At 48.5% G+C, this 138,597-nt stretch overlaps 37 protein-coding genes and 1 non-coding gene across 38 annotated transcripts in view; 17 read left to right on the forward strand and 21 right to left on the reverse strand.

Annotated features, from left to right (window-relative positions):
• Positions 1-167: 167 nt before the first annotated feature.
• SPBR_04049 (ATP-binding protein cassette transporter) lies at positions 168-4,001 on the reverse strand (the record flags this gene model as incomplete). Its single annotated transcript, XM_040762333.1, has 1 exon — positions 168-4,001. One exon carries the CDS (start codon positions 3,999-4,001, stop codon positions 168-170), a length of 3,834 nt encoding a protein of 1,277 aa, XP_040621285.1.
• A 2,175-nt stretch (positions 4,002-6,176) lies between these two features.
• SPBR_04253 (uncharacterized protein) lies at positions 6,177-7,569 on the forward strand (the record flags this gene model as incomplete). The annotated part of the gene is made up of 2 exons (XM_040762536.1): positions 6,177-6,401; positions 6,469-7,569. 2 exons carry the CDS (start codon positions 6,177-6,179, stop codon positions 7,567-7,569), a joined length of 1,326 nt encoding a protein of 441 aa, XP_040621286.1.
• Positions 7,570-8,854: 1,285 nt separating this feature from the next.
• SPBR_09160 (uncharacterized protein) lies at positions 8,855-10,754 on the reverse strand (the record flags this gene model as incomplete). The annotated part of the gene is made up of 6 exons (XM_040767286.1): positions 8,855-9,397; positions 9,473-9,756; positions 9,819-9,878; positions 10,010-10,028; positions 10,102-10,205; positions 10,283-10,754. The coding sequence occupies 6 exons, from the start codon at positions 10,752-10,754 to the stop codon at positions 8,855-8,857; spliced, it is 1,482 nt and encodes a 493-aa protein (XP_040621287.1).
• Positions 10,755-11,483: 729 nt separating this feature from the next.
• On the forward strand, positions 11,484-12,269 carry SPBR_04418 (glycerophosphoryl diester phosphodiesterase; the record flags this gene model as incomplete). Its single annotated transcript, XM_040762701.1, has 1 exon — positions 11,484-12,269. One exon carries the CDS (start codon positions 11,484-11,486, stop codon positions 12,267-12,269), a length of 786 nt encoding a protein of 261 aa, XP_040621288.1.
• A 2,636-nt stretch (positions 12,270-14,905) lies between these two features.
• SPBR_04331 (3'(2'), 5'-bisphosphate nucleotidase) lies at positions 14,906-15,967 on the reverse strand (the record flags this gene model as incomplete). The annotated part of the gene is made up of 1 exon (XM_040762614.1): positions 14,906-15,967. One exon carries the CDS (start codon positions 15,965-15,967, stop codon positions 14,906-14,908), a length of 1,062 nt encoding a protein of 353 aa, XP_040621289.1.
• A 2,413-nt stretch (positions 15,968-18,380) lies between these two features.
• On the reverse strand, positions 18,381-21,820 carry SPBR_04058 (uncharacterized protein; the record flags this gene model as incomplete). Its single annotated transcript, XM_040762342.1, has 6 exons — positions 18,381-19,970; positions 20,042-20,290; positions 20,356-20,463; positions 20,531-21,369; positions 21,428-21,752; positions 21,809-21,820. 6 exons carry the CDS (start codon positions 21,818-21,820, stop codon positions 18,381-18,383), a joined length of 3,123 nt encoding a protein of 1,040 aa, XP_040621290.1.
• Positions 21,821-22,126: 306 nt separating this feature from the next.
• On the reverse strand, positions 22,127-22,224 carry SPBR_09487. Its single transcript has one exon. It is a non-coding gene; the product is annotated as a tRNA-Gly (tRNA).
• An 808-nt stretch (positions 22,225-23,032) lies between these two features.
• Positions 23,033-24,399, forward strand: SPBR_09165 (uncharacterized protein; the record flags this gene model as incomplete). The annotated part of the gene is made up of 2 exons (XM_040767291.1): positions 23,033-23,863; positions 23,926-24,399. The coding sequence occupies 2 exons, from the start codon at positions 23,033-23,035 to the stop codon at positions 24,397-24,399; spliced, it is 1,305 nt and encodes a 434-aa protein (XP_040621291.1).
• Positions 24,400-28,077: 3,678 nt separating this feature from the next.
• On the reverse strand, positions 28,078-30,815 carry SPBR_04083 (alpha-L-rhamnosidase; the record flags this gene model as incomplete). Its single annotated transcript, XM_040762367.1, has 2 exons — positions 28,078-28,105; positions 28,144-30,815. 2 exons carry the CDS (start codon positions 30,813-30,815, stop codon positions 28,078-28,080), a joined length of 2,700 nt encoding a protein of 899 aa, XP_040621292.1.
• A 1,311-nt stretch (positions 30,816-32,126) lies between these two features.
• SPBR_04496 (uncharacterized protein) lies at positions 32,127-32,594 on the forward strand (the record flags this gene model as incomplete). Its single annotated transcript, XM_040762779.1, has 2 exons — positions 32,127-32,366; positions 32,445-32,594. 2 exons carry the CDS (start codon positions 32,127-32,129, stop codon positions 32,592-32,594), a joined length of 390 nt encoding a protein of 129 aa, XP_040621293.1.
• Positions 32,595-38,487: 5,893 nt separating this feature from the next.
• Positions 38,488-39,514, reverse strand: SPBR_04337 (feruloyl esterase B precursor; the record flags this gene model as incomplete). Its single annotated transcript, XM_040762620.1, has 2 exons — positions 38,488-39,096; positions 39,356-39,514. 2 exons carry the CDS (start codon positions 39,512-39,514, stop codon positions 38,488-38,490), a joined length of 768 nt encoding a protein of 255 aa, XP_040621294.1.
• Positions 39,515-43,298: 3,784 nt separating this feature from the next.
• Positions 43,299-44,209, forward strand: SPBR_09171 (uncharacterized protein; the record flags this gene model as incomplete). Its single annotated transcript, XM_040767297.1, has 2 exons — positions 43,299-43,482; positions 44,070-44,209. 2 exons carry the CDS (start codon positions 43,299-43,301, stop codon positions 44,207-44,209), a joined length of 324 nt encoding a protein of 107 aa, XP_040621295.1.
• A 435-nt stretch (positions 44,210-44,644) lies between these two features.
• SPBR_04248 (xylitol dehydrogenase) lies at positions 44,645-46,063 on the forward strand (the record flags this gene model as incomplete). The annotated part of the gene is made up of 2 exons (XM_040762531.1): positions 44,645-45,173; positions 45,381-46,063. 2 exons carry the CDS (start codon positions 44,645-44,647, stop codon positions 46,061-46,063), a joined length of 1,212 nt encoding a protein of 403 aa, XP_040621296.1.
• Positions 46,064-46,831: 768 nt separating this feature from the next.
• On the forward strand, positions 46,832-48,277 carry SPBR_04240 (uncharacterized protein; the record flags this gene model as incomplete). The annotated part of the gene is made up of 1 exon (XM_040762523.1): positions 46,832-48,277. One exon carries the CDS (start codon positions 46,832-46,834, stop codon positions 48,275-48,277), a length of 1,446 nt encoding a protein of 481 aa, XP_040621297.1.
• Positions 48,278-48,774: 497 nt separating this feature from the next.
• Positions 48,775-49,143, forward strand: SPBR_04514 (uncharacterized protein; the record flags this gene model as incomplete). The annotated part of the gene is made up of 1 exon (XM_040762797.1): positions 48,775-49,143. One exon carries the CDS (start codon positions 48,775-48,777, stop codon positions 49,141-49,143), a length of 369 nt encoding a protein of 122 aa, XP_040621298.1.
• A 337-nt stretch (positions 49,144-49,480) lies between these two features.
• SPBR_04352 (catechol 1,2-dioxygenase) lies at positions 49,481-50,461 on the reverse strand (the record flags this gene model as incomplete). Its single annotated transcript, XM_040762635.1, has 1 exon — positions 49,481-50,461. One exon carries the CDS (start codon positions 50,459-50,461, stop codon positions 49,481-49,483), a length of 981 nt encoding a protein of 326 aa, XP_040621299.1.
• A 5,970-nt stretch (positions 50,462-56,431) lies between these two features.
• SPBR_04333 (uncharacterized protein) lies at positions 56,432-57,479 on the forward strand (the record flags this gene model as incomplete). Its single annotated transcript, XM_040762616.1, has 2 exons — positions 56,432-56,522; positions 56,614-57,479. 2 exons carry the CDS (start codon positions 56,432-56,434, stop codon positions 57,477-57,479), a joined length of 957 nt encoding a protein of 318 aa, XP_040621300.1.
• A 211-nt stretch (positions 57,480-57,690) lies between these two features.
• Positions 57,691-58,275, forward strand: SPBR_04474 (uncharacterized protein; the record flags this gene model as incomplete). Its single annotated transcript, XM_040762757.1, has 1 exon — positions 57,691-58,275. One exon carries the CDS (start codon positions 57,691-57,693, stop codon positions 58,273-58,275), a length of 585 nt encoding a protein of 194 aa, XP_040621301.1.
• Positions 58,276-58,530: 255 nt separating this feature from the next.
• On the reverse strand, positions 58,531-61,905 carry SPBR_04063 (uncharacterized protein; the record flags this gene model as incomplete). Its single annotated transcript, XM_040762347.1, has 1 exon — positions 58,531-61,905. The coding sequence occupies one exon, from the start codon at positions 61,903-61,905 to the stop codon at positions 58,531-58,533; it is 3,375 nt and encodes a 1,124-aa protein (XP_040621302.1).
• A 459-nt stretch (positions 61,906-62,364) lies between these two features.
• Positions 62,365-64,140, reverse strand: SPBR_04168 (luciferin 4-monooxygenase; the record flags this gene model as incomplete). The annotated part of the gene is made up of 2 exons (XM_040762451.1): positions 62,365-63,769; positions 63,842-64,140. The coding sequence occupies 2 exons, from the start codon at positions 64,138-64,140 to the stop codon at positions 62,365-62,367; spliced, it is 1,704 nt and encodes a 567-aa protein (XP_040621303.1).
• Positions 64,141-64,872: 732 nt separating this feature from the next.
• SPBR_04274 (acyl-CoA dehydrogenase) lies at positions 64,873-66,153 on the forward strand (the record flags this gene model as incomplete). Its single annotated transcript, XM_040762557.1, has 1 exon — positions 64,873-66,153. One exon carries the CDS (start codon positions 64,873-64,875, stop codon positions 66,151-66,153), a length of 1,281 nt encoding a protein of 426 aa, XP_040621304.1.
• A 212-nt stretch (positions 66,154-66,365) lies between these two features.
• On the reverse strand, positions 66,366-67,202 carry SPBR_04404 (uncharacterized protein; the record flags this gene model as incomplete). Its single annotated transcript, XM_040762687.1, has 1 exon — positions 66,366-67,202. The coding sequence occupies one exon, from the start codon at positions 67,200-67,202 to the stop codon at positions 66,366-66,368; it is 837 nt and encodes a 278-aa protein (XP_040621305.1).
• A 788-nt stretch (positions 67,203-67,990) lies between these two features.
• Positions 67,991-69,544, reverse strand: SPBR_04218 (thiolase; the record flags this gene model as incomplete). The annotated part of the gene is made up of 1 exon (XM_040762501.1): positions 67,991-69,544. The coding sequence occupies one exon, from the start codon at positions 69,542-69,544 to the stop codon at positions 67,991-67,993; it is 1,554 nt and encodes a 517-aa protein (XP_040621306.1).
• A 1,780-nt stretch (positions 69,545-71,324) lies between these two features.
• On the reverse strand, positions 71,325-72,938 carry SPBR_04206 (polyamine oxidase (propane-1,3-diamine-forming); the record flags this gene model as incomplete). The annotated part of the gene is made up of 1 exon (XM_040762489.1): positions 71,325-72,938. The coding sequence occupies one exon, from the start codon at positions 72,936-72,938 to the stop codon at positions 71,325-71,327; it is 1,614 nt and encodes a 537-aa protein (XP_040621307.1).
• A 1,587-nt stretch (positions 72,939-74,525) lies between these two features.
• On the reverse strand, positions 74,526-75,155 carry SPBR_04458 (alkyl hydroperoxide reductase 1; the record flags this gene model as incomplete). The annotated part of the gene is made up of 3 exons (XM_040762741.1): positions 74,526-74,619; positions 74,693-74,775; positions 74,832-75,155. 3 exons carry the CDS (start codon positions 75,153-75,155, stop codon positions 74,526-74,528), a joined length of 501 nt encoding a protein of 166 aa, XP_040621308.1.
• Positions 75,156-76,480: 1,325 nt separating this feature from the next.
• Positions 76,481-77,139, reverse strand: SPBR_04451 (Rieske [2Fe-2S] domain protein; the record flags this gene model as incomplete). The annotated part of the gene is made up of 2 exons (XM_040762734.1): positions 76,481-76,750; positions 76,807-77,139. 2 exons carry the CDS (start codon positions 77,137-77,139, stop codon positions 76,481-76,483), a joined length of 603 nt encoding a protein of 200 aa, XP_040621309.1.
• A 333-nt stretch (positions 77,140-77,472) lies between these two features.
• Positions 77,473-79,830, reverse strand: SPBR_04118 (uncharacterized protein; the record flags this gene model as incomplete). The annotated part of the gene is made up of 1 exon (XM_040762401.1): positions 77,473-79,830. One exon carries the CDS (start codon positions 79,828-79,830, stop codon positions 77,473-77,475), a length of 2,358 nt encoding a protein of 785 aa, XP_040621310.1.
• A 2,584-nt stretch (positions 79,831-82,414) lies between these two features.
• On the reverse strand, positions 82,415-84,904 carry SPBR_09157 (c6 zinc finger domain containing protein; the record flags this gene model as incomplete). Its single annotated transcript, XM_040767283.1, has 2 exons — positions 82,415-84,159; positions 84,844-84,904. 2 exons carry the CDS (start codon positions 84,902-84,904, stop codon positions 82,415-82,417), a joined length of 1,806 nt encoding a protein of 601 aa, XP_040621311.1.
• A 1,339-nt stretch (positions 84,905-86,243) lies between these two features.
• SPBR_04389 (RTA1 domain protein) lies at positions 86,244-87,110 on the forward strand (the record flags this gene model as incomplete). Its single annotated transcript, XM_040762672.1, has 1 exon — positions 86,244-87,110. The coding sequence occupies one exon, from the start codon at positions 86,244-86,246 to the stop codon at positions 87,108-87,110; it is 867 nt and encodes a 288-aa protein (XP_040621312.1).
• Positions 87,111-87,499: 389 nt separating this feature from the next.
• SPBR_09164 (uncharacterized protein) lies at positions 87,500-88,963 on the reverse strand (the record flags this gene model as incomplete). The annotated part of the gene is made up of 4 exons (XM_040767290.1): positions 87,500-88,078; positions 88,132-88,290; positions 88,349-88,775; positions 88,827-88,963. The coding sequence occupies 4 exons, from the start codon at positions 88,961-88,963 to the stop codon at positions 87,500-87,502; spliced, it is 1,302 nt and encodes a 433-aa protein (XP_040621313.1).
• A 1,602-nt stretch (positions 88,964-90,565) lies between these two features.
• On the forward strand, positions 90,566-93,013 carry SPBR_04109 (metalloprotease m41; the record flags this gene model as incomplete). Its single annotated transcript, XM_040762392.1, has 1 exon — positions 90,566-93,013. One exon carries the CDS (start codon positions 90,566-90,568, stop codon positions 93,011-93,013), a length of 2,448 nt encoding a protein of 815 aa, XP_040621314.1.
• Positions 93,014-125,575: 32,562 nt separating this feature from the next.
• On the forward strand, positions 125,576-126,126 carry SPBR_04482 (uncharacterized protein; the record flags this gene model as incomplete). The annotated part of the gene is made up of 2 exons (XM_040762765.1): positions 125,576-125,787; positions 125,901-126,126. The coding sequence occupies 2 exons, from the start codon at positions 125,576-125,578 to the stop codon at positions 126,124-126,126; spliced, it is 438 nt and encodes a 145-aa protein (XP_040621315.1).
• A 543-nt stretch (positions 126,127-126,669) lies between these two features.
• Positions 126,670-127,803, forward strand: SPBR_04310 (alcohol dehydrogenase; the record flags this gene model as incomplete). The annotated part of the gene is made up of 1 exon (XM_040762593.1): positions 126,670-127,803. The coding sequence occupies one exon, from the start codon at positions 126,670-126,672 to the stop codon at positions 127,801-127,803; it is 1,134 nt and encodes a 377-aa protein (XP_040621316.1).
• Positions 127,804-128,575: 772 nt separating this feature from the next.
• SPBR_04090 (uncharacterized protein) lies at positions 128,576-131,263 on the forward strand (the record flags this gene model as incomplete). Its single annotated transcript, XM_040762374.1, has 1 exon — positions 128,576-131,263. The coding sequence occupies one exon, from the start codon at positions 128,576-128,578 to the stop codon at positions 131,261-131,263; it is 2,688 nt and encodes an 895-aa protein (XP_040621317.1).
• A 677-nt stretch (positions 131,264-131,940) lies between these two features.
• SPBR_04187 (cytochrome P450) lies at positions 131,941-133,640 on the forward strand (the record flags this gene model as incomplete). Its single annotated transcript, XM_040762470.1, has 2 exons — positions 131,941-132,075; positions 132,153-133,640. 2 exons carry the CDS (start codon positions 131,941-131,943, stop codon positions 133,638-133,640), a joined length of 1,623 nt encoding a protein of 540 aa, XP_040621318.1.
• Positions 133,641-133,756: 116 nt separating this feature from the next.
• SPBR_09177 (uncharacterized protein) lies at positions 133,757-134,557 on the reverse strand (the record flags this gene model as incomplete). Its single annotated transcript, XM_040767303.1, has 1 exon — positions 133,757-134,557. One exon carries the CDS (start codon positions 134,555-134,557, stop codon positions 133,757-133,759), a length of 801 nt encoding a protein of 266 aa, XP_040621319.1.
• A 471-nt stretch (positions 134,558-135,028) lies between these two features.
• On the reverse strand, positions 135,029-136,045 carry SPBR_04341 (uncharacterized protein; the record flags this gene model as incomplete). The annotated part of the gene is made up of 1 exon (XM_040762624.1): positions 135,029-136,045. One exon carries the CDS (start codon positions 136,043-136,045, stop codon positions 135,029-135,031), a length of 1,017 nt encoding a protein of 338 aa, XP_040621320.1.
• A 2,386-nt stretch (positions 136,046-138,431) lies between these two features.
• The window catches only part of SPBR_04143 (uncharacterized protein), a gene marked incomplete at both ends in the record, with an annotated part of 2,016 nt that continues 1,850 nt past the window's right edge, over positions 138,432-138,597 (reverse strand). The window contains 2 exons of the mRNA XM_040762426.1: positions 138,432-138,534; positions 138,573-138,597. The exon at positions 138,573-138,597 is cut by the window's right edge and continues 615 nt beyond it. Of these exons, the coding sequence (XP_040621321.1) occupies positions 138,432-138,534; positions 138,573-138,597 (128 nt within the window). The remainder of the gene's footprint in view (positions 138,535-138,572) is intronic.

Here is a 138,597-nt window from a genome sequence, read left to right on the forward strand (position 1 = left end):
ACTAACTAACCCTAACCCTAACTAACCCTAACTAACCCTAACTAACCCTAACCCTAACTAACCCTAACCCTAACTAACCCTAACTAACCCTAACTAACCCTAACTAACCCTAACTAAACCCCTAACCCTAACTAACCCTAACTAACCCTAACTAACCCTAACTAACCCTAACCGTATAGCAACACTAGGCCCTGGCTTTCAGACGGGGTGCTGACGCCGAAAACGGGATAGTAGAACGATGCATAGCAGCAAACACCAACCAGGATCTGCCACGGGATCTCAACGACGATGCGGGACAGCACAAACACTTGCCAAGAATAGACCCGGGACGGCTTCTCGCGGACCTCGTACAGAGACCGCTGCACGACGAATTTTGGCATTATCTGGTTGACGAGAGTCGAAAAGATTGTACAGAGCAAGAAGATGCTGAAGAGTGAGTTTTGAAAGCCCTGAATGGAGAAGTTCGTTTTCCAAAAGGAGAAACCGATGAAAAGACTCGTCACAACACCCAGCAGGAACTTGGAGTAAATATAGCCAGGCTGGCGGTAGTACTGCTGGAAGGCACGCACGATAACGTGCCGGAATTGAGCAAAGAACGGCTGCGCAAACTCGCCCTCCAAGTTCTTCTGCGCGGAATTATCACCGTCGTCGGGCCTGTCAGCGAGCCGGTGCAGACGGCCCAGCTCGGCCAGCACCTCTGTGTGCTCGAGGCTGTTGTTCCAGCACTGGACAAAGTCAATTCCCTCTGCACCGTCACCAGAGACCATGGATAGAATGTATTCAGCGGGGTTCTCGCCATCACCACACGGCCGGGCACCGCAGCGTACGAAGTATTCACGCAGAATCGTGGACTGTGGCCCAATATCGCCAAAGTAGACTGTGCGGCCGCCCTTGGCGAGAAAGAGAAGCCGATCAAAGGTCTGGAAGAGCAAGGCGCTGGGCTGGTGGATTGTTGCCAGAATGGCCTGTCCGTTGTCGACCAACTTTCGGAGAAAGGTGCAGATCGTCCAAGAACTTTGCGAGTCGAGACCGCTGGTGGGCTCATCCAGGAAGATCAAGAGGGTGGGCTTTGCTGCTAGCTCAACACCGATGCTGAGTAGTTTGCGCTGCTCGACGTTTAAGCCCTCGCCCAAGGAGCCCACAACCGCCTCGGCAAAGTCCTCCATGGCGAGCATTTGGATTACGTCTTCGACACATGCAAACTTCTCGGCCTCGGTAACGGAGCGTGGCTGGCGCAAGACAGCGCTGAAACGGAGTGCCTCGCGTACGGTCGTGGTCTCCAGATGAAGATCCTGTTGTTGAACATATCCCGTCCGACGAGGAAAGTTTGAAGTGGGGATCTTGCCGTTGATCAGAATGTCGCCTCGCACGACACCAATAGACACTCGCTGTGCCAACACATCCAAGAGGGTTGTCTTGCCTGCACCCGAGACACCCATCAACGCTGTTAGGGTTCCAGGCTTGACCCACCCGTTGACATCGTCCAATAGCCGTCGAGTGCCCTCCTTGACGGGAATGTCATACTGAAGGCCCTTCCACATAAGAATATCTTTTTGCACGGACAGATGGTCGCGGTTGACAGTTGGGGATTCGGTGCTCGCCGCCAGGACATTGGGCCGGTCCGGCGCGACGGACTCGGCATCATTGCCGGTGTGATGGCCACGGAGTGCTGCTGGAGCGTGGCCGGGACGGAAAACAAGCGCCTCCGCCTTTGATTCGTCACTCTTGTTTAGTTCTGTTGCAATCATAAAAAACACGTGGAAGGCGATCAGGAATCCGATCATAATACCAAGATTGCGCCAGACATGCGAGTATGTGTACCCGTAGTTGAGCTCCAGGAATCGATCGCCAGACACTTCTCTCTGGCCAGGCACGGCCCCCACAGCACCACAGATGAACGCGTCACCAGTGCCGTATACTGGGACAAGCGCCGTCTGGGTACAGGGGAATGACCGTCCGTGGAACTCGTTGCTCATGAGGGCCTCGAAGGCGTAGTAGATGGGGTTGAGCCAGCGCAGCCAGGAGAACCAGGGGTGCATGTACGTCTGTGGGAGCGTGAAACCAGTGTAGATCATGATGGTGATGACCACGATGCCTGCCAAACCCATGGCCTGGCCAACTGACTTTGTAGCCGCCGCTAGGCTGCGGAATATGCCGGACATGGTGAATATGGCAATGGTGAGAAACAGGTAGAATATGAAGAACGGACCGGGTTCCCGGCGAAGGTTGGCCATGAAGTAAAGGATGATGCTGAACATGGAGCAGCGAAACAGCTTGATGGGCGCGTCGCTAATTACACCTGCGATAGACTCTGTGTAAGGATGCACAAATGCGTACCGGAGCTGCTTTTGCACAATCGGTCGCTGGTCGTAGAGCTGCAGGATCTCGTTCACTGTGATGAGCGCGTTCATTAACACAGCAAAGAAGAGGACGGCGCCCTTCTGGAAGAAGGAGCTTGTGTCATTGGGCGAATTGTAAAAGACAGAGCCAATAATGAGTGCCAGGACAATCTGGATGACAACGGTGGTGAGCGTCGCCGGCAGATCGTTGCGCATGCGCTGGAAGGCACGTTTCACACACAGACGGATCTGCATCCACACAGACAACAGGTAGGGACTGGCAGGACGCGTGTGTCGGGCTTGCTGCTCCTTGTGGTTCTCGTGGAAGGCTTGTGAGCCCTCACCGTCTACGGGGTACTCTTGGTGATGTGCGGCGACCTCCTGAAGCACGGTCCGGCGCTCGGGGCTGCTCTTCCAAACCTCAGCAAACTCGGCGGCTGTGCGAGGCACTTTTGTCGCCATACCCCCACGCGGCTTGCGTTCGGCTGGGTTGGTGATGGCCGTGAGAAAATCGGGGGAGACCTGCTGCGGGTTGCGGTGCCAGCCCATGTCGACAAAATACTCGACCGCTCGGTCGCACGACCCGTAGTAGATCTCGTGGCCCTCATACAGCAGCACCACCTTGTCGAATTCGTCGTACATGGGCTGCGACGCCTGGTACGCTGCCACCGCGTGACAGGTGTTGCCGAGGTCTGCCGATAGCCGAAGCGACTTGACAAACTGCAGTGCCGACGCAGAGTCCAGACCGCGCGTGCTGTTATCCCAGGCGCCGATGCGAGTACGAGACAGGAACATCTCGGCGATACTGACGCGCTTGCGCTCGCCACCGCTGACACCGCGCACGAAATTGTTCCCCACTTTGGTGTTGATCGTGTGCGACAGGCCAAACACGGCCATGACCACCTTAACAATGGTCTCGACGTAATCTTCCCGCGTAACGCCAGACGGACGTTTTTGGGGAGCACGGGCCGAGGCTGCAAAGGACAGCGTCTCACCCACTGTCAGATGCGGGAAGTGCTCGTCAATCTCCTGGTTGTAGGCCACCTCTCCACGGTAGTGCTGGAACATGTGTTGGTAGCTGACACCACGGAACTGCACGTTGCTGCTGGGCTCCATGGTTAGCCCGCCCAAGTGACCACATATGGATTTGAGAAATGTCGAGCACCCACTTCCGGGGCGGCCAAGGACAAGGAGCAGCTCACCGCTCTCCAGTGTACCGTCGAAGTCGCGCAAGATACGCGTGCGGTGTATGGCACGGCGCCGGCCCGGAAGGACACTGGCCAGCATACGGAGCGGAGTAAGGAGCGTGGTGGCCACTGTCTGCTGGAACCGGAGTGAGGCGCCGGAGCCAGACACGCAGAGGTCCGAGAATGCCACGCCCTGCTCGGGAATCTGGATACCCTGGCGATTCAGAGTCTGCAGTACCGTCTGTGCCCAGCGATAGTGGTCGAAGTCGGGCTTCGAAGGGTCCAGCCGCGGGTCCGACTTCTGCAGTCCGTCACCTTCCAGCGTCCCATGCCGTGACTGGAGGTTTGTGGCGATGTGGGAGATGGTGCCGAGCTCGAGTGTGTTATCATATTCGTATTCCGGCTCGTCAATTTCCCTTGTCGGGCTGCGTGGCCCGTCCACGGCCGTGTAGGGAAGATACAGTGGGGCGGCCATGGTGGTCGTTTTTGTTGCGATGGTAGTCAGCGGTAGACGTCAATGTGGCGTGTTGTATATTGGCTATGACGGCAGGCGAGGGGGGATGGAAGACGAGGAGATGGATAAGGCTCATGCGTTTACGCAGATACTCAGTTGATATGAAAAAGAATAGCGCAGGCCGAATTCCTTTACGAATAGTGAAGTACAAATACACTCCACTCTTCTTTGTTTTTGAGTTGTCGGCCATGGAATGTCCGCCGGGCTCGTAGAATGTGGTGAGCCAGCAGAACCCCGTGTTGGTTATGAGTGTCTTTGCTGGATATATGGTCGGCCTTGTGTAGTGTTTGTCTTCCGAGAAAATGTGCCTGCTCTCAAGCTATCCATTGTTCGCATTGTCCTTGTGTGTCCTTGTACTTTGAAATCACCTAGCTCTACATTTTGCTTTGGGGTTTTTGTCTCTGTGAACGATTCGGGTTGACGGGTACGTGTCTCAGCCCGATATCGTCATGATTTTGTGTTAACTCGCCCTTTTAGCGTGGCGTCGCTGAGTGATCGTCTTGGAGGTCGAAAGGGCCACTTGCCTGGGCCCAACGTCGCTCACTGTTATCCCCTGTCACCCCGCTAACCATCGCGGCGTGACGTAAACTAAGAAATCGCCGTCATATGAAAGCAGCTCTAGTGATTGTCAAGACCTGGGGAACTTGTCTTCATGGGGAGAAGGAGATTTCCCATGCTCTTTTTGTCATTGTCCCTCTTTTTATCTCGTTTTTATTTCTCCCTCCACCCCTTGTAAGAAGAACGGGTGGACAATTACGGATATGGCACAAAATTATGGCGGATTTCATTCTTTATCGCCCGTAAAAGCGGTCGCCCGCGGAGAATTCCAGGGAAAGGGGCGTATACTCTGAAAGAATGTATGACAGTGGCGCCCTCGGCGCCTACGTAAAGGCATTCGGCATGCAATGGCACTTCCCATCGCTTTTTAAGGCGCAAGCAGCAGTCACACAAGGGGCAACGACATTCTCACAGACACGGTATGAGATTACAAAAACAGCAGCGTCCCGACGTATCTCTCATACAAATTCGAAAACAGGTGTTTGTTGATACGAAACTCTAGCGAATACAGAAGGGGAATTGCGCATAAATAGCGGGTGGACAGGGAGGTGAGGAAATGTACTTGCCTCCTTTCAAGAGAATGCCACTGCTCAGAACGGAGTACGACTACTCACTGCGTAATTACACTCGCGGTTCTGCAGCTAGCTAGCTGTGGACTGGAGAAAACCACCGGAGTCTAGCGTCCGTTCAGCTGACGTGAATAGCTGGATTCGTATTGGCAACAAATAGCAAAACTCAAATCTGGAGAAATAGAAGCATTGAGAGCATCTACTATAAAAAAATAAAATAAAATATAAAACTAAATTAATATAGTATATTAACATAAAAAAGAAAGAAAAGGAACGAACGCGTTAAAAACGTACTACGTAAAATGTGTCTGAGCGAAGGTTGTTGTATTTGATTTGTATTATGCCCTGCGACTACTTTAGTTGGGAAACATATCTACCTGCAACCGGGCTGCACAAGTTTAGCCAGTAGACCCTGTAATTCACTGCAAAAATCAAGCACCGGCTTCCTGGCTCCTGACTATGTGAGTTGCATTTCACCGAACACCCAAGGCCTCGTGCCGCTACCATTGGCCTTGGAACACCACAGGCCAGGCCACCATATATTGGATGCAGGATGCCAAGCCGGGACCTTCCCCGAGCTAGCTAAAAAGCCGCGCCGCGTTGCACCGGAATTGAAGAAATTCTGCCTTGTAAGATGATATGCACAAGATCACTACAACGCACGCCAGACCCATGTAATGTCGACCCTTTTTACACGTGCAGTGTCAAGATTCACAGTTCAATGCATGAAATGCCTCCACAACACCCGAGAACAATGCCGGTCACCGGGACGTGGGCGTCCTTATTTTCGCTTTCCTTTCTTATTTCGACTACCGACTTGGCAAATGATATCTTAGCCAGGAAATTCAACCCGCCGGGATGACGACGACGCACGTGCATCGTGAGCTTCGATGTATATAATAGAAGCCCTTTATCCGCGTATCATAGTTAGTCGATGCCGTGAACGATATAGGGCAGACATTGCACGCCCTCGATCTGCCATACACTGCCCTGCGGCACTGCATCAATCATGTTTTCACTTTCTGTTTCCTCAACTGTGCCACTCGTCATTTTTGGCGGCGTCAAGCTTGCAGCCGCGGCCACTAGTGGATCCTTCAGCATCCTGTCGATGAATGTTGCCGGCCTGCCTGCGATTCTCCAAAGCAACGATGTCCCCGGCGATAAGGCGACCAATGCCGGCACCATTGGTTCGGATTTTGCCAAGTACGGTTATGATGTCATCAACGTCCAGGAGGTGCGTACTTGCTTGCTGACCCAGCTATGTTTCATACTCCCATTCTCCTGTTAACGCGGCCGGTCAGGACTTCAACTACCATGCGTATATCTATGCCACAGACAACCACACGTACCGCACTGCCACGTCCGGTGGTGCAGGCATTGGATCCGGGCTGAACACGCTGGGAAATTTCAACTGGATTGACTTCAATCGTATCGGATGGAACGACTGTTCGGATGCGTCTGGCTCCGACTGTCTCACTCCGAAGGGCTTCACATTCATGCGCACCGTTGTCGACAGTGGTGTGTACATTGACATGTACAACGTCCACACCGACGCAGGTACTGAGATGGCCGACGAGGCCGCGCGAAACTCCAACTTGGCTCAGGTGGCCTTGTACATCGACACATGGAGTGCTGGCAATGCGGTAATTGTATTTGGCGACACCAACAGCCGCTACACTCGCACTGCTGACAACATTGGTATTTTTATCAGCCAAAATGGCCTCAACGATGCATGGTTGCAGCTGGAGCGCGGCGGTGTCGTGCCCACGGTGGAGAGCCTGTGCGACAATCCCAGTACCACCAACAACTGCGAGACCGTGGACAAGGTCTTTTACCGGGGCAGCGCCGTTGTGCAGCTGTCAGCTTCATACTTTAACTACGAAAGCACCAAATTTGTGCAGTCAAACGGCGACATTCTCTCTGACCACAACCCCATCACGGTGGACTTCAACTGGAAGCTCTCCAGCACGCTTCGCCAGTCTGACTTCTGGGGCGGGCCGCACGGCAACTGGTTCTCTGACTTGGCCACGCTCAGCAGCAAATCGTCGCCAAAAGTGTCGCTTCTCACGTTCCGTGGCGCGTCCCGTCTCGACTCGGTTGGGCTGACACTCACGGACGGAACCTCGTTTGTGCATGGCGGGACCGGCGGCACGCAGGTGCAGCTGTCCCTCGGTGTCTCTGAATTCTGGACAAGCGCCGAACTGTGTCAAGGCCAAAAGGACAACCACACGCGCAATTTTTACATCAAGGCGACCACGAGTGCTGGGAGGACTCTCACTGCGGGCACTTCGACCAGTGACTGTACTACTTTCACGGTACCTTCCGGATGGCAAATTGTAGGCTATCTAGGACAGAGCGACGACGAGATGGACCAGCTGGGGTTTATTTTTGCTCCGCAGTAGTAAAGTGAGAAGAAAGTGTGAGCACATTATGTGCAGAATGCGGGGCATTTATTTTTTGTTGTTCGATGCGTCGTCCTGGGAGGGAACCAGTAGTCTCGGAGCGTGACGTCTCCCTTCTGTTATCCGATATTACAGCTTAAAGCGAGAGAGCGCTGTTGTTGCCGTCACTTTTGCCTGGCGCGGGCCACCGCTTTCTGGCGATCGTTGCAGCGAGGGGTTTGTCCATTCGAAGTACTTTGTACCTGCAGTTGTAATTCTCTCCCGTCTCTTTGGCGGAGCAGCACATCAATGCTCAACAGTCTCCGAACGATTAGCGTCTTTTATTTTACTGAATGGGCCTGATTTTGGTACGCTGCTCCAGCAGCCGGCTTGGACAGCGTATGTAGAATAAAAAACAGAGGTTCCCATTTCTCGTCTCCGTAAGAATTGTCCTGCGGTTGAACAGTTCTTCTTGCCGGAGTGTTTCTTTTGCTAGAGCTGGGTACCTCCTGGAGTATTAAGTTAGGGCGGCAGAGAGTGCGTGGTTCTGTTCTGTTTTCCTGTGTTTTCCTTTTCCTTTTCTTTTCGTAGGGTACACTGGGCAATTAGCCAGTGTCCGATCGGCCGCGACCACCAGACCTACGGCCAATTTACCCCTTTTTCAAATATAGCTTAAGTTTTTCTTCCTTTTTTTCTTAAGCATCATCGATAGCAACAAGACCAGATTGATCAATTGACATTCATTATCCTACCTTTCGAGAAACAAAATTCCGAGGAGCGCTTCGGTCCCTGCCCGAAATGCCCGCCCGGCCACGACCACACGACATCCCGTTCCTTATTCGACACATCTTACTGTTTCTTTCTATCCCGATCAGACCACCTCCATCACCGAATCTTCGATACTCCTCCTTCCGGTTGTGAAATACACTTCTAGTGGATGTTTTCTGACCATTGGCGTGAGCCCATGGTCACGTGAGGATGCAACCGACTTGAGATGTGTTGTTGTTTGGTTGTTGTTGTTGTTGTTGTTGTGTGAGCCGTCGGCTAGGCGAGAGCCACGAATTTGTTCCTTTAAGTACATTTTACTTGCAAAGTTACTCTTATTAGCTTGTATCTGTATTTGTATATATACACATATATATATGTGTCTGCGGAACTATGGAGGAGACAAGTATGAGAAGACGAACACAGGACCGCGTACAACGAGGAAAAGAAATTTTCTGGAAAAGGAGGCGTGACTAGATTCACTGGAAATCCCAAGTTTCATAATTAAGGCTGCCACTGGCAATTTCCACCATAGGCCCCATTAGACAATTGAATTGCCAGTGCCTTTCTCAGATTCCAAAGTAACTCCCACCGCCTCGAACTTGGTTTCTTGGAATCTTCTAGCTGGAACCCTTTTCTCGAAGAGCTGGTCGATCTCCGTAAAAGTTCTGTCTTTGGTCTCGGGGATAGACCAGTAAGAGCACACCAAGCCCAGGAAACAGAGTCCGCCCCAGAAGAAGGATGATTTTGCCCCCCAGTTCCAGGCTGTCGAGCTAACCTGGTATGTGCCCAGAATGCTCAAAGGAGTGTTGATGATTGAATAGACGATGCGACCAACGGCGAGCGTCTTGCTTCTCAGTAGAGCTGAGGGGATTTCTGTGCCAAGGATGAAGACGATCGGGATGACACCGACATAACATATAAAGCCGTTGACGACGAGAAGAGCTGCGACTCCCCATGACAAGGAGCTCTTACTTGCGCCTTGCGGAATCCCAAGTCCACCCATGACAATATAAATAACGGTGAGCACAGCCAGACTCCAGATATAGAGTGTTCGCCGACCAACGTAAGGCAATACAAACCACTGTATCATGATGAGCTTACGTTAGTAAAAAATCTTTCCAGCGTCTATTGGTGATGGCTTATAAAGAAAACCTACCAACACTATAGTTCCCGCCAGACTGAGCATGTAGACGATGATAGACATGTTGTAGGACCAGTCGTCGGCCAAGCCAGCTTGTTCAAAAAAGTAGGTTGCATAGGAGCGCAGCGTCGAACCACCAATGATTTGCGAACAATACAAGGCGACGACAAGGATTGTTCGACGAAGATCAGGCCCTTTGAAACAGGCCATCCACGTAGTACTAGAGTTGACTATGCGTTCATGTTCCGTTGTTAGAACCATCAGAGCCACAGTCTTGTCGATGTTGAAGTTGGCGGCTTCTGCCGATGAGAGTCGCCCCAGAGATTTCTTTGCTTCGTCGAGTCGATGGTGGCGTACATACCACCAAGGCGATTCTGGCGCAAAGAGCAACGCGACAACTGCAGGGATAGGCCAAAGCCATCTGTTCAATGCCAGTCAGTGTTTCTGCGTCTGTGTTATAATGGTGAAGTATTGAAACCTACTGGATAGCGTAGGGAATGCGATATGCCCAGGGAGCCTCCGCATCTAGACAAGCGCGATACACGACGGTACATAAGGTTTGTCCGACAACCTGCCAGTTTGTCAGATTAGTCATTCAAAACTAAAAACGGAGAGGAAGTAGAGCAAGTGTTGGCATGACTTACCCACATCTGGCTCACAAAGCTCGTCAAGAATGGCCTCAGACACATTGGTGCAACCTCGGCAGCATATGCGAGTGTGGTGGTCTCCAATATACCGAGCGGGATGGCTATATTTTCAATGCGAGACGCAAGACGTCAACAAATAGTCGAATCGGCCGCCAAGTTTCAGTCGAAGGAAACTTACACATTAACAGTTGCGCAATTATAAGTACTTCAAGATTTGGCGCGAAGAACTGCATAAAAACGAGTGGGGGGATGGAAACCATGGCGATCATTAGAGTCTTGCGGAAGCCATAGCGATCGGAAAGGAAGCCAGCGAAATATAGGCCGACCAGCACTCCTACGGTTGAGATATTGTTGAGTCCGGATTGCCACGCGGCAGAAATTGCGTACTTGCCGTTCGCCTGAAGCGTACCGTATGCCTTTTGGAATGCTGGCTGAGAATAAGCGTTTGACGTGGTGTGGAAGTTATAGCCGTCCATAACACAAGTGGCAGACAGTGCTAGACTCCAGGCGACAGCCTTTGGGAAGAGTTTGGCAGCTTGCCTAATGGTCATTTCATGCTCCCACACATTGGCCTCAGCAGCGTCGGTCAGAAACTCTGTTTGGGAGATCTGGACTTCCGCCGCTTGCTTTGACTCCTTGGACGAATCCATATTCGATGCCACGAGTCAGAAATGATGAAGATATGTAAAATGGTAACCTTGAGAGAAATTGCTTGTCATCGCAAGTTGGTCTTTCGTAAATATCCTGGGAGGAATATAAATATATAATTCCCTGATCACATCCAAATCCCTGTTCAGAACAGATTTTATGTCAACCTTTACTCGTGCCACAATCCACGTGTTTAGATTTCGCCTTGCAGCACCAGCTACGCGTATTCATTGTTCTATAAAATAAAAACACTAAAGTTTTGTTCAAAATACCGCATATAATTAACAAGTTGTACCATTTGAACGTGGGCTGTCAGCACTAACTGACAAGCCAATGACGGGGATCGTTGCTTCCGATGAGTCTCCACTTGTGCCGACTCACCGTGATTCAAGACGAAAGATGTGTGGGCGTGCCAAACCAAAGCGTGCCAGGGTTTGCCGACAAGACCCACTACAAGCGAGAAGCAAGCACACAAGGTTTAAGGCACAAGTGCCTCAAGTTTGATTAAACTGAGCTGAGCAAGCAGCCACAAAGTCTGCAGTCATTGTTTACGACTTCACACAAATCTACTGATATATCGATACTTTGGCCATACGGTGTAGACCTGTTCTGCTCACAGTAATCATTGTTATTGCATCCCCGTGAAAGCTTCCACTCTTTCCCTACAATTCAACCCGTTCCACCTTTACACCAATTGCAGACCGGAAACAGAAAAGATGAATCGGCTTAGAATGACGCCGCAGACGGCTCGGATCGCTGGGCATCGTGGCTACAGCGCCGCCGCCCCAGAGAACACTCTGGCGGCTTTCCGCATGGCACGCGACGTAGGCGGTAAGGGTGTCACTTGTGAGACCGATCTCGCACTGACCAAAGACGGGGAGATGGTCCTGATCCACGACAAGACGGTAGACCGAACAACCAACGGTCGCGGCCTGGTCAGGAACATGACCTATTCAGAAATCGCTCAGCTTGACGCCGGTAGCTGGTTTGACGAGGCATTTGCGGGCGAGCGAATTCCTCGGTTAAGGGAAGCGTTAGATCTTGCGGAAGAACTTGATATCATCTACCAACTCGAGCTCAAGATTTACGATCAGGACAACATCATCTTCTCGAAGCTGAGGGAAATGATTGACGAATTGAACTGTTCACATCGATTGCAGTTCTCCTCCTTCGACTTCGTTCAGCTCAAAGCTGTAAAGGAGGCCATTCCCGAAGTTCCTACAGTCGGCCTGTCACATTCCCGACTAATTGAACCAGGTGCCGTTGCACTGGAAGCCAACATGGATGCAATGAATCTGGAGATCCAGCATTTCGCAAGTGGCGAAGCCCACCAGCTCCATAGGGATGGCATTGCGGTATTCTTACATGTTCCACGCCCTGAGCTCCTTCAAAGCCTCAAGACGTACGGCGTGGATGTGGAGGCCCAGGTCGTCAGTTGGGTTCGTGAAGGATGGTTAGATCATATAATTAGTGATGATGTCGCACAGATGGCGAGGATTATGGATCAGATTCGTTAATAAAAGACATAAGTAGAGGGCACAGATGAGAGAGATTTGCCTGGAGGCTGCAAGAGAATTCGATTTTAAACGTCAATACACCTTCATTCCGTTTTAAGAAGGGAAGTTGTCAAAAACAGCGGATTCATTGTTGTATGATGTAAAAGAAAGCGTAGTATTCGAGAGACAATGGAAGAGGGAGACAGACAGAGGCGCCAGCGTTGGCTGGCGGGCTACATAGCCCCCTAAGGGAAGGCCCATAGACCCCCAAAACACTGCTAATCTGTTGTAAAAAGGAGACCCATTCCTTTACCTAGGGCCCAATAAAATGTCGAGCCATGGGTCCAAATTCCCCTCCTCAACAGGCCTCTTCTTCGGCAATAAGCCTAGTTTATATACTACACTACGCCCTATTCGTTTTAACGCTGGTTTTTAAGCCCCGGATGTCGCTAAAGGGGCCCGTGAGTGTCTATTTCGGCCGGCATCTTTACCTGTCAATGCCCACCTCTACCCCCAAATACAAAATGCGTACTGATGTCACGATAACTGCAGCTAAATCCAAAACCTCCATCGATTCGAATACCGCCATCATTACCCCCTGGGCACTGCACCGCTGATGAGCTCCTCAACGGCTATGGATGAAACAACGCCAACACATTCTTCGGCGCCTGCGGATTCTTCGTCACATGCGAAGTCCATGGTGGCTTTGGGTCCGACTATCCTTCCCGGCGAAATTGAAAGAACCTCAGACCTACGGCACGAAAACGACGTATCTGGACCAAATAAAAGGTATTATCGCGTTCGTACTGGTTGCCTCGTTTGCAGAACCAGAAAAGTGAAATGCGGCGAGCAACGGCCAAGCTGCGACAACTGTATCAAGTCGAAAAGGACTTGCATCTACAAACCGCCAGCTGCGCGAAGATGGTTTTCACGCTCAACTACGATGAACAACCAAAGAGACACGACCCACCCACAAGACCTCAACGGCACACTTCTTCTTCCTGCCCCAGACACGGAGCAGGAAGAAGAATCACCTGCCCACGGGCAGCATTCTTTGATCCGAAGCCCATTTGACTTTCTCCCACCTTCGGAAACTATCATCCCTGGCGAGGCCATGCAGTCCCATGATCTACAACATCCGGGAGAACTACAGTCAGACGTTCAACCTGCCGCCGTCCCGTCCCCTGTGCAGCAGCCGGATATCTGGACTAGCATTCAACCACATATGCAGCAAAACGACAGTGTTTCAGGTTCTGTTCAGACCTGCGCTACCTTTGATTGCCAAGGGGTTTACGATTCCTGCCTAGGAAGTAGCGATTTGGCAGATTCACCCACAGATTCTCTCTCTTCTCGTCACGGAAAGACTTCACACCTGATCTGCTTGACTGTGGGTGTGGACAAGGCTGCAGTTACCGCAAGACCCACGGAATCTTCATTTTCCTACTTCACTGAAGAAGTGGACTGCCCTTTTGTTTCACCTTTTGACACAATGAACTGGGCAACCATCAAAACTCATATTGCCGAACTGGGTAAAAGAGAGGTTCTGGTGGCTATGTCCATCGATGCCGTCGAGTCTTTGTACAGGGCCTTGACGCATCGGTTACCTATCACATACGCAATGTCTACCTACAATACCGTTCTTGTCATTTTTCCGTCTTCATGCGGCAACAACCAGGTTGATTTTGATGTCATCCTAATTATTGCTTTCCTACTTTGCTTGTTTAAGCTCACCCTTCCGAATGAGGACGGTCCTACCGTCTCTATATTACGCGGTGTTTTCACGACAAGACTAGAGGCTTGGCTGCTAGAAGACCACCAATCGTCGATATCCTTGCGAATTGGTACCTGGTTACAGTTCCTAGATACGGTTTCCAAGCGTGGAGGCTGTAAACAACTGTTACCCGAGCCGATTTTCGATCTTTTATCTGACAATGTCATTGTGCCTAATATTCCAGCGCTGGACAAGATGTCTCCTGAAGACGCTTTATACGTCAGCGTCAGTGCACCTGTTTTCGAATTTTACTCGAAACTCCAGAGAATCTCCAACCGGGTTGCGGACGTAACTCACTACCATAGATCGCGATTCACTCCCACAGACCAGGCAGAAGCAGCAGAAATACTGTCCGGTTTGACAGCAGATCTGCATTCCCTGTGGGATGTGCGACCGGGCTTGTTGCGACTACAATCAGCCGATATATGTCGAAACTTCTCGTCCAGGATTGCACAACCTCTTGTTGCGTGCATTGGAGTTTGCCTAGCGAGCTACTTTGTCGAGTTTGTCGTCATCGGGCGAATACTTGGGGATCCCCTGTTTGCATCACCCAAAGCCAAACAAGCCATGAACGATATACGGGATATTGTTGATGGTGGTTGGAATGTCTTGAACAAGAAGGAGGGGCTCAACCCGGGATACCTTCGGCCGCTGTTTTACTATGGCGTCGAGAGCTTCGATGAAGAGAAGACGACGTGGGCGGCGGACCGACTCCGACAGATCAACAACCCCATCAGCAGAGGGGCTTTTTTTGCGTCATTTGTTAAGCTGCATGGAGAAGCACAAAGGAGTCAAAAACGAAGAGTGACGTTGAAATACTTTTGCTATCAGAATTATCACATTCCTCCCCCTTTTATGTAACAAGTAATAAAGACGGGAACTATTCTCACCCTTGTGCCTCCTCTAAAATTCGCGTCATCTCCGCAAGCATGGTTTGGTGGATGTCCCTCTTGGCAGCAATGAGACCTCTATTCTTGCTGAGATCCCTCCCTGCCCCGAAATCCATCTCCTTCCCGTCCAGGTCCGTTACTTTGCCGCCAAGCTCCGTGAAAATCAGCTGCGCACCCGCGTGGTCCCAAATGTACATCTTGGTTGCGGGACTGGTGGGCACGAGAAATTGCACGTCGCCACCGCCAACGATGAGAGCTGCATACCGAATATGCGAAGACCAGACTTCCGTGCAGGGAAACTCCACCTGGAAAATGTCGGCAAGTTGAGCAATTACATCATGACGATGGGTCGTGGCTGCGGCGCAGTCCACAATATGTAGCCTATGTAAGCTGGAAGCAGTCAAAATGTCTAGAGGAATGGCGTCCCTCAGTCCGCTGGGCGTCATTGTCCGAATGGTCGCGCCAGAGCTTCGTACAGCGGTGAGCATAATGCCTAAACCACCCGTGTCAACATTTGCCTCGGAAATTTGGCTCATGTCAGCACTGATGTTCGGACAACCCAGCACGCCAACGACCTCCTTTCCGTTTTCGATCAGAGCCAAAGAAACAGCGTATTGTTGGCCCTTCAGGAAGGCTGCCGTCCCATCAACAGGGTCCATGACCCAAAATCGCTCAGACTTGCTTCCAACTCCGCATCCGCCGAGGTCGATCAAATCCCACATCTCTTCGACCGATTGTGGCTTTGGTAGTGTCACTGCTTCTCCGGTGGATAGATCTGCAATGTCCGCTGCCGACAGCACCAAGTCGTAGATCTCCCTGCTAAGAGCTTCATCGCTTCGTAAAACAGCTGCGTTTTCCTCTCCCAAAAACTTATCGTCCGGGAAGCTGTCGTGGAGCGCTTTGATCAGAAGTGCTTGCGCTGCGAAGTCGGCAATGGTGACAGGCGAATTGTCATATTTTGAGATTTCGTTCACGGTAGATTGCATACGTTTTGTCACCAACGCTGCTCTCAAGACAGCTAATTCCGCAACATGCCGCTCTTGTGCGTAGGGTGCCATCTTTCGGGCGGTGAGTTTTACGAATTGCATTGTCGAGAAGATGGTTGTTGTATTTTTTTTTGGCAGAACGCAACATCGGCGCTTTAAATCAATAGCAAGTATGTGTGGCTAACATACTCTGAGATTCGTGTGCGTATTAATAAGCTAGAGACAAAGGCGACTGTGCTGCTTACTCTCGGTTAACTAAGGAGTCATTTCGCGTAAAGCAGGATGGTTGATAGCTTATACATTATTAGGAGAAGGAATCGCATTTTTCCAGCACTCGGCAAATGAACAGATCCAAAAGCAGCTATTCGCTTGGCTGTCGCACAAATATGTCGTATATCATGTTGATCTATTGTCATTCCTCAGCCGGTGTCCACTTCAATCCGGGGCCCCACTTGAAGCGAGAGACAGTTGTTGTTGCGACCTCGGGAGCTCGGCGATTATGGGCCTGGAAGTAGGACCCAGTGCGGTCAGAAACGGCAGAATACGTGACCAGCACCGCAGGATGGCTAGCACGTCAGGATGGCCAGTATACGAGAGTGTACTTCGTACCAGTAAATGGGATAGAGAGGCGCCGGGGTGCACTGAATCCAAAGGGCTCGTCTGTGCGCTGCTTACTCATTATCTGCCTACATAATCCATTTACGTCGCTCCGCCTTCATCTTTGTCCTCCTATGCATATGTTACGATTATATCCCCCACGAGGCCCGAAAGAAGGACCCAAGACGGTCAGGAATGGCAGAATACGTGGCCAGCACGCCAGCATGGCTCCTCAACCCGTTTCACCACCAGCAACAAACCCACTAACACGCGACAGAGCCTACGAAAAGAATCAAAGCACTGCTACAAAATGCCGGCGAGAAGAAGAAAGTGAAGAGAGGGAAAGAAGTCAGGAGTACAAGAGAGAGACATCGAAAAAGAAGGGCTGTATTTATATGTGGCCGTCAAAAGTTGCGAGGACCGATCCAATTAAGTAACCAGGTACGTTCGTACAGCCCCATATTTCCCGATTAGGAAGGCCACCAACTACGGCGGCTACAACAGTGTGTTCTCCTTTACATACACAACTACTCACAAACGTACAATCATCTACTTCCTATTCCCACTCGTAAACGTGGTTTTCGGTGGCTGATATAATTTTCTGATATATTTCATATCAATTTTGCCAACTACATATATCAAAAAGCGTTCATTGAGACACTCCGAGCTGGTCAATGGTGTTGTGATTTTACATTTTTGTGGCGAATCATGTTACCCGGCGTTTATTTTTTTATTTTTTTATTTTTTAAGAAAAAGAATACATTTCACATATGCGCTTCTCTTTTTATGTCATATTTGTGTTTCTTTTAATCCGAATTAAAAGTTGAAATCTCAAAATTACGCAATCAAATCGAAATTTTATGTACATTCCCGTTTAAGAATTATAAACTATTTGAATGATTGTGTCTACGGACAATCAGGACTCCATTCCATTCTATGACATAATATCACTTTTGGACCCACAGCGGTCAGACGGCGTCTGGCGCTCATGTGGCCATGGTGCGAAATCGGTACTTGTTTGGGATCGGCCCGAGCACTCACGCAATGCATATCTTCTGGGATCCGGTGATGCTGAATATGATACCGCTGGCAATCATCCAATTAATATTTTTAGCCGTGGCTCGAACACTAGAGCCGACGGACGGCACCGGCGCCAAAAACGAAAAACAAGCGACGCCCTGAGATATCTGAGAGAAGACCGCCGACCGAAATATGACAGCTGCACCAAAATTCCATCTAATCGTGTATATTGGGTATTTTCCCGTTCTTTATCGACATGGGGCTACGTACAAGATTGCATTACAGGAGTGGTTGGAATTGGGTCTTAATTCGGTGTTAATGTAGGTATTCGCGTTACTTCTTGTTGACATAGCTCGTTGCACAGATGCAAAACAGGGCTTGATAGAAGAAATACGTCGTCCGCGCAGCGACGATTCGGGACATCTACGACCTTGATAGTGTCTTCTGTTATTCGAGTGGTTTTAAGGTACTCTATTTAGTACAATGAGTTTACTGGCCTGATCATTAGTGGGCCAGGCTAATCTCGTTATACTAAGTCGGGAGTACGAGATTCTACCCCGTTTTTATAGATATGTTACCCTTCTGATAAAAAAACGTGCAGGGGAAAAAGTCAATACATTAAATGAGCTTGGTACATGGTCATCATTGAAGGTAAGCTGTCGTTATCGAGCGCACACATTTTTGGCTACTGTGTCCGGTGGAAGCTGTCACCGGAACCAAGAGAGCATATCTCATAAACGAATCTGACTCCCCAAAGACGGTCTTGAAATGATACTACTCCAGACGAGCAGACCTTCACCACACACCTGTCACAGAGCCAGTAACATTATACATTGTATGAAAATGCTGTTATAACTGAGCTTGCCTTTCACGCACTCGGTTGCTTGGCCACATCATCCTCTGCCAGGTCGACCTTCCGGTACGTAATCACAGTGACCGGACCCACAAGACCGTACTCAGCGTTCCCTGGGGGCTTCGTGTCTGAGCCAAATAGGCCTGTGGGCGGGGCTCCGCTGGTGCGCAGCGAGTCCCAGATGAGAGACAGACGGTTGGCTAATGTGGTTGATACAACCACGCGAACCGTGTTGCGTTCACCGGCCACCAGGTAAGAAGTAATGTCTAATCGCGCGTGTGTCAGTATGTCGAATGGTGCAAGGGCATGACCGTTGACGGATACCGTCATAGTATGAATCACTATGCCCAGTGACAGAATAGCACCGTTTGAATACCGCTCTGTACTATTGGCGGGAGGCCACTGAAACGTGGTCTCGTAGTATCCTCGTCCTGAGACGCGCTCCAGGCCGGGGATATGCTGCCAAGACACGAGGCTGTCGAGATGGTGTGTTGAGTTCCAGCGCGACGCATCAGCAGAAATATTGGCCAGCGGTGTCGGAGGGTCCCAATGTTCTACGACAAGCGTCCAGTTGTCGAGGGAAAATGGCGCGACCGACACAGCGGGCACGTTGTGGATGACACCATCCGACGTGCGTATCCACTCAGAATGCGTAGACGTAGACGAGCCTACGATCGCACACAGCCCGCCTGCCGCCTGCCGCACGTCTAAGACCCCGGCTGATGTGGCCGTTGCGTGGAATGCGTGCCTTTCGTCGCTGTGAAATCCGAAAATGACTGCTTGATGTGGCCCAAGTGTAAGAGGAACGGTGATGGTGGTTCCCTGTCGGCTGTAGATACCTATGGGCGTGATGGTACCACTCCAGGCATCATAGCGATACGGCCGGCCGGTCGATTGGAACTCGATTGTGCCGGCGCTATTCTCTTCGCCATCGTGGTAGATGAATGCGTACTGTGCATGCCCATCGGCCGTCTCTCGCCATACAGGCCACCACTTTGTTGTGGATGTCGACGCACGAATCCGGGTGCGCGGCTTAATGCCGACCGATGCCATCACTTCGCTCAAGCCATCCTCATGTGGCACATGGTGCACATTGTCGAGGTGCTGCAGTGCCCTCAACGTGTGATTGACATAAGCGTGGCCGGCTGGGTCATGATGTCCGCCGAGATATGACGGGATTTCACCGGCGAAGATGACGGGTAGACCCGAGCGGGCGTGCTTGGCGAGCATGTCGGCGCCTTGTACAGTTAATACGTCACTCCCGCGGACGATCAATGCCTTATATGCCTGCTTCATGGGAGCCAGAACACCTTTTTGCACCACAGCATCTCGACCCTGCAGTATCTCCGGATCCAGGTAACCATATGTGTATCCCGCCTTGAGGAGATCTTCAGGCTCATAGCCAGTTAAAGGCCGCGCGTAGGTTGTGCGCTTCTGGTAAAAGGCCACGTCCATCTTGCTGGCACCCTGCTGCAATATGTACATGGCGCGCGACAAGTAGTCAAAGTGATCACGGATGAAGTCCCAAGCTGGTTGATGGCGGCCGAGCATGTCAGACCAAGCGTACGTAAAGGCGGCATAACCGGGCCACGTGGTGTTTGGATACTGAAAAATCATTAGCTACTGCCTCTCAACCGAATATTTCTTGATGCGGGGGTGTTGGGACCGTAACATACCTCTCCTGAGTACGGATAGCCGTGTAGCACCACAGCATTGACGCCACCTGCAAGCAACCGATGGATAAGTTGCAGCAACTGCGGCATAGTCATCTGGTATGCCTGTCCCAGCACAGCTCCGACTTCGGCTGATATGATCTTCTTTCCCGACATGTAGGCAGGGGAAGAAAACTGGCGGTAGGCGTCAATGTTGCTTCCAAATGCGAGATCCTCGCACTCGGGTATGTCTGCTTTTCCGATCAATGATTGCTGGGAGAGTTAGTCTCCTCTTGTTACCAAGCCAGGTAGCGGATGTTGCGATGAGCGTATCGTACCATGTCGACGGCCATGTTATAGCCAATTTGAGAAGACCAGTCGACGTTCAAGTACGTCCTGGACCACGTGCGGAGCGCGTCGAGGTACTCTCCGTACCCTTCGGTGAGCTACTTCCGTCAGAACAAACAAGATCTTTCGGCAAGGAACACACACGAGGGATAGTAAGACACTAACTATTGTCCGGTAATCAGCGACATGGCTGTGCCCAGCATCTGGCTCGTCGGTGACAAACCAAACGTTAAAGTGGTCGAGGAGGCTGTTTTCGTGAAAGAGCAGGGGATAGTACTTGTTTATTGTGTATCCCCAACGCCGCGCAAACGCCGTCGGCAACTCCGGCGTCCAATAGACATTCGGATTGATCTCGATGCTGTCCTCCCATGCACACCGGGTCACCTGCCGCAACCGTTCGCGTGTACCGTTGATCAGCAGGTGCTTCTCCCAAAAGTCGGTCATGACGCGGGCACCGCGCGCAGAGAAGTGGTCCACTGTCCACGACCCGTTATGGACATAGTCAGTTGGTGTTGTCTGCGGCCCAGCCACGACGGACGGTGGGTGTTGGGCGCGTGCGCCAGAACGGATCAGATATACTGCATATACGAGGTGTTGCTGCTGACTCATGTCGGCCGGGCCGGAGGGTGTAAAGTCGACATCAAGCCATCCATTTGTGCCGACCTGCGGCGTCAAATCTTCGAGACTGCGCTCCGCCAGCGTGTGCTGCGTCATAACTGGCTGAGTATGCCCATCCGCGGAGAAAGACGCACTACCCAGAACAGTCGTCGTGTTGGTGATCAGCCCCGTGACGACTGCCTGCAGCACGCCTGCCCCCCAGCCGGGCACAGTGCCGTGGAATGAGCCGCCGGCGGCCACGATGACATGGTGTGGCGCTAGATCCCACATGAGACCGGTATCGTTCTCGTGTGCCGGTACGCCTTGGCCTTGGTTCGGACCCATGGCAAAATCCAGTAAGAGTCCATGGTCGTCGTGTGCTCGAATGGCTGTGTCGAGGACATTTTCTATCAGGAGTCAGCAGCTGGCACGCCGATAGGCATGGGAAGTCTCTTAAATATATACTCCAGGCAGGTGTCCCCCAGCCGTATTTGTTCCAGTCAGTGGGGACATAGGTATCCCGCGACGCGCCGTAGAGGTAGAAACCAAGCACTTCAACGCCGGCCGCACCGCGCGAGCCGGCCTGCGAAATGTCGTCGTAAACCTGGTCGAGGTCAACGCAGGCATCAGGGATCCAGTAGCGCAGACGGGGACGGTATGAAACAGCGGGCCTCAAAAAGTCGTGGCGCACAGAGTCGTCCCGTGTGATGCCGGAGAGCGCGTCCTCGGGATGTTGTTGGTTGGGCGCACCCCATTGGTCGAAAAACAACAACCCAGCAAAGGACGGTATCTGTTTGTCAATAACACATTGGACACTGCGTTCCATACCTGATAGTAACGACTTACTCGGATTTTCATGACGGCGTATAAATGAAGGTTTTCCTTCAGCTGCCAATCCGCAAGCACTTTTCTATGTTCATGTTTCTGGGTAAAGCAGCGCACAGACTGGATGACTAAATCCCCGCTTCCCCCGCACGTGAACTTGATCCCGCGCGTCCCGCGCTTTACTGTTTGAGAACATCCGACACAACTTCCACCATTGAAGTGGTCGGCACCTCGAAGAGATAGAGTGGTAATTAAAGTACTTAATGTAGAGTGGCTCAAATTAACAACACTAGAAAAAGAAGAAAAAAGCCCCGAAAGGAACAAAAAGAAAATCAACTCTGCGTCGGCCGGGAATCGAACCCGGGGCCTGTCGAGCTTGCGTCGGATCATGTCACCTGACTTGGCAACGACAGATTTTACCACTAAACCACCGACGCTTGGACTTGTTGTTATGTGGGAAACAGCGTCTCGGCTAAGCTTGTGTAGTGCAGTTCAAACCCCGGAAATGGGAAGCGTCCCCAGGCCAAGCCTAGTACCTAAGACAGGACAACTCCACCAGCGTAGTTGTCTCGTGCGTTCAATTATGAAGAGTACCTGAAAACACATTTATAAGCTCGGCGGTAAACAGCACCCAAAACATCCTAGTTGCCTATTATGTCCCGCAACTCCCGCAGCTCCCGTAACTCCCGCAGCTCCCGCAACTCCCGCAACTCCCGCAACTCCCACATCTTCCGCAGCCGCCACAAATTGCGCTTGCAACAACATTAAAATTTGCGAGCGTCGTACCTACCTATTCGAGGAGCTGTCGAACCGTAGCCTTCGAGCAACATTACCATGTCGGCGAGGAAACGTGCCAGACTGGCCTGCAATCCTTGCCGGGAGCGCAAAAGAAAATGCGATAGCAATACGCCATGCACCTCATGCACAGAATATGGCTACGAGTGTTATTACACAGCTACGGCAACCGTTCCTACCCGGCAGAGAAGGACACGAGCCCCGCATCCTGCGTCACCAAAGCACCTCCAACAACATGTACCCTCACCCGACGGACCAAATCTTGCAGCCGACAGCACGACCGGTGCTGTAAACACAGACCGTTCTGGTCTGGTCCAGCGGTTAGAGGGGAACTCGGGAGCAGCATTCGTCAGAAGACTCGGGTTGAAAATTGATCCAGCCCGCGCGCCAAAACTCAATCTCTTTGGCTGGAATTTGGGAGCTCGGCTGCTATCCACATCGTTTGATGCAATGCAGCCGGCAGTCGTGCTTCCCGTCGTCGAAATTACGTCACTGGAGCATTTCGAAACCCTAGCCCGAGTCTACTTCGAAAAAGTACACATATGCTACGGGTTCTTCGATAAGAGGGCATTCCTTGAGCGGCTTCACCAGCGCTTTCAGCGACAGGCACTCTTGGCGTCTCAACAGCCCAAAGTGTTTGACGGCGTTCTGGCGGGCGTAGCCGCCCTCGGGTGCTTGTTTTCACAGCAAATGGCCACCATGACGGAACTACAGCTTCTCCACACAGCATTTCACGCTTTGAACATGCACAAGCTTGTAGGGCCTCCTTCAATTGACCTCATCAATGGCTGGATATTGCGGACCATTTACTTGCGGTTAACGGACTCGCCCTACACAGTCTGGATATCTAGCTGCACAATGATGCACCTGATCGAGGCGTCGGGATTGCTCGCAGATATCCCTGCTGTTCTACCGCCGAGAGAGCAATGCGATCCAGAACTGGAACAGCGGATGGTAGGTGTAGCACATCACCTAAACGTGTGGACGTCGTTCGATTTGGGTTTATCGCGAGTGGCATATCTGAAGACTGAGCTTTCGCTTCCCCCGTCCCCCATGGGGGATGACGTCACGACAGAGCTTCTGGGACTTCTACCCATGTCAGTCAGCTTAGACCCGGTGCTGCCGACGAATGAGACCGACCTAACTTCGACCTTGTCTAAACTCCTCAACCGGCAACACACGCTGGGGCCTTCCCTGATGGCGCAGTGCAATCTAGTCCTCTGCATTCTCCGGCGGATACATACACAGAATTTGGACATTCCAACAGAGCTCGCCGAGCAGGTTTTGATACTGCTCAAAAAGGGCTTGACATGTGCCCGAACCCTGGTAACGAATGGCACCAGGTGTCGAACGTTCCCTTCCAGACAGTCTGCGTGATTCTAGTCATGGATACGCGCTCTGCCCTCACTATGCTACCAGAGGCTATGCAGACGCTGTATCTCATCGCATCTATCTACGACACGGAACGTATGCGCGAGGCGTGCAGTACAGCCCATCTATTGGTGCGGCTCCATCAGCAGCGGCGGAAAGATGACCTTGCTGTACTTGGCGAGGCCCTCAAAGCACAAAACCAGCACATATGGGCAGAATCATCATCTGCTAGGGTGCCAGTGCAGGCACCGCTACAACTATCGTCGTCGGAACAGGCGCGGCCTGACCCCAGCGCTGATGAGTTTTCCTGGCTGGGGGCGTTGGTCGCAGATCTTCCCGGTCTTCAGAGAGTCGACTTTGAAGAGTTCTTGAATACGGACATGATCGAAAGCATGTCCCTAATAAATGAATCATGGTCGACCCCAGGCCCAACTCGTAGTCATTAAGAAGTACGTATGACCGCAGTAATAAAAGATTAGTTCATTTCTTGTTTCCTATTTTGATGCCGTAGTCTGCAAATTACACGAATTGGCAACGGCTCCACTGATTGATTGACAGGCCCATGCTAGTGCCGGGAAAGTGTGCGGATATTGCGGCATCACGCTCGTAGCCCGAAGCCCTTATTAGACCTCTGCCATCGAAAATTGTGCAAAGACCTGTGACGTCGCAAATGTACATATATTCCTTCTCTTCGCTCAGCCACCGCCTGCAAGAGTTAGAAGACTCACTATAAACCATTTTCAATTCCAACTTTCTGACACAGCCGACTTCCCAGACCCCATACACTAGCCCACGCATATTGCAAAGTATACCTCGTTTCCAACCCAGAGAATGGACACCGGCTCACTGGCCCCCGGGCTGAGCGACAGCAGCCAAATCACCTTCGACCTTCAAAATCTGTCAATGGGTCGTGGCCGGCCCTTTCCACCACCAGTTTCTGACCCTCAGCACTATCTTGTCGATTTTGACCTTCCAGACGACCAGTATCACCCCTATAACTGGAAACGTTCTAAAAGGTACCCAAGGTCGCTCTTTACCTGCTCGTGGCTCAAGGAGCAGAGAGAGAAGAGGAAAGAGAACTACACACGACAGCTAATCGATTACATTTCTACAGAGTCTTTATATCAATTTTAGTATGCTCCGGAACATTCGTTGCCTCTTTCAACAGTGCCGCGTTCGCACCAGCTATCGAAGCAGCAGGGGTGACTTTCGGGGCCAGTACCGAGGTAGCAACTCTGGGTACAACTTTATTTGTATTAGGTTTTGTGGCCGGACCAATACTTTGGGCACCGTTTAGTGAACTTCAAGGAAGAAAGTGGCCACTGACCATTGCATTGGTCGGTGGCGGCATATTCTCCATCGGTGCAGCAGCCTCGAAGGATATTCAGACCCTACTTATCTGCCGCTTTTTTGCTGGCGTGTGTGGCTCAAGTCCCTTTTCTGTTGTGCCCGGCGTCCTCTCAGACCTCTTCGATAACAGTTACCGCGGCGTGGCTATTGCAATTTATGCGCTGACAGTGTTTGAAGGGCCTTTTATGGCACCAATCATTGGTGCATTCATCGTTGCCTCTCCAGAAGTCCTCAGCTGGCGATGGACTCTGTACATTCCAGCCATTCTCAGCCTAATCGTTGGTGGTATTTCAACTGTTTTCTTGCAGGAGACGTATGCCCCATGCCTCCTGGTGAAAAAGGCTGTTCGTCTGCGGAAACTGACGAACAACTGGGGAATTCATGCCCGTCACGAGCGGACTGAGGCAGGGGCACAGGAATTAATCGACAAATACTTTATGCTGCCCCTGAAACTGCTTTTCACGGAGCCTATCGTTTTTCTCGTTTCACTCTACATGTCGATTATTTATGGGATTGTCTATGCCCTTCTCGAAGCTTACCCATATGTCTTCCAGCACGTCTACGGCATGGGAACCGTGGCCAGTTGCCTGCCCTTTCTCGGGCTTTTTTTGGGCGTACTTTTTGCGTGTGCTTTCATCGTCGTACAGCAAACAGAGTATGTCCAACTACTGGCAAAACACGACAATGTACTGCGGCCTGAATGGCCATTGCGGTCCACAATTTTCGGAGCTCCAGTTCTGTCTGTCGGTATCTTCTGGTAAGAAGCTAGAAATATGCCCCGCGAGAGCTGTGCACTGCATCATTACTGATGCCACTATCAACGCTAACGAATTCTTGTCTCTATGTCTTCCGTTTCAGGTTTGGCTGGACTGCCTTCACGTCTTCAATCCACTGGGCTGTCCCCACGGTGGCGGGGGCTTTCATTGGCTTCGGCACACTCTGCGTCTTCCTTCCATGCTTCAATTACCTCATTAATGCATACCTCCCTTTGTATGTCAACGTTTCCACCCAGTGTTTTCATTCCATTCTTTTAGGAATCCAAATCTGCACACAGTGGTTTGTTCGCGTGTGAACAGAAGCGGTAAGATGCTAACGAGTCTTTGTACGCTCCGAAAAGAGCTGCTTCAACAGTTGCTGCAAACGTGATCCTGCGTTCCTTGGTTGCGGCGAGTTTCCCACTCTTTTCCAAACAAATGTTCCAGGCCTTAGGCACGCAATGGGCATGTACACTACTAGGAGGCTTGTCCGTGGTCATGATCCCCATTCCTCTTATATTCCAAGCGTGGGGGCCATGGCTGAGGCAAAAGAGTAAACACTCGAGCCATATTTAAGATATAATGGTATTCGACGATAGCACTTACTAGGTGTATCTCCAATTCGTTTAGTTAGAGTATGTTGTCGCTTTCATCAGAAAATTAATTGAGAAAAGTTTTTGAATAATAAATAAATATTAAATTAGTAGATTGTTTGAACACTTATAACTCGCTTATTCTTGTTACGTTCTACGTTATTTAATAGCCGACCTCGATTAAATTTTTTTTTTGAAACAAATACAGACCTCGATTTATAGTAATTAGACGAATGAAAAAAAAAAAAATTACCAAATCCAATGGAACTTGAAATATCGGAGGTCGTATGTGAGAACCACGGAGCACTATGGCGCTGGCTACGACTGGTATTCAGGTGCCTGCCAATTGCATGGGTATTGTAACAGGCATAGAGTACGGAGTACGTCTGCGGCCAGTTTATTAGGAGGTATCGCGATGTAGGAAAAGACAAGAGTAGAACAAACGATACTATTCGTACGACGCGCCGAACTTAAACAAAGTATCCATGCAGCCACAGCTGGAAATATTGGTCAACATGAGTAGTATACCATCCAACAATGATAGTGAAATAGTGGCTAGACCGTTTGGTAGTAGTTTACTCGAATATGTTACAGAATACATTCGTACCGTTTCCAAGCACCACAGTTGGTTTCAACGGGGTGTAATCCCCCTACCAGTCCCGACTAACCTGGCAGCTAGCGTAGGGACTTTGATTAGCAGGTCGTGAGAAAACGAACCACATTTGCTAGTAATATACAAACCTTCTAGACAGAACGGCGTCGAGCACAAAAATATTTGTAGGAATGGCAATAATTTCTGACAGTTAAGGGGCGTCATCCCCATGGCAAAACATGTGCTTCTGGGATGGTAGTGACAACCCTTTATCACATACAAGATATCAGGCATGAAATAATAGAGGTGAATATCTATGACGGGCACTTATGCCTTTGCTCTGTGAACGCTATGGTGTCGTATGGATGGCTATTGTCGTCGCGTCACGGGCGTTAGCATGATTATTGTAAATATCTACACCGCTGCCCCGGCTTTAAATAACGTCGGATGTCAACGAAGAAGTGTGTAGTTACTAGTTTACGCACGAGATATGACGTTCTCAGGCTTCTCAGGAGAACTGGTTATCAGTGGCAACTGTTACAGCCGATGGTGACAGCCAATGGAGTTTCACATTGAGATAAAAAATGGGCTTTGCGGTTTAGTCTCTTTCACGGAACGTAACCAAATCTACCAGGGGAGTGCGGGTCACGCAGCACATCGTATCACTAGCACTTGACGCACGATTCAGCGGCTCCTGACATAAACTCCAGGGATATGAGACTTTCTAGATTTAAAGATAATTCTATATACGCACCGCCCTTTGCACCTACTGGGAGCCAGTCCCTGCCACGGAATCCACCACTCGCCTAGGCAGGGGTTCTCAACGTTGACCTTTTAAATGTTGGCGGTGGAGGCCAAGCGCCTGCCTTGTAAGGGCAAGAAAATTCATGTTTCCCTGACCCAACCGCGATGCCTTTCTCGTCCCCTGGCTCCTGACTCGCCGCTTGCCATTCGGATGGTAAAACGACAAGTGCCCTGGCGTTGGGAGGAACAACGAGGGTCATATTGAACGTGTCCTTGGCCTCGTTGACATTCCAAGAGCATGCAATTCGCCCGTACGGGCTCTCATACGCCACGTCTGCATTTGTGATTGTGCCGCCTGGAAGCGGCTTGACCTTGATGGACCGCCACCCAGGCGTGCGAGAGGCAATACCACCAACACACTCGTGTAACCAATTGGCAACAGAGCCCAGGGCATAATGGTTGAAGCTAGTCATTTCGCCCGGGTTGATCGTGCCGTCGGGAAGCATACTGTCCCACCTCTCCCAGATGGTTGTTGCGCCCATGGTGACTGGATAGAGCCACGACGGACAGCTCTGCTCGAGGAGCATACGATAGGCCATCTGATGGTTGCCAGTGCCTGAGAGAGCATGTGTGATAACGGGGGTGCCTGCAAATCCCGTCGCGATGCGGTACTTGGCGGCCTGAATGAGATGGCAAAGGCGTTCCGCCGCCCTCTCAACTTTTTCGGTGCTGTCAAAGAGCCCGAACCTGAGCGCAAGCGCATATGCCGTCTGAGTGTCTCCCACAAGGAGACCGGAAGAAGCAATATACTCCCGTCCGAAAGCTGCCTTGGTCCTGGCAGCATCCTCACTGTACCGATGTGCATCCTCTGTTTCGCCAAGGAGAGAACTGATTTTGCTAATGGCCTCGAGAACCCGAACCAAGTAGCAGTCCGCGACAATAATGACATCGGTCCTTCCCGCGGCTGCGTCATCCGGAGGAGCTGCAGGGTCGAGCCAATCACCAAACTGCCAGGCATTCTGGTCCCACAGACCGTTGTCGCCTCTGGGTATTCCCTTGTCTACCCATATCTTCATGCTCGGATACTGCTTGCGCAAAATCTCCACATCACCCGAGCTGTTATAGAGGTCCCACGGTGTCAGCACAGTGACATCGTGCCAGACACTTTGCGCCCCCAAGTCGTCTCCAAGAACATCAGGGACCACAAGCCCTGGATAGCCCGGATTGTTGTCTCGTAGCTGCTCGGCCAGAACATCTTCGAGCCAACTCCCGAGAAACCCTCGCGTGTCGTAGATGAAATTGGCCGAGGGAGAGAAGACTTGAATGTCGCCCGTCCAGCCAAGTCGTTCATCGCGCTGAGGGCAGTCTGTTGGTATCGAGAAAAAGTTGCCTTTCATACTCCACACCACATTTTCGTGAAGCTTGTTGATGAGTGGTTCAGAGCAGGAGAACCATCCGGTTCGCTTCATGTCACTGTGCAAGACAAGGCCTGCAAGGTCCCCAACAGCGGGCATGCCATCAGGGGTCGGCCACCCGTCGACCTGCACATAGCGAAAGCCGTGGAAGGTGAATTTGGGCGACCAAGTGGACGGCTGAGTGTGCGTCTGCTGAGACAAAAAGACACGGTCGAGTGCCTTGGCGGTCCGGAGAGGGCGGGTGCCCAGCTCGTCGTGCTCAAGGACCTCGGCATGCGTGAACTTGATGATGTGCCCGTCTTTGTCTGCCGCTGGGAGACGCACTTGAAGCTTTCCCACCAGGTTCTGGCCGAAGTCAACAAGAGTCTTGCCAGACGGCGACTTGAAAATCTTGAGCGGCGAAATAGTCTCTGTGGCGCGTACAGGCGGCGTGTCCGAGGAGACGAGCTGAGCAGAGGGGAACGCCAGCTCCTCCGTTTCCATCCAAGCCCCGCCCTCGTCGAAGCTGGGATCGCTGTCCCACCCCGTTATTTTTTCGTCCTCGCGAGCGTCATAGTCTTCTCCGTCGTAAATTTCGGAGCGCACAGTCGCACTGTGACGGCATGTCCACGTGTTGTCGGAGGTAAGAGTGTACAATTGACTGCCGTCGTCGAAGCGAACCTCGAGCTGTGCTAGGAATGCAATGCGGTTTCCGTATACCCAGCGCTGATCGGCCCAGGCTAAGCGACCAGCGAACCAGCCCTCGGCAACTTCGACACCGAGTACATTGGATCCGTTCTTTGCCATTCGGAGCTGCTGGGTCACGTCGAACGTCGAGAAGAGAAGCCGACTCTTGTAGTTCGTCCATCCAGGTGCCATTTCCTCGTTGCCAATCTGCTGGCCGTTGAGATACGCTTTGTACACCCCATGCGCCGTGATGTAGAGGCGGGCTTGCGATATGGGCCCCGCGTCGCCGGGCAGCGAGAAGGATTTTCGGAACAACATGGGTCGCAGCGTCTCTCTTTCCGGAGGCTGGAACGAAGATGCCGTCAATTTTGCTTTCCAGTCTGCGTTGTCGAGCAACGCTGTCTCGATGGTGACCGGACTTGACCACTCGGTGCTAACAGTCGTGCTGTTGCCGGAGTCGTCTGTGGACACGCCGTGAGTCCGGACCTGAACTTGAACAGATTCTCGTGACGCCAGAGCTCGCCATGGCCAAGGAACCAGAACTGAGTCGGCGCTTCTGATGGTAAGCGTGTCTGGCCTCTGCGTTGGATCCTGCCCAGTGAGTTGAATCTCGTACGACTCTTGCACCCAATTCTTCACGTCCCCGTCATTGTCGAAGCGCCACGAAATCCGAGGTTTGGCATGGCCAATACCAAATCCAGTCGCATGGTGCTCGAATGTGAGCGATGAGATTCGAATTGAAGGCATTTTGAGCTAAAAGCAAAAGGAATCAGAAGAGTGTCGATGGGTGTAGAGATCGAAGACTAACATAGAACGCACGGCTCGAGGTGTTTTAATGCCAGTCGTAATTTGTTTTGTCGCTGCAGAAAGCCGCTTGCTCCGCCGTTGTTCTTTGCGTAAACTCTCAGGTGACAAAGGTCGTGTATTCGTTATGTACGACGTATTCGGGTAAGACGTGTCCGAATGGCTTACCTTCCCCTCCCCTTGAACAGGAAAAAACCCCACTTTGGCAAGTCTCACTGTCGGTTGTAATTACATTTGCCGGGTTCACATTCGCCACGAAGAATACGGCGGATAGAACACTTGCGGTTGCAATTGTTGCTGACTAGCAAAATACTAGACATCGTTTTCGGCTCATGTTGAGCCCGCCGAATGGCCATTTTTTAACACAGCTAGGCCCCATGCGCTTTTGCTGTCTCCATCCTCGCCAGTCGATACGGCGCGGACTGTGAATACGAGAGTCTTGTGAAAGCTCTTTCGTCTCACAATGCACCGACTCTTGTCCACTCTCGTGATAACTGCTCGCGTGCTAATGCGGGGATGAAACAAACCTGGCCGTCCAGTTTGTGCGGAAGTCATGCTACGTCTTTGTTTATGACGCATAGAAACGAAATAACAAAATCCACCCCAGGTGAGCAAGGCAACTCCAAACAGAAGGGAAACAAAAGTAGCGTGGGCCCACCCAATGCATTCCAAGTTTCCTTCCTCATCTGGGTGATCCTCTCTGACACGGGGGGGGCGTCTTTCCCGGCCACCTGAACAAGGACCTAGGCAACGCACTGACCAAAGATGGTCTTTGTCGATCTTGCGGAGAGATTGCGGGGAAGCGTCATAGTGGCATGGGGCTCCGCACCGGCGGGACAATGTTAACCGAATGACCGGGATCTGTATCGTATTTTGACATGCAATTCGTCTCTAAGATTTTTTGAAGCAAGCTTCGTTCCATCTCACTGCCCCCTGTATGTTCTAACCTCCTTTTTCGTCGCGTTCGGTGCATACTTGGCCGAAACTTGCGCCTACGAAACAAGGACCACCTATGTGCCTTGGTCTTCACGGACGTCGTGGCTTGTGAGGGACAAGGCGACGCATGGGTATGTTAAAAGTAGGATATCTGCAGGTAGTTGGTATAAAATGGGTCGCAAAGCAGCCCGCTTTTCACTTATGGATCATTTGCTCACCGCGCTTCCATTTGTTACAAGAAATACTTTCCTTCTCAATTGCCTGTGTACTACACTTCCTCATTCTTTTTTTTTTTGCTCGTCCTAAGAAACGCTCATTATGGGAAACGACGAAACGTCTCCGGACACAGTGACGAGTGCGGAGAAACCGGCCATTGGTCACGTGGAACAGTCCTTCCTGGAGGAAATCGGGCATGCCAAAGTCGACGGCTACGTCAGCTATGGCTTGGCCAAGTCGCGGTTCGACAATCTGACAATCCCTCAGACAATCTGGACGTTCAAGCGTGTTGTCCTCATCATTATTTCGGTTTACACCGGTTACATTTGTGAAGGATTTGAAGTACGACCGCACCTCCTTGTCTCTCGTCCAGTAAAGATAGCAGCTTTCACCATACCGCGTTGGCTAACATGACAACAGCTAAATTCTTCAGGCAGTGTGATTGCAAATGCTGGCTTCCTGAAGCAGTTTGGCTCGGGTGATGCGTCCGGCGTGAGGTCACTGAGCGCGACTTGGGGTATGCCGTACACCTGTCTCTTATACCTGGATCGTGACTCTCTCCCCAGTTAAACTAAGCATAAACTGACGGTCATGAATAGTGTCAACTTGGTCAGCTCTTCTCGTACGTTTTCGCCTATACTTTATATTCCGTACCTTGACTTGGCCTCTTATTAATCAGGCTAGAACGTCGGCCAAATCGTTACATTTACGCATATCTCCTGGTACGTACTAAAGCGTCCCTGGAATGACACACTATCCTTTCTGTCGATTGAGGTGATGATGTTAAAATTCAGATTCTGACTTGGGCGTATAGGTTCGCCGACAAGTTTGGTCGCAAAGCGTCATTCTATCTTGCCTGGATCTGGCTTGTTATTGTACGTGGCATGCCCTTTTCGTTCTGGGGATAGGCGGGGGGCTCGAGGATGGTGTTGTAGACTCGGTGCTAATATTTTAACAGGGATGCATGTTCCTCAACGTCGCCAAGTCCCCATCAGTTTGGGTCAGTCGAACAAGAGTTATCGTCACCGGCGGCATGGACCTGACACTAACATCAAATAGGCGCTAGGAAAGCTGTGCAACGGTGCAGGCATTGGTGTTCTCCAGTAAGCGCTCTTTGGTTGCTTGCTTTATCCATCTCGGGTCCGACGGAATGTCACTCTAACAGTATACAAGGGTAACATGCCAAATCTATGCCATGGAGGTCAGCCCCAATAAAATTCGTGGTGGATTGGTCACCTTTCAGGCAGTGTGGTATGTATCAAGTCTCCAGTTTCTTTCGTAAAGCCTAATTATATTGTGAATATTGACAACATCTCTTAGGAGTGACATTGGTGGCATTATCATCGCCGTGATGATGCAGCAACTCAACTCCAAATACCCCGACAATTATCTGCTCGCTATGCGGATACTCTGGGCCCCAGTTGGATTGATGCTTATTTGTTGGATTCTTGCCCCCGAGTCGCCATGGTTCCATGCCCGTCACGGAAACAAAGACAAAGCTTTGAAATGTATGAAGCAGCTCTACGGCGGCGTCAAAGGCTATGACTTCGAGGAGGAATATTCGATTATCGAAAAGACAATCGAGCACGAGAAGGATCTTCTCACGAGCAAAATAAATACTCTTGAGATTTTCAAGGGCATTAATCTAGTAAGTGGCGTCACCCATCGAACTGAATTCAAAAAATAAGATTGAAATCCAACTTGGCTAATATGATTTTACATTTCTTAGAAACGCACTCTCACGGTCATGATCCTTTCCGCTGCCCAGCAGCTCGCCGGTCTTGTTATTATCAGCACTTATTCCACCTGTACGTTTGGAATCCCAATACTTCGTTTATATGTTGACTGTGCAACATTAACCATTATTAAAAATCGCAGACTTTTTCTCTCTGGCTGGCCTGACTGACCCGTTCCTCGCCACCGTCATCCTCGCGTAAGTTTTGATTTCTAGTTTAGCACAATTTATTGCAAAACTTGTGTCTGACGCTCTGTGTACTTTGTTTCTAGTTGCGTCAACCTCTTATCCATGATATGCTGGAGTTTAAGCACCGATAAGGTTGGACGGCGCTTGATTATTTGTTGTTGTCAAACCTTTACGACAGTCATTCTCTTCGTCGTTGGTGCTTTGTGGTATACTGGTGCACAAAGCGGAAGCGTTACTGGTGGCACTGTCCTAGTGAGTTCTATTCCCTATGTCTTAAGTGGTACTATATTTTTTACTGACCGCGGTCTCTCACCAGCTCGTTATTTGCTGCTTGTGGAGCTTTTCATTTCAACCTATCAGCATGTCCTACTATCTCTACTCGGCGGAGTTGCCCTCTGCCTATCTACGAAGTATGTTTCAAAGTCAGCCCATCCACGGTCGTTATTCTCAAATTAACATCTGAACAGCCAAAACTGGACCCGTCACTTTCTTCGTCAATTCAATTTTAGGCATTGCTGCGTGGTACGTTTTAATGAAGTGCATTCCCCCCGCTCCACTAACCCATTTTTTTCTGAACCTCAAGTTGTATTCTCAGCTGACACTGTCGTTCAGTTATGCTACGCCGCCTATGCTGCTTGCAATGGGAGTGAAGTCCGGGTTTGTGTTTGGCGCTTTTTCGGTGCCCATATGTATTATTATGTGGCTGACGGTACCTGAGACCAAAGGGTAAGCTTAACCTTGTGACCAAATGCATGGTGGGGAAAATTGACTAACTTTTAACACAGTCGGTCGGCTGCGGAAATCGACGAGCTGTACGAGCGCAAAATCCCCGTATGGAGATGGACCAAGACTGTCACGGCAGTGGAGGAGGAGATGCAAACCATTACTCAGATCAAAGGTAATGTTGGACCGCAGCCTTGAACTGTACGATGATGGCCCCAAAGATAGCTTTGCAGATGCGCTTCCTTGCCCTAAACAGTCAAGAGGCAGCGTGCACAACGAACACTGCAAACGCAGGGGGGCCACATAGGAGCACATAGGGGAGCATCCAAACATCAGACTTGGGTAGTGACAGTAAAGGTACATTCTAAGTAAAAGAAAGGCACAGCGAGGTCAGGTTATACTCCATAATTTGAAGTGCATGCCCTGTTCATATAATTTCATCTATGCCTCCTTCTTGTCTACCAACATACGTAGTGGTATTCTGTATTTTCAACCGCGTCTGATCAGGATTGCTTGCTCGCCAGGTGGCTCTACCCGTCCCTTCAACGGCGCCAAGACCCACTCTGCATAGACACAGACTGCATAGTGCATTGGCCTGACTGAAGGACACCCCATGCTTCCTGCCACGAGGAATTGATAGAAATTATGACAAATCAATCCAATCCATGTTTATTTATTATTACACTAACTGGGAAAACATCAAACTTATTTCAGTCCTCACTTATCGGTAGGCAGGTCAACGGTGACACTGTCTAAACAACCTCTGCTTAGTCTTGGGCTATTTCGCTCATATTGAGGTCCTTTATTATTTACATAAAATGATATATCAAATGAACTGTTGGTAGTATACTCAGTCTGTATTGTACCAGTCGGGTGTGGGGAATCATGGCTGCGCCGCTTTACGTGCTCTGAGCCTCGGCTTGACACGGGATTGAATTTGAGTCTTCCTGCCTTCGGTTCTTTTATACAATGCCCAGTGTAGCCACAAGGCGTATTAAGCGCGACTAGGTACGACAGAAAATAGCAAATCTAATGGACCCCCCTGGGTTGATTTCGCAATTATGGTCTTTTGACCTATATTGCAATATATTCTTATCTTACACGGCACGAGTGAAGGCGCATGAGAGGCACAAGAGGCACAGGAAGCACACTGGGCACACGCCACGATGAAATATATGTAAAGTTCTTCAGAAGAGTACGCTGTCAACTTGAACGTAAGTATTGTGTAGAGGATGTATTCTTTTATGAAAGACTACTTGGATGTCGGATTGAGGGTTCCAGTGTTTGCAACCTCTCTGGAGGTTGACTCTGTTTCCAATCGGTCATCGTAAAGACAAATATGTCTTTTTGTGTGTATTACGGGGAAGGTAATGGCTTTAGAAGTTGCCGTATATCCCTCCACTTATTTTGCTGCGCCTCAACAGCGCCCCAAAACAAATGATATAAATTCAATCATAATTCCAGTCGAGGCCAATTTTTTTCCGGGTCATCCTTCTCGGTTGTCCATACACTCCCGCTTCACGCCCCGGGCTTTAACTTACGCGACAACTCATATTCTCACTTCCATAAGATGTCTGTCGGTACTAACCATCAAGGATATGGACGTCGACTCATTGTAATTGAGAGACTCCTCCGAAATCAAGGGTTACAGGTACGTAACAGAGCACTTTTCCAATAAAGCTCTGTCACTGATTTCGCGGCATAGCCTTTTAGTATTTCGACCATAGCCTACAGTGATGACTATCAGTGGCCCTACAACAACTTTTTATACAAAGTGAAGCTCGCAAAACCGGCATCCACTTCGATATTCCCAGGTACGCAGCCTGGCACAAGCAAAGCGCCTCCCGAAGGCGTATCTGTTCTCGTCCTCAAACTCAGCAATCTCAGAGCCTCTGGAATGAATAATACCAACCGCGTGGAGAATGACATAGCAGTGCAGAGCCTTGTCCGTCAGTCTATGGTACAAGCCAAGATCGCTTCATTGGTTCCTGCTATCTATGCCTGGGCGCCAGCTACCTCTACAGATGCAAACGCGGATGAAAGTTGCTACGGATGGACAATGTCAGAGCTCATGCGTGGTATAGACCTGGACTTGGAGTTCGCGTCTCTGAGATCTACAGACAAGGTTATAGTCCTCGACCAGATCGCTGCTGCTTTTTCTGCCATCCAGGCGGCAAGACTACCAGAAGGAGTGACAGGGTTTGGCGGGCTTACATTTAACTACAGTGGAGAGATCGTCAGTGGAGAAACAGCCTTCCTTAAATCGAGTCCTCAGGATTCGTATACTGGATGGAAGCAAGCCAAAATAATGATGGAACTCCAAGAGGCGGCAAAAAGTTCATTGGCTCAAGGCTGGAAGTGCAATGGGGTGGGCGCAAGAGTCGATCGATTTTTAAGCACTGGTGGCCTGGAGAAACTTCTCAGTGGTGTTGACGTTAACCATAGGATTTTAATACACGGAGACCTCAGTAAGTAGGAATACTTTAGCTCATGGTAATCAAGAAGACCGCTAACATTTTTACAGCCATGAATAACATGCTGTTCGACAAAGAAGCAAAGGCAATTACAGCCATACTGGACTATGACTGGTCTTTCGTCTCTAATCCCTTTGATGAGTTCAACTCACTCCTCTACGACATTGGCTGCAATATAACTCATCCAGATACTGTCTTCAACAAAGCCAAGTTGTCAGGCGACTTTACCAATTCACCTGACAAATTAGACGAGGATTCCAAGGAGACGTGGGAAATGGCCAAAGCATGGAATGCCGCAATGGCAAAACAAGGTGCGGTCTTGCCGAGAGAAATAAACGGCGTTGAGAAGATCCGTGCTGTGCTACGGTTACAAAGTCTCATCTGCCCGTACCCTCTTTGTAGCGAATCGGCCCTTGAAAAGATGGACGATGCACAAAAGGCCGAGCTAAGAGCGAAAACAGAAACTGATCTTCTTCAATGGTTAAACGAACATGGATACTAAGTTTTTGTGTTTTACGTATGTAGTATGTCCCATCAAGGAAGACAGCTTTTATATACAATTTACACAGGATTACGGCGGACCTTTTAGTCGTTCTTACACTACTTACTTACCATCTGCCCATGCTGCCAATCGTTTTGCTCGCCGAAGCAACAGTCTGTCAAGGCACGTGCAGCCGAATGTGCGCAAGAAGATTGACAAAATGACAATTTAATCAGAAACAGAGGCTCTACTACTCGACACTACTTGAAAACTTTACAAGACAGGAAAAGACCCTGTAATTTCTGCTGATACAAACCAAAGAAAAGGCTGCTACCAAAGAGCACAGGCTAGAAGAAATGTATTGAAATTGCAGTGTGTGGATTTCCCCTTGCCGATTGTGAAGTATGCAGCTGAGAGCGTGTCCATCAGCATGGGCCAGCGATACGATGTGGTCGTGACGGCGAATGAAACGACGACCGAGTCCGTCACAGGCTTTTGGATGCGCGCCGTCATGGTGCAGTCGTGCAGCGAAAATGACAGCCACAGCAACGTGCTCGACAGACATGAGGATTTCAATAGTCCACTACCGAAGACCTTTAATATAAATGTATTTATTTTCAAGGGTGAGACAGAGCCAGGAAAAAATAGCTAATTGTAAATTTGTGAGTTCCACGTACGGGTGCTGAAAAACAACAAAAAGGCTCATCCAAGTTCATACGTGGTGATTTTGTCGCGTCCTGTCGGTCTGAATTTGATGAGGAACAAATGTCTGAACTATACACCATTTTTTGTTGTACCAAAGTCCATCTCTCCTTGCAACATGGCCGTCCTGACAGGACGCACAGCCTACTAAACATTTACTTATTGAGTAATGCCAAAAAATTTTAGCATCAGCGGCTCATTCACTGGCGCGATATGGCCAACGCCTTTCCCGAAGAAACCTTGCAGCTTGGTACCATCTCCATAGACCTCTTGTGTGTATGCTGCAGAGGGGACGCCTGTAACGTTTTTGGAGAGCTCCACGCCCAGTACGTTAGACCACTGCAACAAGGCTTGCTCCGCACATGCCGGGCGAACCAAAGTGTCGGCCAGGCCGTGGAAGATTTGCATCCGTGGCCGCCGACCCGTATATCCAGGGTACGAGTTGCGCACGAAGTCACCCCATTGCTTCGCCGAGTGAGAAATCTGGCCCTGTGCGCAGGTCTGGTTGGGCGACATGGGCGTTGCGCCCGCCGCTCCGGCAAAACAGGCATGCGCAACGCCGGAGAATGCTGCGCCAGCTTCGAAGACATCCGGGTAGGAGCCCGCCATCACGTTGGTCATCATTGCACCGGACGAGCCGCCCATAACGTAGACCTTGGACGCATCGCCGTTGTACTTGGCCAGGGTGTAATTGACCATGCTGATAATGCCACCAGCATCGCCGCCACCGTTGTGCGTGAGACTTGCGGGGTTCTGGACATCCCAACACTAAAGGCAGAGAAAAAGAAAGAGTTAAGAAACACATATTTCGGAGAAAGCCACAAATCGGACAGGGATGTCGACGCTTACGTTGCTCATATGCGTCGTACCGGGATAGATCAGAATGAAGCCGTTCTTGTCTGCATATGAAGGCAGTTTTGTCTGCGAATACCATCCTGTTGCGGATCCCCCGCACGGGTGCAGCTAATTTCGAATAAGTACTCCATACACTGTCCTACCCGAGGGATTTTGTCTTTGTATGACTCACTGCGACAATGATGGCTGGTTTCTCCGCGACTTTGTCCGGAACATAGAGATACATTTGTATACTCGTTGGGTTCGCGCCGAAGCTCGTGACCGGCTTAAGCGACGCGCCAGCGGCAAAGGCCGCGGACGCCACGACGGTGACCAATGACCAAAACAACATTCTGTTATAAATTTAGTAAATAGTAAATTTGTATGAAATTCGTTGCGTGATGATTTTCGAGGACTTACCATTCGTCCACGGAGAGGCGGACGTGTGATGTTATATACACACTTGGGGAGCTAGTCATGAGGTTGATAAAATAAAAGCACTTAACATTGCTTTGGAGTATAATTCTAAAATAAACCATGTTTCCGAAGAGCCCAAAAATAGAGTACAGGTTCGCCAGTATTCTTATTTGGGTATTACCGATCTTAGTTGCCGATGCGAAGCCTTTCCTGGAGTGCATGACTTATTGTCTTTTCTATGTCCGTGGATATAGTGCAGGTTACAATATAAAGCCAGGTGTTGATTCTTATATAACTCAACTGTAATTAGTCTTCCAAGGCTAGGACCGTCGGGTAGGACTTCCGTTCAGGGATACGAATCACCACCATTTAGCCGCATCTAGTGGTTGAAAAACGGGCAAGTCACTGGACGTATATTCCATCAAATTTGTACGTATTAACCTCCATTGCCGTATACACGAGCCGAAGTAATATATTCGGTATCAATTACTTTTACACTCCGTTCCTTTTACTTTAATATTGCCGTATCCAAAAGCCGAAACGGGGTACTCTGGGTCGAAATTTTTCGCGTGTTTCCTTCCATGTGACCGGCGCCTCCATTATTGCGTAAGAGAGAAAACACAAATGTAAAACCACAGAGTTATGGACAGTGCTTATTGTTCCTTGCTTCGTATTATAATCATTCATTTCATGGTAGATTCGGTTGTATGGCTCGTGATTGATAGCAGACATACTTCATGACCAAAGATTGCCCGAATACATTGCCGTTATTCTCGATTGAGAAATGGAAATATTCGGTAGCAAGCAGTATTGAAGTATACAATAGATTTCCGTGTGAAAGAAAATAAAATAAGAAATAAATCGGTGAGGAATGTAAAGTGAGAGTCATGTGCACGGTAGGTGCCTGCCAGTACTCGGCTACCGTGCCGGCGATTGCCCGAGCTCACTGCCCCGGTTCACATCCACGTGGCTATCGTCGCAATCGTTGTCGAAAATTGACGACGAAAAAAATCGAGAAACCGTTTCTTGGCTATCAGGTATCTCGCGGGTCTCCTGGGAGTCTGGTATGCAGACGACAGAATCGTGGGTGGTAAGATGCATCGTGCGTCCTGTTTGCAGCATGTTAGCATGCATGATGTACCGCAGGGGGGGCGAGGGGGCGAGAAACGAACCGTGAGAGCGATGTCATGTGTGTCAAAATTGCAAGCATCAGCTTTGGGTGGGCACGCTTTTGGACCAGTCGTCGGTGACGAGTCAAATGGACGTCAATGGCAAGAAAATCGGATACATGTGACGATGTCGTTGCTCGGGTCGGCGACTTGTAAAAGTGAGTTGGTGAGAAATTCGCCTGGGTCACTGGTCGGCGCAGTTGGAGAAGAGATGAGATGCTAAAACTAGCGATAGTTCTACTTTCGCACAGGTCTAGCGGAAGAAACATGGACTGGCACAAATGTTCAGGACAAAGTCGCGACCGAGCCGGATATGGATTTGTTGGGTCATAGTACCGTAGCGGAAGAGGACTCCGCGAGCCGCGCGTTGGAAGTGGGAGGAAGGGGTCAACCACGTTACGAGAGCGTTGGTGGGAAGTCGCGACCGGGAGAGAGGTGTTTTGTTGAGTGTCGAATGGACAATGACATCGTGGTAGAAGAAGAAACAGGCGAAGAGGGTCAACCGCCAGACACGAACGTGAGTGGGAAGTTGTGATTCGGAGAACGAGTGATATTTGACCAGAAAAAGGGAGATAGCAACTGTAATTAAGGAACGTGAGGTTATCTAGGGTGAATTCTTAGTTGTTGTAGTATTGGTTTGAGGGCGTCGTATGTAGACCCGTATACACTTTTTTACGCGCGCATAAACGACAACGGAGGGGAAATTGGCACATTTGGTATATTTAGTAGACGGCACATCATCTCGATATCCCTCAATAATCCAACAACCTTAACGCCTCCAGTGTCCACAAACATTTGCAACAGCGCGTCTGCGACAGGGACCATCCACGGTCGAGGGACGGGATACCAAGATTGGGTAGCGAACCAGATTCGAAGTCGCTGCGAAGTGCAGTGCTGGGAGCTAACGTTATCCGGACAGAGCGGCCCAACCGTTACTGTGACAGCTGAGTATTCACCCTTGTCGCCAACGTAGAACCGCACGCTACGCGACAACTCAGCTCGACACACCTTGACTAGATTTTGCGAGACTTCCGGCAAAATTGAAAAGTTTTGGAACATCTCGGGTTCCAAAAGTTACACCGATATCCGCATGGAGAGGTTGTTTCCCGGGTGCTTCTTGACATATGGGGACCTGTAAGTAATATGCATATCCACCAAGGTTCCAAATAGCGATCTTCATCAGCTCGTTTCCGACTCTGTGTGAGAAACCGGAACTTTTTGATATTCGCAGACATGTGACGTCGCTGAGTGGCCCAGGCCAGAGATTCACGATGAAAGTTAACTCGTCGCCGACAGCCACTGCGATGTTGCGAGTCATCTCGGAGGAAACGCTGTTGAAAGGCAGACCAGCGGGCTGCTTTGCAATAAAATGGTAGGTGCATATCTCGTCAATCACTCCAAAAATCCTGTACTGACCACCAGACCTTTTTGAGACGGTGTCCCGGAGCTGTGCCTATATTTATTGTTAGCATGAGTACTTCTATTGCAGCCCGTCACACAACAATACCAAAGAAACACCGAGGAAGACGGAGATGCAGCATATTAGTGACCTTGACTTACAGTGAGCGAGTGCCGGGGAGTGGCCAAAAGCATGCCCTCCATTCCGTGGAGGCTTGACATCGCGGACTCGGAGACGATCGCCTTCCGTCGGCTTAATCAATGCTATGGTGGCCTTGAACTTGACTTTATTAATCAGACGCTCAAGAGAATGGAGAGAGGAAAGGTACGACTCGGCAAAGATCTCGGAAATTAAGTTGCTGAGTCTGTCAGCGTCCGCCGTGGGAGAAAAGTAGTCTCGGGCAAAGTCGAGCGTGCCGTCATGTTGTTGTGGCTTTGCACGGCAGAACCTGCCTCTTTGCCCTTGGCTTGCCTCTTTTGCCTCTTTGTCCTTGGCTTTAGCCGCTCCTTTATTGTCGATGAAAGTACCGTTGTCGTAGTTGTCGTCATCCTCCTCGTCAACCTCATCGTCGTCGTCTTCTTGACGTATGCTATAGACACCGCTTTGGACTTGGGCGGACAAAGAAATGCTCAATGGTGCTCTATTGTAACAACTTGACTAAGCTGTCATCGAAGTGGGAGCTTAGGACACGGCCTGCGAGGATTTCGTGATGCGACGGTGTTGCCTTCTCTTTTCCCAATATTGTCCCAGCCCCGTCAACTTGCTGCATTCTTGCACAGTCTTCTTCATCATTCTCGCCGATGTCGCTTGACCGTAACTCGTCTTCTCCTTGGCAACGGACTCGACCAGGGCCTTGGTCTCGCTAGCCACAGGATGACCGAAACTGCAGTCTTTGAACAGTGTATTCTGGCCAGCATATCCGGGTACGTTTCCACATGTCCATACGACAGCCGCGCCGGTAGTGATGTGATCGGTGCGGCCAAAGGTAGCCTTTTGCACATCACGGGTGAGCCGTATAGTGTGCCACCCATGCCTGGTGTTGGGCCCGTGAGCCAGTGCACTGGCTTATACCTTCACGGAGCAATTCTTACGGCACTCCACCAACGGGATGTGACCCTCAGCCGTTTGGGGGCATTGGACAACACGTTGACATGTCGCTACTTGAAAGCACGGTCAGCATCATGGCCAACGTCGACATATCGTGGCCGAACCTCGAGAAAGAGGCGCAGCGCTGGGGCACTGGGCACCCGACACTGGTACCATATGCGCCGTTTCCGACAAAGGACACCTTCTTTGTGATTGGCGCCGTCAACGACCGGCCGTTTGAGACTCTGTGTGAGTTGGTGGGCGGGAAGCACGCCGCGAGAACGACAACAATGTCATGGGCACCATCGGATGTACTTGTTCTTCTGTCGATGGTGGCATTGCATCGCTCCCCAAGTCACACCTGTACTCGTCCAACTCGGCATGCATCGAAGCCGCGTCTCGCTTCATAATCTCTTTGCCGCGTAGTTTCTCACTCGTTAGAGAATGGCGGTCACATACCCTCTATTAGTTAAATATCATTATATTACTATCGAGAATTGACCTCCGACTATGACAGTTTGTTGCGGTCCATTATCAGTTTCGAAAGCCACGCAATCGTTAAAGGTACGGAATTCTCCTATCGGCTGCAACATCAGGGCCATCGCCGTACAAGCGGTCCTTCCGCGTGGTCGTGTGAGAAAGCGGTGGCCCCCACGCCCACCACGCTTCGCTTACAGCTACTGCAGCTTCTCGCACCATTACATAAATTTATGGGCTTTCATTGCGTAAATCCGCGCGGACAATGCATGTCTCAACCAAGCAGCAAGCAGCCAAGTAAGAAAAATCAGACAAGCATGATACCACTTCCTGGCACCTCCATGAACACGACAAAACAGTGCATTTCGCCCGTCCCGAGGCGTGTCCGTGCCGTATTTCTGCATCTGCAGCCGGTCATGTGAACGGCCGCGTCGGTCAGCTTTCCACCGACCTGGACCTGGCCCTCACTGAGTTTGGACTGGTCCTGGGTCCCACTTAGGCAACATTAAAGCACGCCTTGGAATTCTCCGCACCGATGACCGGCAGCGAGAACAAGGGCGGCGGAAGAATAAATCAAAAGGCAAACGACACAGGTGAGGTCGCATGCACAACAATGCTGCAACTCTCTTGGGTTTTAGCTCTACTGCACTCGCCGCTTCCCCCGGGCTCAAACTAATAAAAATACTCCAGGGAAGCTCCAAGGAAACGACATACTGGCACGGCACAGAATTACAGGTCCTATCAGAAATCACAACGCAGGCTCCTCGGACTTTGATTTTCATTTGATTTCTGTCCAATCTCATTTGTCTGTCACACTACGCCGCCCTGCACCTTGCTGAGCACGTTGCCATCAGCCACAACTCGCAGTTCGTCTCGTGGTCAGGGTTGCACCATTTTGCATTTGTTGCACCTTCCTATCCCCCCATTCGCCAAAATGGCGCACGTTGACAACCACACCACCCACCACCAGCACCATGGAAAGCAACAGGACCTGCAGCCCGACAACGTCCTGGCTCTCAACCTGCCGGCCAACACGTCTTGCCTGCTCGTGAAGACGCGCACCATTTCCATTGAGCCAGTGACCCTGCCCCTGTTGAGACCGGACAGCGTTCTAGTGCGCGTCATGGCCAATGGCATCTGTGGCTCCGACATGCACTCGTACTGCAACGGCGGTGTTGGGGGCCGGCCCATAGGCGCGCCATCAGTCATGGGCCACGAGGCGGCGGGTATCATCGAGGCCGTGGGTGCGGCAGTGACCACGCATGCAGTGGGTGACCACGTGGCCGTGGAACCCGGTTTGCCTTGCCAAAAATGCGTCAACTGCAAGGGCGGGCGCATGAACATCTGCACGACCATCCGCTACTGCGGCACGCCCGGCGTGCATGGCACTCTCTCCCGCTTCTACGTGCTGCCGGTCGACATGGCACCCAAAATTCCCAAATCCGTGCCTTGGGACGTCGCAGGTAGCATACAACCATTGGCAGTGAGTCATGCCTTCCTGTATGATGAAGCTAAATGCCGTTGTTCTGTTTACTGATTGCCCAGATCGGCGTGCAAATCGGCAAACGTGCCGACCTCCGTGCCCACCAGACGATTGCTATTTTGTGAGACCCAGCCTTGCCCCAGAGAACGGAGCTGATACGCTGTTGTTTGTCCTACTAATACGATAGACAGCGGTTGCGGCCCGATCGGTCTGATCACGGCGGCTGTGGCACACGCTTACTCCGCCCGGAGGATCGTTGCGTTTGATATCAAGCCATCAAGGGTCGAGTTTGCCAAAGCATACAAATCCCCACTGACTGGGCGGCCCATCATCGACCATGTCTTCCAAATCGACAGTCTCCCAGATGTGTCTCCAAGACAGAGCGACACCAACGGCACCGGAACGAATGGGACCGATGGCAGTGGGAGCGCCTCTCATGATTACACGACACCTGGGGACAAGGCATGGATGGTCGCCCAAGCACGCATGGATGCCATTCTGGACGAGGTCGGGCTGGCTGACGAGGGCGGTGTCGACCGCGTCATCGAGGCCAGTGGTGCGCAAGACTCCATGCTTCACGGCGTGGCCATCTGCAAGGACGGCGGTGTGTACCTTCAGGTCGGCCTGGGCCACATCCAGACCAATATCTTCCCGACCATTGCCATCACCAACAAGGAGCTCGATGTGCGCGGCATCACAAGGTATACGGCGTCGTGTTTCCCCTCGGCAATCGAGATGCTAGGCCGTGGCGTCGTGGATATTGCGCCTCTCATCACGGCGAGCTTTCCCATGTCGCGGGCCAAGGATGCGTTTGAGGCCGTTGCTGCCGGAAACGATATCAAAGTGATTATCCGGAATCAAGAGGTGTGATCAGAAATTATTACGGAAGTTTGGTCTTGTATATAACCATTTGTCATGTGGGGTACATACGTTTTCTGGTTTAACGTGAATATTGTCGCGGTTCAGAATGAAAAGAAACAAGTACAACAAAATAACAGTGTCACAATTCATGTCTGTGCTTAACAACGCGATTTTAAGATTTTTCATTAAATGTGATGAAGTACATTTTTTTTTAAAAAAAAATATAAAAAACCGAACACAAACAACCATCACATTTTTGGTGGCTGAAAATACAGCCTTTTTATTTATCTTTCAGCCTTTCTCACTGTTTGTCCTGACCATGGTGTTGCATCTCCCATCCAACGGTTGAAGCGGGTGTACGTCACAATTGTTCATCAATGGCGGTGTGTCGTCGATGCGTACGGAAAGCTCCCAGCCCCCAGCACACGAGCCACCGCACCCAGCCCCTTGTGAATGATCGTCACTGTCGCTGCGGGCCTCTGTAGGGGCGCTAAGTCACTTTTGCACAAGGCGTGAGCTGGTTTTCGCAGTTGTGGTCTCAGTGCTCCATCGCGACCCCACTGGCAGTGCTACCTCATCCACTGTACTTCGTAGCTTCGGAAACGCTGACACGGTTATGTGCATACCGCTCCAAGCACATGTTGGCAAAATTTTATTGCGCAGTCATTTATGTAGTACGACACGCAACTTTTATTTTGCCGTTTCTCAAGGAGTCGCATGTCATCTTCTTCACCACAAACCACACAAGCACACACACGCACCACGAACAGGCACGTCATGGGAAGCTATTTGTCGCGCGACACCGGTGAGGCGGACGAGCTTCGGGCGACGCTGACGGAGCTTCAGAAGAAGCTCGAGGAGGCCACGGAGCAGGCGACTAGCAAAGACGAGCAGATCAAGAAGCTGCAGGCACAGGCGGACGAATCGTCGACGTCGTCAACTTCCCTGACCGCGAGCCATGCCAAGGAGAAGGCCGAGCTCACCGCAAATGTCGAAAGCGCAAAGAAGGAGGCTGCCGCCGCCCGGAGCGAGCGCGATGCTCTGGTGTCGACGCACGAGGCCGAGGTGACGCAGCTCAAGACGGACCTGACGACGGCCACGACAAAACACCAGGAGCTCGAGGCGGCGCACGCCGCTGCTTCTTCGAAGACTGCCGAGCTCGAGGCCAACGTGGCCCAGCTGTCGACCGACCTGACGGCGGCAAAGGCAAGCCTGGCCGAGGCGGAGGAGGAGGCGGAGAAGAAGGCTGCGGCCGCCGCTGCGGCAGCCAAGGCTGCCGAGGCGGACAAGACAGCCGCTGCCGCTGCTTCTGCTGAGGTCGTCCAACTCAAGGCGCAGCTCGAGGCCGAGAAGAAGAACGTCGCGGTCGCTACGGCATCGGCTACGTCGGCCAGTGAGGCCTCTGCCGCTCAGATTGCCGACCTCAAGGCCCAGATTCAAGCCCTCAACACCAAGCTGGCTGCAGCCGAGAGCAGTGCTTCTGCCGCCGCTGCTCAGGTCGAGGAGCTCAAGGCGCAGGTTGCGGCGGAGAAGAAGGCCTCTGAGGCTGCCGCTGCCTCTGCCACATCCGCCACCGAGGCATCCGCTGCCCAGGTCGCCGATCTCAAGGCCCAGATTGAAACCCTTACAGGCAAGCTGAGCACGGCTGAGAGCAGCGCCACGGCCACCCAGACCGAGCTGGCCGAGGCCAAGGCTGCGCTTGCCGCGGCCAAGGCTGAGACGGAGAAGGCGCAGGCTGAGGTTGCGACCAAGGCCAGCGCTGTTGCTGCCGCCGAGTCATCGCTCGAGGACGAGAAGACTGCGCATGCGTCCTCCAAGGAGGACCTGGAGAAGGAAGTAGCAGCCCACGCGACGTCCAAGGCGGATCTTGAGAAGGAGGTCGCGGCACATGCTGCTGCCAAGGCCGACCTGGAGAAGGAGGTCGCTGCCCACAAGGGGACCACCAGCGCCATCGAGGCTGAGAAGGCGGCACACGCCGCCACCAAGTCGGACCTCGAGAAGGAGGCTGCTGCGCATAAGGAGACGAAGGCGGCGCACGACTCGACCAAGTCGAAGCTGACGGCCTCACAGGCCAAGGAAGCTGAGCTGGCTGCTCACGTGACCACCCTGACAGCGGCGGCGGCTGCGGCCAAGAAGGAGAGCATCGGCGAGAACAAGGAGAACAAAGCGCCGGCCGTCGACGAGATCAAGGAAGTTGAGGCCGAGGCGGTTGCCGCAGAGTAGGGGAGAGGGGCGTCTGAGGGACAATAGGGTGACGGTCGACTGGGAGATTTTTGTCCATAGCTTTCTTTCCACTTTTGACATGATTTGTCTTCGTGCGTTAGCCACTAAATACCCTTCGGATTTATTTGGTATATTCAACTACAGACTGACGAATAGCCTTGTTTACAATTTATTACTTTCGATCTATTTACTTTCGAATATTGGCTTTGGACCCTGAATTAAGTGGCTGAACTAAGTGAACTAGCTTCCCTGCGACGGTCGGGTTCAGGGGTGTTAATAAGCGACACAGTTTACTTACCGTATGCACTGTAATATTCCATTGTTTCAGCTGGCTTTAGCGGCCATAACGCAAGAGCAGAGTGAGGCCCTGCGTCTTTTCTGACTCGATTCTTGCTCTCCCCAACTCGACTTAACAAAGGCCGCCACATCCAATCGACAAGCCCTTCCTCACAGTCCGACAACCTCGTCGTCCCTCCCGTCCCCCACCTACCACCACGATGTCGCTCTCCATCTCTGGCACGCTGTCGACGCTGCTCGGCCTCCTGCACGTCTATATCCTTGTGCTTGAAATGTTTTTGTGGACGACCCCCCGCGGGCGCAAGTCGTTTAAGCTGACGGCCGACTTTGCCGAGAAGAGTCGCCCGCTGGCGGCCAACATGGGCCTGTACAATGGATTTTTGGCGGCGGGCCTGTTCTGGGGCTTGGTGCACCCGGTGGCGTCGTTCGGCTCGCAGATCCTGGTCTTTTTCCAGGGCTGCATTGTGGTGGCAGGCCTGTTTGGGGCGGCCACCTCGAGCAAACGGATCCTGTATGTGCAGGCAATTCCGGGCGCGTTGACGCTGGCGGCGACTCTACTGGAGATTTAGGGCCAGGGGCGGGCGACGGTCCTGCGAATGAGACAGACGGCGGTTGGATTACGGACTGGCCGGCCCTTGCATTCTGGTGCCTTGCATGTCTAGTGTTGAGACGACGGTGGCCAGAATCGACCAAACGTATGACCAAGCCGGACCACAATACGACCGGCAAGTTTTACGCGGGCAAAGCGGAGAGGACAATCGTTCACATATTCAATTTGTACGCTAATGATGAGAGAAAAGCAATATGGATCATACATGTTCAACTCGCACGTCGCTCGGTAGACGAGTTTTCGTTCTCCTACTCTATCCAGAAACACACGACGCAGGACACAACCAGACTCGCCTCCTAGAACTTGTTCTGGTTTGCATTCTCCATCAACATGGTCGACTCGGGCTTGTACTTCTTGGACAGCAGGAAAATGTTGTACTCGCAGTCCAGCGTGGCGCCCTGGGGCTCGTCCTTAGCGGCCGGCTTGAAGTTGAGGATCAGGTCGTCCTTGACGGCGCAGGCGGTGTCGGTCTCGAGGTACGGGTCATCGCTGGGGTACAGCTGGGCAGTCACACCAATGTAATCGTCGTGCGTTGCCATGACGTGAATGTGGGCCGGGCGGTACGGGTGGCGGCCCATGATGCGCAGCAGATCGGCCGAGGGACCAGACGTGTCGATGGCATACTCGGTGGGCTTGAGGCAGTAAAAGTAGTACCGGCCGTCGGCGTCGGTGCGGAACTTGCCGCGCAGGTTGTGGCGGGACTGGTTGTCCGGGTCAAAGGTGTCGTACTTGCCGTTGGTGCTGGCCTGCCACATGTCAAAGACCGCGTTGGGGATGCCCTTGCCGGTCTCGACGTCCTGCATGACGCCGTGGAAGTAGGTCAGCTGGCCGTCCTTGGGCATGTCCTGGACGACGGACGCGCCGAGGTCGCGGAAGGGTGTGTCGGGCGACCAGAAGGGGCCGAGGATGGTGGACGACGTGGGCTGCTTGCCGTCGGCGCTGGCGACCTTGTGGTTGATCTCGTCGACCAGCGACTCGACGCCCAGGATGTCGCACACGCGCCATGCCTCGTTGCGGTTCTTCCTGTAGGCCTGGCCAATGGAGTTGACGTAGTTGACGCCAATGACCCACTCTTCCTGCTTCAGCTCGATCTCGCGGCAGAAGTCGTGCAGGTGCTTGATCAGCGACGACAGGATTTCTCGGTGGCGCGGCTTGGTCTCGGCGGCCATGAGGCCGATGACGTGGGCGGTGAAGTTGGGGTCGAAGCGCGAGGCATTGTCGGACGAGGCGCCGTTGCTGTTGCCGTTGGCGGCAGGCTCAGTTGGTGCAGAGCTCATTTTGGGCGATGTTGTGTAATGTGGGGGGTGGCTTGTGGGGGTTTTAGTGGGAGGGTGGTTGTGTACAGAAGGCACGAGCAGGTGTCACGAGTATGGTCGAATAGGCATTAGCAGAGTGCGGACGGCATGTAGGAGACAAATAGAGGAGACAAACATTGTTGGAAACCATGATCGAGAGAACGAGATACCGCGTGTCTTCATATACAACTTCCCCCTCTCGAAAACGATGGCCCATCAATGACGATCGGGTGTGGGAAAAACATGACGGCAAAACGACAGCCTAGACCGGCAAGACCCCAGGAGCCTCGCTGAGTACATGGCGCCGGAAGGGCCACAGGCACGCCAAACGGGCACTGGGACGGATCCCCGCCATGCCATTGGATGGTGTGCTGGCGGGCATGCTACTTGAATCGCTTCTCCCAGTAGTTTGGAGCAAGATGGGGCTGTTGTACACAGGTGACGGCATGGCATAGAATGCGCTGTTGGGTACAGAGCAAGAAAGAAAAACGATAGGTCCAGGACTGGGAGAAATAAAACGCCGTAGTGCTCAGTAGTCCCCAGGACCTGTGGAGCGACTGCATGTCCCCTGCTGGCTTGCGCCTGGCGTCCGCCACATGCCGTTGCAGACAGCCGTCTTCCCCGCTATGCACTCGCGCTGCTGCGTCCGCTCTGCCAGTTCTGTTCCAGCCGATGCAGGTGACCAAGGACTGTCAGCGTACGCTGCGTCCACCATTCGTATGAAACTTTCTAAAGGTAGTCTCTCATTGGCTAATTTTGTCGCAAACCGGGCCCTCATTGGCTCGCTCTTTCTCTCCGCACGGAGTAACACTTACCCAGGATTTGGGGATTCTTTTTTCCCGTGCCAGTCATGCCTCCACGCTGCGCCGCCTCTCTGATGTGCGTTGCTCGATGTTTGCAAAACATGAAGAAACGGCCAATGGGGTGTGGACTATTTGTATTGTGAAGCGGATGCCTGTCGACAGAGGGCCGCTGCATGCTCTTCTCCAAAACGACTGTATTTATTCGCAGCTACGCCTCGTCTTGGAACAACTTTGAACGTTTTTTTTTCATGGTTTTCCCCGGGGGCTCATGTACACGCCGCGAAGTCCCGAATGATGGAAAAGAAGCATCCCTAGCTCCGACTTCTTTTGACAATGCCCGTTCTCGCACTATCTTGATTTAGTGTTGTCATAGAAGACACTGTTGTGATAAACCTCCCAGCAACCAATGGTTTGCAGGTGCTCAAGGATGCACCTGTCCATCGATCGCTTCGTGATTGTGCTGTCGATGAAGAGCCTTTTCTTGCTTCCCGGCATAGTGTCGAAACACGTCAGCCGTCAATGTAGTATCTCGAGTCGAACTGTCCGACACAATGGCGACATACAGACTTATGCCTATCGGTGACAAACGAACCCGTGTCCACAGACACCTGGAGCAGATCTTTGACGCTGCTTGTCCTAGAGGGTGTATGACCAGGTCAGGCCACCTGTCTCGTGGAACAAGCCTTGGTTGACTTGAAAAGTCATAAATTAAGGAAACAAACTTCACTTCTGCAGTGTCTGAGCGCCGGATGGATACGGTGATAGGGTGGGATATTCGAAAGAGCGGTTCTGGGTCTATAATCCATGGCGTCCGGTCCTTCATCGACTCCCTTTGGTTTGCTTTGACGTCCGGTTGTTTTTCTCCTGGCACATTGGTTGCGATGATGCTCTGCATGCTGGCCGTTTCATATTCTCGTTGAGGTTTCATTCCTAGAAGGTGCTTGAAATCACCACCCCCCACCCCAGCGGCCAGTATGACAGTCATGGACAGGCCGGCGGCATGATAAAGAAGTGAGGCCTTCTCTCGTCCCACTGATCCGGAAAGGTCCTGCGTTGTAAGGGTTGGAATAGTTAGCCATATCCTCCTCCGGGTTGAGCTATGCAGCGCTGAGCGTGACATTTGTATTGTCTAGAACGTGGATGTGACGAGGTAAACTTTACGTAGGTGACGCCACGTAGTGGCGTAAATCAGTGGCACATGTTCTCATTTCTCCAAGGAGGGTCGCAAGTCACGTTCACGTACCTTCTCGTACGACAAGCCACCGCCATACACTATCATCCGAGAAAGCGAGTGGGTGTGCTCTTAGGGTGACAAGAACGGGAGTTGACTTTGACAGGAGCGGATACGTTTGCCGCGGTGGTCATCTTCTGACTTTATGACGCGAAGTTTTGTGGATGTTGCGTTACCAGCATCGAGGTTGTCGATGCTTTAGATAGGTTTTCGAGACGTGACTCAACGTCTCTGCTTCCACGACGGGATACCAGGAGATTCTTTCATGCCCAGAGCTGTCACTGCCGCCGCGGCGCTTTGCTATTATTGTGTGGATGTTGCTGCCACAGTCATCAATCGCTCCTGTCTAATCTTCGGGAGAGGAGACGGTTTGCCCGCTGCAAAACACGTTAGCTGTGTTGCTACCACTATACACGTTTGACACCACCCGTCTTTGCACCTGCTTGATGTGTTGAGAGTATGGTGAAGTCAGAAACGAAAAGGTATTTAAATTGCACCGGAATCGACGCCGAGCGTGTTTTGGGATGGCATTCGAGGAGGTTTAAAAACAGACTTCTATCACACGCGGGCATGTGGGTCGGCCATCGCACCTGCTGTATCCATCCAAAACGACAATGGGTGTAACATAGCTCCCGCCTTACCTTGGCATTGTTGGACATTACACCTTTATGGAGCATTCGAGTACGGGTCATTGAACAAAATAGGACGAGGACCGTATCATGTCCACCTCGACCTAAATGTCTCGATGGCCGGGATGGGCGTGGGATACCCTTTTGGGAAATTAGTCAACAATGGCAATGCTGAACTTGCCGAGAGGCTGAAATGCACACAATGGACCGACAAAAGGACCGGAACCAATTTGACAAGCCGTGGATATGGAGGCGAAATCTGGGGTAGGAAGGATCGACAGGTGCAGAATATGAGCGTATGCGTGGAGAAAAATGTACGCCGTCTATATTGTCAACTCTGAAATATGGAGTCGTACGGAGTAGTAGTAAATGGGAGATGCGACCTTGCTCTCCGCAAATCGCCAGTTTGAGTCCGCTCCTCCTCGTGCGCCGCAAACTTAGTGCGGTATGGCCGTTTTGGTGTACTCGGCCATTCGCACCAGACGACCGAAATGAAGGTGAGAGGCAAGCATCGCTACATTGGCACGTATTTGCCTGCCATAAGGTGCCACGAATACTCCCCCATTGTACGTTTACGAGTGTCTCCACAGCCCGTTTTGTTTCCCTTCTATCCCCGGCTTTGCGGACAAGCTGTCTCGGAGGGTGCTTATTCGATTCGGTGAGCTTCCTGTTTGGGAAAACCGGAGGAGATCCCTGCCGAAAAGAGAGGGTTGAAAAAGAGAATAGACGAGGAGGACGTCAGAAGTTAGTCTGGGGCAATTGGTGGGGATGGGCACCGGGTTCAATCGGGTGGGTGAGTGGAGGATGGGGAAACGTATTTATGTTCGGTAGAAGCACTTCCAACCCGGCCCGCTAAAAGGACCCCAAAACGGCACCAATGAGGCGCGCTCCAGCGGCTGCCAATGTTCTCAAGCCTCCCAAGCCACAGAAGCGTCCGGGCCTTCCCAAATGCGTACGGAAGGCGCGAGCTTGCGAGATAACAGGTCAGATCGCAAGTGCTTTTACATTGACTCCTTCCGCCAGAGTAGACGAACAGCCGACCTAGAAAGCGTCATACAATTGCCAGTGAGCCAAAGCACTCCATGTACTAAGGGGTCTAGAACAAATCTAAAAGGATGTGCAATCCCGCAGAGTTTGCTCCGCGAGAACCCTGTCCCGTCGCACACCCGGATGCGCTGCGGCATGCCCATCAACAGCAAAGGCTGATGTCTGTGAATCTCTGCTGGCGGAGCAATCTTGCACCAAATTCACCGTTGTAAGCAACCTGGCCAATCACAAGCGGCAGCATCAAACTGCGCACCTTCCCTAGCCAACAACAGACCGACGACGGCCCTCCCTTTATGTAGACTTGCTCTTTTTACAAACTACACCAAAGGAGAAACGCGTCGCGGAGGTCCAAAGCTGTTTCAGAGAACGAATTTTTCGATATGGAAAGCAATACAAGGTACGTGACACGGCGGTAAGACAGAGACATGCAGCTAACTACCCGGAACGTGCCACATATTCAATGATGGGTGTGGTCGGTCACGGTCCAGCCCTACTGCCTGCCGTCCAATTCCGTGCCGTTTTATGTCCCTCAACACATTCCGAAGACGACGAGACTACCGCCAGGAGCAATATGCGAAGGGCCGGGATTTCGTTTGGACAAGTTGGCTGAACATGCGTGACTGCTCTGGCAGCGTCCGACTGAGCATTGCAATGCAGCCTACCTCTGGTTCTAGTTCATGACCGAAGACAAACCGGTAGAATATGTAGCTACCGTAGAACGGGTTGTCTAACGGCCTTTTTTCTCACACCTGGTTATGTTGTGGCCAAAAGACAGCCGACAAACAATACCCTGTCTGCTCCACCAGGAGAACATATATGCATGGAATTTTGCTTGTTCTTGACCGAGGACCCTAAAAAACCGTTTGCCCACATCCATCTGGCAGCGGTAAATAACTTATCTACCCGAATATTCCTTTTTATACCCCGTGTGCCCAGGCAGCTACTAGTACTGGACCCTCTGTCTCGTGAGGAATATGCGCCCGATACCCACAGCGGTTCACCGCCTTCCGTCCTCCGAGGCAGCATGCCCCGGCACAATATACCCCGTATCCCGTCGTTCTTCAAAATCAGGGGGTCATACTAATTTCTTGATTGGTAGAGCTTCAGTTCGACCTCTTTTCCATGGTGACCGCGCCCTCGAATTCTTCGACGAGGCATCAAGTTGATGCGAAGCATTGCTGTCTTCAGATATATCTAATGGTAAATGTTCATGCACTAGGGATTTGACGTGGTCGGGTGTAAAGTTCGTCTACGGGAAAAGCAAAGCAAACCATCCTAGGTGAAATACCGACCATCATAATGTCAAATGGCCCTTCATATTCACTTTTCAACCTCGCCGGTCGTTCCTACTCTACGTTTAGCATCGAGCACGTGATTTTCGGATTACCGTTTTCGGCAATCCGGCTTACACGACCTCCAAGATGTCGACGCCTGCGACTAGGCTTTTGGTACGGTTAGCCGACAATGCTGATCGCCGCGTCAGAGGTACCTGCTTCATTTTCCTTGTCACTCCGCGTCCGGCCAGCACTAGGGCTCTCATTTGGCGACGAACCGGAGGCGAGGACCGAAACGATAGAACAAATTAAATGTCGAAAAAATCGATTTCACAGAGATTTTTCTTTTTTCTTTTTTTATAAAAAAAATGCAGGGCAATGACCCAGAGAAAATAAAAATCCTCACTGAAATACCCAAAATTGCGGAGTCAGGTTGCCACTTCGCTCCGCATTTCTTAAGCACTTGACGTCACTTGTGGCCAAGATGGGGGAAAAACATGGAGCAGGGGCCAATCCCCAGTTTTAATTGTGATTGTCACGTCTTGACGGGCGTCTTTGTGGTTGCTACCGCACTGTCAATGTCGTTCATTTGCAAGAGTGTTTCCTATTCTGGCATGTATCCATGTTATTTCGTGGTACCCAATTTTGCTCTGAATTTTCCCTGGACGGGCCCATGCCGAGCGGATCGGCATTCGGGAGAAACACGAGGTGATGGAGCGCGGCGCGAGAACTGAAGTCGATCGAAAAGTATTTAACATTCATTGTTTCCCACGTCAGATCCCGCAACGTGGCATTTTTTTTTTATGTTTATTTTGTTTTGTATTTTTTTTCTGGGTTTTAAAAGAACAGCAACGCCCGCGTCCGCACGTCTGCATATCAATAGTTGCAACTGGTCAACATAATCGACGCGATAAGCAGTTGCTTTTTACATAGACGCATACATACATCCTATCCCCGACGGCGACACCATGGTGAAAAAGTTCCTCGGCCTTCGGGGCAACGCCCTCAACTGGGCGGTCAGCACTGTCGCCGGCTGCGACTTCCTCCTCTTTGGCTATGGTGGGTTCCTCCCTAAACCGCGACATGGCTCCCCATACACGCCACATACCACAAGCCACAATATGCACTGACACACAGCGTCGCTTCACAGATCAGGGCGTCATGGGCGGCATCCTCACGCTCAGTGTCTTCCTGGAACAGTTCCCCATCATCAACCCTGACTCAGTTGGCGGCGCAGAGTCGTCGCGGCGGTCGACGTATCAGGGCATTGCCGTGGCGTCCTACAATCTAGGCTGTTTCCTGGGCTCTGTCATTACCATCTTCATCAGCAACCCTCTCGGCCGCAAGCGCATGATTATGCTCGGTACTTCCATCATGGTTGTCGGTGCTGCACTGCAGGCGTCGGCTTTTTCGATTGAACACTTTATCATTGGTCGCATCATCACGGGCTTCGGCAACGGCTTTAACACATCGACGGTCCCGACATGGCAATCTGAAATCTCACGTTCACACAAGCGCGGCAAGCTGGTCATGGTCGAGGGCGCTCTGATCACGTGCGGTATCATGATTTCATATTTTTTAGACCTGGGCCTGTCGTTTGCGCCCGGGTCTGTGGCCTGGCGGTTCCCGTTGGCGTTCCAGATTGTCTTCTGCATCTTCATCCTGATATTCATTCCTTTCCTGCCCGAGTCGCCCCGGTGGCTGATTCTCAAGGGCCGCGAGGACGAAGCGCTAGAGGTGCTTGCCGCTCTGAACGACAAGGATGTTAACGACCACGCGCTGCACAACGAATTTGCTGAAATCAAGGACACCGTAGTGGAAATGTCCAAGGGCACATTTGCCTCACTCTTCGATTACAAGGGCCGCGACCGCAACCTCCACCGCACGATCCTGGCCTACACCAACCAGGTATTCCAGCAAATCAGCGGCATCAACCTCATAACGTATTATGCGGCTGTCATCTACTCAAAGCTCGGAATGTCTCCGTTCATGTCACGACTTTTGGCTGCGCTGTAAGTATTTATCACTGTAAAAAGGAAACGATTCAAAAAAAAAAAAAAAAAAAAAAAAAAAACCTTAAACGAACTCCCAATTGCTTCATTTCATCGCTGACATCCTAAGAAATGGCACGGAGTACTTCCTCGCATCGTGGCCCGCTTACTTCCTTGTTGAACGCGTTGGTCGTCGCAAGCTGATGCTGTTCGGCGCGGCTGGTCAGGCGATCACGATGGCGATCCTGGCGGGCGTCAACGCACACACGGAAGGCAACAAGGGCGCCCAAATCACAGCCATCGTGTTTTTGTTTGTCTTTAACACGTTCTTCGCCGTTGGCTGGCTCGGCATGACGTGGCTGTACCCAGCCGAGATCACTTCGCTCCAGACACGCGCACCCGCCAACGCCCTCTCGACGTCTGCCAACTGGATTTTCAACTTTATGGTGGTCATGATCACGCCCGTGTCGTTCAACAACATTGGCTACCAGACGTACATTATCTTTGCAGTCATCAACGCGTTCATGTTCCCGTGCGTGTACTTCTTCTACCCGGAGACGGCCTACCGGTCGCTTGAGGAGATGGACAACATCTTCCACAAAGTCACCGGCTGGCGCGGTGTGTTCACGGTCGTCAAGGTGGCGCGCGAGGAGCCCCGCCGGTACGACAAGAACGGTCAGGCTCTCATCGACTACGAGCAGACGGCCGAGCACATGGAGCACCTCGGCCAGCAGCGTCCAGGCCAAGGCGAGCAGCCGGTGTGGGGCGGCAGCGGGAGCGGCAACGGGAGCGAGGAGAAGCCGAACGACAATCAGCAATAAATGCTGCTAGAGACGGAAGGTGCCACTGGCGGAGAGTCAGTTTGTCAACAAAAGGAAGGGAAGGCGCGAGCATGCTTCCTTCCACATTCATTCACATAGGTTATTCAGCATGCACATTTTTGAAATGGGCAGGAGCCCCCAAACGACCAAAGACATTTTGCTGTACTCAAATTCATAATCTCGTACTTCGTACATTTAATCGCTTGTGCCATGTATTGAAAAATGGGCCACATCGTCTTTGGGTCTTCCTGCCCCTTACTCCACCGACTTCCATCTCGTCTCGAGCTGCGCAACGACCAAAATCTTGTTGCCACCGAGCTGGGAGGACATTTGGTTAGCCTCGACATTGTAGCGCGCACCGATTAGCTGCTGCATGTTGTCGTAGCCGTAGCCAACGCCGGCTTGTCCGTACGTGTGATCGTGGTGGTTGCTGGTCACGGATTGCAGGTTGCCCCCGGCGGTGTAGGCGACGCTCTGCAGGCGGCTCATGGCGATGTTGTTGGCCAGGAAGGCTTCCTGCACCACAATGTTGCGGCAGATGGGCATGGTCTCCCAATACACGAGACGGCGCTGGGCCGAGTACGACAAAAGGGCGGCCGGGTTGGGCGGTTTCTGAGCACACGCTTCGGTGTAGAGGCCGCGCATGCGGGGGCTATACATTTCGCAGATGCGGGCCTCGGCAATGATTTGCGGTGTGTGCATAGGCATGGCGGCCGCTGTGTCGAGGGCGGTGCCCTTGACGAATTCGAGGTAGCACTCGGCACAAATGGTGCAGTCGGGCCAGCCGTACCAGGCGCGGTTGGTGTAGTCGACGTCGCGGCAGCACGGCGGGATCTGACCGTAGCGCTGGTTGAACGTGTCCATCGACGCGCAGTCCTGTGTGAACCAGGTCTCCAAGAGCTTGTCGACTTGGGCGCCGAAGCGTGGGGCTTTGACGTTCAGCGAGCACACGACGGCCGTGTCCGGAGCCGGTCGATGGATCAGAGGCACAAAGAAATGGGCAACATTTAGAGACTCGAGGATGCCGGCATAGCAGGCGCCGCAGACTTGGAAACCGGCGGGCTGGGAGGGCAGAGTGAACCACTTGCCGTCCTTGATGCCCGCGGCAGCGCAGGTCTTTTCCTCGTAGGCCATCTTGTTGAGGGAGCGCCAAAACAGCGGCCACGCCTTGTTCTCCTCGGCAGCAGAAAATGCCATAAGAATGTGGAACTGGCCGGCAATGCAGTCGCTCGTGTACTTTTTCGAGAAGATGGGGTCGTGCGGCATGTTCTCCCACAGCGGTTCCTGGCCGGTCTTCAAAACGCGGTCGCAGTAGCAGGCGGCGCACAGCACAGCATCAGTTGGGCCCTGGCCTTGCACGGGGGTGAACCACTTTCGCAGGCTGATCATGGCCTGGGTGCTCTTGGGGCAAGCGAGCATGCCGAGACGAGCTTTAGCTTCATTGCAAAACGTAGGCCAGTCACTACTCATGCTGCGCTCGTCAAATTCTTTGCGGATAAAAGGCACGGCAAAGTCGCAGGCCCAGACTTCAGCGGCGTTGTCGTGTGGCGGGGACAGCTCAAAGTTGTAGGCAAAGGGACTGATGCAGGCGGCATCCAGGAAACAGGCCTCACAGATGACTAGACCGGGAATGGCATCGTGCTTGGCGCGGAACCATTTCAGGCCCTGGCCTCCTTTGGCACCGTCCAGCTTCTTGCAGTCAGGGATGGTGAGACGCTGGTTCATAAAGTCGATGAGGCCCTGCAGACTACCCGTAGCCTGTGCGTCGGGTAGGATCTGGTCGGTGATGCGGTCGACCTTGAAGCGGCAGCGGCGGCGGATGCCGTCGCGGTAGTAGCGTGCGCCAAAGTGGTTCTGGAACTGGGTGGGGTAGAGGTAGTCCATGTAGCACTTGCTGCAGATAAAGGCCTCCGGGGCGTTGGGATGGGTGTACCACCAGGTATTGAATGCCATGGGGGTGTCGATGCAACTGATGACAGGCTTGAACGGCGGATCGACCTCGATATGGCGAGACGCTTCCAGGGCGGGGGCAGCGGCGGGTTCTGGGGCAGGCGCGGTGGTGGCGGGTGCGATAGCATGGACCGGGGCTGTCGATGCAAACGTGGACTCGGGGTAGTTGGTATGGGCATATTGCGGGTCGGGGTAAGCTCGGTCATGAGCGTCGGGTTGAGGCAAAGGTGCAGCAGCAGGTTGCTCAACAGGCTGGGTAGGCGGCTGAGGGGACGACAGGGGTAGTAGCTCCTGCTGAGGAGTATACGTCGGTGCTTGCTCCTGCAGAGCAGGGTGGGATTGAGTCGGTTGAGGGTGAGAGGCAGCATGGACTTGCTCCTTGGTCGGTGCTGGTGCCGGTTGTGCATGTGCCAGCTGCGGTGCCACTTGGGATGGCGCTGGCTGTGGCGAGTGGGCAGGAGGGACAGTGTGAGGTGTCTCGAGCGACTCAGTCGTAGATGCCGGCAGCTCAACTGGTTCGGATGGTGCTGCTGGTGTTGCTTCCTCAGACGCTATGTTCATAGATTGCAGCATTGTATTCATCTGCTGCACGGGGTCGCTGGCGTGGCCGGAATTCGCGGGTGCTGCAGTTGGGCCGGTCGCAAGGGGGGATGCAGCTGTCTCTTGGGATGAGACAGTAGGAGCCGACTGGCTCGCAGGAGAAGGGTAGGCTTGCGGGGCATCGTAGTAGCTGTAGTTTGTGCCATACTGCTGGGAGTGGCCGTCAGGAGGGGCGGCTTGGGGATGAAACGGCGGCGGTGGAGGAACAGAGGCAGGGACAGCAGCTGGATCTGTCGTCTGCTGCTTGTCTGCAGAAACAAAGGTTTGGCCTTGAACAGGAGATGTGTATTGCGGCGGAAGTGGTGTCGGTTGAGCAGCATGAGGATTGTAGGCCGGCTGGGCAGCAGGAGGAGGAGGAGGAAGGGGGCCGTAGCCAGTGGCAGCGGCGCTGGGGTCGACGATTTGTACTGGCTGTTGCTGCTGCTGGGGTGGCAGAGGTGGCGGCGGCGGATAGTAGACTTCCTGGTGGACGGGAGTCGGATGTCCGCCGGACGCACCGGAGGGCGAGGGCGCAAGACTGGCAGCGGCAGGCGGAGCCGAGTAGGCCTGTTGGGCCAAGGCCTGCTGGTTGTACGCGTATGAGCCGGGCACAGGCGCGACAGAGGGGGCAGGAGAGCTGTAGGGCGACTGCTGCTGGTACTGCTGCTGCCGCTGTTGTTGCAATTGAGGAGAGGCCTGCGGTCGAGGAGGGAGGACAGGAGGACGGTTCGGACTGCGGGGCGGCGGGGGGAAACTCATGTAGGTTTGGGCGAGAAAGGGGCCGGCACCTCCAGGCGGTCGAGGCGGAAGTGCCGGAACATGTTCGCCGGTGCCTGGAGCAAGGTAGTTCGGGTTGGGTGGTACATATTGCTGTTGTTGCTGAGGATAAGGTTGGCCATGGTAAGGATGCGGCGTCTGGTAGGTGGGCTGTTGGTATGGTGCCTGGCCCTGAACGTGCCCCTGAACCGGTACCTGTGGCGCTTGTTGTGGCGCTGCGGTTGTACCCGGTGGCGGGGTTGGCTGCTGTTGTTGCTGCTGTGCCTGGCCTGGCACCGGCCGGCGCTGGACCGGGTTGCTTTGGTATGGAGGGTAGTTGGACATAGCGATCACCGTCGTTTGGACCAGCAGTTGGAAGGAGGAGAGGAGCGCACTCTTCCCGTAGATGGATGGCGAGGGCCAAGCACCGATATATGGGAGTGGTCCAAATGGTCTGGGCCTTGGGCCTGGCCCTATTTCTGCCTCTGGGTGCCACCCAAGCGCGATAGCGATAGCGGAATGCGCTGAAGGACTCGTCGGCGGGCAGCTGAGGCAGCCGTGCCCACTAGCCTCTTACTGGTCTACAGCACAGGCGGCCCCACTCCACGAGGCAGACAGCGGAATACGTGCGCTGCATCTGCAAAACTGTGTCGTAATTACAACGTGATTGCAACCTTTTATTAGTCTGTTGTGCTTGCCCATACGAGAAACCAGTGCATCAGCGCCCGCCAACAACTACCCAAACAACCGCCCACGACTGCGACCCTCCCGTTCCTCGACGGTCCTCCCTCCCTTTGTCGCTCGCTAAAGTTTCGATGTCCGTGCCGCTTCCAGCCGCGCCGGCAGATTCCGCCGCAGTAGCTTGCCCGTGGCATTGCGTGGCATCGTCGCCAAAAAGAACAGACCACCGCGCAGCTTCTTGTGGTGAGCGACTTGGCCGTCGACAGAGGCGCGGACGTCGTCGAGCACGCTGGCACGACGCCCGTCTGCGACGGACGACACGAGGTTGACATAGCCAACGGGCACCTCTGTCTGCTGCACGGCGTCCCAGGCGGCGCAGACACCAGCTTCCTGCACGAGCGGGTGGGCATGCAGCAGGTTCTCGAGTTCGGCGGGCGACACCTGGTGGCCCTTGTACTTGATCATGTCCTTTTTGCGGTCGGTCAGCCAGAGGAAGCCGCCGCCGTCCATGTGGCCGACATCGCCTGTGCGCAGGAAGGCGGTGTTGTCTACGTTGCCACCGGACGGCGAGTATGGGAACGCTTCTGCCGTGGCTGCCTTGTCGTTCTTGTAGCCCATGAATACGGTCGGCGACGAAATGACAATCTCGCCTGTATCGCCCGGCTGCACGTCCCGCAGGTTATCATCAACAATCCGCAGCTGTCCGCCCGACACTGGCCGGCCGACGCTGCCCTGCTTGCGCGTCGCGGCAAAGCGGTTGACAATCGTGGCCAGGCCCTCGGTCATGCCGTACGCCTGGACGATGGCGACGCTCTCTCCTAGGAGGGAGTGGACGGCACCAATCATCTCCGGCGCCAGCATCGCACCGGCGCAGACGATGGAGGTGACGCTGGAGAGATCCATCGCGGCCTTGTGCCCCCCCGCCTGCTGCTGCTGCAGCAGCTTCACCATGGCCACGAGCGTCGGCGGCACCATGCGCAGCGTCGTGGCCCGGGCATCGGCACACGCAGCGAGATAGGCCGGCAGGCTGTACGACCGCATTAGGCGCACATAGCCGCCTGTGAAGACGGGCATCGTCGTCGCCACGAACACGCCGTAGATGTGCGCGAGGGGTGCGTAAAAGACATCGCGCTGGCTGTGGTTGGCCGTCGTGGGCTCGCTGGCACGGTACAGCAGCGGGTAGGCGAGCACGTTGTGGTGGCTGAGGACGGCGGCTTTTGGGCGGCCGCTCGTCGTGCCGGAACTGAAGCAGATGAGAGCAGGTGCCGTGTGGTTGTCGATAGACGACAGGTCGAGGGGCGCCTGCACGGGGTCGGCATCTGTGTCCTTGATGCAATCGGCTGGAAACGCCAGTTTGGCCGTGCCGCGTGTGCCGATGCCGATAATTTGTGTACGTGGCTGGGTCGACTGCGCAAGGGCTGCAGCCATGTTCTCCATCAACGGGCCGGGGTCGCAAAAGATGGCTGCCGGCTGGGCCGTGTCGATGAGGTGTACCAGGTCGCTGGTCGTCGCCGACGCGTTTCCGAGGCTGTCGCCCGTCAGTACAAGTGTGCAAGTCATGTCTACAGTCTCTTTGTTCCTCCACATGCCATGGACTCACGCAGCCACCACGCCGCTCCACAGCGCAGCATATTCAATGTGCAGGTAGTCCAGCGTGTTGGTGCCGACAACGAGTATGGTGTCGCCGCGTTTCAGTCCGATCACCTCTCGCAATCCGTCTGCGCCCAGGCCAGCCAGCCGCGGCGCCGAGCCATATGTAAACAGCCTGTCGGGCCGCTCATGTTCTTGGAGGATGACGGTGTCGTCCGGCGTGTCGTCGACATTGAGCCGCAGCATGCACTGCCAAAACGACTCGTTGCGGGGGACCGCCGACGGCGCAAACGTAGATTTGTAGAGCATGATGAGCAAGAGCGGCGGGTGTAGTTATCGTAGTGGACAGTCACGACTCGTGTCCTCTCTGACTCGTGCGCCAAGGCCTCATTTTGTATTCGTTTTCCTCGACGGCTGCATCAAGGATGCGGTGGTGAAAAGCCTCCCGTCGGTCAAGCCCGTGATCTACATTCGCTTTCGCCGTATATGTCTGTGCTTGTCTCCACTGCCTTTGGACGTTTTGCAGTACGTCGTACGGCCGCGTGGGCCGCAAGTGGCTCAGACTGTCAGTAGTAGCAGGCGCCTGTACAACGTAATAGAAGCCCCTCTAAAAGTGGTTCGCAGCAGGCTAATTGTAGTTGACTGAACACAGCAGTGTATTGCCCGAGGCGAAAATGTGTATGTGAATATTCTCATTCTTCGTATGGGTTTGATCTTTATTTTGTTTAGTTTACTCGTCTTCCTTTTCTGTATCACAATCGCCAGCTTCGGGTTCCCCACAGCCAAGATCCTCAGACGAGTCAGCGTGTTTGCGGATGCGAGTCTGCGAGTCAACACTGCTAAGAGGACTCCGCACGCCTTCACTACAACCCCCTTCGGCTCGCCTCTTCACATGTGTATCGAGTCTGTGTTATGTCCCATATTTTATTTAAGTAATACGAGACCGAAACCAACAATACAGACGGCGAGTAGACTACTATTGTGACCTATGGCTCCATGTCACAACAGCAACACACGCACACGCACACGCACACACACACAATGTTGGATCCATCCCTCAACGTGGGCCCATTTGCTGAGCCTGCCTGGCTCACGACGCTCGCCTCACCCTTCTACAATGAGAGCCACCGCCGGTTCCAAAAGGCGGTCCGCTCGTACCTCGAGGAGAATGTGATGCCGTATGTCGACGAGTGGGAGGAGAACGGCCACGTGCCGGAAGAGGCGCGGCTCCGGTTTACGCGGTCGGGCATGGCGTTTGTGGACATGCCTGCGAAATACTCGCACGGCGTCCAGCTGCCCGGGGGCGTCACACACGAGGAGTGGGACATTTTCCATTTCATGATCAAACACTACGAGGTCAACCGCATCTGCTCGGGCGGTGTGATTGGCGGCATCGGCGGATCGCTGGCCATTGGCGTGCCGCCCATTGTCAACTTCGGCACGCAGAAGCAAAAGGACCTGTGGCTGCCGGGCATCGTGACGGGTGAGACCTCTTTCTGTCTGGGCGCCACCGAGCCGACGGGCGGCAGCGACCTGGCCAACCTCCGGACGACGGCGAAAAGGACGGCCGACGGCACGTCGTACGTGGTCAACGGGCACAAGAAGTGGATCTCGGGCGGCATGTCGGCGACGCACATGACGACGGCCGTACGGACAGGCGGTGCCGGCGCCAAGGGCGTGTCCGTGCTGGTCATTCCGCTGGGCAGCCCCGGCGTGTCCCGGCGCAAGATCCGCAACACCGGCTTCCATGCGGGCGAGTCCACCTGGGTCACCCTCGAGGACGTCGTCGTGCCCGTGGACCACCTCCTCGGCGAGGAGAACAACGGCTTCCCCACGCTCATGGCCAACTTCAACAAGGAACGCCTCATCATGGCGGTCGGCATGAACAGCATGGCGCGCGCGTGCCTCGAGGACGCGTGGGCGTATGCGCTGGACCGGCACACGTTTGGCAAGCCGCTGTTCAGCCACCAAATCATCCGGCATAAGCTGGCGACGCTGGCGCGGTACATTGAGTCGCACTGGGCGTGGCTGGAGCAGATTGCGTACCACGCCAAGGCCAGGGGGGACGTGGGCGACGAGCTGGCGAGCCGTCTGGCGCTGGCCAAGGTGCACGGCGGGCGCATTCTGGAGCTGGCGAACCGGGAGGCGCAGCAGATCTTTGGCGGCGCGGGCTACCAGCGCGGCGGCGTGGGAGCGCGCGTGGAGCGCGTGGGCCGGGATCTGCGCGTGAGTGTGGTGGGCGGCGGCAGCGAGGAGATTATCACGGACCTGGCCATCCGGCAAGAGATGTCGCAGGCGAAGAAGCGGGGCGCAAAACTGTAGCCCTGCGTGGCTGGCAGCATGTGATGGCAGTCAACAGAGTTGTGTAGACGGAGTTGTAGATAGCAAAATGTACATACAAGATACAAAGTCATGGTGGTGGAATTGTCGCATGTAATGTTGGTTGTCTATGAAATATACAGAAAGAAAACAAACGAGCTTTGTACAGAAAGAATCGTCCCTGTTACACCAATTGCACCTCACCCCCCTTCCCCCTACAACTTCGACGGAACCCACTTGGGCTGCTCCTTGCGGGCAAAGGCAGCGGTGCCAATTTTCATGTTCTCACCGTCCATAAGTGCCTTGCCGTAGCGCTCCTCGGTGATCTGCGCCGCGCGCTCCACGCTGCCCGTCTCCCACGCCTGACGCAACCCTGAGCGAGTTACGATCAGTGCGTCCGGCGACTGCTGGCCCACGGCCTTGGCCAGGGCAACGGCCTCGTCGATGAGCGACGCCTGCGTCTTGGACACGCGGCAGAAGCCCAGGCGCTCGAGCTCCTGCGCGGTCATGATGCGGCCCGCCAACGCAATCTCGCCGGCGAGCTGCATGCCGAAGTTGCGGACAGCGTGGGCCAGGCCGCCAGCGGCGGCGTACAGGCCGCGGCTGGCCTCGGGCAGGCTGAACGTGGCCGTGGGCGAGGCCAGGACCATGTCGCAGTTGAGGGCCAGCTCGAAGCCGCCACCGTAGGCATAGCCGTTGACGGCGCCAATGACGGGCTTTTTGCCGAGGCGGCGCGCGAAGCCCAGGAACGATCCCGTGGGCAGGGTCACGGGCGCGGTGCCCTTGCCGCGGGTCCTGTTGACCTCCTTGAGGTCGGCACCGGCCGAGAACGAGCGTGTGCCGGCGCCCGTCAAAATGGCCACGCGCAGCTCGGGCTCCTCGTCGAACCAGGTCCAGACGGCGTCGCCCTCCCAGTGGCCGGCCATCGTGATGGAGTTCATGGCCTTTTCACGATTGATGGTGACGAGCAGGACGTAGGGCGCCGGGAAGGTGAGCTTGAGGATGGTCGTCTCGGGCGGCGGCGTCTGGAAGGTGGCGTACGGAGACGACATGGTGGCGGTGGGCGAGGCGTGTCGAGACGTCAGTTGAGAAGTGAGCTGAGAAGCCGGTTGTTGCGCCAGGTGTGATGTCCGCTGAAGGAAGAAAGTAAAAAGAAACAAAGACAGGCGAAAAAGAACGACAAAATCAAAAGTCAAGATAACAACGGAACGGCAGCAGACGAAAAGAATGCCGACTTTCCAAGCAGCCCCGGCTCAAGACCATCAATTGCGTCTTCTCTTTCCCAAAGCTCTGATCTCACGTCGGCAGACGGCCACTCGTCTCTCATGGACTCCTCTCGTCTCCGTGCCGAGTCGCCTCAATGACTCGCTCCAATCCCAAGCGGGGGTCTTGTGGTGTGTTCTGGCGTGCCAGGTTCCTATTGGGGAGGTCTCCAGTGCATGTAGGATCGATTCCCACTCCCCTCTCCTTGTCGCTAATACTTAGGCTATCAACTCGCGGCGCTCTGCTTTCCTTTCTGAGTAGCCAAGCTCGCAAGCTCCTCCGCGTGTGGGTGGAGAAGCCGAGCTTTCACACTACATCGTAGGGTGGTGGAGAACAAGACGAAAGGGCCTAAAAAGTCTCTTGTTTCTAACCAAGAGGGGAAGATGCCCTGAAGCTACTAACACCCGCTGTATCTACTTACAACGACGCAATCACTGCCGCACATGAGTCCATTGAAATCAAATCAAGATCAGAAAGACATCACAATCATAATCAAATCAAGGACATATCACAAATACATCAATCGCGATGACATTATATACAATTAGACAGTTCATATACATATCAGGCTTCGTCACTACAACTTCGACGGCGTCGCTATAAAGAAAGCATTCTTGCCGTCCTTGGTCTGCCTCACAGTGCCGCGCGTTCCAATCGGCTCGACGGCCAGGTCGACCATGTACTGCAGCGTGGCAGCATCGCCGTTGTTGGCCACGAACCGGTGGCCTGTCTGGTCGACGCGTGCGACAATGTGCGCCACCGTGGGATGGCCGCTGCGGTCGTAGGCGACCGTGTACGTCTCAATCGTGGCCGGTCCGGCTGCTGACTCGTCGACAACCGGCGCCGACGGGATGGCCATGTGGTGCGGCAGCGGGTTGCGGCGCGGGTAGACGTCGATCTCGGGCGAACGCGGCTGCGACGACAGCAGCAGACCGTAGTGGTGCGAGAGGACGCCGCCGTTGGCCAGCACGAACCCCGTGCGGTACTGCTTCGCGCGGATGTCGCGGGCCATGGCCACCATGGCGTGCATCGAGTAGTTGTTGCCGGCGCCGCCAAACGACGTAAGGCCACCTAGCAGCGAGATGGGCTTCTGGGGCCGCGTGATCGACAGGCCCAGGTGGCGGCAGGCCAGCTTGGGCACGACGGGGAAGCACGAGTAGAAGTCGTAGGCGTCAATCGCATCCTGGCTGCCGATGCCCGACACGCCAATGGTGGCGTCAATCGCCTGTTCCAGCGACTGGCTCGAGTAGAAGTTGGTGCGCTCCCACCAGTTGTCGCTGTCGTTGGTGCCGGCGCCGCCCAGCAGGTAGATCCACTGCGACGGCGCGATGCCCAGCGCCTGCGCGTGGCCGACCGACGTCAGGATCACCGCCGCCGACAGGTTGACCGTGTTGAACGCGTTCTGCAGCAGCGGGTACGGCGTGCAGATCATGCGGTTCTTGGGCGTCAACTCGCCCACCGCCCGCGCGTCCCGCGGCGTCTCGCCCGCGCGCCACGACGCCGGGTGCGCGCATGCCGTCCGGTCAAACGCCGCGTACAGCTCGGCCGACTCGTCCCTGTTCTCCTGCTGCGTCATGCCCGTGTGCGCCCGCAGTCCGTTCTCGTACATCGGGTACACGTGGATCGCTAGCCCCATGCCGTGCCGGCTCGCCGTGTTCTGCCCGTTGAACTCGAGGTTGTTGGTCGACACCGCCGCCGCCTTGGGGTCCGGCCGCGTCCACCCGGGCGGGTGCTTGTGCCCTGCCTTGTGGCTCGCCGCCAGCGACGCCAGCGACTCGCCGCCCGTCACAATCGCCAGCTTGCTCTCGCCGCGCGCAATCTGCCGTGCTGCCTCGTCCGTCAGCAGTGCGCACTGCTCGCCGCCGTGGAGGCCTATCGTCGAGAACGACGGCTTCATCTTGAGGTCCTGGGCCAGCAGGCCCGGCAGATCTTCGTACGGCTGCGTCCACGGCGGCACCACCGATAGGCTGTCAGCCGTCTGCAGGTCTTTTGTCGACAAGCCTGCGTCTGCCGCCGCCTGCCGGATCGCCGCCAGCATCATGCCCGCCGGCTCTGTCGAGTGCTCGACATCAATCTTCTTTTCGCGCACCTCGCCGACGCCGATCAGGATGGGTGTGTTTGGTGAGACCATGTCGGTGGGCGGCGACTGAGTTGTAGATGGCACCAAAAGTGAAGAAGCGGGAAAAACGTAATTCAAATCGTGAATCAAAAATGAAAAATTATACGGAGACAACCATATCTTCCAACAAACTGATCGTCATAACTATGGCTCACAGACAAACAGCCTCGGTGCGTCAACGTGTGCTAACCGTAGAGCTGCCGACTGCGCAGCTCTCCTCAGGGTGGGAGTGAGTTGGGTCGCTTGTCCCCCATACGAAGTACTGGCGCCATATGTCAAAGCCTCCGACCCACCACCACTTCTGTCAAGCACGTCCTATCTCCTCGACTCAGTAGCGCTAGCAAAGTACGGATTTACTTGACATGAGAGCAGCTAATCTTGCCATAAAACGGACACCACATCGACATCTGTGTCTGCAGCAATTGGGGTTGTTGTCAATGCGTGCCGCGAGCTGTTTCGAAAAATTGTACAAAGCCGTAGTCACACGGCTTTACACAAACACTACTCCGTTGAGTTACCCTTTTTCCTTGTTTACATGCGGCTTTGCGTCACGTAAAACTCACCATCTTGCACTTGTTTTTCGAGACATCATGCTCGCCAAAGAACCTTCCAGGAATGAATCATTGCTTGATAACAGAATGGGAAATCGCAACAGGTACAGAAAATGGGGAAAGGTAGCGAGGTGAGATGGGGAAATGGAGAAAAAGAGGACAGCGTGGGAATGGAGGCGAGTCAACCGTGGTTAGTTGTGGGCAAAGTCAGCGGTGGCAGTGGCGACAGTTGACCGTTGACAGGCACTGACACGTAGCTGTTGGCGGATGGAGTTGGCTCTAGTGTTGCCGGTACTATTACAGGGGTTCGGGGGCTTAAAGGGTTCTACTTCAGGGCAATCCAATCCCAAAATGGAAGCTGTTACGTAGAATAGCGCTAAAAACACGTGCCCAAATACTGAGGGTCTTCTTCGGAGTGCAGCGGTCCTCCAAACACGCTTCCACAGAGAGGTGCCGTCCGCTAATAAGGCCTGTGTTATTGGGGTAAGGGAAGAGCCGGAACGTGCCCCGGCAGAATCGAGATGATATCAACGAGGGTGAAGTAAGGATATCAGGATAGCAATGAGACAAGGTGAACAACAGGATGAGATAAGGATACGTATGGTAAGCTGGTGATGTAGTGTTCTATTAAAACGTGGTAAAAATTTGGCACGTTTGATATTGAATCTGTTTGCTTCCGTGTAATTTTTAATGTTGTCATTTTATATTTTATATTTTGGGGGGAAACGTTGATTGGTATTAATTTATTATTAAAAAAAATATTCCATGGAGAAAACCACAAATAAATGCCAAACTCTGTAAAATTGGATGTATTGATTTTTTAGGTTATATTAAAATATTACGAAAACGCAGAAAGTAATGAGGACGCATGAGGGAAAACGAAACATGGAACAAAATAACGTATAGGAAAACTACAAGACAAAAGACATTGTATCAAGATGGCGACTATGGCATACAACCAGCCAAGAATTTAAAATATATTAAAATTAAGCCCTCGAACATCAACAACAAATTATGGACACTACGTCGTCACGTTGTCACTGCTCGTGGAAAGCCGCACCTATGTCACTTTACGGAATTGAGAATTAAAATAAGTCCCACGTTTCAAAACGCATGCAAAAGACACATCAACATTATATACAGGCGGTCCCAGGCCGACAAACAATCCAAGCACTGCTCCACCAACACGGTAAGTTCAAAATGCTTTTACCTGGTTTCGTTGACACTCACCCCACGCCCACCTAGTTCGAGCTCGTGTCGTAGTCCACAAAACTGCTGACAGGCCAGCCGTTGTAGTAGTTGTACTCGTTGAGGTTGGTGGTGCCATGCAGGACTTCGTACCGGGCCATGTTCCACGACGCATTGTGATGGCCGTGTCCGCCCGTCTTGTTCTGGAGTGCAGCCGCCACGCGCTGGCCGACCTCGCGGCCCTCGAACCAGGCGCCGTGTAGGAAGCCAAAGTACTCGGCCGAGTTGGCCTCACCAGCAAACCAGAGATGGCCGACGTTGGCGCGGAGGTTCTGGTGCTTCTCGAGGGTCATGCCGACGGGCCAGTTGCTGTACGAGCCAAACGCCCACTCTTCCAGACTCCAGCGCGGGTAGAGGATGGCCAGCGGGTCGGGGACGTCAATGTCGGGGAACATGCTGCGCAGAACCGCCATGCTCTCGGCCAGCGTGACTTGATCGTCCTGCTGCTCGACACGGTATGACTCAGCGCCCACGACCGTCGCAAACAGAATGTGCGAGCCCTCCAAGAAACCGGGGTCGTCGAGCGACTGCCACACCGGGTAGTAGCCGCGCACCTGGGGGTCGGCATACAAAAAGTACTGGACGTCCTCGTCCCAAAATGTCTCGTTGAACTGCAAGAAGATTTTTGTGTAGGTGCCCATCTCAAAGGACTCGATGGCGTCCACTTTCCAGCGCGGCAGCGGCGGCTCAAAGTCGACGACGTCATTTTGCAGGACACCGAGCGAGAAGGTGCAGATGGCGTGGTCGGCCTCAATGCAGCCGCCGTCCTCGAGGACGACTGTAACGCCAGAATCAGAGTAGGTGATGTTGGTGACCGTGGTGGACAGCAGCAGGCGTGGGTCGTTTTCGACGAGGAACGTGCTGGCTTCGCCATACAGAAAGGTGTTGAAACCGCGCTGGTCCCAGACGTAGTTGTTCTCGTCGCTGAACTGGTTAAAGGTCAGGTTGTTGCCCGACACGCCAAACACGAAGCTGCAGTCCTCGGGCGCATACGCCGTCTCCCAGTCCCAGTTCCAGAACTCGACCGCCTGCGCGTGCATGTCCTTTTTGGGCTTCCAGTCGGCCAGGCTGAACCCGACGCGGGCACTCGTGTCCTGCAAGTTGTCGGTGAGCAGTACGCCCGCATCGGCGGCGGCCACCTCGTACGCCGCATCGTACGCGTCCATGACGTCCGTGTAGTCGACAGACCCGGTGTGGTCGTAGGTCAGCAGGGAGCTGTAGTTGGAGTAGGTGTTGTTGAGCCCGTAGCGCTTGGCCAGAGTCCAAATGGGGTTCTCGGGCCCGCCTGGCGAGCCGAGACCCTGGACCCAGTTGGCGCCGAGCTCGACGGTGTACGACGAGTTGTCGGCCTTTGTGCCAAACGTCGTGTGCGCAACGCGGCCGCCGATGTAGTCGTTGCGGTCGACGAGCAAGAAATCGGTGACCGATGCATTGGCCAGCGCCTGAGCGGCCGTGATGCCGGCCACGCCTGCACCGAGCACGGCGACCTTCGTCTTGCGACAGCTGCCGGTGCTGGACGATGTGGCATGTCGGGGCTGTTCGATGGCGAGGGCAACAGTGCAGCTGGCCGCGGCCAAGAGGGCCACGCAATTCAAAAGTGAAGGCATGGCGGTGCGTCTCGGTCGAGGATGTGGACGATATGGCTTTGCCGGCAGAGATTGAGTTGGCATGCTCGGCGTAAATATATAGAGCTGTACTTCATGGAGACAAAACAAATGTACGCCGACGGCCAGGATGGGAATGTGAGGGTAGTGTGAACGTTGCAACTGCTTGTACCTGCCGTTTTGGGCCTATCCAGGTCTCTCTCGGCCAAGCTTCTACCCCAGCGGCCTCACACACGGCGTACGGCTGTATCCGTATCGGCACTTTATTGCTGTTCTGGGAAGCTTTGTGCAGGATCGGCACTGCATTAGTACGTTTGCAGGGGTCTGGGTGAGGAGGTGGTCGCTCTTGTCGACTTGCCCGCAGCACTAATCTGCAATGAGGTGCAAAAACCGGACGAGGGAGCTCGAGAGGTGTGGCCTATTTTGGCTTTATCAGAGGACCGTGCAACCCTTGAAATGCGACAAAGATAACCTGCACCGCCGTTGCGGTGTTTGCCGTTATTCCGTGTGTGCGACACAGGACGGTTGGGGTACCACTCATATGGGCGTGCATTGGGGGTGTCGTTGGACCGGGACAGATCCGTATCGAAATCCTCATCCTGGATTAACCTTTGCCGACGTCAAATTCCGTAGTGTAATAATAAGACGGCGTCTTTAAGATTCGATATGTGTTGGTTTTTGACGCGACCACGACGTAATAACTATCACAATAACCACCACCCAGTCGCCCTCAGCATTGCTTCTACCAAGCACAAGTAAACACGAGACGCTTCTCGCCTCGCCTCTGGCGCTGGCTGTTTGTTCTCAATCAGCCCACAGCCCTGCACGAACCGTGTCCACTGCATCAAGAACGGCGCTTTGGACTCCTGCGAATGGACGTCTCATGGCTCGCCCCACACCATGATGCTCGGTTTGTCGCGAGAACGTGCGTAGGGCTGTCAAAGTTGTCCCGTACGCGTGGAACGGGACCATGTCGACCCGGGGGTTTGCGGGTTCTGCTGGACCGTAGTCGATTCCAGGGTCTCTTGGGACAGACGCCGCGGCCCACTTGGAATGCACATGGCCGAACTTGCAGGATGCGTCGCGACACCGCCCGTCTATTGAAAACCCCAACACAGCAGCGTTTTGGCGAGGGCGTTGAGCACATTAATGCGGACCAGAAGCTACGAGTCAGTTCGTTGCGTGGCCCCGGGCGTGTTATGTGGACAAGGGACGAGAAGGGGTCCACTCCTAAGGACGACGCACACTGTTCTCGAAAGGTGCGTTTCGTGAAGAATCAACAGCATGTTAATGGCCTTGATCAGCGTAGTGAGCCTTGAATGAAGTAAGTGGAATATACGAAATGCACGAGACATGAAACGAGCACGTAATGCATGGACGTGATCTGCGGACTAAACGTATTTGCGTGTGTCTTCCACGCCAGAATGCCGCTGCTTGGTGACGTGCGTGTATTTTGTATGTTGACTATTGATCAGTCGAGGGGAAACAGGCGCTGTCCTGACGGAAGTAAGTCTCAGTGTCATCTTAACACACGCCCTGGTCTTGTTCGCATTGAATCCCACCCGTCACGCCCTGTAGTCGAATACCGCTTTACAAGCGGGCCAAGATGGCCTCAGCACCCGTGTTCTCGATGGACTTGGGGACCGTGTCCCGCTCGGCGTACACGACCTTGCCGTTGTCGACACTGGAGGGGAGAGTTAGTGTGGGCTGTGAACGGGCAAAGTCACTTGAAGCGGCACCGGAGATGGGCAACTCACATAATGGCGTACCGAGCAGTCCGCTCGCCGGCGGTCCAGCCAATGGACTTGCTAAAGGCCGCACCGGGATCCGATACGAAGAGCTGTCAATTAGCGGGCCGTCTCGATTCAATTTCATCTACGCCAGCCAAGGACTCACAATCGAATCGTCCGACACGCCGTTGGCCTTGCCCCAGGCGGCCATGACCCAGTGGTCGTTGAAGGCCAGGAAGACAACCTGGTCGACGCCCTTGGCCTTGAGCGCGTCGCGGTTCTTGAGGTACGAGACGACGTGCTGCTCCTGGCACGTCGGCGTGAAGGCGCCGGGCACCGACACGAACACAATCTTCTTGTTCTTGGCCTCCTCGCTGGCGTTGTAGGGGACAGCGAGGCCGCAGGCAGTGAGGTCGAGCTCGCCGGTGGGCGGGACGTACTGGAAGGACACGCCCTCGGGGAACGCATCGCCAGCTTTGAGACCAGACATGGTGGGAGGGTGGGGATGTTGGACGAGAAGGTGGTCGAATCGAGGGACGTCGAGCTAGATGTGAAATCGAGATAGTTTGGTTGAGTTGCTGAATTGTTGATGTGTTGACAATCGAAGACGCTGTGTCGGAATGTTTCAAAGTGGGATGCCAGCAAGCTATCCGACAACGGACCGCGGGGTATCGCGTAGGGGGGATTTGGGGCATGCCATTTCTTAGCCGATTGCGTTATTTGCCCCTCTGGCCGGGTGCCTGGCGCCCTGGCTGCCTGGGTGGCCGGTCGCTTTATGAACCCTTGCCCTGAATTTAGCGGAAACCGGGCACGACGTGGTGGCGACCATACCCATCAAGGTACCCGTAGCTCGGTGTGACGTAGCGGGCGCTCTTCAGCACATGTCGCACTGTAAAGCAAATGTGCTCCGATGGAACCCATCGGCCGAGTGGCCCGGGTTCTTGCCGCGCAACCGCCGTCTTCACAACATTGGATGTGTCTGGCAGCATTCGCAGTCGAATCACACGTTGGCAGATGGCAGGAATCTGACCGTGTCACCGACTTTAAAAGAGGAACTGCCTGAGCGGTGCTCCTGACCAGCCGCGACCACAAACTCAGTCGCCTCATAGCCCTTGGTGATTGCCGGTATGTTGTTGCCCTTCGGCTTGATGCCGACGTCGTCCGACACAAACGTTCGTCTGATCAGACCGGAAGAGGCTGCAGCAGAGTGTTTTGACGAGCAGTTCGTAGGGTTTGGGCCATGGGACGGGCACAGTGTTGAGGCACACCTGGTTGTCGGCCACTGCGCGATGACAACCTTATTTAGCGACCACACTCGATATCTATGACTTTTGATTCGACGGCGTTACAGTGCCGTCTTCAATCCCAATACATCCTCTCTTGTATCCGTTTGGCAATCGCACAATGCTGACATGAAGCGCACCCCGGTGTTCAGAGTCCGTGCCAAGGCTGGTGACTGTATCCCGTGGCGGATCGTAGAGAACAAAACGGAAGATATGTCTCTGCGAAGCAGGCAAGAAATGGAGGAAAAGTCCTCCCCAAACAACAATACAGTAACAGACTCCAACGACGAGTTGGCATTTATCGACGTTGACAATATTCAAATGACCATTGCGCCAGGCTGGCTGGTGGTGCAGGACGGTAAGCCGGTACGGGGCACGCGCGGGATATTTACCGGGGAGAAGAAACAAAGTGAGTGAAGGGAAATTTTTTTTGAGAAAATCCCAATATGTAAAGGAATAGACATGCATACAAAGCCCTATAAGCCACAATGCCCGTATGAGTTTCTGCCCGTGCACCATACAGCCACAATTGCTATCCTATCCTTTGCTTCCTCCGCACCCATACGTCCTTGTCTGATAGATCAACTTCTTTCTCTGTTGCTTTGGTTACATTTCCTGCGACATCTCTCAGCTCAACCTCCCAGATTTGCAGACGGTAGTTGCCGCGGTCGCCCATGCCAGTAAACATATCAAAGGACCAGCCGTGCTTGGGACACGTCAGGCCGGCACTGAGCACAATACCAAAGTCTTCAATATCGAAAGGTGTGGCGTTGGAGAGGGGGTATGACATGTGCGGGCATTTCTGCGGCTGTTAGTGGACGATGTTGGACAGAGGTTGTTGGCACAGCAGGTGCTTACATGATCCACCGCGTGGAACTGGCCCTTGTACTGGAACACTAGCACCTGGTCCTTGAGTGCATCGATGCCCTCGACTTGAGCAACATCCTGCACTCGAACTTCACTTGCCGTGACGCCACCTGTTTCTGCGTCTTCAGAAACATGAAAGATCTTGCAGCCGGCAACAGGCAGACTGGACGGGGTGCCACATGCTCTCGGTCTTGGCGTGGAGATGACCTCGACGACGACGGCATCCGGGTCCATGGGCTGGATATCCGGGTACGACGACGCCGGGCCGGCGCAGAACCACGCGGCATCACCGCGCTGGCGGGATGTCCGGAAGAAGTTGAACATGTCGTGGCGTGGTTGTAGGCCTCGATCATTTGAGTATTTTGGTGCGTGTGAAATCTTATCATAGTCCACGAGCAGAGGTACGGGACCCACTAATATCGCGCATCAGCCAATCGGCAGCACTCTATACAGACGGACAGCACCACAACAACGTGCATGTTGCTTGTTGACGGAAATGAAACTCTACAGCCTATTCAAATCTAGTACCAGCTGGTAATCGTGGCAAAAAAAAAAAAAAGGAAAAAAAAGAGAAGGAACCTTGCGAGATAGCAAAGATAGCGGCAGTCGTTACGGAATAACTCGAGAACACCCGGCAGCCGCACCATGCAGCATGCCCTAATACAGCAGCGCTTCAAAAGACAAGAGCATCTCGGCGTGCGAGACATAGTAACCCGGCGGCAGAAACTCGTCAAAGATAGCGGCCTCGGCATGCATGGTCGAGTGAGTCTCGCCGGCCCAGATACCGCCTATCGGCATATCCAACGAAGCCGGGGCCCACGTGCCAGTCGGCGTATGGATGGGTGCGACAAAAGGGGGGGACGACGGCGACATCAACGGCGTCACAGGAGCTCCAGCACTTTCGGTAGTCCTGGCGACCGATGCCAGCATGCTCTCCAGGTTCAGCAGGCGCATGGCGTGCAGGATGAGTTTGCGCACTCTGCGTGCCGGCAGATGGCTCTCCTCGAGGGCGCCCAGGGTTCGAATACACATCTGGAGAGACGACACGAGGTAAGGCGTGTTACTTCCAGGGTTGTCTCGTCTTTCCGACAGCGTGGCAATCAGCGTCGTGGCAGCCGTGCTGATCATGTGCAGCGTGACCCACGACAGGGTGTGCAGGCTGCCGTGGCACTCCTCGTACTGCTGCAGGTACTGGGCGATGAGGCAGGCATGCTGGATACAGATCTGGCGGGAGGTCTCTTTGGGCGAGGGGCGGTTGTGGGAGCTGTAGGGACCATATGCAATGGCGTGCGGTGTTGGCTCGGCACCAAACTGCGCCAGTGGCCGGTGTAGCAGGATGACGGCGGCAGAGTACTGCATGTGAAGATGGAAGACGGCTGGGATTTGTTGGGGGTTGTACCGGAACTCGGCATCCAAATTGGTGTACCAGTCACGGAAACTGCGGTCGAGAGCAGCCACACGGTGGCGCGTCGTCTGGGCGCCATTGAGAGCGTCGCACATGATGCCGACAATCTCCAACAAGTCGGCCCAGGCGACCGACATGCGCAGCTCCAGTGACCCCATGTTGCCTCCAGCCACGGACGGCCTGAGCTTTTGGACGGTTACATCGTCGAACTTGATCATTTGGCGTCTGCCCGAGTATAGCGCCCATTGCCGGTCAAACGAGAAGCAACCCCAGAAACATGTTTGGCGCACCTCCCTCGCCATGGGCGTCAGGCTGGTAGCCGTCTCCTGATCCGAGTGGAAGCCTTCCATGTCACTGTGCAGGCCCAACTCAAAGGCCAACCGGCTCGCCCGGTCGGCGTACATCCAGCCCTTGGTTTCGTTGCTCACCACACCGTAGATCTCGCTGAGCAGCTCGAGGGACTGCAGTGTCGTAATGCCTGGATGGCTGAGTTCCGCATCGAACAAATCGGCGCACCGCCGCACCAGCAAAGGCGGATCCTCGTTGACTTCGTCCTTCACCAGCGCCAGGGCACGGATGCCGGGCCGGTCTGAGATGGCAGCCGCCCGCGCTAAAATGCAGTGCACCAGCAGCTTGCTGCAGTACTCTGTCTGGCCACTCTTAAAGTCGTGCAAAAACGCCTCCTTGTGGATGATGGGGATGACCTGGTGCTGGTATTTCCAGTAGAGCTCAAACAAGTGCTCTTGCAGCGATTCCGACACGATGTCCTGCCACACGACGCGGCCGCCATTGTGCGAAGGCTGCGTGGTCGCCTCGCTTCTCGACAAAACGGAGGATGCTACACTCTCGGCTGGGTTCAGGCTCGAAGTCGGGCCGTTGTAACGCGGCTGACTTACGCAGTTGCTGCTGAGATGCCGATAGCCGCCGCAGAGCCGGATGATCACGTAGTCCAACGACAACGAGGCGGCACCTCCGGAACGGTCGCTCTGGCTGCCGGGTGATGACGTTGTCACAGGGCCGACGAGCTCGTCGCACTCTGGTGTGTTGCGGTCGTCGATGCCAATGACATGATGGAAGCTGTCTCGACGGATGTTTCCCGAGACATCACGGGTAATATCACGGCCAATGTTCTCACGAGCGGCATAAGGTGGCGGTTGTGCAGCTTGTCGATGGGAGAGCAGTTCCGCTTCCAACGACGCAATCTTGGCGTACAGCTCGCGCACAAGCTTTTTACTGTTGGACAGTTTGCGCTCGTCGACAGCCGGGATCATACACTCGGCGCCCGACCGCAAGCATGCTCGGCAGCGGCCACCATTCTGGTCGGGCTGGCACTTGATTTTTCTTTTACGACAGCTGGAACACGCGAGCTGTTTGGACGGTTCTCCACTGCCGCGGCGTGTTCGTGCCGATGTAGACGCAGCGTTAGGCCTTGTTGCTGAATTGTGGTGTGCGTGGGAGAGGTCTGTGTAGTTTGCATTGTGGGCGTTGTGAGTGTGGTGAGATTGAAGAAAGTGATGCGGGCGCTCCTCGGGATAACTGCCGCTGCTGTCGCGTCGGTGGTCTATGCCGTAGCCCACGGACGCATCCCGTGGCCGCGTCGGGAGTTCCATGTCTGTGTGAAGTGCGAGAGTCATCTCCGTATTCGGTGGTTCTGTGCTCCGGGTGATGTTGTATCAACCTTTGGCGGCCTCGGCAATCATCGGCGTATTGTGGGCTGCCGCGGATTGTTTCGTTTCTGGTTGTGTTTGCGCCGCCGTTGAAAAAGCTGTTGAATGCGAAAGGCACACGCGGCCATCAATGTCCGTTGGACCCCATCATCACAAATCAACAAACAAAAGCCAGCAGAATCAAAGCCAAAATAAAAGTCAACAACACTCCGTTTGTCGCAGCTCCGCAGCGACTTACACCCTTTTGTATTGTACATTTTACGCTGCGCGGACTAACTGCCAGCTCAATCAAACAGATTCTCTCGGGATTAATCATGTCACCCAGCTATGACAGCGCCGACGCGCATCGATATCCGACCTGTCTTCCTATCGGTGACGGCCTTTCTGACAAGTCCATTGGTGCCACTGTGGGGCCTATCCGCACAGACCACGCGGCGGCTGCGAGGAAAAGAGACTCCGCTGTCAGCAGACATAAAAGAATAGTAAACAGGAAAGTGTGCCCATGGAAGGGAATGGATATGACAGCCGCGATGCACGACAAATCGCTCCGACGCCTCGTTGGCCCCTGTTTCCTCTCGTCCGTTCACGCCCAGGTTATCCTCGGATACAGACCTGCGACCGTCAGCAGACCACTAGTAGGAGGGAAAATAACTGATTTTCTGTAACACCCCTTGGTGTTTGGGGCAATGGGGCGTTACACCCTTACAATGGCCTAACACTCTCTACGGACAAATCAACCCGCAGGTGCGTACGGCAAATTTTTCGTACGGCATCCAGCCCAGTAAAAGCAATAAAGAAAGCGGCGCACTTTGCTCCGTTTTACATTCTACTCAAATTGCGCGTCTGTGGTGGTGATGTCGCAATTTAGAAAGTTACAACTTCCCTTGTAAATTCCCCGACCTCGCCTCCTCGTCTCTTAGCTCTTGCCTTATTTATTTGTCTACGACGATTACGCCGTAATTACATTACAACAGTCCGGCTTTTCCACTGTAAACCGCTAATAGTGACACCCTAAACGGGAATAAACCAGCTCCTGCTGTTGTTCATTGCAAACGAACCGAAGCTCCGGGTCAAGATGCGCAGAGGTCGATCTCCCAAAGTGCGGTGTGCGCCAAACCTTAGGGAAGTACGATAGTAGTACGTTGCTACCAACAAATAACAAGAACAATGGCCCCGCCTCGTCTACTGTGGCCTTCTTCACGGCCATTGAAGTCCGCTTTTCCCCAGTCCTCCACAGCCGTCCCCAGGCTGTAATGCTGCTCTTGGTTTAGGATTAACTAAAGTCTAAAGAGATCATGCAAAGTTTCCCCGCGTCGCCGTTCAAAGTCCGGATAGTCAAGTCAAGATGGGGAGGAATGGGTGACGAGGGAGAAATTAGAAACTACGCGACAATCTAGCACGTCTTGGAAAACAGAATCCGTGGGAACCCGTCGGCCTGAAGACAAGGCAGTGGCTGCGGGGACGAAACGCGCTAATGAGTCGCTGGAGGTCAGGGCGTAGTAGCCTAACCGATACCGCCACAGCCAGGAAACAGAAAGACGACACAGTGTCGTTGACAACACAAGATCAATCAGCCATCGGCAACCCAAGTCCTAGCTTTGCGTGCTTGTCACGCCAGCTGTGAATGCATCCGGCGTTGACACCGAATGGTGCAGAGGAGAGTGCACACGCAGCACCGTCAAAGCCACCCAAATGTTTGCACCAGTGCCTTCCCATGGTGATGGCCAAAATCGGCACCTGCTGGTCGCTGGCCATGAACGAGAGTTGAGAATAAGAGAGTCCAAATAGATCTACAGTGGACGTTCGGTGACAATTCCGCAATGGTGTCTTTTATTCCAATTCACTGTCAACTGCCAGACTTGGCAAAATCAAACTCGTAAACAAGCCACTACCACTTCCACAAATGGTTGCGTAACCGGAGCAAGGGGACAAAACAAACGTGGCTCCTCAGCACGACAACGTCGACCATGCCAACAATGGCAGCGGTGACGAGCAGGTTCTCCTGGATGTGCCCGGTGAGTCAAATGCCGATGTCGGAGGTCTCACGGCGACGAACGTGTGACAGCCAAGGCATGGCTGTGTGTTTCTTTAAGTCATCCTGGCCATGGCCTCAAGATAACGTACCTTGGCCTAACATCTCAACTTCTGTCCCATGGATGATAGCCCTGGCCACGCCCACAAACAAGGCACTGATGATTGCCCTCGTGATATTGTTGTTGACATTGCATTGGCTTGTGCGTCTGAGGATGTTACGCCCACGATGATGACGAAGATGGAGGTCTTTCTGAAGTTGGCAAAAAAGAAAACATTACATTAATGCAGAACAAGAGGCTGGCAAGTGCATAACTATATATGCACCGCCGACGATGACCTCGATACAATACACAAACACTCGAGCAATGCCTCGTCCGTATCACAAGTTTTAAAAGCCGTCCATCGTTTACGTCGGCTGTTGGCATACAGAGGTAGTGCTACAAGACAGTCGACCGCCAGTCGTCGAATGCCCACCATCGGTTTCCCCACCACGCTACCAGTCGAGTACTTCCTCAAATTTATCGTCCTCCAGCCCGTACTCAAGCGTAGCCACCTTCTCGTCCGGGTCCATGCGCACCTGGACGCTTTTGACCCGCTGCGGCTTGCGGGCCATGCCTGCCGCCGCCGCCGCCGCCGCCGCCACGCTGCTTTCCTCGAGCATAACAATTCGCTCCGCCACTCGTAGTGTCAAGGAACTGTCCCAGATGCCTTCCTGCAGACGGTTGTTGCGCAGGACGGCCAGCGCGCGGCGGCGCACGACGGGGTCGCGGCAGCGCAGGACCGTCGAGAACATGACGGGGATGACGCCCAGGTCCATGTGGAACGTGGGCAGCGCGGTCTCCTTGGCGCCGGCGGCATCCGGTTCCGGCTGCAGCGCCCGCTCGGCCCACGACACGACCTCGGCGAACTCGGTCACGTAGTTCATCCAGCGGTCGTCGCTGTTGGTGGGGTTGGGCACTTTGAGGTGGGCGGCCAGATACCGCTTGTGCAGCTCCAAGAGCGCGATGCCGCGCGGCGACAGCGACGGCCCCCGCTCGGCCACCATCTGGTCAAACGCGGCGGTCCACCAGCCGAGCATGAGCACGGCCGACTCCAGGAAGCCGTCGCCAAAGCGGGCGCGGGGCGCGCCCGAGAGCACGTGGATGGCCAGGTTCAGGATGCTCTCGCGGGCTTCCAGCAGCGAATGGAAGCGCGTGTCAGGCGACAGCGTCGGTTTGCGGCTGACGCCGGCCATGACGCCAATGTTCAGGTCGGGGTCGATGTCGCCGACCAGCAGCGCCACTTGGACGGCAAACCGGTTGAGAAAAGCGACAACAGCATTGACGATACTATCTGAAAACGAAGGAGTGGTCGGAGAAGGGTCTACGGCCTGTGGTGTCTGCGGCAACGATGCCGTAGATGAAGAGGATGCAGAAGTAGATGCTGTCGCGGTAGATGATGTAGATGCAGAAGAAGACGCCGTGGATGCAGGTGTGCCGGCGGAGGCTGACTTTTGTGCGCCTGGCGCGTTGCCCGCCGCAGTGTCTGTCGACGATGGCCCCGTTGTCGTCGGCCCCAGGATGCCTGTCCGCCGGTTCAGCTCCTCAATCATGGAGAGGCCGTGCTTGAACAGGCGGATTGCTGAGAGCAGCTCGCCTTGCAGAGCTTCAATGCAAATAAAAATCAAGCACGACACGAGGTGCACGTGCAGCGCTTTGCTGGGGTCGCCGCAGGCCAGCAGCGACTTGATCGCGAGATTGTGCTGTTTGAAGGCGAACGCGCGGTCGGCATCCATGTTGGCGTTCATGTCGGACGAACCCACCTTGGCGAATATGGCCATGTTGCTGGGGTTCGTGGTGGCACTGCTGATGGCCGGCACGCCGTCGGCGTGCGGCCGCGAGTAGCGTTCATGGTGGGCGGACAGCGACACGAGGGCGTGCCGAATGCAGTCTTGCGACAGGGCAAACTGCAGCACGTGGCTGTTCCAGAACTCGTCGGGGAAGAACGCCTGGAACTGTCCGATGGTGCGTTCGGTAAAGTAGAGCAGAGAGCGTGCTTCCAAGGGATCGCCATAGGACGACGGCGAGATCCGGTGCGTCGACAACGATGGACTCGGCGCCGACGACAAAGCCGACATGGACATGCGTCCAGTTGGCCGGTGAGTAACGGCAACGAAGCGCCCATTGCTGGCCCCGTTGCTGTTGGAGTGGTCGCTGGGCAGAGGGTCGAAGCCATCACATACACGGCCCGTTGACGTACCTAAATTGTGTCAGAGGAAGTGAAAGGCAGCGGACAGACGATCAGACATATGCTAAAGGATCGCCACTGGCCTACGTCATGCGTGCGCACAGGTCATAGGGGCATATAAGCGAAGGGGGATCAGGACCGGGCTCACGAAATACAGGGACAATAGCCACAATAGGCTATGCAGCACTTACATCGAAGACAGGCAGGCCGGGCCTCGTCGCACTTGACTTTTCGCACTGGCAGAGTGAGGATGAGAAATGAGTGACACAATATAAGAAAATATGGGCAGAATGGGAGGTGGGATCGTCATTTAGCTGCAGCCAGCCATACGGTACATAGGGCAGCGATGTGCAGTCTCTAGTACATAGTGTCACTCCGTAGTCTCTTGCCGTCCGTGGTGCACCAGTAGATCATGCACCACAGCACAGTTGTCCTCTTCTTGCGGGGAGATAGTCTGTGGAGCAAACGGCATGGAGCACGAGGCGAAGGTGGGACGAGAGAGGCGGCAGCACGGCAAAAGTGCAGGGCCAACAATATACAGGGTCACCAAAGCAATATTACCAGTTCACATACATCTGTTTGTTGGTGGTTAGCGTTGGGTGGAGATGTTGCACGTCGTCTCACGATGGCGTCGAAGCACGGTCTGGCAAAAGGGGAAGAGATTCATCGTATGGGACACGTACTTGCAGGTTCGACATCCAGTGCGCACTTTAGGGGCCTTGGCCCGTTTCCGCTCGCCGGGCTTGACCCGAGTCATTGTGAGCTTGGTCTCAGCGTCTTGGACGGACGAACGTCGTGAATAGTGAAAGAGGGCGGGTCGTTGTGCTCGTATGGACGGGGGGCCAAGACCGTTTCTCGACGTGGCTGATGGGCTGTCAGCGTGAAACGAAAACCAGGAGACGAGATGGCAAAAATGAGGGACAAGAGATGTGCGAGTGAAAGAAGGGGACGCCCATACGAGCTCGAGGAAAGTACCGGCAACCGGTCAGGGTCGTTTGCGGCGGCCAAGCTGTTCCCGGATATATATTGCGGCGTACGACTGGCCTGCAGGAACCGTTTGGCGAGAAAGGGTGCACAAATGGGGCAAAGAGCCATCCCTCGGCATGCTCCGTCAGCGTCGCAAACAAAGACGACTAGGGTGCAGAAAGGGCTGAAGAGGCGGACGAACCAGAGCCGTGGACAGTGCAGAGAGGTCCACACGCCCATACGAGCAGACCAATGACAGGTTCATGTGCATCTGGATATCTCGAGACTCCACTTTTACGCATCCACCTTTCCGAGCTTATTTATGGAGGGCCGTTGCCGGTGCCTGCGCGAGATGCTGTTGCAATCTCGCGACGATCTGAACGGCTGAACAACCGTCTGACATGGTGTCATAGTGTCCTGCCTCTTCCTTCTACCAAGAACTTGGAGATTACGGAGGATGGGTATTTGGTCTATTTGTAGTTTTCTGGTGCCTGTGTTTTGTTTTTTTTTTTTTTTTTTTTTTTTTTTTTTTCCTAAAAAAACTCTCCCGTCCAGAGTCCTGTCGTCCATTGGCCCCCAAATATTGCTACAGAGTCTGGACGTGGCTGCTTGGCCACAACTGCTCCACCGTCTCACCGTCTCTCTGCCGTTGTCTTGGTGAGATGTGCGTCGTACCGCATGTCTGGAAACGTGCCCTGCCTGCTCGTATGGCTTGACTGCCCATACGTCGGCCAATGTCTCTCCAATGACTACAGAATTTGACGTTAAGATTACGATCACGGCGTGTATTCAAAATTATGTACCACACGGCACTTTGTCCATACGCGTGCATCTGCTCGTATGGTCCTTTCGTAGAAGCAGTGACGCCAAAATTATGCTTCACAGGGCGCCTCATGTAAAATCCATAAACATACGTGACCATCTGTATAAGTTTATCACTCTGGGGCCCCCATTGTCAACCTCTTTGCAAAAAGACATGGACGTACCGACTTCTTATCATCTTGATCAGACAACTTTCTCCTCGTCGACACTGAACATCTACGACTTCACCGCGTCGTCCACCTCGTCCACCCCTTCCATCCCTTCCATCCCTTCCACCTCCTCCATCTCCACCATCTCCACAAGCGACAATGACCTCCATAGCCGATACGTGCAAGGCGCTGACGACGCCCGACACGATGTGGTCGTTCTGTCCTAACATTGGCGCGTCCATCTTCTTCCTCGTGCTCTTCGCCATCGCCCTTGTCGCCCACGTCGGCCAGGCCCTCTATTACAAAAAGTTCTTCAACTATTGTTGGGTCATTGTCATGTCTGTGTTGTGGCAGCTCTTGACCTACATCTTTCGCACCATCAGCATCCAGACACCCGCCAGTTTCGGCGACTACGCCGCCTGGTTCGTCTTGATTCTGATTGCGCCGCTGTGGACGAATGCCTTTGCCTACATGGTCTTTGGCCGCCTCGTGTATAACTACACACCGGATCGCAAGCTGTGGGGGGTTCCAGCATCCAAGTTCGGCCTGCTGTTTGTGGTGCTGGACATTATTGCATTTGTCATCCAGGTCTACGGCGCGGCCACGGCGTCGGCCAACGGCATTCCCGAAGATGAGGTACTGCGGGATCTGCACGTCTACATGGGCGGCGTGGGTGTCCAGCTGCTGTTCATCTTGATTTGCAGCGTGTTTGGCATCAAGCTGTGGACTGTCATGCGCCGTGAAGCTCTGCAGTCCCCGCGCGTCCTCCGCCCGGCTCTGCTGTTGCTGTACGTCCAATTCGCCGTCTTGGCCCTCATCATCATCCGCATCATCTTCCGCATCGTCGAGTATGCGAGCGGCCTCAAGAGCAGCATCCCCAATCACGAGGCCTTTCAGTACGCCTTGGACACGCTGCCCATGTTTGTCGCCATTGTGTTGTACAACATTGTCCACCCAGGCAGCATCATGCGGGGACCCGAGACGGAGATGCCCTCGTCGTGGCGCTGCTGTTCTCGACGAAAGTAGGTGACAGGGGACAGGCTGGGGAAATATCCCTTCAAGTTCCTTTGCTTACTCATTTCCTTACCATTAGAGGATTTTTGCCGCTCGTTCCTGATTCCGTTCCTCGTTCCTTTCCTCTTGTTTAGTGGTTGAACTTTGATAACCATTATCGTGGTTTTTGAACATATCATCCCTTGATGGGCTGTCGAACCTCATAGACGGGGGCGTCCATAGACTGGTGTTTTGTAACTTTCTTTTGTGATATCAGCGTGGTGTCATTTCTACAGGACTTGGTAGATACCGTTTCTAATACACTTTGCTCGTTGTCAGTACTGCCAATCGCTAAAATAAAGTGACGTGTTGACACGGCCTTGCATCCTGCCGTTTTGCATGGCACGTTACTCAGCGTAATCCTACACTTTCTCCGTTACGACGTCTTGGGACGCCGCACTGTCGCCAGATCCAACAAGAACAACAGGGAACTGCACCAGCGAATCGCCGTCCAAGTATCCGTCTGTCACCGCGTACGACTCAAAATCCTTGCTGCTGATGGTTCCGGAGTAGCCACGGGGCTGCACTTGAGCCGGAAGAAGTACATTTGTAGCGTAATAGAAGGCGGCAGCCGAGAAGAAGGTGATGATCCAGCCCATCTTGTAGATGTGGGTGGCAGCCACACCAACCCACGTCGGATGGTATGATCCAATGAGGCCGGGAATACCAAACGTGGCAGCACAGACCCAGCAGACGACTGCTTTCAGATTCCAGCCCTTGATGTAGTAGTACAGCGATCCTGATGCCGGGCGGAAGAGTGAGGGCACGTGGATGTTACCGCGCTTGACAAAGTAGTAGTCCGTAATGACGATGCCGCAGAGAGGCGCAATGAAAATGTTGTAGCTGCCCAAAAAGGTAATGAAGCCGGCGCCGTCGGTGAGTAGTTTCCACGGCACAATGGCGAGCGAGATAATGCCGCAGAAGAGCTGACCGCGCACAATCTTGAAGACGCCCGAGTAAGGTCGGGTTGGTTGACGAGTAGGGCGGAGGTGACGCCGAGGCAGCTGTTGATGCCGTTGAGCATCGCCCAGCCGAGCGCTGAGCCGGTGACGAGGACGGCGGCGGAGACGCTATCAATCTTGAGACCGCCGCCATAGTGAACACACCAGGCAAAGACGCCGATACAGGCGAGGGGGCACAGAATAGACTCGGCCTTGTGGAGGCTTAGTACGGCTTTCTTGTACCACGTATTGATGTCCGTTGGTACTTACTGCAAACAAAAACTTAATCTTGGACGGGTGGAGGGCGAGAAAGGGCATCTCGAGCATCCAGAACAGGAAAAACGCCAGGATATCCCGGGACGTGATGCCCGCACTCTCTGGCAGGTGGTTCGCCAGGTCCCACCACGAGCCACCAAAAATGCACCGCAGCATGACGCTCCGCAGCTGGGACCCAAAGTAGCTTTGGACACCAAACCAGATGAAGGCTACGACAGCGCGGATCCACACAAAAAACAGGTGGCCGTTCATGCCAAAGACGCTGCGGGCCAGGACGGGGTAGCCAATGTGGTAGCGGGCACCAGGCCGGGCCAAGGCGAGGGCGACGGACGACGATACAGGATTGGCCAGGATGCAAGAAATCAAGGCCTGCCACCAGGTGAGGCCGACGGCGACGAGGGACGCGCCGTTGGACCACTGGCTGGCGTTGAAGGCATTGCCTCACCAGTAGCTGGTCAGGGAGATCCAGGACCAGGTGCGGGTGGCAGCCGGTGTCGGCGCCAAGTCCTTGTTGATCCATTGCGAGGACTTTGCTTCGCCGTCGCTGGTGCTGTGGACGGCCTTCCAGTCGGCACGGGACCGGGGGAAGGAGGCGGTGGGCATGTGCATTTTGACGGTCGGTGGAGGTCGACGGATTGCTGGGCGGCTGGCTCCTTTCGGTGGGTTTGACTGATGACTGGTAACTGTTGACTGTTGACTGTTGATTGTTGACTGACGATCATGGAATATCTCTCGAGACAACTCACTCTCTTATACACTCTTGTGCGTATGCATGCTGGCATGGCTATATCGCGTTGCGGATGCTGAAGAACTTATCAGATAGAGCAAGTGCCGAGATATCGGGTGCGCTACAACAGCAGATACTACATGGTGTGCGATACGAGGGACCGTTGTCTGCCGCCTCCCGGCTTACACGCTTCCCGGCTTGCACGGCTTACGCGCCGCTAAGCTACTCCCGGGCCCTCAGCCCGTTACACCTCCGGTACGTAGTCTAGTCTACTCGTCTCCAGGGCGAATTTTATCGTTGCACGTACTGCCTTCATGTCTGGTTTCCAGTCGTCTTAATCAGTCGCCTCCTTACCTCCGAGGAAGAAGGAGAGGTTGTCCACTTTCGATTCTCTTTGCTCCAGGAGTTTTTGTTTTTGGACCTGCCATTGCGGGCAGTGGAAGAGGAAGTGTTTGATGGTCTCTCTTGCTTGCCCGCACGCGCAGGTCTCCGTTCCTGCTGCTCCGATCTGGTGCAGGTATCCGTTGATGCGTGCCATACCCGTCCTCAACTGTGCCACGACGCGTGCTTCATTCGAGACTAGACATAAGTGCAGTCCGCGCAGGCTAACTGATACCGTAACATCCTGGCTGCACGTGCCGGCTCAGGCTGTGGATTCGGGTGACTAAGCCACTTGGCCTCAGGCACCGAATCCAGGGGCTTCCGCCCTACCTGTACACGCCTGGGATTCCAGCGCCATTTAGAAGAGAAAAAAAACAACAACGAATAGATTATGAATTGCTTCACTGATTGCTTCGCAACTGAGAGCTCTTTGTGAGCTTTCATCCTCTTGAGATCAAGGTGATTTAGCCGGCAGCTTCGAGCCCTGTTTTATCCCAAGAATTCGGGGCTGGAAGCCACACGGCATTCCGTTTGTGCTAGCCATATTTGTACTAGCTAGGCTGTTACCAATGCTTTGTGTGGCAGTCATGTGGTTTTACTGGCCCACCACACGTAGTGCCGACTTACGGGCTCTTCCAGGGTAGGGTACTCTAGGCCAGGGGCAATTTCCAGGGCTTCTATGGAACTGGCCCACACCCGAAAGTACATATGTGCCTCAGGCAACAAGCTTACTAATACACAGGATCCGCACCGTTGGTGAAATAGATGCAGCGGTCTAAACTAACCTCGCTTCGATGCGAGGGGCAGGATGCAAAAAGCCCTTAAATCTACGGAGTATGTTTGTTTTCATTTGCACCGCCTTATGGTTGTTGCCAGGCGTTCCTTCCTGCCTTTTGCCACCTTTAGCTGGCAGGTGCAGTTGACGCCCCAACACTAACCACCACATAGGCACACAGAGTCGTCCTAGTTTCTCTCCTTTTTTCGAACAATGCACTCAATAAGCTGATCCAACACTCAACACTTGGCCAAGTCTTCCGACGCCCAACATATTGGCAGACTAAACCACACCGAAACGCCCCTCTGCTATCAACGAAACAGCAACTATGTCTTCTAAACTCCCATCGTCAACTGTGGACAAGTCCTCCGCTGTGGACGACGCTCTGCTCGCCTCGTTTACGCCAGAGCAGAGGCTGTTCGTGGAGCGTATCAAGGCTGAAGCAGAAGCACGCGCAGAGCAGGAGAGGCGCGAGAAGGAGGCAGCAGAGGCACGCGCAGAGCAGGAGAGGCGTGAAAGACAGACGCTGCAGCAGCAGATGGATCCGACGGCCTTTGCTGAGTACCTGAGCCTCACCGACGAGCTCCTCTTCAAGACGTTTCGCCTGCCGCCACCATCGACAACCCTCAAGAGCTCGGGTATGACACGCGTCACCGGAAAGTTCTACCCGCGGCACTTACGCCCCTGGGCGAGCTTCGAGCACGATCACGCTGCCATGTTTGCTGTACTGGTAAACACTCTAGGCGATCGTCCTTTGTTTCCATCACTGACCGATGTGCTCGGCGTTGGTCGTGACGTCAGCCCAGGGCCGGCTGACGAGATGGATCTTCGGCCGTTTATCCGCGCGGCTATTGAGAAGCCGGCCGTGCGGGCCGTGTCTGCTTATCTGGAGATCACTGACGACGCTCGCCTGAGCAGGATCAACTTTCAAAACAATGCTGCTGGACTCGATCTCGCCGGGCCTTTTTTAGAACAGCAGCAGGTCGATGAGGAGACACAACCCCCACCGGCAAAACGGCAGCGATCCGCTACGAAGGATATTGGGATACCCGACCGCTGGTGTGTGGGCTTCCACCGCGACCAAAGCCGCACGCACCTGCTAGTGGGCGAATACAAGGCTGCCCATAAACTACACCCGAAAAAGCTCGCCGCCGTATTAGTGACTGTACCTCCGGGCGAGGATTTTTTTACCCAGGTTATTACGAGTAAAGAAAAGGACGACGAAAAGGACGAAAAGGACGACGGGGATACCGTGGCAGATACGCAGCCTGAGACGCAACCTGGGACGCAACCTGGGACGCAGCCCAGGACACAGCCTGAGACATCTACGAAATCTACAGTCGACCGCCAACGCAAGATCGTACCCGGATCGGCCCTGGTTGCTCGGGTTCTCTGCCAGGCCTACCACTACATGATTACATCTGGTCTTGAATACGGGTATGTAGCGTCCGGTGAAGGTCTTGTGTTTTTACGCGTCCTGGAAAACGAACCCGACACACTGTTCTATTTTGTCCTCCACGTCAGCCAAGAAGAAGAGCCCGCGCCAGAGCAGAATGAACCACCTCCGGTCCGTCAACCACACCAGACAGCCGCAGCACATCTCGCCAGCATGTGCATGCTTGCCACCCGGTCGACAACACGGCCCCGGAGCTGGATTGATGCACGCAAAGACGATCTGAAGGCGTGGCCGGAGCTGTATGATGCAAGCGTGCCTCCGTTGGCTCCGGCGGTGCACCCTCCACGCGGCGATCCGAACCCACCGAGAGGAGGTGGTGGAGGAAGTAGGAGTGGAGGAGGCAGCGGCCGTGGCGGCGGTAGTGGTGGCGGCGGCAACAGAAGACCGAGTGGCAGTGCCCCAAAACAACCGCGCCCCCCCTCTGGTTCTTCATATCGTGGACAAGCGACACAAACAGCGCCCACCCAGTTTATCGTTGAGCTGCCAACCCTACCTTACTGCACCCAGGCATGTCTTGTCGGTCTTTGTAACGGCGCCCCGCTTGACCGCAACTGTCCGAATGTGGCGCATCACCGCGAAGCCGTGGTGTCATCTCCGTCGAACAGCACCCGCCAGGACCACCATCCGCTGACGGCGGCCAATGTGTGCTCGCGCATCGTGGCCCAACTTGCGGAAAACATGGACAAAGACTGCGAGTGTCTCGACCGCTGGGGCTGCTACGGACGCTACGGCGTGCTCTTTAAGATTACCGTTACTGGGTTCGGTTACACGCTCGTCGCAAAGGGAGTCCAGGCCGTGCACAGCTACATCCTCGAACGCGAGGCCAACGTCTACCTCACACTCGCGGACAGGGACGCGAATGTACAGGGCCGCCTTATTCCTGTGTTTGTTGGCCTTGCTGAGCTGTCGCGACCCCTACCGCTCCACAGCTGTGCGAGCGTGGCTCGGCTCATACTGTTATCATACGCAGGGCCGACGCTGGCGTCACCAGGGATGCTAAAGAGACTACAGGCCGCTGGCGTGGACTGCGAGGCAGAGGAGGCGCGCACTACGTCTGAGCTCGCCGTTATCGGGCTCAGAAACAAGGACGTGCGGCCCGAAAATCTGACATGGAATGCCGAGGCCGGCCGCGTCATGGAAATTGACTTTGACCAAGCATGGGTCAATCCGAAAAAGCCAACAAAGCCAACAACGCCCGAGACGGAGTGCACGAGGATGAACATGCCGAGGTCACCGCTCACCAAGCGAACCTATAGCACGTGCGGCGTGCAGCCACAGCTGAAAAAGGTGCGGCATACGGAGGCGGATAAAGGGGCTTGATTCAATTGTGATAAATCGCCTAAAGGTGTAGACTGTTTATATATTATTTTACCAGGTCGAGGGCTTTAGGACGCTATGGGAGACTAGATTGACGAACCAAGTCGCTAGCTTCGTTGATTTTTAACTGGTTATCTATGTATAGAGGTGCGAGAGTATTGTTTAGGGGGACTCGTGAAAAATGGGAAGGCGGCGAGTGTGTTAAGCTGTGGAATAAGAAATGGCAAATTAAGAAAAGAGAATAAAATAAAAAAGACGGGCGTTTAAAAAAGCAGAAAACAATACAGTAAATGAGTATGTATTAAGCGGCCTGGCGTGGAAGCCAACCGCTTACACGAGGGAGGCAGCAGAAAATGCGGGGAGCGCAGGCCAGCCTAGATAGATAAGCCGGCGCTCTTATGATGTAAGAGTGAAGTTATATCGATCTAAGGTGAAGCAAGAGTGGTACTAATCGTTCGACCAAGCGGTGGCCCCGTTCAGGGTCTTTGGCACCAGCGACAGATCCCAGCCGGTCAAACATCGGGTTATCATTACCCGGCACGACCCAAGATGCCAAGGGTTTTGTAACAACAATACTTACACGAGGCCTGCTAGATGCAAACGGCTCCCTCGTGCTGACAGATGACCACGACGTAACAGTGTGCACGAACAGGCCTTAATGTGTTAACTGCCTCGGACCCCACTAAGTAGACTAGAAGCTATTTATCTGGTTAAACCGACCATCGCCCATAGACAGGCACAGCGTCTAACACACACGCACTTAAAAAGCATACGTAGAAGGAACCTAAGAGCCTGTATAGCCATCGGGTAAGAGCAGGCACAACAGCCCAGCCCACCCACTCCCTTAACACTTACCCGCCAACTAACCCCAGCATCTACGGTAAAGACCGTGTCCGACCCAGGTGAAGACGCAAACGACAGTATTCGCGTGAACGCGGAAGAGCCAACCGGGATAGACATAAACGAAACGGCGGAGATCCTGTTACACCTTACGGAAAAAAGAAAGACGGACGGCCGGTTTAACGAGCCGCCCGTCGTTAAATCCACAACGCTTCGACCTGTTAGAGTCTGTAAACCCACCTACAAAGCTGCCCACAACACCCTAAAGGAGGTAGATACAACTCGATATATCCCCCCCTCACCTTATGCCTAGACGGCCTAGGGGTACCTTACTTTGAACACGATACGACGGCGTCCCGTCGTGACCTACAGGTAGTGTGGGCTAACACCTAGAAGTCGCCTACAGCCTATAGCGGATTGCTCTCGTTATGCCAGCGGGAGGACATAGACGTTATACATATGTAAGAGCCTTATGTTTTTATACCCTCCCGGACCTAGAACCACTTACGACATCTTTACCCCAGTATAAACATGGAAGGAAAACGTTACTCTCACCTAAGACCGCCCGCGTGTACTCTCATATATGCGGAGGCGGCCTGCGCTAATGGCGGAGCAGCCCCCAGGAAGTGATTCGCGTGACCTTTTGCGGCTGCGAGTCAACAACATTAATATACTTAATGTTTACCGATAGCCGGAAGAGGACAGCGCTCTCGACTACATCACGAGACTGGCTGTCCCTAAAAGGTTCCTCCTCGGAGGGGACTTTAATGTCAATTATTCCCGCTTTAAACCGAACACTGGCCCTGTAAACGGCGACGACCGCCTCGTGCGCTGGGCGGACGAACAAGGACTTAGGTTTATCGGCCAAGTAAAAGAAGCCATTTATAACACAGGCCACGTCCTTGACCTGACGTTTAATAACCTACCCTTCGCTACCATAAAAGTGTGCCTTAACATAAACTCTGGCTCCGACCACCGAACTCTTGTCACCACCATACCCCAGATCCGAGAGACGCCCGGCTCAGCCCCGGGAATCAGGGTCTCCGACGACAATCTGCCAGTTTCTGCAAGGCTCGTCGGGGGTTACGCATAAGAGCTGCCAGCCATTAGATCCGCCCTAACCGATACGCGTATCGAGGAGACGGCAGAGTCCTTAAGGCGGGTCTTAACAAAGGCTATCGAGTCCGCGGGCACAACAAAGCGCTAAAGCGGCAGAGCTGCACCGTGGTGGACAGCAGCCTGCCAAAAGGCACATAAAGCCTACACAACAGCCTTCAACAGGCCAGGCGAGGCTGCGTCTCTCGAGACGAGGCCGATGCCGCTCGACGAGCTTTCCAAACCACGACAAGGCTAGACGACGACCTGCCCGAGGACCCTTTAAAAGACGAGACAAAAACCCCTGACCATCTACCATGGAGCCGGGAGAGAGCCGGGAGATCGGCATAGAAGAAGTGGAGGCAAACACGACCGGGGTCAGCACGACCTCCCCAGGCACGGATAGAGTCTCCGTACGACTGTTGAGAGCAGCGTGGCCACACATAGATGCATACATACACACGTTGTACCGGGCATGTGTCCAAAACGGATACTACCTAAAGGTATGGCGGGAGGTAAAGGTTGTCATGCTCCCGAAGGGAGGCAAAGACCTATCCACTCCACGAGCGTGGCGACCAATAGCGCTGATCTCGTGCGTGGCCAAGGGCCTGGAGAGGCTGCTCGCGAAACGTTTACGAGTATAAATATTAGGTATGATGCCGTTAGGAACCGAATAGCGAGCATGACAATAGGCTTTGATTCATAAGTAGGTCTGGTAATAAACAAAGACTAATTCTTACTTCCTGATTCTATCCAGGAAGTGGGTGCCTGTTAGGTTTAACACCGGATTAGGTAGGAAGAGATAAAAAATCACTATCGCGATAAAGAAAAGGGGATTGTTGATAAGATCGAGCAAGCAGTAGATTATTGTCAAGACTGAATCTTGGGGGATTCAGCAGTCCCTCGTTAGGGGCCGGGCTTTTCTAATATAGTAAAACCAGTGCTTTCCTCACTAAGCACTTAGGGCACCACCCTACGTGATAACTTATATAATAGATAAGAGAGGGGTCGTAACAGTGCCTCTCAGTATATAAAGTATGCCTTATAAAAGAGGAACGTGGTAAAGTGCTGAACAAAGCAACGTTAATATATACCACTATAAGAGTTGGTTTATTATCGTAAAGGAAGATTAAGAAGCCTACATTCGAATATAAGAGGAAGAGGGTAAAAAAGTTCTATCTTAAGGTACCATAAAGAAGTTTTAAGAGCCGCCTCCTATTGGTCCGTTTCGGCCCGTTTTTTCCTGAATACGCTCCGTTCATTGGTTGTTTAAAGACTTTGCGGATTGTTATAGTTTAATTAGTCCGTCACGTTAACGGCCCTTAGTTTTTCGTTTATTTAAACCTTTTTATTCGTTAAAATCGTTTTTTTACTCTACTTTTTCGTTAGTTTTTAACACGAAATCGATTTGATTCGTTAAAGGGGGGTTTATAGGTATAATGTTATAAGTCCGGTTTATTTTTAACCTTCGTGTTTTTTATCGCGTTTTCGTATTTAAATTAAGTTTATTTATATTCGTACTTTAATATTATTAATTATTACTAATTATTTTTATTAATTATATTTTACTTATCGTTTATTTTATACCGTTTATAATAAAGAACGTTTTTATATTTTCTCCGTAAATATATTTTACGTGTAAATACACCCTTTTTATTACTTTTTTCGTAAAGGAACGGTTAAATATTAAACCGTATCGGACTTATAAAGATTATACTATTATTTTAAGGAATTAACGTATTCGAGGTTTTTTTTTAAACCGTTTTAATCGATATACGGAAGTGTATACGTTATAAAAAAACCTTTTTAATTATTTCTTTTATTAACCGTATTAATAAACGGTCGTAATAAACTTATTTTAATTATAAAGGTGTTAAAAAAGAACGTATTACTTTTATTTTTATTATTAATAATACTTTATAATTTCTTTTTTTTACCGTAATAAGTGTTTCTTTTCATAATATTAATATAATAAATATATTTTAACTAGTTTTAACCGGTCCTTTATTATAACGTTTTATTTTTAACTTTAAAATCTATTAAAATCCCGTCCTTTTTATAATACCGTAATAACCGTAACAATTATTTTCTTCCTTTTTTACTCTTACTACTTTTTCTTTTATTTTCCTTTTTTATTTACTTTTTTCCCGACGTATTTTATAACCGTAATAGTTAAAACGGGTTTCTTTATTTTATTTCTCGATATTTTCGGTCCTTTTTATCTCCTCCCGAGTCGTATAATAGTCGTTATAACCTTTTTCGTCTTTATTTTTAAATACCTCTTTAATCTCCTTAATACCGTAATAAACGAACTCACTACTTTTACGGACTATTTCACTAATACTAGTAATTATTACGCCCTTACCGTACTACCCGTCTCGTTAAGTTTTACTTTTAATAACGTTTCGGCCCGTATTTAACTTTTAAAATGTTATAACCGATTCGTGACCGAAGGCCACGAATCAGGTGACTAGGTTTACATAATAGGGCGCGGTGTGGCTGGTCCCCAACCACACGCTAACGCCACGTTAGTGAAAAGCCTTTTCTCTTTAAATAAGAGGTCTCCTTTCTTCCCACCGGGAAGAAGGGGTAAGAATTAGTCTTTATTATAATATATATTTACTTTCGTCCTCGAAACTAATATTTTTTATTAATTAATTTATTATAAAGACCTATTTTATAATTACTTATAATAATTTTAATTCTTTTTTTACGGATACCTTTTTATAATAGTTAAAAGAAGAGAAACGATAAACTTACCCTTTATCGGGTCGAGTCGAGTTATACGTTTATGTTTATAAGGTTTTACGAGTCTTTCGTAAGTAAACGTCGACTTTATTCTCGAAAACCTTAACTTATAATTAACGGTCGAAGACCCGACCGAATCTTCGGGTATTAAAGTAGTAATAATAATACCGATTAATAGTAAAAAGGGAGAAGAAAACGGTAGGATTAGTACTACTACGAAAGAATAAGTAAAAAAGAAAAACGACGAAGAAAAGACGTTTAAAAAAAGGTTAGTAACGTTTAAAAAAAACGAGTTTTTAAAGAAAAGATCGTAGTTTTAAAAGACGTAAAACGTTAATAAGTCTTTCGTTAAAACGAAAAGACTAAAAATAAATCCACCGTTTCTTTTTTTTAACCCCGTTATTTAAAAAAAATTCTTTTAAGTCGAATAATAACTCGAAAGTCGACGAAGAAACGTAAAAGGGTCGTAAGTCGAAAGATTTAAAAATACGACTATTATTTAAGGTTTATAAGAATTATTCTACTTTCGAAGACCGGGAATTTTAAATCTTAAAATTAAAAATAATATTTAAAATTAAGTCGTACGAATTCTCGAATTCTCGTAATTAAGTCGTCGTTACTTATAATTATATAAATAAACCGTTTAAAAGGTAATAAAACTAGTATATACGTAACGTTAAAGATTTTAAGAAACGTTAACGACTCGAACGTTTTTAAGATAAATTTAAAGAGTAAATAACGATACTCGTTTTTATTATAAACGACCCGTCGATATAAACTTATAAGTTATATAAAAAGGTACGTTCTCGACTTAATTAACCGTTATTCGAGTTTTTAAGTTACTTACGTTCTTTAAAGAAGTAAATAACGTCTTTTTTTAATAAATTTAAAAAAAAGACTTTTTATTTTAAATTAAATAATTAACTTAAGTATACGTTAAACGAGGTTATCGATTATAAAAAGATTAACCTTTAAAACTTATATATAAAAGTCGAATTATTATTTATATAACGGGTAAAAAATCGTTTTATTAATAACGTTCGTAATTCGTAAAAAAGTTATAAATAACTTAACGATAAACCGTAAAAAAACGTATTTTAAAAAAGAAAGTATTAACGTCGTTTAAACGGTTATAAAAATCGTAAAAACGATAAAAGGAGAAATATAACGGGTTTTTAACCTCTTCGTTTATAAAATAAAAAAGAGTCGTAAAAAAAACCCTCGGTTACTTACTTTAAGTGTAATAAAGTAAAACACTACGTAAATAACTATTTAAAAAACGTACTTATTTAAAATACTATTATTAAAAAACCTACTAAGTTAAAAAACCCTTAATTACTTTTTTTAAGTCCGAAAGGGAGACGATAAAAATAAAATATAAACTATTAAAGAACACGTTAGTAATATATTACGGGAGAGTCGAGGAAGAGACGATTATTACTTTAAACACTATTACGGAGTTAAATATCGTAAGTATTTAATTCGTAAAACGACTTTAACTACGGAAAACGAGACATTCCGATCCGGTGACGCGTTTAATAAACGTCTTTAAAACTTAAATATTTAAAATTTAGAATATCTTTATTACTCTTACGGATTTCCGTAAAAGGATTAAAGAGGCGATCCGTTTTTATATCGTACTCGATAAATTAAAAAGTCCGGATATTAACTTTATTTTATTAAGTGTTATAAACTTAAAAACGTTAAATATTAATATTTTAATAAAAGTATTATAACGTTTCGTATATAAAACCTTAAAGATTTATATTAAAGTTTTAAAAAAGTTTACGAAAATTATACGAAACGAGACGGTAATATACGTAGTTATAACGTTCTCGGTAGTTTTAAATAAACACCTTTACGAGGACTATCCTTTTAATACGGAAAAGTAAAAGACTTATAAAAAAGTCGTATTACCCGTTAAATTAAAAAACTTTACGGATATCTTTAATATATTTAAAGTAATAATTATCCCGTCGTTTAAATAAACTAATTATATTATAAATCTTTTACCGGATACGTAGTTCTTATATAAAACGATTTACCCGTTATTTAAACGAGAATTATAAAAGTTACGACTTTATATCGAAAAAAACTTATAAAGTAAACGTATTCGTCCTTTTAAGTCGTTAACCGGTATACTTATATTATTTATATTAAAAAAAGATAGTACGTTACGACTTTACGTCGATTATCGTAAGTTAAATAAAGTTACCGTAAAGAACCGGTATACTCTTTTATTAATTTCCGAGATCCTAGATCGAATAAATAAGGCCTAGTTTTTCTTTAAACTCGATATTAAAGATATTTATTATCGAATCCGGATTAAAAAGGGTAATAAGTGGAAGACCGTGTTTTATACGTAATATAATTACTTCGAGTATATAGTTCTTCCTTTCGGTTTAACTAACACTCTTATTACCTTTTAATATTATATTTATATAACCTTATAAGGGTTAATTAATATTATATATATAATATATATAAATAATATTTTAGTATTCTTTTAATCCCGGGAGTAATACGTACGATATTTATACGAAGTGTTAAAAAGACTTAAACGAGTCTAGTTATATATTAATTTATATAAGTATAAATTTTTTATAAATAAGGTGGAATTCTTAAGATTTATCCTTATACGTTATAAAGTTAAGATAAACCCGGAACGAATAGTTATTATTATAAAGTAGTTAAAACCGAAGTCTTATTATAATATATAAGTATTTTTAAGATTTTATAACTTTTATAAACGATTTATCCTTATATATTTATAAATTATAACTATACTTAATAACCTTTTAAAGGGTATATAAAATAAAAAGAAGTCGGGAATAGTTACGTTTTCGACTCGTAAGTGAAAAGTTTTCGACGAGTTTAAAGTATATTTTAAAAAAACGTCGTTATTAAAACACTTTAATCTTAAGTAATAAACCCGACTCGAGACGGACGTGTTAAAAAAGGGTGGTTCCGGGGTACTATTTTAACTAAACGAATAAAGTAAATACTACTCGATCGTTTTTTAGTTAAAGAAATAAAAAGGGTTAAAGTTAAATTATAATACCCTCGACTAAGAAATAATAATAATTATGAAAAGTTTTAAATATTAACGATAATACTTAAATAAAAGTCGTTAAAGAGTCGAAGTTTTATCGGACTACGTTAATTTAAAGGCGTTTATAAGTTAGTAAAAGTTAAATAGTCGATAAGTTAAATAGTATATATTTTTAATATTATTTAATTTTAAGATTAAATATTAGGTCGGGAAAAGAAACTCCGTCGACGTATCGTCGTATCGTTCGGACTATAAGTTTAACGACGAAGATTATAATCTTAAAGACCTTTTACTTATATTATAATAAAGATTAACGGTAACGTAATAAGTGTTAATCTTATAATAAAAGTACTAATAGGTTTATAATTAAAATTAAAGAAAAAAGGTCGTGTCTTTATAGTAAGAGTTAAACGAGAAGCCTTTATAAGTTTAATAAATTTAAACTCGTCTTTAAAAAAACCAGACTCGAACGGGGAGTTCGAGAGCCTCGTCGTTAACTCGCGACTTTTAACCGAAACTACTTATAACGTAGTATATTTTAAAGACTTTAATATAGTCCGTAATTATATAAAAGAAGGTTACGTTAATAGATCCTTTTACCTCGTTATAAGACTTATTATTAACCTTATAAGTTAACGATTCGTTTTATATAACGAAACGAAACGTTACGTAAACGGGAAAGTTACGAGACTCTCGATAAAAACTAAACTAGAACGGATTATTAAAGTACCGTTATTATATTTATATTTTAGTAAAAAGTTCGGTACGTTAAAAAATACTTAACCGACATTATAGTAAACCTTTAATAAGTTACTTTAAAAAGGTTAGAATAAAAGAAATAATAAAAAGAAAATTTTATTAATTAAGTATAATTAAAGATATATATAAATTTATCGATTCGTGTTCGATTTATTAACGAATCGTTACGAAAAGATATAAATTATATAAAGAGTTATAACCTTTACTAATTTTATAAGGACCTTAATAAAAGATTTTTATAGATTTTATTATAAGATTACTTATCGTTTATTATTAAAAAAACTAGTAGATAGTATTTTAATAATAATCGACCGATATACGAAGATATATCGTTTCCTTTTAATTTTAACTATTATTACGTTCGAAGGACTAGTACGAATAATATACGTTAAGATTAAAAACCGGTACGGGACACTTAAGGGAATTGTTTTTAATAAAGGAAGTGTGTTTATAAGTTAATTTTAATTAAAAATATATGTAACGTTATTAATTCGTCGAAGACTTTTAATAGTATACCACCCTTAAACCGATAAATAAACTAAGTATATAAACTAAACTTTAAAATATTATTTAAGAGTATTCTTTAACGACGAATAGTCGAATTAACCGTTACTTTTATAAGACGTAAAGTTTATAATTAATAATATTATTAACGTAATTACTAAGGTTACACCTTTTAATATATTATACGGATATAATTTAAATATATATATTAACGTCGAGACCGACGTTTATAAAAGGGGGGTACTAGTTGTCGTAAATAAGATCGAGAAAATTTATACCTTTAAAAAGAAAATAAAGAATTATTAAAGAAAAACGTAAAAAACGTATAAAAAATACTATAATAAAAAGTATTAATTAAAAGTTTTTAAAGTAAAAGATTTCGTCGTATTATCGACGTAAAATTTTAAATTATAAGTGGTTAAAAAAAAATAGTATTAAAATTTATTAAACCCTTTAAGGTTATTAAAGAAATTAATTTACAAGTATATAAACTAACGTTATTATAAATATATAACCGTATTTATAATATATTCTCGGTCTCTTTATTAAAACCTTAAAAGTCCCGAAAAAGGGAGTCGGTAAAAAAAATACCGTTACTCGTACTCGAAGAGGATTAAAAGGAATAAAAGGTAAAAGTAGTTAAGAATAAAACGAAACGTAATAAAAAGGTTTATTACTTAGTAAAATAAGTAGGATAGTCCGTAAAATATAACTAGTGGGTGTTTAAAAAGGATATAAAATATATTAAAGAGGTTATTTAAGATTACGAGAAAAAGTATAGAAAAATTACTCCGTAAAAGAGAAAGTAGATTTATAAAATTATTATTTAAATTCGGTTAACGACTTTACGGTAAAATGTAAGTACGGTGTACGTTAAAAACGTTTACTTAATAAGGAAAGATTTAAATAACGACTTTATAACGATATATAAACGTTATATATTAAAAACGTTTACTTAATTAAAAGAATATAAAGAGTGACTTAGTACGTAAACGACTTAGTTACGTACTCGTAACGTTTAACCCGAAAAAAACTATTACTAATACTTAATACGACTTAATAAAAATAAACGAGTAATATATAACGAAGGCGTTTTAAAAAAAAAGGGGTTAAAACGACGTTTACGACGTTTTACGTAAACGAAAGAGAGGTTTTTCTCGGTCACGTTCCGGTCGATTAAGTTAAAAAAGATATAGTAATCTTTTAACCACTTTTAATATAAAGGATCCTTAAACCCGAGTCGTAAATAAAACCGTTCGGGGTTCGACTTATTATTATTAGTAGTAAAAAGGATACGGTTACGAGTAATCCGTAACTTTATTACGATTTTTTTATAAACGACCCGACTTACCGTCTTATTAAAATTAATAGTTAATCGGTAGGTTTTTTTATAACCCCGTACGAGTATTATTAGTCGGTGTACAAATTCGTTTATAATATATAATAAAATTAAAGACGTTTCCTCGTCCAACCTTAACGAAAGATTAATTACTCCGATAATAACGTAAAAAGTAACACGAACGTTTTTTATAAGTAACGTAAAGACCTTTTCGTAAAAATAATAATAAACCTTATATCGTTAATATCTCGTCACTACTCCGTATACGTAATATAAAGTTTAATAAAAGTTAACGTTTTAAAGGTTATTAACCACGTTAAAAAAACAAGTAATATACGTATAAACTTAAAGGTCGGTAGTAAACTCCGGTTCGGGGTCGTCGTTATTTTAAATCCTTAACGACTCGTCGTCGGATTTATTATTTATTATATTACTATCTTCGTTTAAATATATATCGTTAAAAGTATCGTAGTCCGGTGTCTTGTAAGTAAAACGTTAAAAAGTCGTAAACGAGGTTTATATTATAAAAAAAGTAGGAGTAGTATCGTTAGTAATACGTAACCGAGTCGTAAAAAGGACGGGAGTTATAACGGGTCGAGAGCGATTAGTGTTTAAAGGGTCCGTGATTACGTTATAAAACGTAAGGTTATTAAACGGTTAAAGGTGACTCGAGTTTAAAAGGTTTACGACTTAAGGACGAGACGTAAAAAAAGTAGTTTTAAAAGATAAAATAAATAAAACTATAAACGAGTTAAATAATAAGTTTAAAAAAAACGGACGTAGTTAAGATTTTTTTACGGGTAGTAAAACCACTTATTAAATAAACCGTAATATATTAAACCGAGGTTAAGAAGATTTAACGATTATCGAACGACTCGTAAACGAATTAACGTCGATACGTCGGACGATAATACGAACGTAAACGTGTTTTTTAATCTTTAATATTATAAGTTAACTAATATAAAAAAAAGTGAACGAGTAACGAAACGAGCCCGTAATACGTCGGATAAGTGTGTAGTTTAATACGGTTAATAAACGTTAAATAGTTAAGTCCGAATTATTTACGTTATTACGTAAAGACGGGGAGATAAAGAGTAAAAACTATAAAATTCTTATTATAATATCGTTTAAAGACTTATCCCCGTCGTATTTATAACGTTAAAGAGTTTTAAAAGGTATATTAAAAAATACTAATTAAAAGTAACTTTTAAACGAATAAATTATAATATATTAATAAATAAAAAAGAGTTATTAAAAAAGTTCGATTAACGATTTATAAGTAATAAATAATCGATAATTTTATAAAGTATTAAAGGAAAAAGGGAAAGAAAACGAGTTACGATTCTTTTACGAGTAAAAAATAATTTACTTAAAAAACGTTCGTTAAGTTAAAAGTAAGTAAAAAGTAAAAAGGGTAAAAACGAGTTATAATAAAAGTTTAACCGAGTAACTAGTTTTATACTCGTATATAAAAAAGAAGTAATAAAGGTAAATAACGTTTATAAAAAGAGTAATATTTACGAATAAACGTTTCGGGTAAGAATAATCTACGAACACTTACCGTTACTTATTTATTATATAACTACTAATATACTTTACGAAAACGACGACGTTAAACGGTATTTAACCGAAAACGAGAATATTTATTTAAATATTAATATTTAACGATAAATAGTTTAAACACGTTTAACACTTTTAAACCTCGTACTACGTTAATAGTCGACGGACCGGACTATTATATAATATAAGAGATTATAAGGTAACTCGTATACGAATTAACGGACTATCGTATATAATTAAAAGACTAACCATAACTTCCGATACTTTTTACCCGAGTAAAAGTAAAAAGATTAAAAAAAGTCGTAAAAAAAACTAAAACCTAGTTTATTAAAAGGGGAGGATAATTATTATAACCGATTCGTAACCTTTAGTTACGAATTAAGTGACTAAGTTTATATAATAAAACGTAGTATAACTAGTCCTTAACCATACGTTAACGTTACGTTAGTAAAAAACCTTTCTTTTTAAATAAAAGGACTCCCTTTTTCCCACCGGAAAGAAAGGGTAAGAATTAGTCTTTATTATAATACACACTTACCTTCGTCTTTAAAACTAATACTTTTTATTAACTAATCTATTATAAAGACCTATCTTATAATCACTTATAATATATTTCGTCGTTAATTTTATTAACTATTTATAAGGTCGATTCGTATTTTATATTTATTTAATATAAATACGATACTTCGATTACGGAATATTTCCCGGTATTATAAAACGAGTGTTTAATATTTAACTTTTATAACGGGGTTTATTACGTAAATAAAGATACCGTTTTAAGTTTTTATAATTAAAATAAACCGTAGTATTTTTAACCCGTATAATAATATTAATCGATTTACGTAATCTTACGAAAAAGACGTTATATCGTCGGTCTCGTAATTACGGGGAGTAATTAAGTCGTCTTTAAAGTTATCGTAAGTTTAACCCGTAGTTTCCGGAGACGAGAAAAAGGTATAGTTTAACGACGGTAAACGTAATACCGTATAATATTCGGTTACGAGTGTATTCGTATCTTCGTTAAATTTTATACTTTATCGTTCCCGAATTTAGTATACGGTATCGACGTATAATTAATAATATCTCGTATTTATTATATTTTAATTATTAAGTATTTTAATATAATTAAGTACCGTACTTTAGTTTATTAAAACGAGTAAATCGGTATAATTATAAAGTAAAAACTTGTAATTATACGAGTATAAAAAAAATACGTCGAGAGTATATATTTAAAAGACGGTAAATTAGTATTTAATAACGGGTAATAAAGGATTATTATCGTTATTTAAAAGGAGGTCGTCGTAATTAATTAAAATATTATATACGACGTATATAATAAATTATAAGTTAATATTCGTTCGTACTTTATATATCGTATTTTATTATAATCCGTAATATTTAATATATTCGTATAACCGTATATTACGGAGTCTTTTATAACGGATCGTCGTAATTTAAACGTTTATAATAACGTTAAAGTTATTTAATACTTTATTACTAATAAAAAGGTTTAAACTTAATTTATTAATTATATTAATTTAAACGGTAACGTAGTTTAAGACTTTTATATAATTAATAATATTAAAAATGTAAATATTAAATATTACTTTTTAATAGATTTTTATATTATTACCGACGGTAATAACTATATTATTATACTTTATATAACGGATATTTATAATATTTTTTATAAATTATATATCGACGACGAAGTAGTTTAATATACTCGTATCGACGTATATCTCGTATTTAAAACCGTTTATTAAAAAATATACAAGGATTATAAGTAAAGTGTATTCGTCGGACTTTAATAGTTTTTTATTTAATAATAATAAAACGTTAATAATATCGTCGTTCGAGATTTCCGTAAAAAAGTATAAGGAGTCCGTAGTATTAAAAGACGTTATATCTTTAAAGGTTACGATTTTAAATTAAAGTTTTACCGATACTTTAACGTTATATATTAATTAATATAAGTATAAAGTAATATATATATAAAGAATTATAATTAATTTTATTATTCTTTTATAAATAATATACGTTAAAGTTAATTAAAACGTTACGTTAAATTAAGTATATATTATTATTAATAACGTCGTTTATATTAAAAAGTTACCGTTAAAAGTATTGAGTCGGGGCGGAATACCTAGGATTAGTTAAGTACGCGATTAAATAAACCGCCCTCTTTATTATGTGACTGGGTGAGCTTTTGTTCGAAAGTCCGTGCGTGGTAGGAAATGATAAAAGGGAATAAGGGAAGAAAAAGGGAGATAGAAGAAATTCAAGTAACTTTAAAAGAAGAAAAGGAGAGGTAGGTTGACAGGAGTTTCGTTTAAGACTTTTATCGTTATTTATCGAATCTATTCTTCCGTAAGTGAATTTATTTTATAAAAATACGTAAGATATTCTAGTTTTAAGTATAAACCTACTTTATTATTTTATTAGTTAGGTTTTATATTTTTAAGGTAAGTATCTTATTTAGTTTTAAGTAACGATTTAAGTAAGGAGTCTCGATATATTTTTTATATATATATAAACGTTTTAAACTTCCGATCGAAGGTTTTTATACTATACGGAAAACCGAGACTTTGTAGACGGAGGACGAGATGAATACCTTTTTCGGTTAAGGACGAAAAATAAAGTAGTCTCGGGCGTTAAAAATACGGTGTATACGTCGTATCGAGATAAACGAGGTGGTTAAAACTATCCCCGACTTATATAATTTCTTACAAATTTACGATTATATAATAAAATAACGAATCTTAACGGTACGTTCGGTTAATAATACGGTTAAAAACGACTAAACCTTTAAAGTTTATAAAACGGTCGAAAATAATAAAAAAAAGACGATAAGATTCGTATATTACGGTATATCGTTAAAAAAGTAAAGATATACCCGTAAACCTCTTTTTAATACACCGTAGTAAATACGGTTAAAATAACACTATAAAAGACGGTGAAGACGTTTCGATCGGACTTCCGATCGAAGTACTAACGATAAATAAGGAAATCTTTATAAAGGATACACCTTTAAAAAAGAAGAACGATACAACTACGAAATTAAAATAAAGGGAGGGGGAAGAAGAAGACCTAGGTAACCCCTCTTTTTATTAAACTAAAATATTAAATACTAATATATAAAGGGGTTTAAGTCTTTTCGATCGAAGGTCCTTTTAAAAAAGTACTAAGGTAAAAGAATCTTACGGTTTTTTAAGTTAAGAACTTTTAAAAAAGACACGACCTTATTATATCGACCTTCCTTCCACTTAATAAAGTATAAACGATAATTTTACGTCTTTAATCGAAGATTCTACTTTAAATATTAATAACGAAATCCGATAAACCCGTATCCTTAACTATTTACGTAATAAATCCTTAAGTATACGTTTCGTTACTAAAAACGAGACGATTAGTCTCCGACTCTTTTAAAAAAACCGACCGACGTTTATTACCGTTATAAAAGGTAACAACTTATTTCTTAATACGAAAAACGACGTCTTTAAAAGAGGGTTTACCTTTAACTCCTTTCGTTTTACGTTTACAACTTTTTCGATCGAAACATCGACCTTATTTAAAGATACTTAGTTTAAAAACGAAGGAAGAATTAACAAACTCTTTATACCCGACTCGAAAGAGATATAATACTTTACTAATAACGATATCACCGAATACTTCGAAATATTCGACTTTTACGTTAATTAAGTTAAGATACCGGATAAAGAACGGTTAAAGTCGTTTCTTTATTATTACGATAAAAAGATTCGAACGTTGGTTAAAAGATATACCGAGGATATTAAAGATAATAAAAGTTAAACGAGTTTTAAAAAAGTTATTAAATTAAAGTTTTAAAAAAAAGATCTTAAATAAACTAAGTAAGTTATTAAACGACTTACGAAATAACTTAACCGACTACGTTTTTCGTTTAATAAAGTTACGTTTAAAAAATAAAAACGCGAGTTTAAAAGCCTTCTTTTAAAGGCCGGTAAGGACATCGACACTACCCGGTACATTAAAGACTTTATAACTACCTTACTTAAAAACATTCGATCGGTTATCTTTTAACGTCTTAAAAAAAGTCTCTATAACATCGACACGGTACGTTATAAGGATATAGTTACTTAGTTAAACGAGTATATACGTAAGTAAGTTATAAACGAGGATATCGACGAACCCGTGTCCGAAAAAGATTACACTTTTATTCGGTCGTTTAAACGTACTTAAACTATTAAAACTTAGTATATTAAACTTAAAGAAACGTTTAAGGCTTCGATCGAAATCTTTAAACGGGACCTTATTTAAAACGATATTAATACGTTAATTAATTAAGTTACTTAATTAATAATTTAATTAAATTAACTCGTTAATAAACCGGTTATTATCCCGACTTTAACGTATAACTAGTATAAATCTTCGTTAAAACTTTAAAATAAGGACGTAGGACCTTAATATCCGACGTACTCTTAAGATGTTAAATAAGACTACCGATCGTCGGTTTAAGGACGGGGAAGAGGAGGTATATAAAAAGGTAATTACTATAATAATAGTAAAGGTTAAAGATATAATACCCTCGACCGGGACCTTAACTATTACTATTATAATATAAAAGATTATATTTTGTATAATTATCCGGATATAAATTAGGATTCCGATCGTAGAATCGTTTATATTAACCCGAATATAAACACTATTTACTTCGAAGGAAATTACGAGATAAAAGGTCCGATCTTAAATAATATCTTTTATTTCTTTAAAAACGTAAGTGTTATTCGACGAGTTATTTAGTCGTTCTTTAAAAGGTACCTTAATCGTATCGGTGTTACTATTATACGTAATTATATAAAATACTTAAAGGAGAAGGTCGACACGGGTATATAGTACACTATTAACGTTTACACCACTTTTAAACCGATTATCCTTATAAAAGGGATTAAAGACTCGTCCGTCGATAATACGTTAAACGATAGTCTAGTAAAGAGTAATTTATTAATAGTTTATAATAACGAGAGTTTTACGACTTAATAAAATCTTTTAAACGAAGATACCGAGGATCTTTCGGTAATTAAGTTTAAAGATAAAGTTGTATATAATACGTTACTTAACGGGATTAAAAAAAGTCGGGTAACCTTTTTATTTAACGAGGATAACTCCGAAGTTACGATCTTAATCTTTACGTTTAATTAAACCACGTCTTTACCGGTAACCTAAACGTTTATTTTCGACACTACCCTTAAAGTTTATAAAAATAAAGGAGCCTTCGAGTCTTTAATCGAAACTACGGCCTAAAAAACTATAAACTTTAAAATAAAGTTAACTTTACGATAAGTTAACTAACTTAACTCGGTAGTTACTCGTTATTTAACCAACACTTTCTTTAATATAACGGACTCGGTCGAGACTATTATACACGTCGACTTTAATAATAAGGTGGTTAAAAAAGTATAAAAGTAAGTTACGACGTCGTAGAAAAGAGTTAAAGTTACGTATAAAACTTCCGATTAAACGTTAAAAGAGATCCCGATTAATTTACACTAAGTTCTTAAAACCCGAAGCCTAACTAATAACCTAGTTAATACCTTAAACTAACTTTAAGTGATTATAAGAAACACGATACTTAAAGGAACTACGTTATCGGTTATTATCGATAATAACTTAACCGTTAACACTATTAACGAAAGTAACACGTTTAAAACTAGACTTACGATCACTTTTACGACTACGGTGTCCCGAAACTTTTATAAGACGTTTTCTCGGTTCCGTAAAACGGTTACTACTCCGGTATAAATTAACGGTTATACGATTACTATACGGTTTTTTATAAACGAAACTCTTTTAAGTAAACGAAAGAAAGATAAACCGTTATTTAGTATACCTTTCCTTTATTAAACACGATTTACGTTTTCGTATAATAATTAAAAAGAACTATTCGGAAAGTTAATAGTCGGTAATACTAAGATTATTATACCGATAATCGTTAACTAATCGTTCTTTTTTAATAATCTCGTTAAATGTACGAGAAACGAATAAACGGGACGTATACCGAGGTACGTACCGTAAAGTTAATACTAACCTCGATAAAAGAGAAAGTGGATACTTTTATATTATACTTAATCCCCGATTAAAAGTTTATATTAATCGACATCGACGAGGACCTACCTTTAACCGTAATAGTTATTAGTAAAAAGAGTACCGGGATATATAATATTTTCACTCTTTATAAAAGATAGGTTAATAAAGTCCACCTTATAAACGATACCCCGTTTAACGGTTCTACACCGGGAGGAGATCTTAAGTAGAAGGTTAAAAAGTAGGTTACTGTGTAAAAGTACGTCGTTATTAAAGGATTATTTACACTCGATAATTTTATTACGCCGAGATTTTCTTAAAAACTTATAGGATACCGTTTAACTTTCGATCGAAAAACGGTTATAATTATTTAGTTACTTAACTCTTTATTATTATTAAAGAAGGAGTTATTTTTACAGATTTTACAAAACCAAGAAGGAGCCTTAACTTAAGATTTTAATAATATCGGATATATAAATCTTAAGATTTTCCCGTTATAAGAAATCCGAACGATACTTTATAAAGCTTAGTAAATTAAGGTTATACCGGTTTTTAAAAGTTTACAAAAGGAAGTTAATAAAATCTTTAAAGAAAAATTAAAGAATAAGTTATTAAAACGAAACTATAAACTTTACCGAAATCCGTAGTTTTTAATAACTAAAAAGAATAAAAAGTACCGTTTTATTAATAATACTATAAAAATTAACGTAGTTACGATTAAAGATACATTTACTACCTTAACGGTTAACGAGTTTATTAAAGACTTCGTCGGATAAAAACTATACATTATAACGGACTTCTTTTTAAAATACAATTAAATATCCTTACACCCCGAGAGTCGAGACTTAACGGCCTTCGAGACGACGTTAAACCTACTACGTAGTATAACCCTACCTTAAAAAACTACGAACTTAATCGTTTAGTTTTAAAGAGGGGTAGTGATAATCTTAAGTAATTTAATCCCGTATATAGTTCGACCGTTTATCGACGACGTTATGATTAAAGGTCCGTGTATCGATTACGACGGGGAGGAAGTTGTTTTTAACTTACGCCGGTTTATCACGGAGTATATACGGAATATTAATTAAGTACTCTTTAACTTCGAGCTCGTTAAAGTCACGACCGTTACCGAAAAGTCGTAGTAGTATTAAAAAAAGGTTAACTTAATCGGTTTCGTTTATACGTTTAAAGACCGTCTTCTTTAATAAAGTAATATATAAAAGATCGAGAACTAACCTATTTATACGAGTATTAAGGAAGTTCGATCGTTTATTAACCTCGTTACCTTTTACCGTTTATAAATTACTACATTTACACTTTTTACCCGACTACTTTATAATTTACTTAAGAAAGATACTCGTTTCGTTTAAACTTTCGTTTAATAGTCTACGTTTAACGCTTTTAAAACTACCGTTACTACGTCCCCGGTGTTAATTAACCTTATTTACGGATCGACGGTTAACTTAATTATTTTAACCGTCGACGTTAGTTTACTCGAATAAAGTGTTGTCTTATTTTAAGTCGTAGGTTTTAATCGAAAGTCCGTTAAATATAAAAGTGGTACGTAAATACCGGTTAAAATAAAATATAATACGATAAAACGAGAATATAAAGGAGTTACTTATATACTTCGTAAAATACGTAACTTCTTATACGGAGTCTATTTTATTTTAAAAATAAATATTATAATTCTAGTTTATTAATTAAATAGTACCCTTAATAACGTGTCGGGATCGATCCTACTTCGGTGGGTGATATAAATCCGATCGTTTAACTTCGAGGTACGTTATATATTTAACTCGAAGAATATTATAACAGATACACTCTCTCGACGGTTTATCGTTAAGAGTTCCGATCGAAAACTAAACGGTGACGTTTAACTAAAGGACTTTATCGAGACGTGAATTTTTACTTAAACTATATAAGACTTAAAATCGAATCTTTTTAGTTTTAATAAGACTTAGACGTCGAAGAGTGAGCGTATAACCCTTTACTTTACGAAAGACCGTATTTTTAACGGACTTAATCTTAAGAATCGTCGACGGTTTATTACTAAGGTAACGTACTATACTTATAAGAATCGTTACTTTTAACGCCTTCCGTAAAACTACGAAAAGAACCTAATAAGAGTAGTCGACGACTATAATAAACGATCGGAAATTATTAAAGTGATATATTTTAAATATACTTACCGTAGTCGTAAGGTAACTATTAGTGTTATTAAAAAGAATTATTAGTGACTTAGGTTAAACGTTATAGTTATAACTATTATACGCGTGTATATAAATTACACGAAGTGGTCTTTAAAAAAGTTCGTAAATACGGTTTAATTTTAAACTCCGTCCACTACGTTATTTTAAAAGTTATATTTAAATTATTAAAGGATACCGCCGTTTACGAAAGGTAGTAAGTTTTTAATCGAAGCCCGTTATAGTTTAATAGAATTTATAAAAACCGTTATCTTAACGAGTATTAAAACCGTCGGGGTTACTCGTTTTTTACGAGAGGGTATTATTTACTAATACGGAGTCCCGAACGAGGTTATAGTAAATAAAAGAAGTAAATTTAAAAAGGAGTTTAAAGTTTTTTATAAATAATTAAGTATTACTTATATTCCGACGGCGTTATATAATTTAAAAGTTAACGGAATCGTAAAAAACGGTCACTATTTTATCACGTTCTCGTTTATTAAACTTATATACGGGACAAGTAAAAACTAACGATCGTATCTTTAGTTAATCTTATTTATAAACCGTACTTCCGTTCGAACCTTTTATAAATAAACTTTATTTTATCTTATTTATAATTATAACCCCGTTACTACTTTTAAATCTCGAACGTTTACTTAACGTATCCTTAATTAAACGGTTAATATAAACCCCGACGAACTTTTAACGACCCGTGTTAAAACCCTCGAGTTACACGTTACCGATATTATTACGGTAGTCGTTACTATATTTACCTTTAAAAAAAAACGAACTTTCGATCGTAACTACGTTAACCGGTTTAAAAGACGTACTAACGGTAACGAAATCTGTATAAACGACGTAGTGTTAATTTAGGATAGTCTTTAGGCGTTAAATATATTATATAGTACGAAACTCTTTTATCGTTAAAAAGGCCCTTTCGTAGTAAAAAAGATCGGGTCTTATAATAACCACCGACTTATATAACCCGACGGGGCCGTCCTCGTTTATACTTTTAACCGAGACCTTTTTTATAAGGTCGTTAAAGACGACGATAATGTATAATAGGACGTTAAAGAGAAGTAGTGGTAAGACGAGACTAGAGTAAAAAAGGGAGGGAGTAAAAAGGTACGACCTTAACTATAACCTTAACTACGATCTTAACCACGATCTTAACTACGATTTTAACTACGACCTTAAACTTCCGATCGTATCTTTAAATCTATACCCTAACCTACGACCAACGATATTAACGATAACGATAATTTAATAAAAAACGACGAAAACGAAAGTAAAAAAGAATAGTTATTCGTTAAAAGTATAAAAAAGGAACTCGAAATTATTTTACCACCGTTACCGGATAAGTATAAAGATATTCTTATATTATAAACCTTTAACCCTTCGATTAAAAGTTTAAAAAAAAAAAAAAAAAATTTTTACTTAAGTCTTTCTTTCTTTACTCTTCTCTCGTCTCCTATTATAATTATAAAAACACTACGTATAAATAAAAGAAAAGAGAAAAGATTCCCGATCGGGTTTTAACCGAAACTATTAAACGCCTTTATAACCCTTTTAATCGTCGTCGACGTACTATAGTTTATTTATTACGTTTTAACCGGTAACTATCCTTTTAACGTATTCCTTTCCGACTCCTCGTCGACCGTCGGTTAGTTTATCCTTACGGTATCCCTTCGTATTTAAACTACTAAGGTTAATAAGTCCGACTTCTTTACCGTCTTGTTAAAAAGAACGTTTACCGATTATATCGTATAATATTTGTTTAAAATAATTTATATTCGAAAACTTATTTATATTCCGTTTAAAAAAAAAAACGAGACGTTATAATACTATTAACATTATAAACCTATTATTAACGACTTTACCGTCTTTTTAATCCTTTTTTAACTACCGTTCTTTTACTTTAATAGTATCGATCGAAGAAGATATAAACTCCTTATCCCTTTTATATTTAATCGAGTATTTAAACGTCGTTACTATTCTCGGATATACGATCGAGATCCTTAAATATAATAAAAAGGTCACTTATCTTTTCTTCGAGATTAAAGTTTATATATCCGTCGGTAGAGTTTTTAAAGGATAATCCGTCGGAGTTTTTAATAACTAAACTTTTACCGGACTTTTAATTAATAATACCGTTTAAAGAAGGATTATTAAGAGTGATAAGGGTAATAAAAGAGGACCTTTTTCTTTTAATAAAGGTTTTCGACAAGGTCGTAAAAACGGACTTCGACTTTAAAAGAGTAGTGTTAAAGGTGTTAAGTGTTTAATTAAAAGCCCCGATCGAAGTATTAAACGTCTCTCCTTTTTAGTCGATAAAACGACCGAACGAAACTTAATTCCTTATTTACGAACGGCCTTTAACGTTTATAGTTTTTTAACGTAAGATTAGTACGTTTAACTTTATACTTATAATCGGACTTACCGTTAAAAAGAGACGACGAAAAGGTAAACGAGCCTTAACTTTAAAAGACGTATACTTAGTTACGATTTATTTAACCGACGTATAACTCGGGGGTTTATAGTAAAAGTTATAAGTATTATTTACGACGTTATATAAGTAGTTACTATATATACCGTAAGAAAATCCGGGTAAAGAGATGTATTCGAAAAAGGGTGTTATAACCCGTACGGGGTCTTAATCGGAGTTACCCACTACGACGTTAACGTTAATATTACGACGGTAGTTACGTTCGTAGGTCTCGTAAAGGATAACGTTACGTTACCCGTATATTTAAACGAAAAAAGTAAGGATACGACGTTTATTATTTATTAAAACGTTAATATAAAAGTTAAAAGGACCTCCGTTTAGTTTTTCGATATATATAAGTTAAGTAGTTAAGAATAAATACGATAATCGGTAACCTTAAAAGTTAAAAAGAGTAAAGTCGGACTAAATACTCCGTTAAAAAGAGTTTTACTTCGTAGTAGTACGAAAGACTTAGTAAAGATAAAGACGGTTATAAGGACCTTCGATTTTAAATACGTCGATATAATAAAGGAGAGTAGTTTACGTATTATTAAAAGGATATTTAACCGTACTTATAACGACGTTACGAGATTTAATTTTAACGGTTTAACTATCGAAGTCCCGTTTAAAGGTTAAAAAAAAGTTAACCGTTATACCGTATATTAAAACGGGACGAGGAACTATAAAGTCGTTATTAAACTAGATTATATCCTTATTTAACGATACGTAATACTTTAAAAAAACGGTGTCGTATTTATAAGTAACACGACGACGGTGAGTAACGAAAGACTTTAGTTATTAAGTACCGAAACGAACGACGGTAATAACGGACTTTTAATCGGAAACGGTTATATCGTCCTTAATAACCTCGTCGGTAAAAAAAAAGAGAGGTTAATATTTTCGATTATAATATTACCCGTCGTTAAAGATAATAATAGTATTATCTTCGAAGGCTCGAGATTATTACTTATAATAATATCGTCGAGGATACGTTCGAAGTCGTCGAGCTTTTTTTAAAAGTTACAATAAAAACGTTAAAACTTTAAATCGTTAGTATTTATAACGAAAAAAAGAAAGAGAAAAACGGTAAAGAATACGTATAAAAAAAGAAAAAAGACGTAAAAAGATATTTTTAAAAAAAGAAAAAAAAAGGTAAAAAGAAAAATAAAAGAAAAGGGACGGTTTTATAAAAAAAGTGAACTAGTACTTATATTCGAAAGTAAACGTAAAATAATAATAAAAAAACCTAAGTTTTTAAATAAAAAACGAGTTAAAAGGGAGAAAAAGGAAGAATAACGAAGAAGTTTAAAAGAGAAGGGAATAAACAACCACTTTTATAAAGTCCGGTAATCTTTACTTTAAGTTCTTTAAACTTTCGATCGGAAGTTTAAATAAGGTTAATAAAGTATTATAAGTTTACTCTTACTTTTATTTTACTTTATTCTCGTTTTTAAGACTATTACGTATAAAACCTTAACCACCTCGTTATAAAACCTTTACGATTACGTAACTATTATTTATTCTTATTACTTTTACCGATATATCGTTATTTCGTTTATTTACCTCTTTTTTTTTTCTCTTTTATTTTTAAACCTTTTATAAATACGTTAACTATTACTTATCGTCGGTGTTTATAAACGGAGTCTTTAAATAATCTTTTAAACCTTAAATAACGGAGTCGACGACTACGATTATAAATACGTAACCGGTTCTTATTTATAAACCTATATCTTTATTTTTTACTTAAAACACTTAAAATATTATCACCGCCGTCCTTTTACCTTTATAAACCCTCGACTTAAACCTTCCTTTTACTTACGATCGAAAAGTCTCTTTTAAAAAACGTATAAAATACCTCGTATAGTTCCTTTTATATTTACTACTAAATCCTTAAAATCCGTAACTTCGATTAAAAGTGTTAAAAGACAACTCTTTTAATCGAAAAATACGTTACTTAATTAGTTCTTTACGAGACGACTAGTTTTAAAAACTACTTATTTTACTCCAACCCTTTACGTAATTATACTTAAACGCCCTTCGTTTATTACTAACGAGGTTAAGGTTAAACTTTAAGACTATATTAAAAAGTAGTTCTTTAATTTAAAGCCTCGATCGGCCTTTTTAAGTAATTAAGATCGTCGTGTCTACGGTTTAACGTTTAGTAGATACTTCGTTTCTCTCTTTAACTTAAAAAGAGTAATCTTAAAAGAGGAATAGTTATTAAACGATATACTAACGGTTAAACTATTATTAATATTATAAGACACGTTAAAGGACGTATAGTTTCTTATATTTATTATACTTTATAAGGGTTTAACTTCGATACTTTACTCGAGGTAAAAAGAAACGATCGGTTTTAAGTTATATTTTATAGTGTCGTGTTTAGTCGACGGGAACTATTAAGTGGTTATTATATACGATCGAAAGTTTAAGATTAACTTTTAATTTAATACCTTAACTAAGTACCCGAATAACGTTAACTACGACACTTTCGTTAAGTGGTTTTCGGTTTATAATATCGAGATAAACGAAATTAAATATTAAACGGTGTTTTACGAGTAATAAACTTTTACGTAAAAGTACGGACTTTTAATCTTAAAAAATATCCGTTAATTCTTCCGTAAACCTTCGATTTATAACCGTACTAACGTTCGAAACTAAAAAGGTAACCTATTAATACACCACCGTTTACTTATTATCGGGTAACTCGACACGACCGTAAAGAAAAGAGACTAGTTTAATATAATATATATCGGATAAATTAAGGTTAAATTAGGATTTAAAACCTTTACGGTTACTCGAGTGTTAATTACTTTTACTACGAGTTAGACCGAGTATAAAGATCGGATCGAAAACCCGGGGCTACTTAATAGATTTTATAACCGACTTAACGACTACGATACTACCGAGGAATATATTAAGAGTAAAGTCGGGTTAAAAGTATAAATCGTAAATATAAACGATAAACTAATAAAGACACTTACTTACGTATAATTAAATAAGGTTTTTTATATTTAAGTTAACGGGGAAACTAAGTTGTTTATATAAAAACACTTAAAAATATTAAATAATATATAAGTTTACACCCCGTATATTATAACTCCGATCGAAGTCTTTTACTACTATCGAATTCCGATCTTAATCCTTATCGTTAACTACGTTAGTTTTAACGACGAAAAAGACGGAGATATAAGATTCGACGAAGATAAGGAGAATAAAAAGGCCTTTAATAAAGGAGTAGTGTTCGATTAGTTTAATAATACGGGTACGGTTACGAACACTGTAAATAATAATAAAGACGAGGATTATAAGAACGAGTTAAATACGGTTACGATCGGAAGTACGTCGGACACTATTAAAGAGAATATAACGATTAACGACGAGACGTTTTAAAAAAAGTTTAAAAAGTATAAAAAGACGTTACGGAAACCACGTATTTATAAAGAGGGCGCGCGTATTAAACTTAAAAAACCTAAGATAGTTAAAAAATAAACTAATATATATACACGTACGGATACTAGATCGAAAGAGTAAGAACGAGCTTTTAAAAAACACAAACGTATATTAAAACGTTAACTTTACGATTATAACTACTCGTTAATAAAACATCTATCCCCGTCTTATAAACTTAACTAACGTAAATAGTCGGTAAAAAGAGTTATAAAGAACGAGGACCGTTACCGGGTTAATAATAATAAAGATAAGGAAATTACTATTAAGGAGGAAATATCGTTAATTTAAATTTAAACCTTATATATTAATTAATATTTCCTTTATTTACCGTTAGTTCTTTTTTATTTCTTTCCTTTATCTTTTCCTTTATTTTTTTTTAAATTAATATTTACGTAAATAACGGGCTTTAAATTAAAAACTTAAAAAAGGCTTAAGTCGGGACGGAATACCTAAGATTAATTAAACACGCGATTAAATAAACCGCCCCCTTTATTATATAACTAAGTAAACTTTTATTCGAAAGTCCGTACGTAGTAAGAAATAATAAAAGGGAATAAGGGAAGAAAAAGGGAGATAGAAGAAATTCAAACAACTTCAAAAGAAAAAAAGGAGAGGTAGGTTAATAAGAGTTTCGTTTAAGACTCTTGTCGCCATTTATCGAATCCATCCTTCCGTAAGTGAATTCATCCTGTAGAAACACGTGAGATGTTCTAGTCCCAAGCATAGACCTACTTCGTTATTTTATTGGTTAGGTTTTGTGTTCTTAGGGTAGGTATCCTATTTAGTTTTAGTATTATAATAATAAGACCGTAAAACGGGTTTTTAACTCGTTTATTTTAAAGTAAAGTTATTTATATCGTTATTTATTTAAAATAACTCTTTTAAAGTATAATATATAAATATAATTATATTTATATCGACGATAAAAAAAATATAAAAAATAAAGTAAAAACCTTTTTAAACGGTAATAGTTATACGGTTTACGAATACGGGATCGTTATTATAATAACGTTTATATAACGGTAAATCGTTTTAAACGAATTTAACGAAATAATATATAAATATATTATTTTTAAAAAAGTATTATAATTACAAAATATTAATTCGTAACTTTAACGGTCTTTATTTAAAGACTTATCCCGTTAATTACGGTTATAACTACGGTTATTATCGTTTTAAAAGTCTCTTTTTAAATATACGTTTATATAACCGTAAAACGTATTTACGTTATAACGACGGTATAATCCGTAACCGTCTTTTAAGTCGTCCCGTTTATCTTTATTACCGTTATACCGGAATTCTTTATTTTAACCGTAGTTATATTATTAAGATTAAGATTAATAATCGTTAACGTTATTTTTAAAACGGTTACGACTTCGGTCGTAAAAAGGTTTATCGTATTATTTATCTCCGTTAAAACGAGAACGACGGTTATTAAAATAATCGTTTTAAGTCGGATTAACGTTAAACGTAATATTAACTTTCGGTTAAATATAATTAATAGTAGTAAACGATACGACTTATTAGTTTACTTATACGGTGTCGAAGGAGAAAAAGGTAATACTTAAAAAAAAAGTATACGTTTAATACCGTATAATAACGACTAAAATTATTTTATTTTAATAGTCGGGTAGTAATATATCGTAAAATAGTTCGTTAATAAATAATTAAAGTTTATAATATAATTAATTATATAACGTATTTATAACGGTCTCGTTATTTTAATAACTTACGAAACGGTTATATTACGTTATAAGTATAACCTTAAGTTTAAATACTTTTACGGATTAAAAGTTATCGGGAGTGACTATATTACGTTATAATTATTATATAATATTAGTAAACTTAATACGGAACTTATTTTCGAGAAGGGTTTTTTAATAAAATAAGTTAATAATTATTTAATACTTTATTTATATTAATAAGTTACGGTATTATTTACGTATTTTACCGTCGAGACGGATTTATAAGTCTTTAATAATAATTATATTAATACGGTTAAAAAGATCGTATACTTTTTAGTTTTTTATATTTTAAAAGAAGTTATTTATAAAGTCGGTCGTGTTTACGTCGTTTTAAAAAGTAGTAGTATAATTAAAAACGGGGATAAAAAACGGGATAATTTTAATATTCTACTTATTATTAATACGAATACTTATATCCTTTTATTTATTATATCCTTCGTACGGTTAATCGTAACGGTTTATTTAGTTTATTTTTTAAATAAAAATAATATTACTTAACTTTAAAGTCTTTCGTATAACGTTAAACGAAGGAGATCGTCTTTTATATTAACGTCGGGAGTTATTAAACCCTCGTAAAGTAATAACCGTCGGATACCGTAATTTAAACCTATTTAAATAAAAGTACGTTAAGGTCCGTAAAAACTCGGTGATTCGTCCGTATTAATAACTCGTCGTTTTACTTCGAGATACGTAAACTTATATCTTCGTATCTCGTTTTTAATTAACGTTATACGACGAGTAGTTAATAGTATAATAATATATTATAAATGTAACGTTTAAAGACGGTTTAATCGGTTTTAAAACCTTTATTAAGTTAAACTTTTAAAATCCGAATAATAATTATTATTATTAAAAAACTCGTTTTTTTCCTTGTATAAAAAACCCGTTACTTAGTTTAAAAAAACGGATATTATTAATAAACTTATTAATATTAAAAGAGTAAGTAATAAAATTAAAAACGTTATTATTTTATAAATCGTTATAATTATTAAAGTAAACCGGTACTTTATAATAAAGGTTAAAGATTAAAACCTAACGGATTAATTTTAAAAACGGTTTTTTATTATACGTATAAAACCTTTAAAGGTTAACTATTATTATATACGTTCGTTTAAAGGTAAGTCCGACGTATACTTAATTTTTAAAATAACCGAAAGGTTTATTAAGTCGGTCGACTCCGTCTTTTTATACCTTTTTAAAGTCTTAACGGTACTTACGGTTAAAAGTACCGTAAAAGGATTATCGTTCTCGTTTTTATTATCGAGTAACTAATTTATAATAATTACGATTAAAGTTAAAGGTTATAAAATATTTTCGTAAAAAACGGTATTATTTTATAATACGATTATAATATTTTCGTTAATTAAAAGTTATTAAAGTTAAAAAGTTAATTAACGGTAAAAGATATTATCGTCCTTCGTATTTTCGTCGTTCGTTACGGTTAATACCGAATACTTTATATTAATAGTAAAGTACCGACTCGTAGACTCGTCGAAAGTCTTAAATACGTTTAAAATATTTTAAAAGTTACTCGACGATTACTCGTCGTCTTTAAATTTTATTACGGTGTTAATTAAATTATTTTTTAAAACGTCGTCGTTATTTTAAAGGTCGTATCGAGTACTTTTTACGGGTTATTTTATCGTATTTAAAGTTATTTATTATTTTCTTCGTATTACGAAACCGTACAACGGTAAATAAAGGTTTTATCGGTAAAAAAAATTAACGGGAGTTTAACCGTTTATAAAGGTTTATTATAAAATACGTCGGTAAAAACGTATTTAACGTTTTTTTCGTATTTTAATAAAGAGTTATAAATTATTTATCGTATTTCGAGTAAAAGAGTTTTTATATAACCTTTAAATAAACTTAATAATTAAGGTTACTTAAAAATAAAGAGTTATTATTAAATATTACGTTTAAATACGTAATACGTCACTAACTTCGAGATATTAAGTAACGGAATAAGAAATAAGGTCTTATATATATTACGATTTAAAATACCTTACGATAATATAAGTCTTAAATAATAGTATAATATAATATATAATAAATGATTATTAATTTTATAAACTATTTATATAAATTTAAGGTCGGAGAAAAGGTTTAATATAACCGTTATATAGTTTAATTAAACGATACGTAACTTAACGTAATATTAAACTCCCGTAAAAGGAGTTTACGCGTAATACGATCCGTTATATATTTTATATAACCTTTTCGAGAAGGGTAAAAAACTTAACGGTCTTAACCGTACTCTTCGAACTAAGGGTTATTCCGGTCCGTTTTATAAACGTAACGATTATAACGTTATCGTTATTATCGTCGTTATCTTCGTCGTCGTCGTCGTTACGGACCGTTACGACCTATTTTCCCTTTTTAACCGTCCGAGACGGGCCCGGAACGACCGTAACGGTGCGTTTTACGGTAGGCCGTAATTTAAGGTTTAAAAAAAAATAATTAATTTATAGTTATAATAAACCGTGTCGTTTATATTTCGTACTTACCTTTAACTTTAAACGTACACTTACTAGTATTAAAATTATAATAGTAGTTTCCGTAAGATCCGTTATTAACGTTTATAAACGTAACGTAATCGGTGAACGGTTTAAACCGTTTAAAATAATAACCGTAATTAACCGTTATAAACGTACTAATTGTTTAAATTAACACTACTTTAATATTAAAACTACGTTATAAGGTTAACGTAATCGTTTCGGTTTAAAACGTAAATAAATTATAAGAAACGACTTATTATAAATATAAATTTAATACGTAATAACCGGATATAATTAAAAATAATTTTTAATAAAAAAGTAAAGGCTCGTAATAGTTTATAATATATTATACGTTCGATTAATAGTTTAACCGTATTTATAATTAAAGGGTAGTTTACGGTATTTTAATCGTTTACTACCGTAGTTAACTACTCTCCGAAACGGATCGAATCGGACTTAAAGTCTAATATTTAATAAATCGGAACGGTTAATTATAGTTTTATAAAAAAACCGTAAAAAATAAATTTAACTATAACCGACCGTAATATACCGTCGGATCGGTTACGAAAAGGACCGTAACGTTACGGTTTGTTATTAAACCGACTACGTTAGACCGGGTCCGGGGTAAAAAAGTATTTAAATCGTTAAGGTCCGTAATAACCGTTCCGTTAATTATAATAATTACGTTAACGTTTAAAACGTCCGTAATAAACGCGACTTTAACCGTAATAAGTCCGTTATTAACCGTAATAAAACTATTATTAACTACACCGTTAATACTTATAACGTTTATAACGTCCGTAACACTTACTTTACTTATAACGTATACGTTAACGTTTATAACGAAAGGGTGGAAAAGGGTTTTATTAATAAAAACGTCGGGAGTTATAATATATATAAGGTTTAACGATATCGTATTTCGAGTGTTTAAAACGGACCGGAAAAGTAAGTTATTAATAAAATTTCTTTAAAATTTTAATATCGTTTAATTCGTTTAAACTATATAAAACTCTTAAACGTAATAAAATATACGTATATCGTTTATATTATATACGAATTCGTTTTAAATACGTATTATTACTATTATCGTTATTATTATTATAAAAAAAAGGGGTTTTTAAATCTTTAAATTACTTTACTTTTCGTCTTTTTCGTCGTTAACTTTTTATAAGTCTTTATAAGATTAAATTAATTAAAGACTATTATTTCGATTATATTCGTCGTATCCGACGATTCGTAAAAATTTTCACGTTTTACTTTATTTTAACTATACTTTCGTCTTACTTTTTTCTTACGGTCGTATAAATAAATTATTATTAACTTTTAACTATTACGTATATTTTCACTTTAATATTAACATTACGTTTTATCTCTTTTCGGATCAAAACTACTTTTATTGTTTGTCTATCTCCCACCCCGGCAGCCCTAAAAGCGAATTGTACCAGGCAGAATCAGCCCTGTACAGCGTAGTAACAAGTTAATAGGAGCACCCGTACGTCCGACGAAGGAGGGCGGGAGGGCCATGTTAGTAATGAGTAAAAACAAAAACCGCTCCAGGAGCGACATTAGGGTAATAAGTGTAATAAACAAATAGGGCGAGAGGGGAAAGGAGCCACGCAGGGATCCTCGTAAAGAAAGTGTAAAAGGAAAAAAAAAGAAGGCGGCGGGGGGTGGTAGAGACCGGGTTTGGAAACTGAATCAAAGAACTGCCACGAAAAATCTAGAGAGAAGAAGAAAATGAGAAGAAGGGAAAAAAGTCAACAGTACAAGAGAGAGACGTCGAGAAAGAAGAGCTGTATTTATATGCGGTCGTCGAGGCGGCTGCGAGCGCGGGCCAATCAGGAAGGAATTTAGGGCCCCATATTTCCCAATTGGGACGGCCGCCGACCCCTGCGGCCACAACAGTGTGTTCTCCTTTACAATATTATTCATAATTGTGATCAATTTCCGACCAACTTTTAAGCAGCATCGTCAACGACTCGATGATGTGGCAAGAGTCGACTTCCCGCACTTTTTCACGGCACACGAAATGGGGTCACCTGCCTCATCACCCGCGTTCGATTGCTGCTGCACAACGCCTAGGTCAACGGCGTATACGTTTTGCGACATTGGCATCCAAGCCAAAACAAGGACTCGTCCCTAGAGGACCTCGACTGCGTCCCATCCACACTCACCTGGCAGACAGAGTTGCTTCTCGAGTTTTACAAGGCCCGACAGTCGCTACTCCAGCCGCTCATGACGGAAGGACGACAGGACACAAGTACAGGCACAGACACTGGCACAAACACAAAGGCTGACAGCTGGGCCAACTATGCGGCCGTCGCCGACGCCTCTGGCCAAATCTGCCAGCTGTACCGCCGCCTCCATCGTCTGGCGCCCATGTCCTCTTTGCTGCGCGACCTGCATGCCATCTTCGTCGCCGGCTTCATCTTGATGAAGTTGCAGGCGTCCGTGGCGAGTTATGAAAGAAAGGGAGGACACCAAGGCCCGAGACGCCAGTCTTTTTCTGTGCGCATGGCCGGCGGGAAAACAGAAGAGAGTCCGGTGACACTTGCAGCAGATATTATGAATATTGGAGCTGGGAGCTGGGAGCTGGGAGCTGGGCCTGCCGAAGGGTACCATATTGCCCCGTGGCTGCACACGTCACGATACCAATTGATGAGCTGGGAGGACATGGCACCTCCGGCATGTCCGCTGGTATCGAGCTGGACCTCGAGTCGGACATCCATGGAATCGAAAGGCTGTTGTCGAGGGAGGGACTGGACTGGTTCACAGCGGTGTTTTAAGAGTACGCAAAAGACTCAGGGATGCCGTACAACGGATTATCATTGCTGCAAATTAGACGAAAGCCAAAGGGAGCCCACCCCGCTAAGGAGTGGCTTGTGCAAGAAATCACGACAATGCCGACGAAGCACTGGATGCACTCCGCTTACATCATAAGTAGAAGCCACTTGTATTGTCCCCAGCGCTTCAGGAGACTAGTGCCGCCCACATGGTCCGCCGGTAGGTGGATGCGGCAAACTTACGGATTGGCGGATTTGGCCTCTTAGACGACCCCTAGCTGTTAGTGCCGATACTCCCATCTTGGCCGGATAGAAGAGACGATGTGGGAACAGCGGGGCTGGACTTCAATGATCCGAGCGGCAGAGCAGCGGCAGAGTGATTGCAAAAGTGTCAAGTCAGGGACCACGGCACGATATCCAGAAAGAACCCTACAAGAAAGAATCCCAGATGCCCGGTCGGCGAGAATTATAACACAACCAGATCTCGTTTCGAATTCAACAATACACCCGCGCACATTCATCCACACACATCCACACACACACACAATGTCTCGCACAACGACGGCACTGCTGGTGCCCGAGCTCAACGGCAAGTTTGTGCTGCAACAAGTGTCACTGGAGCCGCTGCAGCCCGACGAAGCGCTCGTCGAGATCCACGCCTCGGGCGTCTGCCACACCGACCTCAACTGCGCCCTGGGCCGGCTGCCGTGCGAGCCGAATGCGGTGCTGGGCCACGAGGGCGGCGGCGTCGTCGTGGAAACGGGCAGCGACGTGACCGAAGCCACGGCGGGCGACAAGGTGCTGCTGTCGTTTGCCCACTGCGGCGCCTGCCCGGGCTGCCAGTCGGGCCACCCGGCCTACTGTTACCACTTTAACGACCGCAACTTTGGCGGCAAGCGGCCGGACGGCACAACGGCCCTGTTTTTGGGGAAGGGCGAAGCAAAGAAGCCGGTCCACAGCACCTTCTTCGGCCAGAGCTCGTTTGCGCGGCTGGCCATTGTGCACCGCTCGAGCATTGTGCGCGTGCCGGCGGACACGCCGCTCGAGCTGTTTGCGCCGCTGGGCTGCGGCATCCAGACGGGCGTGGGCGCCATCGTCAACACGCTGAAAGTCAAGCAGGGCAGCTCGGTGGCGGTGTTCGGGGTGGGCTCTGTGGGGCTGGCCGCTGTCATGGCCGCCAAAGCCGTCGGAGCCACCACCATCGTGGCCGTCGACCTGCACGCCGAGCGGCTCCAGCTGGCGCAGGAGCTGGGCGCAACGCACGGCGTCATCGGCGGCTCGGACCTCGACAAGATCGTCGCCGACATCCGCGCCGTCTGTCCGCCGCCGGCGCTCGGTGTCGACTTCGCAGTCGACTGCGCCGGCGTGCCCATTGTGGTCGAGACCATGGTGGCGTCGCTGGGCATGAACGGCCGCGCGGCCACGGTTGGCGCGCCCGGCCTCGGGTCGACTGCCAAGATCGACATCTCGTCCCACCTGACCTACGGCAAGGAGTATGTTGGGTGCTCCGAGGGCGACAGCAACCCGCCCGAGTTCATCCCCTACCTGATTGACATGCACCGGCAGGGCAAGCTGCCGCTGGAGAAGATTATCAAGTACTACGACGTCAAGGACTATGAGGCGGCCATCCGTGACGCGCACGCCGGCAGGACGGTCAAGGCCGTTCTGAGGTGGAATTAGGCGTGGGAGCGAGTTGGTGGACATCAAGGAGACGGTATCGATGCACGTCATCAACTATAGCGCGGTGTACGGAGTTGTGTGCGTGGAAGTTCTAGCCAGTCGTGATGTAGTGATGTTCCAAATCAGACATTCATATTACATCAAGTTAGGACACGTTAAACTGGTTCGACGTATATTTCTCATGTTTATTTCAATGTATAATTTAGTGTTTTACTGCTACTTCTCGTCTTCTGGTTTTTTATACTTGTTACCTATCTAAATATGTCTTTAATAAGATCTTGGTGACATGTCGCCGGGTTTTTCTTTTCCCAAGATCATCCTATTTCTCCAACTACGCCCTGCTTCCGAAGAAGTTGCCGGATGCCTAGCCGATGCATTCGCCGAGTCTGGGCAGCTTGATTTTACACTCACACATGCGCGCTACTAAATACTAAAGTAGTAAAGTTCAAGCTAAGAACTTGGCAGTTCAGAACGCGGGGGAGAGCGAAGATCTGCCAACGACCAATCGCTGGAACAAGGTCCAGTCCCTCTCACTCTGGGTGGCAAATGTCCAATGCGCTGTAGACGGCCTTCATGTGACACCTGTCGTGCCTTTGCCATATCCCCAGTTCTCTACAGTCCCCACAGCCCGTTTTCACCGGCACATCTCCCCACAGCTCGTCCGCTTCACATCTTGTTTCTTCTGCGCCCGCCCATGCTATCTCCGGCGACTGGTGACTTGACTCGCGAAACGAGCAAAAGAAACTCAGCTGAGCTCCGACTCCGACTGACAATGTCCGACCCTCCAGTCCCGGTCTCAACCGCGTCTTCCACCTCGGCCACCGCCACCACTACTGCATCCTCCACCTCCTCCTCCTCTCCGTTTATCTGCTCCGTCTGCTCCAAGTCGTACAAACGCCGCGAACACCTGCAACGCCATGCCGTCTCACACGCGTCCGTGCCGCCGCACCGGTGCTCCATCTGCGGCAGCGGATACCGCCGGGTGGACGTGCTGAAGCGGCACTTTGTGACGTGCCAGACGCGGCAGGGCGGCGCTCTCTCGGTCAAGAGAACAGCATGCGACCGGTGTGTGCAGTCGAAGCGGGGCTGCAGCACGGGACAGCCGTGTACCAACTGCGGCGTCAGGGGACTGGCGTGCCACTATTCGTTTACGAGAGCAGCAGCAGATGAGACACAATGGCGTGACGATACGCGCATCGAAGATGCCGAGCACGACGACAGTGTCAACGAAGGCACCAACGACAGGAACGACAGCACAAATGGCGGCGGTCGTCTCGGCGCTTCAGACAACCATGTCGACAACCGCCTTGTACTCGTCGACGGCATGAACGGAATACACGGTTCTTTCGGAGACACAGTCCTCCCAGCAAACACAGCTCTCTCCACGACCGACATCGACATGCCCACGATGTTGGAACTCGGCCAGCCGTCGCCGTTTGTCTACTTGGATGGCAGCGCTGCCGAGTTTCTCTTGGACAGCAGCCACTCACACGGTGCAGCCGACAATGACAGCTGGCTGGACTTTTTGAATTTGACAACTGCGAGCGCGAACATGACTGCAAACACACAGATACACAACCAAGTGGACAACGCAACAAACGTCCATGTGCTGGCATCATCGACCGGTCATGTCCCAGCCCAGAAACAGCTGCCCATCTCATACACGTTCTACTTTCTCGACAACTTCACAAAGAAGACCGGGCTGGTCACGTTTGACTGCGGCACGCGCCGTCAGGCCCTGCAGGTTGTGGAGTCGTTGGGGTTGGGTGATACCGGTGTCGGCCGTTCTGCGGGCCTCCCATCTCGCGATGTGGCCGGCGTCGCCGACCCGTTCCTGTCTCTCCAGCCCTCCCTCTCACCCTCACCGGCGCCCTTCCAGGACCCGCTGATTGTCAAAACCCACCAGATCCTCTTCCGCATCCGCGAGGTCGCCACGGTCAAGCCGCGCAACAGCACCGTGACGCTCGACTGGTCGCCCGCCGTGGAGCAGCAGTGCCTGCAGTTCTTCTCGCCGGGCAACCTGCGCAAGTTCCTGGCGCTCTACTGGGCGCGCTGGCACCCCAACGTCAACATGGTGCACCGGCCGACGTTTGACGCCGTCGACGCCAAGTGCGTGCTGGTGGTGGCCATGGCGCTGATCGGCGCGTGCATGTCGCCCGACGCGAGCGACTACGAGCAGGCGCGCATCTGGTTCAACTGCGTCGAGGAGGTGGTCTTTATCGACGACGACTTTGGCAGTCCGCCGCGGCCGGGCGCGTCGGGCGCGTCGGCGGCGGCGTTTGACCCGCTGGCCCACCGCCGCACGATCCAGGCCCTGCAGGCGTCGTACATTGTGTGCCTGTACCAGAACTGGGAGGGCACCGACGAGAGCAAGCAGCGCATCCGGCGCTATCGCTTCAGCACGGTGGTGTCGGTGGCGCGGGACATTGGCATCGGCGCCGCGCGGCACGTCGACTACGGCGGCACGGCGCCGACCGAGACGCACGACTTCCACTGGAAGGCCTTTGTGGCCCGCGAGCAGCTGATTCGCACGTTCCTGTGGATCTACCTGCTGGACCAGGCCTTTGCCATCTTCAACAACCTGCCGCCGCGCGTCATGATCAAGGAAATGGTCATGCACACGGCCTGGCCCGAGTCGACGTTCCAGGCCACGACGGCCGCCGACTGCGCGCGGGCGGCCCACCAGTGGCTGCGCCGGTGCGCGCTGCACAACGGGCACGGCATGCGCAGCCTGCTGCACTGCACGCTGCGCGAAATCGTCGAGTCGTTTTGCTCCGCCCCGCTGTCGCCGGCCGTCTGCCGCGCGTTCGCCGACCTCGGCCCGCTGAATCTGTTTTGCATCGTCTCCGCCTTCCACTTCCTCCTCTTCCAGAAGCAAAACTCGTTTGGCGGCGAGGACCAGCTGCACGCCATCCGCACGGGGCTGGCCAACTGGAAGGCCGTCTGGGAGCTCTACAAGCACGAATTTGCCTCGGGGCCGCCGCACACCATGGTGCCCATGCCGCCAGCAAAAGCAGGCAAAAAGGCCCGCCATGCCGACCACGACGATGACGACAGTAATGACAACGACGACGACGACGACGACACAACCGCGCCCGAAGACATGTGGCGCCGCACGGGTTTCATGCGGCACTCGCCCGAGTACTGGCTGCTGGCTCACATGGTCATCAACCAGTTGTCGTCGTCCTCGTCGTCGTCGTCCTCGTCGGTGCCGGCGTCATCGACTTTGTCGACTCGGAAGCCAACAGGGCTGTCTAAACAATCGTCTGCACGGATGCCCACATTGATGCCGACATATATGAATGCCAGGACTGACATGGCCGACGAGAGCGAGAGCCTGCATGCACACCCTGCCGTTGACAACACCGCCGCCGACCCCATCCTGACAAAGTACGACGAAACGAGCATGCGGCAAGTCAACGACTTGATTAGCCAGTTTAGGAATGTACAGCTAATGTAGGGCGGGCGTAGACGGTTTGCATGGCGTATTACGGAGACGGCGTTACGGAGGAAAGACAGTATTTACATCGTACGACGAATGGCACATGTCACTCCCCACGACTGCATCACTGTTCAAAATTATGTGCTCTTGTCTGTGTTCTTGACATTCTTTTCTAGATGCCTATGGCGAAACTCGCATGTTAACACTAGCCTTGGACTCCGTTTACGAGGTCCACCTATCTTCTCGCGACGTTGGGGTACATCCAATGAAGCACAGCATCCACCTCCACAGCCTCCCACATCATCTCCTAGTGCCTCCCACATCCGCCATCCCACAGAGGCCCGACGCTTCCCCACACTTTAGCTATTCTTGCAAAGTCTGCTGTCAACTATCACCAATATCGGAACATCTTTTGTACACTGCCCGGTGTACTCCGCATTTGGTCTACCTCCCACATCTTCCCCGGATAATTGATACGGGGAATGTTTAGTCGATCGACGACACGACGGTGCAGTTGGCATCCGAATCTGAGACCAATGAGATGAATGACAGCCAGGTCCGTCCAAGCGGCGATGCCATCATGGCATTGTAGATATAAGTTTGCAAACCTTGCAATCCACTTCCACGTCGTTTGCTCTTTTATCTCCCGTCCCCTCACAACTGCGTCTGATATCACATAATCTGACTACAACACAATGTCTTCCATCCTCCACGCATCTCTCCTCCTCCTCTTGGTGACCGGCTTCGTGCGGCTGCTCATGGTCGGCCGGCGGCCCAAGAACTACCCGCCCGGCCCGCCCACCATTCCCATTCTTGGCAATATTCATCTTGTACGTGTAGAGGACGCATCAGCTTTGTCTAAATTGTCTACCCTCACGGTCCACTGACCACTGACAAACGGCCACAGATGCCCAAACGCGACCTGCATCTCCAGCTCCGCAAATGGGCCGACCAATACGGCCCCGTCTTCTCGCTGATCCTCGGCACCCAGACGCTCGTCGTTCTCAGCAGCGACCAGGCCGTCAAGGACCTGCTCGACAAGAAGAGCAACATCTACTCGGACCGGCCGGAGCTGTATGTCGGCCAGACGCTGGCGAGCGGCGGGCTGCGGCTGCTCATGATGGGCTACGGCCAGACGTGGCGCGGGTTCCGCAAGCTGATCCACTCGCTGCTCAACGTGGCCGCGTCCAAGGCCTACCTGACGTACCAGGTGCTGGAAAACAAGCAGATGCTGTACGACCTGACGCAGACGCCCGAGGACTTTTTGTGCCACATCCGCCGCTACTCGAACGCGCTGACGACGACCATGGTCTTTGGCTGGCGCACGCCGACGTACCAGGACGACAAGCTGATGCAGCTGTTTGACGGCTTCGCCGAGTTTGCCGACCTCAACCAGACGGGCGCCGCCGCGCTGCTGGACGCCTTCCCGCTGCTGCGCAGCCTCCCCGAGGCCCTCAACCCGACGCGGCGCCTGGCCAAGACGCTGCACGCCAAGGAGAAGGCGCTGTACCTCAGCCACTGGCTCAAGGCCAAGGACGAGATCCGCAAGGGCACCATTGCGCCGTGCTTCTGCGTCGGCCTGGCCGAGGCCCAGAAGAAGGAGGGCTTTTCGGACGACCAGGCCTGCTACATCTCGGGCACGCTGCTCGAGGCCGGCTCCGACACGACGTCCAGCACCATCTACGCGTTTGTGCAGGCCATGCTGCTCTACCCGGCCATCCAGAAAAAGGCCCAGGCCGTCGTCGACGCGGTCGTGGGCGACGCGCGCCTGCCCACCATGGACGACGACGCCGAGCTGCAGTACGTGCGCGCCATTATGAAGGAGACGATCCGGTGGATGCCGACCACCATCCTGGGCGCGGTGCCGCACGCCGTCACGGCGGACGACGACTACAACGGGTACCGGATCCCCAAGGGCGCGGGGGTGCTCAACAACGTCTGGGGCATCAACATGGACGCGACGCGCCACCCCGAGCCGCGCCGCTTCGACCCCGACCGCTACCTCGACGACCGCCAGTCGCTCGGCGAGGCCGCGGCCAACCCGGACGCGGCCAGGCGCGACCAGTTCACCTTTGGCGCCGGCCGCCGCATCTGCCCGGGCATCCACGTGGCCGAGCGCAGCCTGTTCCTGGCCATGTCGCGCATTCTGTGGGGCTTCGACATCACGCCGGCGCTCGACGCCAGCGGACAGCCCGATCTGCCGGACCAGGAGAAGCTGACGCAGGGCTTTGTGTGCATGCCCCAGGAGTTCCGCGCCACCATCCGGCCGCGGTCCGAGGCACGCAAGCAGCTGATCGAGGCGGAGTGGGAGGCGGCCCAGACGGAGAATCTCGACCCTGTCACCAAGCAGTGGAAGGACAGCTACATGGACAAGAGTTGGACGGTAAAGACGTAGGGAGGACGAGGGAAGGAGGCGTTCTTGGAAGATATCCTACGTACAGCAGTAGCACTATCACACGGTTAAGCACGACATTTGATAGGAAATTTTGACTCTTGTCTAAGAAAACGACGTCACATCCCTTTGCCGCTTCCCTCCAACACAGTAATGGTATGTACATACTTGACCTTGCCGTCCTCCACCCGGATCTCGTGGCTGTCCGGCATGTTGCCCAGCGAGTTGAACGCACACAGCACGTCCACGGACCCGACCGTCTCGTCAATCACGTACCGCCGCATCGCGTTGGCCTGGGCGCTCCCGCCGCGCGGCAGCGACGCGCCACAGGGCCGGGTCAGGCTCGAGCCCTCGACGCGCTCGCAGTTGGTGCCCCAGGGGATCGAGTCGGCGGCGTTCTTGTCGGTCCACATGTCGAGGTAGGCGTCGCCAATCTGCTTCAGCACGTCGCGCGACGGTTGGTCGGCCGCGGCGAGGGGCGCCCACGACTCGGCCTGGATGTACCCCAGCGTCTTGGTTGCGTTGAAAAAGAGCGCGCCCGTCGTGGCAGCAATCGTGTCGATCATCGTGATGACGGACGGGTCGCCGCCGTCGTGCCGCAGCTGCGTGGCCAGGACATACGGTCTGGCGCCGCCGGCCGCAATCAGCATGGTGTAGCTGGCGCAGGCGACCGTGTCCGCCGTCGAGCGGTTGGCGTCCAGCGTCAGCGCCGTGCTGCCCAGGACGCCCTTGGCCAGGTCTGCCACCTTGTTGTTCTCTCGGTACGTAAAATTGGTCGCCAGTTTGAGGCCGTCGGTCTTGCCGCTGCGCTGGGCGGCAACGTACGTCTCGGCCGAGGCCAGCAGAGCGTCACGAGAGCAGGCCGCGAGGACGGCTGGCAAGAGGCCAAGGAGGCCAAGGGAAGTCGGTAAAAGATGCATAGCCGACGATGGAAAAAGGTTCGTCTTTTTGTGATGTATTCACTACAATTTTGAAATCCATTTGACTCGGATGTTTACTTGGCTGTCTGGCAGGCCCTGTCAACAATATTTGTTCTCCACCGAGCCGACACCATGCGACATGTCCAAGCACAATGGATAATATCGCAGTCTATTGCATATGTCGTGTCGGTAGAATGGACCCTTGATGGTGTCTCGTTGTTTTTCCCGCCACGGCTTCGGGTTTGTCCTTAGATTGCGATGTTTATTTATATTGCATGTTCCGTCTCGGCATTGCATGCGGCTTCACCCAGGGCCATCCTCAATACAGTTCATTACTCTCCGATATCGTACTTATCCAAGACAAGAAAGACAACATGAAATCCAGAACGCCGCTCATGAGACCTGAAGACAACCGCAGAATATATACATCATTGCACTTTTACATTTGAATTTCCTCAGCACCCCCTCCACTCATGCATAATCAGACTTGGCTTGGCCGCTCTCGACGTGCAGCTGGCCACGCTTCGTCTCGCCCAAGATGCTCTTCTCGCTCGCGTCGTCGCGGTCTTGTGGTGCCCTTTGCGTCTGCGTCAGGGTCGTGGCTCCACCGACGACGCCGGACCTGGACAGGGCGTCGAGGTCATAGGTGTCGGGCCGGCTTGACGTCTTGTGCTTGGTGGCCGCCTCTTTCAGGAGCAGCCGCAAGAAGGGAATGGCGGCCGCAATGACGGTCACGGCCGTCTCGGCGCCCGACCAGATCAGCAGGTTGGCCGTCGTAAAGGTAAAGTCCTTGGACCGCTGGCTGCCCAGGATAAAGTACGTCTTGATGATGGCGGTGATGCCGGCAAACACGCCGAGGCTCATGGCCAGGATGACGGCGTACTTCTCCGTCTTCTTCATCTGCAGCTTCCCGATCAAAAACGACGGGAAGAGCGCCAGCGTAAAGTCCATCAGCGCCGAGTAGGCGCCGGCCGCGATGCCAATGTTGACCTGGATCATGGGCTTCCAGCAGGTGCCGGCGGCATGGAGGTCCCACGCCTTCTGGATGGGGCTGCACTGGATGAAGAGCGACAGCCCCGCGAACCACATGACGACGTTGAGCGACACAATGACGAACCACAGCACATAGCGCTGCCATGCCGTGCTGGCGAGGTTCAGGAGCGTGACCGCAAAGGACGTCTTGCTGATGGCCAGGGCGATGATGGCGAGGAAGCGGCCGACGTACAAGAGCCGCAGGCCCGTCACCAGGTCCGCGCTCGAGATGACGGCGATGTGCAGGCCGACGCCGTAGTTGGTCGACGTGATGGTGAGGGCGGCGTAGGCGACGAGGCAGGCCCAGGCGGCCGCCAGCATGTGGTCGTCGACGCCAAACGTCTTGTGGAACCGCACCTTGCAGAAGAAGCGCAGCATCATAAAGACAAAGGCGACGCCCGTCATGACGGACAGCGACACGACGATGCGCGGCGCGTTCGTTTCGATGAACGCCATGGCGCCGGCAGTGGTGGTGGTGGACGGTGGCAGAACGGAACGTAATCGACTCGACAACGACACTATCTCATGTATGAGATGCAGTCATGGCGTTGAGATGTTCGTGGACGAGATGATCGTGGCGTTGAAATTGGCGTGACAGACGATATGGGCTCGAATAGATGGATCCAAGGCAAATAGGGTGGAAAACATCAAGAAAAGAAAAATTTGAAAATCACCAGACGAACATGGATTCGGGTTGTCAAAGGTTGATGTATGTCGTGGATTTCAGTCACCCGGGCCATATGACTGCCAGTCGTACACCCGGACAAACAGCTTGATCGGCCATCTTTTCCATGCATTGTCTCACTGTTCAAATGGTCTCTGTTAATTTCCCATTTTCTGTCTTGTTTGTTCTGTGTTTTTATTTCTTCTTTATTGTATGGCCGGAGTGCGTGCATCATCACGCATTTTGCCAGCACAACGCCGGTGCCCAGAGCACATTGTGTGTCCTGAGTGGCCCGGCCGCCCGGGTGCAGACGATCAAAAGCGATCAAACGCCCGGCTGGACAAAGTCACAGTTCATTTTGATGCACCCTTTTTGTTCACACATGTCAGGTCTGACTTATTCTCGTGTGTGCGTCAACCATTTAGCCGAGCGCTCGGTGTTGTCCGCATTTGCTATGGTTGCAGGCGTCAAGAGGCCGAAGAGGTGTTGATGCAATTCATGTTGGCATTTGATGCAACACTGCAGCTAGACCAACGAACGATGCCGGCAACGCAGGTGAACAAAATGCAGTATTACGACTGCTCTTAGCAGCAAGTTGATGTTAAGTCATCTACGCCTTTTCTTTGTCTTTTTTTTTCTGTGACCGCTCCCAACTTACGGCTCTCCGACGCCCGAGTGTCGTCACCATCGCAGGTCACGGCACGGCAACAGTTCGTCCACTCAGACAACAAAATTGGGCAAAAAAAAAGGTTAAACTCGCTGGCGTTGGACCCTTGGAACAGCGAGTGTCTCAAAACTTGGCTGTGGAAAACAAAGTCTTTCTTTTATCTTTCTTCTCCGGCTACGTACCATATTCTTCGTCTGCTTGGCTGCTCGTTTTTCTCAAAATCCGCTCTCGCTTCAGGAACCCCGTAATTACATGTCGCGCAGTGTAGCGACACAACGTCGATTGGGTAAAGAAGTCATGGCGTTAAGATATACGAGCAACATGCGTACAAAGTATACTTTAAAAAAAAACATAATAAATGATAAACACTACAAATAAATAAGTCTACATGTCCATGTAAATAATTTTGTACAACTGACAGCAATAGACAAAATAGTTTTTTTGTTTAAAAAAAACACACTCGTTTCGCTTTTATGTCTTGATGGAACAAAGTCTTATTCAGACGAATGCTCTTCGCCATCAAGCGACATTCCCATTGCTGCTCAACCCCAGGCCCGCATTCGACCCAGAGTTCCAGAAGCATGGAACTGCATCATCCTGTACATCTTGCGGTCGTCACCTCGATGTGGAGAAAACACTGAAAAGTACAAAATGGTCTGGCCCCGTCTGCCCATTACTTAACCGGGCAGACGAGAGACCCTTGTTTCATGGCCGTCTGCATTTTCAATCGTCGTCCCCGCATGTACCATGTCTGCCCTATCCCTGCATTGCAGTCCGCCCATCTCAATGGCACCCAAGATTGGGCGTGTCGTTCTTAGTAGCACGTTCATCTAGTCTTTCTTTCTCCATATCGCCGTCAAGGTCCTCTTGACATTGGGTCAATGCAACCCTAAGTCACAAGTCCACACCATGGCATGACAGTAAAGACGTTCTTCGTAGCCAACATCGATCGATCCCTCCGTCCAATCCCGCTCACAATCGACACACACCAGACGATAAACGAGGTGATGGACCATATGGTGGCTTCCGCCCACTACGACGACCTTAATTGTACATTCTCTTTGTCTAATGTCGTCAAGGGTGAGAAGTAGCTGCCATTGCCTGCTCTAGCCGCTGAAGACTCCTGCGGAGAGATGTGTTGAATACTCTTGCATGTTCGCAGTGTGGTTTTGCTTCTCCACATTTAAAAACGTGTTTCAGTTTACATATGAGAAACACAATTCTCCGTTGTTTTGTGTGACTCGCCGTGGAGGTGCCGTGAAAGCATACTTCTTCTACCATATGACTCCCGGCAGGTACAGTCAGGGGTCTGAAAAGAAAACATTTGGAATTTTGTTAATTGCAGACGCACTACCCCGCCATTTTCCCACTGACACGCGAGGAGAGGTTCGAAAGGGCCGATGATATTTCCAAAAGGGGGGTGCTATCGGCAAACACTACGCCTTTTGCCGGTTTGAAAAGCCACGCAATGTTCGTCGATACGAATACTTATCTATTCTATTCATTATCCCTTATTTTCCGAGGTAGCTGTTGCACGAGACCGTGGTCGACGACGACCTTGGACCGCCTACTGACTTTTCCTTGTCAGGAGCCTGGGTACCGTCCGGTTCTGGCCTGGCTGGGTCGTTGCATCGTAAAAGTCGTCTACCCACCTCGCCATATGGGCGACCTCCTGGG

Source organism: Sporothrix brasiliensis, assembly GCF_000820605.1.
Source record: "Sporothrix brasiliensis 5110 chromosome Unknown Cont16, whole genome shotgun sequence".
NCBI classification, from domain to species: Eukaryota; Fungi; Ascomycota; class Sordariomycetes; order Ophiostomatales; family Ophiostomataceae; genus Sporothrix; species Sporothrix brasiliensis.